We start from the raw sequence: 144,179 nt of genomic DNA, 5'->3' as shown, positions 1-144,179 counted from the left end.
ACCTGGCTCACTACAACCTGCCTTCAGGTAGTTATAGAGAGCAATAAGGTCTCCCTTGAGAATCCTCTTCTCCAGACTGAACAATCCTAGGTCCCTCAGTCAATTCTCTTAAGGCCTGTAGTCCAGACACCTCACCAGATTAGCTGTCCTTCTCTGGACACGTTCCAGGACCTTAATGTTTTTCTTGCAGTGAGGGGCCCGAATTGAACACGTACTCGAGGTGCAGCCTCACCAGTGCTGAGTACAGAGGGACAATCACTTCCCTGCTCCTGCTGGCAACACTATTTCTGGTACAAGCCAGGATGCCACTGGCCTTCTTGGCCACCTGGGCACACTGCTGGCTCATGTTCAGATGAGCATTGACCAACACTGCCCGGTCTGTTTCCTCTACACATCTTCTACAGATCTTCCATTGAGTTAGAAGGGAGGTTAGCACTTCAGGCACTGGAGGTCCAACTCACTCCTGAGGAAAGAATCAGTCTTATTTATGCTGCAAGCAGTAGATGAATTTGTTCCTAATAATTTAGCCATATGCTTATTAACATAAGGGGAGCCTCTTTCTTACTAATGTGCTCCGGTATCCCCTCCAGATCAGAGATGAATGATCAGCATTTAGAACCTGAGTAGTCAAACACGTGCTCATGTGCTTATTTCATTCTGTGAATGTGAAGAGTTTCACAGTTCAGTCACCTGAGGAAACTACAAGCAGAATGCAGAAGCTTGCTGAAGATTCGAACTGATGAAATCTGGAGGATACATTCACCCTCCCTTCAAAAACATCAGAGGATAACATGATCAAAGGAAGAATGCTCCTTAAGCTGTTTATCTTTGCAAAGAATGACCTGATGACGTTTAATGGGATGATTAGGCATAGCTATGGTTTAACGCATATTTAAAAGATTATTTCCATGATTAACTGGTTGTCAGAAAGCCAGTATCTAAGGACAATGGAAAAGGAATTTCATCAACGCCTTCCAAAAGATGATTTGGATTCATGGTCCTGATATTCAGCTCATTAATTGGGTCATTTCCTTGTAGTGTTGGTTACTTTTAAACTGGATCTTAAAAATGACGTTGGAACAGGTCTCTTCTCAGATGGATTGACAGAATGAGCAATCAAAAGATCTGAATCTAATTAACAGAAGAGCTATTTAATCTCATACCAAATCACATATGCATATGCCTTTTTGAGACAGGGGAGAGAAAGTAAGAATGAACATCACAAAAAAAATATGCTTCTGCTAAGGTATACCAGTGTATAGAGCCTTCAGATATTAGGCCATGGCATCAAGCTTGAATCTAGACCACTGAAGTGATGAGCTGCTACAGTACATCTTATTAAAGGTCAGACGGTTCAATGCACTTGGTGTTGAGTATTATGCAAAAGGTATGCAGTGGTCTAAAACACGATGTAGCCTGCAAATAAACGAACAGCTAGAGGCTGAAATTAAGTCACTGCTGTAGAACAAGGTACAAGATTTTCAGGAACATACAAATAAGTCTGATCAGGTAAGCAATACTTTCTTTTTTTCTCCTTCCACTTGAAGTCCTGGAATACCTTTAATTAAGTAGGAGAACATTTGAAGGGGTTAACTTCCATCTCAGATCAAGTCCACTGACTTTATTGTTACTTACAATTTACATAACATAAATTACCAGATTCACTTAGGAAAAAAAAATGCATATTTCTAACAGAGCCACTTTCTTGGCTATCTGGAAACAGAGAACTCTTCATTACTCCTTTAAAAGTTCTCAAGAATTGCTTATCTGGAGATGTTGAATTCTCTGATATCACGAAGAGAAAGCAAGGGAACTGTGAGCTCAGAAGAATAATTCTTCTGTCCTTATGTGTAGTATTTCTTATAAGACAAGGAAAACTAGCCCAGAATTTGGCCTCTATTTATTTATTTGCACAGGGGAACTCAAATAAATGAGCACAAAATGAACAATGTGCCAGCAAGCACTGTAAACATATTATTTAGAAAGAAACACACACCAGAATACCTGCATAATCAAAAGCACACCTGCAGCTTTAATTATATGAAAATCATGTAAACAAGGAGCAATATAAGCACCATGTTTCCACCATCTTATTTTAAACCTCAGGATTCATTTCAGTCTTAGAGAGGCTTTCAAATTCAGAAGTTAGTTCTAGGGTTAGCTGTAGAATTTGGATGTATTCTAAGTTCTAAGTTGAGTGAGGAAGCCAAAGTATATTTTTTCCCAGTTGATGGCCTCCCATGCAGGAAAACAAATATCTAGAGCTGTTCCTGACGTTTGACTGCTCTAATTTTTGGCAGACTATTAATTTAAATATTTTGTTAAGTGTCAAAAGAGATACACACTGTTGCCTCAAAGGCTGAATATGTTTAAAGAATCACCTTGTTATACAGCAAAGCTATAAGAACGAGCACTGAGTGACTTCTGCCGCTTTCAGTACCAGCATGGAACTTCAACAAAACTGGGGACAGTTTTGTCATTAAAATTGTATCTCCTTTGGGTTTTTGGCCTCCAGTTGCCATAGTCCTAATTCTCTGTTTTCCTGAAAATTTAAGAAAAATATTGCCCTTTGGGGCTTTATATAGAGCTAATAAGAGTTCATACCACCTCCTTCCAAGAAAGCAAATCTTAAATAGTAATTAGTTTCAAATAACGTGCTACAGATAAAAACAAATTAGCATCATTAACACTCAGTGGGGGTTATAATACATTTATCCATAGATCACATTTATTATTATTCATAACAGGTAAAGAATTTTCTGTCTTTCACTCTGATGTGGGTAGCAATATTAGCTGGGTTTGCTGAGAAATCATTTTTTTTCCTGTGAGAGCTTGTAAGATTTCAAAAAATTCATTCTAAACTGGGACAAAAAAGTCAAAACACACCTCAATAACTGTCATTTTCTAAAAATAATCAAAATTAAATGAAAGCATTTTACCTTAAGTTGACTTCTAATCCGAACCTCTTAATGAAATGAGAAAATTAAAATCACACTTCTGCTACTGCCAGCTTTGTGACAATTTTACACCTTTGTTTGATGGGAGAAAAAGAGAGTGAGAAAATAGTCTAAGTAGATAGCCAGAAAATATGCTACAGATGCTATGTCTTGGCTTGGGAAGAATGGAAGGGGCACACCATCTCATTTGCACTTGCTTTTAGCGGACCCCAAGCCAGGAATGGATGAATGCAGTCCAGAAGCCAACACTCGAATCTCTTCTCGTAGTGTCTCCATTGAGCTGGCTGTGAAGTGCTGAGAGTGGCATCGAGTTGCAGCTACTATATGGGGTACAGGGAGACAGGTGAGCTACACACTGCTCCACTGCATGGGAATACATTGATACATTGTGCCATGCTACAGGATGAAAGAATGGAATGTTCCAGCATCTTCAGTTTCCCTGCTAAGCCCAAATTTTCCTTGCCAATGATTTGGACCTGAGTTACCCCTTCTCAATCTTGTAATGGTTCAGTTTTCTCTATTAATAGTAGGTTTTACAAAATTCAGTATGAAGATGATTGAAAGTGACCACTGACAGTTTAAAAACTCACACTAAGGGTGGTTTTGAAATCATTTGAAATATAAATGAAAATATTTTCTGCAAGGTCTTTCCCACACTCCTGTTTTCAGACCATGAGACTCATATTTTAGATTTCTTTCCCTCACTGTTTTTCTCTGCAGAGAAGGTACATGAAAGCCAAAGGAATGCTGAACAGATGCAGATCTCTATTTGATACAATATCCCTTATTACCTGTATTTTTAAGAATATTTAATGAAAATCTTTGATGAGTTGAAAAAAAAAAAAGTATCTTTCTTTTTTCTTTTGTTCCTTCTTTTTTCATTTCCTTCTTTTAATTTTTCCCCTTCCTTCCTTCCTTCCTTCTTTCCTTCCTTCCTTCCTTCCTTCCTTCCTTCCTTCCTTCCTTCCTTCCTTCCTTCCTTCCTTCCTTCCTTCCTTCCTTCCTTCCTTCTCTCCTTCCTTCCTTCCTTCCTTCCTTCCTTCCTCCCTTCTTTCCTTCCTCCCTTCCTTCCTTCCTTTTTCTCTCCCTCTCTCTCCTTTTCTTCCTGCTTCTTCACTCCAAAAGAATTACCAAAACAGACTGATTTTTGAGATTTTTTTTTTTTTAATATAAAAATCAGGTGCTTGATTCACTTCAGTGAATTTTATTTTTCTTGTTCTAATCCCCTCCTTGGATGAGTAACCCCACTCCCTGTGTTTGGCAGAGACCACAGAGCAGTAACTGCATGGGGCAAACAGACTATTATCTTTCATATGAACTTCTATCTACACACATGCAGTCAACCCTAGACTTCACTGAGGTTCACATGAGCAAAAGAAGGTGCTCCCAGAGCTTTGGCACTTGTACTAGTTCATGCCTTCACAAGGCAGCTCTCAAAATGGACATACTTCTGGCCTCGCCTTCCCTATGTCTGTCAGATTTACCAACAGCTCACAAATGTTTTTATGATTGTTTTTGTTGGGGTAAGAGTTTGGGACACTATAGGTAATTTTTCTGTCCCCTTTGTTTACGGACTGGTTTGTCCAGTTCCATGACTAATGGGAGAGGGGGACACACAGACCCACGCCCCAGGAAAAGGGAAAAAGGACAAAAGGATAGGGAGATGGGCCTGAAAACAAAACAGCGGCAAATTTACCAAGTAAGATATTGCAATGTAAGATAACACACTATAATACAATATAATGCAATATAATTAGATCTAAAGCTAATAAATCAAATAAAAAGATAATGAGTCCGAAAAACCAAAGGCTTTGCTCTAACGCTGAGGCAAGATGTCTAGCCAGGCCAAGCAGAAGGGAAAAGAGAGCACATCTTGTGGTATGCAAACATTTTTATCTTTCCCTCTTAACGGAAAACAGAAACAGAGCAACACAAAGTCCTCTGGGGTATGTAGGATGTTGTTATTCTTCTCTTCTGAGAATCAGGTGCCTGGAACTATCCATGATACACAGTACTGGGGCATTAACTCTTTTACTCCCAGCGCACTACTTGATGTTATGATGTGGAATAGCAATAACAAAAACCATAAAACCATGACACCCTTAATGCATCAAGATGAAACAGTCAATACTTGATATTATATGTGCTGGTTATTTTACTTCACTTGAGACTCTGATTCAAAAGCTGTCAACAAAGGAGGAAAGTCTTCCATCCCTCTAAAATTACCTGACATTTTCTTCTTCCCTCTTTCTCAGACACAACCATGATATACTTAATTCGGCAAAATTTTTGTATTGTTTTCAGCCAGGGAGCAAGAGACCAGGACCAAGCCTTCTACTAAGCTGGTGGCTTCCTTTAAAAATGGCAATTATTACATGTCTAAAGATACTCTTTTCAACTAGAGCTTCTGACAGCCTTGTGACATTTTAAAGTTGAACGGTTGAGCTGGTCCTCCCAGAGCTGTCCACCCCAGCCCTGAGTGTGATTCTGCTAGCCTTGGGACAAGATCATCTGAACTGCTCACAACTCATCTCCTGTTTTCAGTGGTCACATAAGGATTTCAGTTTATCTCAATGTATTGCACAAACCAATGTGGAAATTCAGATGCTCATTTATAGAAGATCTTTAATTTGTGGGCAACACCACCCAGAAGACAGGCTTAGAAGAAAGCTTGAGGCTGTCTTCAGACATCTGATTTTAATTTACTGCAGTGAGTCAGGCAGAGTTCTTATTTCCATGTACTTGCACTTGGGAGTAGGTTGGATTTCCAAAAAACTGAGTGGTTGAGGAGCATAAATACTGTGAAAAATTAATTACAGTAGTGAGCCTAAGTCACTTTGGGACAGCTGAGAATTTCACTTACTACAGTTAGAACACTCTTAACACCCTTCTCCATTTGTACTCCAGCATAAGGACACTCTTTCATTTATGCTCAATTTATTATGAAAAAAAAAAAAAACATCCAATATTTCATGTCAGCAAGATAGTGATTGTAACTAATGGAAAGGAGCCTGGTAAAATCCCTATCAGGACAGACAATATTTTCATTTCTTTGAGAGGGGAGAAGGCAAGATATCCCAATAAGCAATACATATATTCAGACTCTTCTTCATGATGAAAACCATCAGATGATATATGCAGAAGCAAGCCCAACTCTCATGTAACCTCGGTGAAATCAAAAGTAGTATAAATAGTATTGAATCTGATTCTGGTTTTCTCAGTGCAAACATATTTATAGGATATGTGCATCCTGCATAGCCACAGACTTCTAGTCTGTGACAAATATCAAAATAAGGTTAGACTCCTGAATTCTACTACTGTCAGACAGAAAAAATGGAAAGAAGCTTACTTAAAGAGGTCACCTAATGAACTGATTTCCCCCACCTCTGAACAAAGAGCACTTAGAGAAAGACAACAAAATTGTTTTAACACAGACACCAGCATAGCAATAAGGGCTATTTTTTTTCCACTTGTGCATTAGTTTTAAGCTGAAAGTCTTGCTGCGCTCCATAGCAACACAGAACTCTGCTAAATGCCCCAGCAACTGCCTTTTAATCTTAGGGCAGAGTGGAGAGGAAAAGTCATGTTCTACACAGACCTTACAATTAATGTTTGAACCCTTTCCTCTATCTTTCTACTGCTTGCTTTGCTTCCAGTGTGTGGTCCATGACACAAATTCATTTCATTGTTAGATCAAAGAAGGCATTTTAGCTTACACCCCACAGGCATGTAGTTCACAGACAAATTATTCCCAGTTTCCACTTCTATACTTCAAATGTGTTAAGAGTACAGAATGAAAGCTAAAAATAGTTCATTGTGTACGCCGTATAAATACAAATAAGGAGGGTTCCCTTCATTTAGTCTTTTCCAAATCTCAGGCGTTTAATAGCAGATAAATGCCTTGGCCTTCTCATGAAGTTTATCAGCCTTGACGAGACTGAAGAAAAATCCATTCTGATTAAATGTCTGTAAGGGATCCCTTGGTAAAGTGAGTCCAGTAGCGTTCCGCTTATTTCCTACTGAACTGTAGCTGACCTCTCTCTACCCCTTTTGCAATGTGCAAAACTGGCAACATTTAAAAAACCAGTTCCCCTAAGTCAAAGCAGAGATTTGTCAAACAAACAGCCTGACCTACAGAAAGAATTTTAGTGTCAGGTCCTCTAACGGTCTCAGGGACTAATGGAGCAAGTAGAATGGAACTCTTCACCTTGCACAGCAAATAAGAGAGAGGTCCTCCCAATTCAAACAAGACTGTTAATTCAGTTGTCACTGTGACCTTTGGATGAGAGATTTGAAAGCTGTATTGGCATTAAAAAGAGACATAATCCTCATGATTCTCAAACTCTGCAGAACTTAAAACATTTTGAGTGTCAATCTAATCTAGAGGAAGTGTTCAGTGTTAACATCTGAGTTTAGTGAGTCACCTCTGGCTCCCTTCACCATCAACAGAGAGAACTTAGGATTTTTAGTTTCATATTTGTCACACACACAAAGAGGTGTGAATCATGTGAGTCTTAACCTAAAAGTGACTTTTTGTCTTCTCACAGCTATAAAAGCAGTAGAGGGTGATGACTCAGGAAGTAGACATCTATCTGTAAATGCTCAAACTTAATTTTTTCAGCTCAGTACTGTGACTGAATTTCATTCTGCGTAACAGGGACAGAAGCAGTTCTGACACCATCATCTGTATTACCACAGTACAAGTCTCAGTAAGCAGCTGAAATATTCTAGCTCTTAGGAGAAGAAACCATACCAGGGGATAAAGGAATTTTGCAATTCCATCTCCAAGGACTGTCCTTGAAGGCTCCATGGTGGTTACTTTGCATTACCACATTTTAAAATGCCACTGTCTTATAAAATGGTGAAAAGCAGAAATCTGACAATATAATAAGCAACAGCATCCCTAGAGAGGTGATCATTTTCAGTCATTATCAGTCTGTTAAGGATTTATGATGTTCTGTTTTGCTTCATCATTTTTCAGAGCACTCCCAGCCAAGGGTAAAGCCTAACAATGGAAGGCTGAACTGACAGCTACTCAAAAACCTACACAGACAATGCGGGGTCACATTAGCAGAATCATAACATTTCCTTCTTCTTTTGTATCTTCCATGTTATTTATTCAAGGAAATATGACCACAGAACAGACAGGGTGTGCTCAGTCCCTTTGCTTTATATTGTATAAGACGTAGTTCACATCCAACTCTGTGCTTAGCAGACTAAGCACAGCTTTTCTTCTTGTGGATAGATCACAGAAACTGAATTAGGACCACCAAGGTCAACAGGCATATTGCGGGAATAGGACTGTAAGATCAGTGGAAAGACAGTAAGCAAGTTCCCCTGTTGTATGCCAGCTTATTTGTTGTGCCTTGCCAATTAGTCAAGAGGGATTTATGCATTGCTGATGAAGAGCAGCCTTAGTTAGTAAATCTGGCATAATATGAATAAGCATCTGTTTATAGCTAGAAAGAAAAGCCAAAATGTTTCCTAATAGCAACTCCTTTAAAAACATTCCCATTTCATTTAAAACCAGACAGAACCATAAATTTCTTATTTGTACCTAAAATTCTACTTCTACATAGTAGATACATATCCTAATGGATTCCATTAGTTATTACAACTTAAGCAGTACAGTTATACGATTTCTTGAACATTTTCTTAAATACTGGTTAATACTTGTAGGACAACAAAGCAGTCTAGCTCTGCAGCCTTCTCTTCCTCAAGAAAGATGAAGTCACAGACAACTATTCCCATGCTTTCGCTTTTGCCTGGGTCTATCTTCAACAAAGTCATCATGTAAAAGAAAATGTACTACAGAAGTCCACACACAAGTTCATTGAGAGGAATTTCTGCTAAGTCCTTCCCCTGACTGCAGCAAAATAATATTTTTCACACATCTGTCCTTGCACAGTGCACCACTGTCCACACATTACAGATAACAAAGCAAGGCACAGAGAAGTGCAGAAAATGATTTGACCAAGGTCAAACAGGAAATGTGTGATAAAGTCAGGAACTGACCTGTTGATGGTAGAACCTACCATCTAGTCTAGGGAAGGTTTCTTATAGTGCCTTTGGTACAATATTTAAGCTTTGATCTTTTAATCCTTAGTGGGTAAAAAGCAATACATACCATTATTTCTATTTTTGGAGCACAAGAACAGAAGAGGAAATCTTGCGCAGAAGGTAAATATTTCAAAGGATTCATCATGATATCTCTCTATCACTGGAGAACTGATGAGTGAGGTATTCAGTGTGAGAATGAAGAAGATAAAAAATGCAGCAAGAAGGACATATTTTGGAGTCTAGTGATATCTATTCCTGATGCACCTCTATCTTGCTCATGTCACTCAGCATACCGACAAATATAAACAGCAATCATCTAACCGTTAGCAGTCTAGACATAGTGTGCTCTTCGTTAGCTAATTGTTCACACCTCTTCCCATGGGCTGCAAGACAGTAACAGAGTCTGTATCAATGCAGCACAACCAATACAGCCAGTGAACAGGCATTTTGCACTGCAGTACTAACCTTCCATTTAACTCAGCAATGGCATAGCATCCATCAGGACCTCTAAAATTCACCACTTTATGCAAGAGTCTGGGTTTCAGATCTCACTTAATGTATGTATTTCATACATTCTGTCTGTATTGACACTAGAATTGTTTCCTGTCTGATATGACCATATTTTAATGCCAGCATTTCAAAGGAGAAATATTTCTTTCTGGGATCTACATGCGATTGATCAGAATTAGTGCCATCAAAACTCAAAACATGCCCAGAGTTCATTAAATGTTTCCTGAAATAATGAAAAAAAAAGGCTCAATAACACTATAATGTCATCAGAGAGATCAGAAAATTGATATTCATTGGTTATGTCAAGTTTTGATTGGTACAGGCCACTCTCAAACAAATAACATCATGAGCAATTATCTCTGGAAAAATGCAGTAGAGGAATAGAGTAAGATTCTTCAACCCACCCATGAAAAGCCACAGAAACTTAGTACCCAATGCCATTTGGTGAGTTCACACAGTCAGTGTCACATCAGGTAACTGGCTGACATTTCTGCACCAATACAAGTGACCAGCCAGTGGACACTCATAGCACATTTAAGACCATATTTTTCATCATAAATGCATCAGAAATGTCTCCTTTTACACCATGCTTTTCATAGAAGTCAACTGACAATGCACATATAACAGCTCCTGTCAGGTCTGAAAGACACTTTAAAACTCAATACCACTGCTTGTGCTTTCACTTTTGCTGCATTCATCACATGTGACATGAAATACAAAAAATACAGCAAGGTATGTTGTTGTTTTTTTTAATGTTAAAAAGTTAAAAATCCACCAATGTTTTAGGCCTTGCCTAGAATAAGCTATGCATGTCATAAATATATTGTTCCTCACCTTCTATTTGACATCTAGCTTGCTCCTTTGCCTTCCATGTTCCACCTTCTGCTTGTTGAGAGTAATATACAATATACTGCATACGTATTGTATATACACAATAAACACTGTGTTCTTATGTACATTTTCAGACATCTCTCCCTCTCTCTATATATTTGCTATGGATAAATATAGAGAAATGTGAGTTGTTTCCAGTGAAGAAGCCATCACATAGCAAGGTTATTTATCTACATTAACATACTTGCAGTTAATTCAACTGATGCATTTTATGGGAATCAAGCAACTTAAATTGTATATTATTCTCAGCTCTTTGATGTGCATGAATTCTACTGGCTCAAATATTTTAAAAGTTATGCTCATTTTATCATCATTTCCATTTTATTTGATCTTTCTTTTAAGGTGTTTTATCCTAAAAAGAAAAGAAATATAAGAAAAATAAGGAGGAAAACCAATTATTTTTAAAAGTACAAAGCAGTGAGGCTTAAGTAATACAATGCCTTTTAAAGAAATGCTTTAAAAAGTTTATCTGATTTAAACAGAACTGCACATGTTTTGTATTCTGTACAACGAGAAACTGCTTTTGGCATTCACACAGTGATGCATGAGCAATCAGGTATTTTATTATAGAGAAACTAACTCCATTACACATAATCATACAGAGTCAATGTAAAACCTATAAATTCTGCTTTGCTCTAGCCAAACTGTGTACAGTGGAAATTGTTTCAAATAAAACTTTATTGAAGAGACAATGGCCATGGTTCTTCACAGTGCATAGCTTGGTGCTGACCTACAATATCTGGTAATAAACATAATTATTAGAATAGTTAGATTTAGTAGAACTTGTCTGGAATAGTGTTCCAGCCTGCAGAGTATAAAGTGGTATCAGGAAACCCTATAATGATGGAAGATGAGAATATCCAAAAGTTACGAGATTAGTTTTTCTGTAGCTGTTACAACCATTCCTCCCTAGCTATTGGCTGAAGAAGGTAAACTTTGCTTTAAAACCACTATCTTTCTAAAATAAATGTAAAACATTGTGGTTAATACAGAACTTTCCTATATGGGCATTCTCTTGAATGTACAAGGAGCATTACTCAGTAAGAACCTTGTTCTTCTTAATTTGACTGCTTCTAAATCATCACCTTAAATTGGAAAATAACTGCTGAAATGTATACATTACAACTCCATATGCCTTTGTCCTAATTCAGTTTTGCTCTGCTGAAGAACAGCCCCTATTCTTAAATACACTAATTCTCAATTTCAGAGGAGAAGCCAAGTACCAAGATAAACATAACTTATGTTTTATTCATACAAATCCCAATTTTGACAGCTGAGTAACTGGTAAACACATTTCATTTTTAATAAGTTTAGCAAAGATAACCACAAAGTGAATATGGTGTGCAGGCCAGCCTAAAACTGGCTAATTCAAGTGCCTGGAGAAAAGCAACAAAGGAAGGAATTTTAGATTTATTGCTGACAACCTGTAGTTTACTCTGAAGTCAAACCCAGTTTTTGCTTTTGTAAAGAAATATATTCCCACAAATTCACACATCATCCCTGGATGTGTCAAGAATTGTTCTTTTGAAATGCAGTCAATATCCCTGCACTATCTTTTCTATATCTTGTATCTTTTACAGTTGAGAAAACTAATTCATGCAAAGGAAATTTAAGAATAAAATCTCTGTTCACTGTCCTGTAAGTAAATCTTCTGCACTGGCAAATTCTACCATTTTTCAGCTTGTAAACTTCTATGTAAAATATCTTAGACTTCATTCAGTATTTCCCCTCCTAGAGGAACTTCTTCTTGCTGTATTTACCACTCAATGGCAAATTAATATTAAAAATCCTTTATAATTAAGAATTGGTTTTAATCCTAATTGCAAAAGAATGTGTTTAATTTATCCTGAGAGATTACATTGTGCAGTTCATGTTTTGCCAATAGTAGCAGAGGAACTTAGGCTCTACTGTGACACATCATCAAACAGCATCCTAAAGTTTGTTTATACCCTGGCATTTTTAGCAGATTTAATGACTGCACTATAGAACTCGATTCATTTAATCACTGCAAATCGTTCAAAGGCATCTACATTCTTAACTATAACAAAAGTGTCCTGAGCAGATTATCGTGTTTCATAAATGTTCATAACATCTCATCAGTTCACAAACAGATCATGGACTAGTTTTAAGTAGAAGTATAAAAAGATAGCTCTGTAAAGGCATCAATGTTATCTGGATTAAAAATCAACTTTTCTTTTTGTGAATACAATTTGTATATTTCAGACCATGCTCAGCAAATTATATACTCACTGTGTACCAATTACCTGCAATCATCATTTTGGAATGTGCTTCTCTGTTTATCAGTAGTCCTTGAGAAACAATTCCAGGCCTCAACACCTTCCCACAAAAATCACTGCAAATTTGCTCTGATTTCAGTAGAGTATCCACATTCTTACTTCTATTGCTGTATATGCAGTTTCTAAAACTGCTGAATTATAACATGTATGGTACGGAAAATTATAGTTACGTTCAATAAATTAGTTCCATATTACTGTAAGCTGTCTTTATGCATTGTCATTTTTACTGCATACATCACTTTTTACAGTGCTGCACTAAACATTTTGCTATGTGAGAGCAAGTCCTGGGAAATGCTTGACTTGGGAATAAGACAGAACTTGTACCAGAACTGAAAGTACATATGGCACACAACTTCGACATCCCTAAAGCTTGTTATGCTTAAGAAATTACAAGGTTCTTTCCAGTAGTTCTTGTTAACAAGTCTTTTCTTTACATTGACAGGCAATTTTAGGCAGCAAACATATTTGTGGGAGCTTGTCTATTGAAGGATGGGAAAAAAGGGTTACGTTTGACAAATTCCTCATTTCAAATCATGCAAATAATTGGCTCCATGGGGTGCTTATTCTAGAGAGATTTTCCACAACCTGAAAGGAGGAATTGATAGACTTAAACTGAGGTAAAACAGTGAGAGGGGCTGAGAAGCATGTCCCGTAGAAAATTGGAGAAATATTAGGCTGGCATATTTTGCAGCAAGCACTATTGAAATTGCAATCAAACTGAAGAAAACATTCAAAGGTTTGGCTTTTCTCATGACTTCTGTAACACTTGATGCTCCCTTAGGCAAAAATCTTCCCAGAGCTGCCATACTGCAAACCTTCCCAGCTTACTGCTGTCTCGCTGAGGTGACTCCTGAAAGAGGCAAATCAAGCTGGCTGAGCATTATTAAACAAATCCATGATTTCACAAGAAATGTACTGGGACATATTCACTGACTGCTTTGTGTTGCTGGAATAATGCAAAGCTGCCGAATGAGCAGCTGAATAGAGCACTAATCTGAATTAAAGACTGTTTCATTGGTGGTTTAATCCATGTTAGCTATTTTAGACTAGGTTCACTTGGATTAAGAATGTGCTGTCTGGGGACCCAGCCAGATCCTGAGAACTTCATTCCTCAAGTAGAAAGTCTCAGTCTTTTACTGATTTTCTAGAAGAAAGTTTGTCATCACTCAGGTCACTTCCATTGTAGCATTATATCAGGATCTGTGCAAACAAAGAGGAGCTCCGGTGAAATCCTGCCCTCTCACACTTCCCTCCCTCACCCCACCTCCCAAAAGATGCAAAACTATTCTTCTCTGTTATCTACTGACAGGAAGCAGAGAAGAGGAATTTGCAAGAAAGCAAGGGGAGGGTGAACTCAAGCCTCCCTAACAGAGTCCACATAAACACTTCTTTAAATAGTCAGCAAGGAGCACAGATTCTCACGTTTGGGAAGTTGTATATGGGGTGAACAACATGCTTCAGTGTAATTCCAGAAGGGACACCGTGTGTTGGAAGGGACACTAAGCACACTAAGCTCTAAGGCTTACTCCCCTTAAGAAGAGACCACGCAAGTTTCTCTGAGTGCTGCTGGACTGGTGTGTTTAATAGGGACAATATCTAAGTTTTCCAAACAAGCTTGAAATTAACACCTCACTGAAATGCATGAAGAATTTTGTCATTATTACTTGAATCCTTTGTCTGAAAACTATCTTTTCTTCAAAGCCCAGGATGCATGTTGATTCTTTGGGAAACTGATGCCCACATGAGAAAAACATGTGGAAAACAGAGACTATCCTGGACTGTCCATATTAAAACTCTTCTTTTTGCACTAGGACTGTAAATGTGTATGAATTCAAAAACATTACACTAACTTCTTGAGGATGAATATAAATATTCATATCTATCAAAATGAATGAGAGCTAAAGGACCTTAAAGGAATACACTGGATTCTTAAGGAGCACTCCATCCACTCTTTCTACATAGAGGAATCTCAGAGTAAAATAAAGCAAGTCTTTTCTGAACATTTTCACAAATACAAAACATAGTATCTGGCCACATTCACAGGAGTTGCATTCTTTTCTATTTTGTTTCCATTATTTTGCATTATTCCTCTAAGAATCAAATTTAGCAGCACTGATGGTTTAAATTCAGCATAAAAATAAAATTCAGCAAATGTCATGGCAGAATACCAAACATTTAATGTCAGGTTCCCTTATGTTCAACAATTTGCTGAAGTTTCCCATCCATCAATTAGACAATGTTGGAATGTTTTACACTGTAATTAAAAAATAAATCTCTTGTTCTTGGTATTGTATTGTGGGAAAAATTGCTCCTTATATATACAACTCAGTATGTGCATTTGCATATATACGTACATGCATTTTTCCAATTTTCTAGTTTTATTCCAGTATTGTCATAATTAAGCTGTTTCTTTCTATGAAGATTTTGTGCTTAATACATAGTTCTGCAAGTGGACCCATGCAGAGGGCCAATCTTTTTCCCAGCAAGTCTACAGAAATCTCTCGAGCCAGCCTGCAAAGACTCTAATCACAGGAGTAAAACCTTAAATAAGTGTGAGGAGGCCACACCAATTAAGCCAGGAAGCAGAATGTTTAACATTACCCAGGGGCTCAGGAATAAAAGCGGGATGACATGAGAAACAGAAGGAGTAGGAATGCACTGGTGGAATGAGCTAAGAGAGATGTCACTGCCGTTGCAGGCTATGAGAAAACAGCAAGAAGGAAAACGCTTGAGCCCTGGGGTGACCTTAAATTCAGAGCTCACTGCAGAGAGTATGGAAACTTCTCACCAGCAGACAGGAGTCAGCCAGCCTTAATGACAGGCACTGAAATCAGTATGGCTGTGCTTCTGACTGATCCGGCATTTTCACTTTGCACAGGCAGGTCAAACCATGTCTTTACATATTTTAGGGATAGTGGAGAGCCATCCTCTCCCATTGGGGTGAAGGAGGCGGATTTCTTCCAGCAGAGCTTGCCCTGACTGACAGTGCCTCCCTGCCTCCTCCATCACTGCAGCACTGAGGGGCTGCCTCAGTGTATCTCTGTATGCACGCTGCCCACAGAAACGTGGCTCAGCACACATACACAGCTATACAGCAAATGCCTCTGTGAAGTGTCATGCGTTTATCTCCAGCTCAGTGTAACTGAGCGGGGGGTGTCTGTACATTGAGATCTGGCATCCAGAGCAAGCAATTACACACTGTTTTGGTTAGACTAGCCCTTAGCAAAAGATGGTGAGCGTTGTCTTCATTAAAATACTAGCTTTTAGACATCACTCTTTTAACTGTCACATTCTTCAGTTTGTTTGTTGTCCTGACAGTTTGAATAGGGATTCATCCACAGTTAAGAAGCAGCAAAGGCCTACTGGCTATCCCAACCAAGGAAACACATGGCCACAATAATTTGTTTCAATATCTAACTGTTTATTTTAAGCTTCTAAGACAAAAGTTACCCATTAAGCCTGATTGCCGTGGCTCAAAATCAGACTGTCTTGATATCTGCCATCTGACACATTCTTGAAATTGCAGGATAATGAATAATATCATACAGACTAAGGCAAGTATAATCTGTAAAACATTTTTTTTAACTAAATATGTTTGACTCTTTAATGTTTACTGCCATACATTACATACTTCAAAGTACAGAGCTGGTCCTGGAAAGTTTTACAGTATGAGGTGTGAAATCTAAAATACCACAAGGACAACTAGATTGGCCTTGAATGGTCTGAACAGTGGACTGAAAACACAAAGGATATTCCATGTGAAACTAAGTAACAGAAAAAAAAAGAGTGTCACATCTTGTTGGATTTGTTTAAATCATTTTGCAGTGATTTGAATTTTCAATAATTTAGCATGCAGTCAGCCCTCATTTTCTTCTATTTCCAAGCATTACTTGGATTGTTCTGGGCTATGTGTAAACCTCAGGCCTTTTTTTCTAAAATTGAAAGGCAATTTTATGGATTGAGCAGGGTGCTCAAAGCTGTCTTAATACAGCCCAGTGTTCAGCAGCTCTTTGTGAGAAAGCCTTTGGTGCTGTTCAGCTTTTCCTCTGTACGTGAGGACTATAAGTCACTGTATCAGTGGGGCACAGATGATAGAATCTTTACTGGATCAGGACTACTGCGTGCCATAATTTGTAGAAGCCAGTGCTGAACACATTTGCAGCAGGTATAATTCTGTGCTACTAAAATCATTTGTATATCATGACAGTTTCTGCTTACAACCTCATTTTTTATGCTCTCCTTACTTCAAAATTATATCACAGGACTGGACTTCTCAACTGCTTGAGCTATAACATTTAAGTGAAGATTTATCTTATTCAGCTTCAGCATTTTTCACTAATAACATTAATGCCTGGCAATCTCTTCCAGCCAGTGAAATGAAAACTGTCTAGATGTACAGCATACAAAGTATTCTTGTACAGAAACATCCTCTCAGTGCTCATCATGCCAAAAGCTACTTCCTTTCTGTTTACTCACACTTCATAGAAGTGAATGAAAACTGCAATAAAATGCTTCATTTTAAAGGGCAGCCTGTCATTAAAGTCGATTTTATACTCTTTTCTTTCCTCCCCATCACTTTGTCCTCCATCCTAGTCTTAAAAATAATTCCCTAAAATACAGAATTTCAGGACTAGCCACACGTACAGTTCAGTTATACAGAAAAGCTATTGTTTAAAGCAGCGGGGTTGCAATATGTGTGATCTGAAACCTAAATCATGCACAGTATAACATGTGCTACTCATACTGTTAACAAATAAGTGTAAACGTATACATAATACTCCACATTCCCAATGTCTGACATTGAAAACGCAAAACACAAGGCCAAGTGAGTTTGTTTTGAGAGGAGACTTTATTTTCTGTATCAGTCTCCTGCTCTGATCCATGTTATATGTTGCAAAATCAAAATTTACTGTAATAGTCTGCTTCTGTCACATTTCTCTTTTTTTAAGGCTGGCTGCTGAAACACAAACAGCATGCTGATTCCTTCTGCATGTGAAAAGTGTATGAAGAAGCAATATCCAATGTGGAATTTCTGAGCTTCTATGTTTAAAGTCAGGTGCTTAAGGCAATTTAAAACAATTAGAGCCAGATGCTCTCAATCACATACAAAATTCCTTTGATATCCATGAAAAGCAAATAAGAACTTTGTTTTCTTTTTATAAAGAATTTCAAAAGCTTTGCTTTCTAAGGCTGACTTCTAGCTTTGTCAGAGGTCTCACAAATATGAATATGTTTTCCCTCTGAGTTTCCATTAGCTTTTAGCACTTGATTCCATTTTCTGGAAACACTGTAGAGCACAAATTAGCAAAGACAAATAAACAAAACATCTCAACTTCTTTGGGCAGTCATAGGGAATACACTGATATGGCAATATTTTGAGGAACCATCATGGATTTTCACACAGAGAAGGTCAATCATGTAGGACACTGCTATTGAAGCTCTTATAATGAGGATTCTGTCACATGTTTTACCTGGTAGAAGTCTGGCCTAGCTCCAAAGGTTACTGAAGGCAGGTTGGTCTGACTGCAAGCTTTCCCCACTGGGTCTGGGGCCCCCAGCTGCTGGCTCCCTGATGGAGGAACCAGGGCCAACCAAATACCCAGGGGCGAAGGGGTCTGGAACTCCCATGGTGAAACCAGGCAAGCTGATCTGCTGGAGTCCTGTCAAGCAAAGGTGCATATGTATATAGAGAAATCTCTGTCATATGTTGGTACTCTCAGAGAAGGGGTGAAGCAGCTGTGGCTTGCAGTATGCCCATTTGTGAAACACGATTTACAAAAATCCTAACGTTATTCATCTGTAGGTGCTAGCCAGAGTCATTTCTCTTATTTAGTACTGAGGCATCCATTGCACTACAGCAAATGCTGTACAACTATTTTAACTTCACAATAAGTGTTTAATTAAGAGTATTTACTTACGTTTAATTAAGCCTGTGCAGGTCTTGTAGGTTTTGGTTTCCTTTTTGTGGGGTGGGGTCTGAAAGATGTCTAATACAATTATTTCCAAATATTTATTGCATCTATTATTCAACCATACTAAAAGCTAATTCAAAACATATATATTAAATCTAGAAGTAATTGGTAGGGCAGGACAATTGTATTTGTTTCTTTTTAATCTGTAATGAAGAGATTGAAACATTGTGGGAGAAAAACAAGACCTTTAAAATCAAATCCAACAGTTCTCTCCAGAACATTTTGAAATACTCAGCTTACTAAACGCTTGAACTACAATAAGGTAAGTGATAGCAAACTGTACAGAATGAGAAAACATCAGAAAAATGTCTGCATTTATCAGTTCAAAATACTCTTGTAGAAAAAGACTTCAGTGAGATTTTATAACAACTGATTCATGGACAAAATCTGATTGTTTATACATGTGATGAAATTTCCTAAGTCACCAAAATATTTTATTGTTATAAAATATTTACTAGGGCACAAACAAAAAGTGTTTGAGAGGAAAAAAAAAGAAAAACCATCAGAAATTTTACAAAAGTTCTACTTCAGAGGGGGATGTACTTTTATTCGCTTGTTTTTAGCTTTCTATCTGATTTCATTTTTTTTGGATTTCATCCTGAGTTCCCCTGCTTTGTCTCTAGCTGCTCTGTGGGAAATTCCAATTCAGCACGGCCACATGCCACTCTTGTTCACACACTGTGTTGGCTGTACTGCCACTGCATGAGATCCCATTGCTTTAGACTGATTTACAGAAGTCAGTGTGACCTGCTGCAGTATCATTGTTTATTTTACTTGAGGTTTCAAATATATGCCTTTATTCTTTGACAGGGAGAAATAACACAGCGAACTGAACACAATCTCCCAGCGTAGCAGACATATGCCAGCATTAGGTACACTGTCATTTCTGAGTAAAATCATTATTGCAAAAAAACCTCTCTACCTCCTCTTGCAATATTCAGTGAAACAGTAAAAAAGAGGCAGTGTTCTTATGTTGCTGCTGGGAGGGGAGGCACAAAACCTCACACCTTCTTCTCTACAGCTCCGTATCATGTCAATAGAAAGAACAAATGATACCACAAGATTTCCTGAAAGTTGCAATCTCCCATGAAAAAATTCAGCATGGATTCATTTCTATTTTTCTCTGTAAAGAAAAAATGACTACCCTTTTCTGAGGGGAAATGTCTGGGAAATCCTGTGGTTTAAACTCCCAGCACTTAAAGAGAGAGGAAGGGAAGTCCCATAAGAAACTGCAACCAACTGAACGCTCTTCGCCAACTGGAGAGAAAGATGGCATGTTTCCAAGCTCATCACAACTCACAGAAAGATAAAAAAGTTGTCCATTACATTCTCACACCTTTACACCATTAGTTCCACCTTGAAAAGGACAAGTGGGACTTCTGTCTTAGATACTAAAGCATGGGAAGTGGTTTCAGGCATGGAGTCCATTTTCACCAAGATACTTGTATTAACACTGAGTGAAGCTTCTGAGGGTGAAAGCTTCAGAACCTCAGCCCTTCTTCCGCTGAGTGTACTGGATGTTGCAAATCCTATCAACTGCAAATTCTCCCACATTCAAAGTACAGGGAACTCAACAACATAAACCCCATCGTTGGAGAAAGGCATCCATTTTTGGTTTTTTTTTTTTTTTTTTTTTTTTTTTTTATATTTCAAGAATGAAAACAACATACACAACTGGGTGAAAGAAATGAAATGATGATCTTGACTTAACCCTCTGAGCCCTGCACCCAGGGCATTCACTGTGTCTAAATTAGACTCTCAGTGAATGCTGTAAGCAGAAGTTCATTTTGTATTCAAGTATGTGTTATTTCAGTAGCATTCCTTATTATTCCTGGGTAGAGCATTGAAACAGGAGATGCTTTAACGTTCCGTAAGACTTTTAAATGAGAACTGCATATATCAAAGTTCACATTTTTTGTGGAATTGCTTGTCAAAGAACTTACACAAACCACCTCTGCTCCACAAGTATAAAGCACATCTCCCCAGTGGTGTCATCCATGTATCAAATGTGCATCGCTATAAATCCTGCGCTATCCAGAGGACTACATGTTCTCACCCAGAGTTCACAGAGGATCAGTCTCAAATATTTAGATCAGGTGCCCATGAAAATATAGCAATAAACCACACACTACTAAGTCTGTGGTGCTTGTGTAGCTTACATGACGTTGTTTTTTTCATGTTGAAATGGGGATCTTCTTTAAAAAAGGCAGTGATAGATGATAATAACTTACAAAAACAGTGTTGGGGCACAGAGATGCAGTTCTGGAAATGTTTTGTGTTTGCAGCTTACTCACCTCAGTCTTTATTACATGTTAAGCTCTTCTTAAGTCTTGACTTCATAGTCCCATGTACCTCTCACAGTCTGCTTGTCTCTGCTGCTGAATCAACACATTCAGTTCAGAGAACTTTCCTGTCAATTTTTACATAGATGATAGGGAAGCAATTGCATCCTGTATCTCAGGTAGATAGTCTAAAATTTGCTGGGTGCTGTAGACAGTAATGGGCAAGGGAACAATCCCAAACTCCCTAAAACTGGAAGAAATGTGTCTCTATAGAACATCCAAACACATCTGAACCCTACTGAATGTGTCCCGAGTGGACAACTAAGGACTATTTTCTTGTTTGTGTTTTCAAAAACATTAACAATTTTGCAGATGATATGGCCTTTATCAGAATACAAATGGGAATAGGAATATTTTTATGTCCAATCATCCAACAGTCTTTTAAGGCCCTCCTGGCCTACTGGGTAAAATTATGATGGTAACGCTCTAACTGAATGACCATATACCCCCTGCAACCAGAAATCCATGTCAGCTACCATGGCCCAGTCTTACTAGGAGACTGCAGAACCTGTGTTCAGTTGCACTGCTGTGGCACTTTTGCTCTCTCTAATCCTATGACAGGAGCAGTTAAAACAGAAGTATAAAGCAATTGAAAAGCAGTAAAAAAGTCACCGGGCTTTTCCTACCCTGAAACAGGCTTTTTGCTGCTGTGGCTTACAGCTCTGAACTAGCAGAGAATATGCATAAAAGTTATGTAGGAGTATGTGCAGTATATTTTGGCTCTGAAAAAGGCAACAGAAAATTGTAAAAAATTCTATCCATAACTGAGAGGGATTTGCTCTGTTTCTTGTGGAAACTATTTTGCAGCTGCTGACCATTTGTCTGAATTAACAACAGACCTTTATTCCTTCTTGGTTTGACAGACTGTGTATGCTGGACTGCTCCATATGATTTTTCCTATGCATCGTGGCAGTGCATGTGCACATTAAACTTTTTTGAGGGGGAGGAGGAAAGCCAGTCAGATATCATTTGTTGAATACTATATTCAGGAAGTTCTGAAAATTTCCAGTGTTGCAGAACATTTGTGAAGCAGTCCAAAGACTGCAAATTTTATTTTGCATTTAACTACTCCATATACACATCAAGGAAACAACCAGCAGCCTGTGTAGCATCAGATTAAATGACTGGTATTTAAACTTGAAAAATGGTCATTAGGCTTTGTCATTAGCCTTGTCAGCTATACCAGGCCCAGCAGCATAGGGAATTCTGGAGTAGGCATGTTGCCATAACACCATATTTAGCAACAAACTAATTAAATCACTGAAAGTAAGAGATTCTAATAATTGGTACTGCACTGAGTGTGAGAGAAGGAACCAGCAACCCAGTGCTATTGGTAGCTGTGGTTCAGAAGAAATGGACATTTTTATGTGTAAATAGATTAAAAAAAACTCATCACACCACTACCCTGACTCATGCCCAGGATATATTAGTGGCAGGCTCCTTATCTGTACTGAACAAAACAAAAAACTGTATTCAGTATTGAATTTATGTGCTGAAGTAAAACAACCAGTCCATTTCACACATCTTACAATGGCACAGACACTACAGCGCATAAATACTGGCACAATCTACCAAAGCTCCAGAATCTGTAAAATAGCACAAACTGTTCCTCACTGTCTTTGCTCAGATCTACATTGCAGCATTTTTTTATTTGCAGAGACTTCCTTACCTCCTTGGTTGTATTACTCTTCCTGTTCTTATAGACACATCTTCTGATGGAACTGTTGTTAACAAACTTGTACCTTGCATGTTTTACTGTGCCTTTTTGAATAGCCCGACTATGATCCCAGTCTGTGTCCCACTCTGTTGTATCCATCATAAATATTGCAAAGCAGCAGAGACTAGTTTTGAACTTCTGGTCCTAAGTGAGGACTAGGACTTTAAACTACCTCTTATCATGATGAGTTATTTGGCTTACTTCTGTTGTCAGAGGATGGCTTCTGCTTCTGCTTGTTCAGAGGTGGAAAAATGCATCAATTTTTTTCTCCAAATGATACACACCAAGGTTTTGACTGCATTAAAAAATCAACAACTTTTAGAAGTGACCTACCTTGCCAGAGGACAAGGAACACAGAACAAGTTCATATCTACTTGCAGAGGATTTCATGGCAACAGCCTCACACTACTTTATGTTTCCTGCCTCCATCTTTCTTTCATCTCCTGCTCATCTATGCTGGTCTCTAATATTTTTTCTCATGCTGATTCTTCTTCTTTTTCACGTATATTGTACTTGTTGAAGGTAACAGAAGCCTTGTTAGTGACAATTTATTTAGTACATAAATAATTGTTGTGGTTTTTGCTATAGAACTAAGCATTTCTGTAAAACATCTAAGAGAAGTTCTTATTCACGCATGGTAGGAGATTAAAGTTAGATACCTGAAACAGGCATGATGCTCTGCCATCTGCCCTACACTTTCTTGGAGGGGTGCTGCCCTCACAGGACAGCTGGGCTGCACTCAGAGCAGATCATAGGATCATAGAATCACATGAGTTGGAAGGGTCCATTAAAGGTCACCTACTCCAACTCCCCTGCAATGAGCAGGCACACCTACAGCTAGATCTGGTTGCTCAGAACTTGCTCCTGACCTTGAATATCTCCAAATCTGGAGCAGCTGCAGTGTTTACAGCCAGTTTGTTAATGCAAGCTAAATTCAAGAGCAGCTTCATAAGTCATTCAAAGAATTATGCAGTCAGGAGCAGCCTCCAACATAATGCTGGGCAGATGAGATCCCAGTTTTCGCCATTCTTTTTAATACACCAGTCTGTACAAACTGAAATTCTCAGTTAACAACTATGCAAAAGATGTAACCCAGCTCCAGCCAGCAGCACATGTTAACACTAGCAGAATAACACCTCTCTGAAAGCTTTACACTACTGCACAGATAATACCAACAAAGACAGGAGAGCATGTACATGGCAATTCAAAGGATTGATGGTATTTTAAGATGATAAACAGTATTTCTCACATAAAAGCATGCAAGAGTGCTATGTCAATGTGAAAGATTTAATTTCACAAACAAATAGCTAGGAGGAGACGGAACACAGAGAGCCACATCCTGCCCATATGGGAAAGCATCCTGGAGGCCAGAAAAGAGGTGTGGTTGCCTCATGCCAGCTTCAAGAACCATTCTGGCAGAGCAGCAAAATGTTTCAAAGCAGGAAACTCAGAGCCATTCTCAGAGGTTTCAACAGGCCCCATAGCCATTTCCATCTTCCGCTTACAAGACTGTGAGCAGACTCTGCCCTCAGCTGAGACATATTTGGGGCAGGAGAATCACAGAAATCACAGAAACACGAAAGTTGGAAAAGACCTATAAGATCATCCAGTCCAACCATCCACCTATCACCAATAGTTCTCACTGTTCTCACAGGAACATGTGCTCTTGGTAACAGTAGCTTTACTATTCAAATAGGAACAGCTTTTTCCAGAAAAATCATTGCAGTATTTGTTTTTCCCACCACTGGCATGAATGCAGAACCTTTCTAGATTTTTAGAGGAGTGGAAAGGATGTGAAGGAAAGAAAGAGGGAGCTTCTCCTCTTCTGAAACAATTAAAAGCTAATTTCTAGGACGCTCACCTGCAATGTAAGTTTAGTTGTCAAGCCCCTCAGTATAGATGGAACTTAAATACGAGGTGAGACTCAGCCTATCACTCGATATAAGAAAGTCAAGTGTCCTATGAAACCTACTGCGTCATCTGCACCCTGTGAAAGACAGGGCAAAAATTATCCCAGCCACATACCTTGGTGATCAAAGCACAGAAGGGAGATGTGAAATAACTAAGATTTTATATATTTTTATATATATATGTATATATACAAATATATATGCATATATATACATACATATAAAAGCTGTAGCAGCAAGGCCTTTTCCAGCTCCCTCCCTGTTTGTTTTGTCCCTCTCTTCCAGGATAGACTTTAGCACAGTTACTCTGAAAGCCTGACAGTATGTTCTGCAGGAACACAGCTAATTACTTGGACACTAGGCCAACTTCCTCATTTTTGAGGCTGAGCAGGGAACACTTCTGTGTCCACGTGCATGTATCCCACTGCACGTATTTCTGCAAGACAGGAAGCTGAGGCAGCTGAGCTCGTCACATTCCTGAGTACCAAAAATTTCTGAGAAGAATCACAACAGTCCTGCAAGGCCATCTCATGCTTTTAGGTTGAAAGAATTGTCTTAACTCACCAGCCTCTGTGACAACAGTGACTCCTACAACCCATCTGTAAACTAAATAACAAAACCAAGACATGACTTTCAGGGCTGCAAACACTGCTTCAGAAGCCTGTGCCAGGGAGCCAGATGTTGCAGGAAAAACATCTGGGGTTTTTGATTGCCCTTAAGAATGAGTAGGAGGAGAATTGTAATGTGGTTTGAAAAATAGCCTGCTGCATAATTTTTGGATTAATGACAAAATTATCTCTTTTAAAATACTGTAAAATGTAAGAATTTTAACTCATATAGAATGGCTTAGCAGTAAAAATATATATATAATTTTTACAGTGGCTAGAAGTATGGAAAATCATGAAAAGCTTCCAAATATGACATACTTCAAACACAGAACCCAGAAGAGTTTCATAAGGATATTTAAAGAGGAAAATTTTCCTTTTCATCCACCAGCAAGGAAAACGAGGAAGAACGGAGGAAAAGAGAAATGAAAATGGGGACAATTCAGTGAAGCAATCTACTGCAGTTATCATTGTATTATGTAGGAGTCAGTTATAATGTACACCTTGTGTGTTCCCTTGATGCAAGTTCTGAGGGTGTAAATCAAATGTAGGCCTGGCCAGGGGGGCATTTTTCCTACTTAACAATATCTTTTTAGATGTCAAAAATGCCCTGTGCTATATGCACACAAGGGAAAAAAAAACAGAGACCGACAAACAGAAATGCAACAAAAATTTCCTCTCCATCCTTCTGGATGGTGTTAGTGACAGCATGTGTGCTGCATGGCAAGGGAGCAAACACCAAACCAAAGGTGCTGTGGCCATCCCACATCCCAGGCTGGAGGCTGCTCTGGGGGAGGTATTCCCACTCTAGTGACAGCCAGAAATCCGAAACTGTCCCAGACAAGTACCAGGGATCCAATGCAGAAGAACACTGTGCCTTGTGAGTTGAGTTAGTAGAAGCTGAACTATGAACATAGATAGTTTTTTATAGCATAAGGTACTGTCAGAAATCCTTATGAACTTCATGTGGACACCAAAAATCAGTGGCTACTTTCATTTTAATTTCTCTGTTCTTTATAAAAAATAACCCCCCCAACTCCACAAGCCTGTGCTGAAAAAACAGTTTCACAGGGCAGTGAGGGAAGCCCATATGGAAATTAGTAATTCTGCCTTTAAAGCGGGGTTACAAAGCACACAGCCACACACAGAACAGCGAGGCGAAAACAAGACATGGGCTGTCTGCCCGCATCGTGAGCACTGCCCATGCTGCTCCAGGAGTTCTGGAGAAGCCCTTTGGAAAAAGACAGAGTGTTTCAGCCATTAATAACCATGTTATAATGTTTGCACGCGGGGCAACTGGCTCCAGTAACAAAGTGAGTCTCAGCAGTCGCACAGCCCAACTTCTGAATTTCAGCGCGGCCTGTTTTGTCATCCACATGTGCTGTATGCTGAGTTCAAAGAACCACACGGAGCAGAAAATAGTAGCTTCAAGTAACCTTTTCATCTGTGGGAAATGAACTTCCTTCAAGAAATGAACTACAGCACATTTTGCCTTCCAAACTGTTTTTACTTCTTCCACCTACTTGCTACAGCTAATGTTCAGTAAGGCATGTCTTACCCACCACACTCAAACTGAAAACATCTTTTTAATAATGGAATTCACATTTCTTTAGTGATGAGTATCTACCGTATATTTCTCACATTCTGGGCGCAGCTCTCCTTGATGTTGCCAAATTCTCTTCTTCTCTACAACATTGATTCACAGAAATCTAAATTAATAAATTTTCTAATTTGGTTGTGTTGGCCAGCCTTTGGTTGTAGTATCTACTCCAGCTGTTGCCCTGAATAGCATTTGCCTTATGGGAACATGCTCCCCTCCACGATTTTGAAAATAATTCAGTACCTAAAGATGCAGACAGGAATGCAGGCAGATTTCAAATATCCTACTGTGTTTGTACATACTTGCTATTTCCACTCACAATAACTGCTTGTCATCTTCCAGCAAGACAAATGCTGCATTTTTCAACCCTGCAATACCTTAAGTGCTTTTGGAAACCTGAAATGTACTCCGCTTCGGCTTAGACACATAAATACTTCTGGAAGTCTGGTTCCAAGCAACTCTGCATAAGATTGGTACTAATCTTGCTTAATATTTTCACTAACTACAGAAAACAGAGGGACGATGATAAAATTTGACACAAAATAAGGGACATCCACAAAACAGGAGATGCTGAAGAGTTCAAGCAGAAAACTGAATGACTTTGAGAGCAATAGTAATATAATAGAGTATATGCAGAAGACGCTAAGAACAAGGCAATGGATTTAAGGGCAAGTAACAGAAGCATCTGCTGTAAATTGGGAGAATAACTTCTGAAAACATTAAAAGAGTGGGAGACTCTGGGAACACTCACTAAACACATGGCTCCCCTAGAGCTGCCAAAGGCCCAGCTGTGAGCAAAACAAGAACAAATCCCATGGCACAGACCTGCAACCAGAAAAATGCTCATGTCAGGTGGGCTATCAGCGTGCTCTGTGCAGCTCAGGTCAGATTTACTCAGGAACAGGGCCCAATGGTGAGAACTGACTGCACCGAAAAGGCTGTTAGCACAGGCATTTGACCAGTTTCTAGAAAGAATCATATGGTGTAAACTATTGTTCCTTGCAGCTGAAGAGGATCACACTCACTACGTGGATATGTGGTGGAGCTTGTCCCGTGAAATACTTCAGCTTCTGAAAAACAACCAGACCTCTACCTGTGTTCAATGTAATGCTATTAATTCCACTAAATCTGTGCCAGCATACAAGTGTTGGGCATCTAGCCTCTTGTGTGGATTGCCTGCATCTGTATTTTAACAATAGTAAAATAAAAAAATTGCTGTTAAAATCCTTTTGTAAAACCTATTTGTTACAATAGAGTTTAGTTAAACTTGCTTTAGTAGCTTAAAGTAGAGCAGCCTCTAGCAGACCATTCATAAGAGCGTTCTATTCCGTTCAGAAAGATGGAGTTTCAACACAGAGCAGCTACATCTTGCATGAAAGAGAAGAAAAAGAAAAAATAAAAGATGCTACATGTGGTTGCTTGCGTAGTGCAGACAGGACCTAACTGTCCTGGGAGACTGCCTGTCTCCTCTGATAGCATCTGTGTTCAAAGAGCAGAAATCTAGATGACAAACTCCTAGTGAATAAAATTCAGTGTCACAAAAACGTACACCTTGAACTGCCACTGTACCTCCCTCGCTATAACACGAATGCTGACAGGATCATGCCTCCCAAGCGGGCCTGGTGCAGCCTTGCGTGTGCTTCTACTTGATTGCATTTTATGAGGCCGATGCTAATCAGCAACAAGTGAGGTGTGAGAGCTAGCTACTTTCCTAAGCTTACTCATGTTTACTTGTCATAAAACAGATGTAGCAACACTAGAAGACATGGGCAAACCCAAAGTAAATCCTTCTCTTTGTCTACTTGGATGTAGCTTGAGCAGCTGCTAGATGAGCATTACTCCACCCTTTTTTACTGAACTTGAAGGAAAAGTGTATTTCTGTTCTCACATACAGTAACATTATAAAGAGTGAACGGACATCATCACTCCTCAAGAGCAGGTGAAAGCAGCAGAATATGTCTCACCTTGCAGCCAGGCAGACTTCTGTCCCATCCTATGTGCTCGTGCCCAGTGGTCCGTTCTGTGATTTGACCTAAACTTGCTGAAAACTGACTTGTCAAAAAAAAATAAATAAGATGGTATAGCTTGGGACCAAGAAAGGCAGAAAGAAGAGGGATGAGGGTGGAAGGAAGAATGAGAAGCAAGATTCACATTTCAGCAGGAGTGAGCAATACACTAATGGACCACAACTGAAGGCAGAACCATGGCCTTCAAAAGACCACCTGCAGCTTGGCTCATGAGCAAGTTTAGGCTGAATATCAGGAAACACTTCTTTACAGAAAGAGTTGTTAAGCACTGGAATAGGCTCCCCAGGGAGGTGGTTGAGTCATCATTCGTAGATGTGTTTAAAAAATGTTTGGATGTGATGCTCAAGGACATGATTTAGCAGAGGGTTGCTAGGGTAGTATGGTTAGGTCGTGGTTGGACTTGATGATCTTTAAGGTCTTTTCCAACTTGAGTAATTCTATGATTCTACGAGCAAATGTTAAAAATTCTAGTGAGTTTTGCCATTCTGACAACTCTTTCTTAGAAAATTCCCAAATCAAACACTCACAGAATAATTTGCAGCAGCTTAGATCTAAAATAGGTAAGTTAATAAATAAAAATGCTCTATCTTGATTCAGTCTGCCGTTTGCAAATTCTCTGCTACTACTGCTGTTCCTTTGATCCAAGGGTCTAGCCATTTGTAGATGTTTCCAGCTGGTGTGAAAAACTGTTGATGAACTGGATGGATTTTTTTTTTTTTTTTTTTTTTTGATGCAACCTTGTTCAGAAAGAATTCACCGTGCTTCGTTTTCCTCAGTGCTGAAAGCCTGACAGATGACAGCACTATGTGCCTGTGCTTTTAGCCAGCAGCTTAGCCAGAGTGCTCATATTTGCCCCTTTCTCCCTCAGCCTACCTGGTTGTCTCTCATTTCCCTAGGCAAGCTGTTATTTCCACTGACACACCCCAGCACACTCAGAGCTTCCCCCAGTCACTGTATGCCTAAGAAGCTTTTAATCTTCCTTCATTTGGATCAGAAAATATGGGTCTAACAGTTTCTTGTGCTGCTTTAAGAGAAAGGCAATGATCAAACTGATACTTAGGGAACAGATTTCTGAAAACAGCAGTGTGATCTCAGATAAAAATGTTCTTTTGCCATTTGCAGGCAGGGAAAGCGATGACTGCTTTTTAATGCTTGTGAAAATGGAGGCAAGCCTGTTGACATCCTCATACTTCCTGGTTCATTTTCAGTAACATAATGAAGTCAAAGTTCTCCTGTAACATTTTAGACACCTGAATGCTCATTAAAGGGAAAGCATTCAAGAGACTCAAATAGTTGTTGTGCTTTCAGAAAACCGAACTTAAGTAAATCTCTTATTTGTTAGTGTCTGTGCCAGCACTGAAATGACTATTGAAGGTTTCGGCATTTCCAGTTTAGTTTTTATTATTTTCCCACATCATTATTTCTATTAACATTGAGTGCCTGGAAAACTCTTCTTAACCAAAGCTTAGGACTGAATCCCATTTTCCAGCCTAATAATTCTTCCGCCAATCCTATTTACCCTAAAGACTCACCTCAAAGTTTGTTACAGTTTCTATCCTGCCCTCTTCTGCCAAAAGCTTTTACTCCTCCATGCATTTAATAACTCCATGCATTTTAATAACTCCATGTCTCTAACTTGGCATCCCGATCTTTCAAATTACACTGATGTTATCAGATGAGTAACATCTCTGCAACTGTCATAATCAGACTTCTTCTATAGCAGCTAGCTTCAAAAAACTTTGGCCAGCAAGAAAACATTCATGAGAAGTTCTGGGAAGAAGTACTGTGTCAGGTCATAAGGAAGACCCTGCACCTCTCCTTTGCATTTAGGACATAAAGGATCATAAGCAATAGGACAATATCAGGGAAATTACCATTTACCCATGCAGTAAGTTTTTAATAGATTCTTGGGAGCTCAGATGATCTTTGTTGCTTTCCTTCCTTGCAATGAAGAAAAATAGAGCAATGTGTGCTCTCAATATACTCATCTTGCACCAGTCCTCATGGCTAGTTCCACCAATAGCTGAGATACACCGGCTCTCATCAGAGAGACACTCCCATTTCAGCTCCTAAGGCAATCAGCTCTGTAGGCAGGGCTAGTTATATTAGCTATAGGACACAGCCAACTCTCTCATAAGATTCAGCTCTGTGGTTAACAGAGCAAGCCAGCCAAATCTAATCACCAGAAACTCAAAAGAGGTGGATTTGTTTTAAATCCTGTCCTTCTGAAGACTGTATAGAGATTTAGCCCTGAGTATCAGCCACAGCCCATGGAATATTGAAATTAACAGCCCTTCACTCTCTCATTTAAATATGATTTACAATAAGATAGGGTTCACTGCCTGTTTTAAGTCAGAGGAGACAAGAGAAAAAAACTACATTTTTTCTGTAGGAAATCCTTGATTATCGGACTGCAGCTATTTAGGGGCTGAGTAGAGGAGACAGAAGGAATGTTTCCAAATCCTGTTGAAACTTTTGCACTCTGAAAAAAAAAAAAAAAAAAAAAAAAATCAGGTAAGCAAGGATAGAGAGAAAAGAGTGAAAAAAGTGAGACCTTCTGTGCCAGTGATTAGGGCCTTTATGTGAGCTGTATTTCATCAACTCATTTCTGCTCCTGAAAGTGTTAAAAGATGGATAAAATGCGTAAGTATCTCACTGAACCCAAGTAAGTCTAAAATACTTTTCAGTACAGCACTCTGTGAGCAAAACTCTGAAAAAAGTTTTTCGCTGCTAGGCAATTAGCTTTCCTTTGCTACAGGCAAGAAGCACAGCCACCTGGATCCATGGTTATCTCATTAACCCACAACAAAATGTTCATGTAACTTGGCATTCAGTCATTCACACGGCTTTGAAAGCAGCTCCCTTAATGGCAAGTACAAAAATCATTACTTACTCAGGACCAAATTCTGTTCCTGGTTGTGGCAGTTATTCTTGTATTTAGGCCCACTTGCAGTGTTCTCATATACTATCCACTACTTAAAAATACCATTAGTACTTAAGTCCTGGAATTAAATCATTACAACAGTCTTATACTCTTATCTAAAGGAAAACAAAACAAAAAACAATACTGCTTGCAGAAAGGAGAAAATGTTCTTGCAACAGTTATATTTGTATGCTGTGAATATGAGAGGTTTGAATAACACATTTGATGAATAAGAACTATATTTCAAAAATAGTGTATTCCAGCTTACTAATCGGTGTGAGTGAAATGGTGGGAACAAAAATATTATGTTAATATGAAACCACTTCAAGAAAGAAATTAGAAAATATGTGTAGTTAATCTTCCACCCAAGAAAATGAAAGCATGAGAACAAACATTAACTTTTCTCAGAGACAGCTGATGCTGTGTAAATCACTCGCACATTAGTATGTTATTTTCATTTGGAATGATGTATTGAGCTGCTTATATATCCTACAATTCCTGTTCAAATTTATTTAACAGTAATAGCCATAAGTTTTGCTACTCTCCAGAAACACAGTACAATGGAATTATTCTAGCAAGAGGGCTTGTTTTTGCTTTATAAGTGACTTCTACAGGCAATAAATAGGAGTTCATTAAAAAGAGCTAATGAAAAGAATAGCACCACTTATTCTTCTCCATTTCTCATCTCAAATACCATAAGTGAAGTGAAGGAGAAGGTAAGACAGGGGACAGGAATGAAACGGTGGTTTCCAAGACCTGCACCTGTAACTCAGGATGTGTGTTCCACCCACCTGACCTCAGACAGGAGAAACTACACCTGTTTGATTGTTTGCAGAAAAATAAGATGTAAATTTGTAAAGAGACTTTTAGAGTTTATTCCACTCCTTTGGTGGACTCCAATAAAGTTCCTAGTGAACTAGTAAACAGATTCCAGGCTGGCGAAACAGTCTGTTATAGTTCAGTTGAGATTACAGAATTTAGCTCAGATTCACAACAGTGATATTTACATCAACCTGTGTGAAAATATTTGCTACAAATAAATATATTTTCCACTTTTACATTCATTTGTAAGTTGTTGTTTAATTTAACAAGGTACTGCAGATATCACGTGTGTGCCTATTGCAGGAGGAAAGGATGAGTTAGCACGGCCAGGGGCACCAGGGTGCTTCTCTACACTGGGGAACTCCAGGAGACCTGACAAGGATGTAGAGCACCCCCAGATGAGGAGGAATAAAGTGAGATTTATCACCATACAGGGATGATCTACAGTGGCCATACTGAGGAAAACTGGCCTATACGTGATCACCATTAGCCATATCCTCTCCTAGAAAAGCAGGCCACAAGGAAAGCTCATGGAGAAAAGCAGACCGTGAGGAATTGCTCATAGGACCATGTTTATACGTATATTTCAGTATATATAAACACATATATATGTTTATATGTATGCATATGTGTATACAAGTTTATTAGTATTTATAAATATGTATTTTAAAGCAGGCAGGGTAATCTCAAGACTGCTTGCAACTTCTTGTAGAAACAAGTGCAATCTGAAACATCTGCAGTTCAGCTACACAATTACCAGAAGCAGCAAACAAGTACTTGACAAGAAAGGCAAGGGCCTGTGCCAGCTGTTGAAGAAGTGAAGCAAATGGAACAGCATGTGCACTTTTTCCCCCCCAAAAAAATCATATTTTTGCTACCACCAGTTACCATGCTGGGGGAAAATGGCTGTCAGAACACTAACTACTGGGTAATCTAACATTCTCCAAAGAAACTTGCTAAATACTTTGAGGTAAATAGTGGCAATTTATTACTAAAACCAATATTACCGCCTACCTTCAAGATTAGTGTGTTTTGAAGTATAGCTTTCTAACATATATACATAATTTTTTTTACAGAATAATTCTACCTTGAATAAAAAGCTTGTTACAATTTCTACTGATTACTACTGCTGTGTTACTACATTTCTAACCTAGTTCTGATCCTTCACCTCAGGTTGCCATTTCACATTATCATTTTTCAGGTAGCAAAGGTGTTTACCACAGTGCTTCAGTTCTCACTTTCCTCCCATCTGCCAAACTTATTTATATCCCTGAAACATACTTTCCTGTCCCTTCATCTGTGGCATGTTCCAGAGCTCCACTGAAAGAATGTTTTGTGAAATCATTCGAAGTTTTTTTTTTAATAATTATTATCCAAAACATTTTTTTTTAATTTGTCTTTTGTTTTTATCATTGCCGTTGTTTGGTTGACGTGGTTGTTCTGTTTTTTTTTGTTTTTTGTTTTTTTTTTTGTTAATCAAATTGTTTCATTAAGAAATTTCCACTTTCCCTCATCCTTTAACAAAAATTTGCTTATTTGCTTCTCTATAAATTGAATCATTTCACTAATGTGGTTTATTGCATAGCCCTATAAACGGACTAGGAACGGCAATAGATTTCAGATTAGGCTGCAGACTGCTTCCCTACTTGAAAAAATGTTGCACAGATTAACTCTCTTGCTTGTTTTATACTCTGTCTCTGGCTAAGATGATTGTGAAAGTAAACTTAGACCCTGAATATGCTTGAACTTTGCAAAAAAATTGAATTCAAATCAGTATTCACTATTTCCAGCTTGTTCAACTGCAAAGTTGTTTATGGTGCCAGAAGTCTTGCTGTGTTAGATGTTCAATTTAAATCACTGGAGGCTGAAATTTCAAAAACAAATTGCAAATCTGAGTTACAGTTTGGACTGAAATTCCATAAACACTGGAATTTCACAGTTGAAATGAATAGTCGTGGTTACTGGGACTATGTTTTCACAGTCCTGTTTGGCTGATTGTAGTCATAGTCACATATTTTCTCTACGGGATTGCTTGGAAATGCAGTGTTGCCCCTTCATGTTTTGGGGAGTAAAAGTGAGAGAAATCTGTTCTGCTCTCCTACTTCAGCTATCAGTTTAGGTTTCTAAACTGAACAATTGCAGTCACAAGTGGTGTCAAAACCAACATAGGTCTTCCAAGAAAGACTCCAGCCTTGAGTAGGAGACATCCCAAATGCGAGTCACTTTATCTTGTACCTGAAGAATTGTGTTATATTTCCAGTTTCTCCTATCTAGTTTATCTCATGGCTGTTGATTTTTCACTGTGATGATGTCAGAAAGTACTCTGCATAAAGCTACCTGATCTTTTATCAAAGGAAGGATTGTGAATAAAACTAGGGAAAGGGGCATTTCTTTTGTGTTCAGTATTCACAAGAACCGTAGTTCATTCAGCTGCCATGGACAATATTAAAATCAGAGAAAATGCTGAAAGTAAACAGAACATTTTTTTGAGGGCTGGTTAAAGTGCTTTAAAGTAAGAAACTAAAGCAATCCAATTTAGCTTATCAAAGACTGAGAAATACAATGAATAAATTCCTTCATGAGTAGAAAACACTGAGATCTTTAATCTAGTGGCGAGAAATGTACCAAGAACCAGTGGCTGAAAATGGAAGCCAGACAAATTCAATCTGGAAAGAAAATCCCATTTTCTCTGTGAGAGGAATTAATTAACAGGGGAGATGCAGAGAAAGTGATGAATTTGTTCATTTATTTATTTTGGATGTCTCCAAATCAAGAGTGAATAACTGTGAGGATGTGCTTTTGCCAAACACCAGCTATTGGGCACAATACAAGGGTCACTGGGTGAAATGTACGGCTATGAAGTCTAGAGGAGGTCAGAGATGATCTAGCCCTCCCTTCTGGCCTTCATTGCTATGAATCTATGAATTATGCTAGATTTGTTGGCATCTTTTAAGATTGAAAAAACAAGTCTTTGAGGAAAAAACCTGCTCGTGATTCGCCTCAGGAAAATAATTTTCTAGTTCATGCAAAGGAAACTAGATTGATCTGTATTAATGGTGTCTGGCAGAACATTTTCTTAGTTGCTTGCCAAAGTTTTGGCACTGGTTACATTGCCAACTTTAAGAAGTGATATGAATTGATATAAAATATACAAACAACTTAGAAACCTTCTCATGGGAGTAAAATATATATGATGAGCATAATTTCTTTATTTTCAGTTCCCTTGGGAGAATTCAGGAATTTGGCTCTCGAGAAAGTGTAGCAATCATGCCTAAGCATTTTATAGACTTCTAGTGAGAAACTGCCAAGCCCTAGAGACTTGTCAAGGGCAGAGGTTGAATTTTAATCTTCACCACTGTCATTTCAACTGCATCTGAGCTCCCTCTTCTGACATTTAGATTTGGTTTTAACCCCTTAGAGGCACTGTAAATTAATCCCATCAGTCATAATCCCTGGAGCAGGTATTACAGGTGAGGCTCAACAGAGTGCTGCGGGCAGTAGTACCTGAATAGTAACCCCCTTGCCTGCAGGTCCATATTCAAACATTTCAAGCAAAGCTGTTTGTGATCCTTTCTCACTGATGCAAATACTTTTTTGTTGTTCTTGTTATTGCTTTGGTTTGCTTTGCTTTTCTGTTGTTTTGTTGGTTGATTTTTGTTGTTGTTGTTGTTTTGTTTTGTTTTAGCTCCAACATTTTTCTGTCACTGTTTTTTGTGCAAACTCTCTCAGGGTAACTTTTTTGAACTCAGAATAGGAAAAAAAAGGCCCCAGATATTCAGCCACTTCTCCCTGATTTATCGCATCTGAATAGCTTCCAAGGATGCTGTCCAGGGCAGACACTGAGACACTAGTTTTAAAGCTTGCACAATGTTTAAGGGAATCAGTTCTTTATTATCCTCAGCGGAATGTACTCTTCTTTAATCACACCACAACTCCTATTGTAGTTTGTGTCTGAGCTGTCATCCTTAGAGGGCAACTTTTATTCTTTTTTAAATACCTAGACACATATATGAACAAACACCTCCTGTCTTTTCAGCTTTTTCAGCTTCCAGGAGCCTGAGAGTATTTTTACACATTCTTTTTTTTTTTTTTTTTTTTTTTAAGTTTGCAGAAATATTTATCCCTTTGACTACATTTTTTGAAGATGTAAAAATTGTCTGTATAGTCATGCATCCCCTCAGACATCTTCACCCAAAGCCATAAATCAGCATCCCCTCCCAGCCTCTTCAGTATTAAGTTTCTTCTTAGCCAAGCTTTTTTTCTTATTTCTTTTTTCGGAAGGAGTGGGTGGGCAAGAAAAGAATTTCATGATGATTACTTGTTCAGATTGAGCAAAAGAATAAATAAGGGAAGACTATCATCAGTTATTATCATTTTCATGTGAGTTTGCATGATAATGCTGTTCCTATTTAATGCTTAAAGTTTTATTCAAATTGGTATTCATCCAGATAAGGAGTCTTTTAGCATGTTAGAAAATGATCTCCTAGAGACTATTCAGTTTACTCATTAGATCTTGGGTGTGCCTATTCAAGTCCAAAGTATGCTTGCCTCTAATGGAAGACAGGAGGAGAAATTCCACATGGTAGATGACTGTCATCTTTTAGGATGCATCATCTAAAAGATATGATGATAGGCTGGGATTTGTGGAATTGGTTTGATTGCTGCCAGTACAATCAGACATTAAAATCCCACTTGATCCTTAGGCTGACACTGAAAACCTGATGGAAAAGAAGGGTGTTATTTATCAGTTTCCTCAAGGCTTTTTCTATCAGCAGACCAGTCATCTGACCATCTCATCTTCTCTCAGCAGACTGCTTCCGACTGTGAGCAAAAGAGATGAACCAGTGACAACAACGGTAAAAATATCAAGAAAAAAATATAAATAAAACAGATGAAGAATAGCATATCCAGGTATAGCCTGGAAAGGATGGCTTTAGAAGATTATTGAGACATACTGAATTGAGTTTGACAAATGCTGACAATTTATAAAACATTAATTAGAACTAGCAGTTAATTTTGTGTGTACTTTCATTAAAAATTGCATTGTTGCTGTATTGAGACAGGTAAAAGTTTTACCATCTATTAAACTTTTCTAATTTCAATTACTTGTCTTTCTCTATCTATAAATACAAAAATAATTATAGAGTTGGAAATATACAGAAGGAAAGAATGAAAGAAAGAAGATGATTCTCCACAATAGTATGGGAAGGTGTAATCTAGTCTTCTAGCACTTAACAAGCAAGTTGTGATTCTCTATTCTACAGACAGTGAGGTTCTGCTCTGGCAAAAACATATGACTTAGTTGATATACCACAGTGCCAAGCAACCAATATGAATTTACATCTTCATCCTCTTTCTCTCACTTTCATTCTGACCATAAATTTCATGCTGAACTGAAAAGTTTTCTGTCTGAAATAAAAAAACCAATATATTCATGTAATTTTTTTCAAATTTTCATTTTAAAATGAAAAAAATGCTTCTTGCCAAAGTCTACAGACCTCTTTTTTCAGATATATCAGCTGCTAATGACAGATGTCTGATTACACATAGCATATCCATAAGAAGTGGTGCTTTGTATTTCTTGATTGTTTTAGTCCTGCCTTCCTCTGGACTCTTCATGGCCCCACTTCAGCTCCGCCAGCTACAAAGAAGTAGAAGATGAAGTTCAGACAAAGCTTATCCAGGCTCACCATTCTACCGCTTGTTTTCTAACCCCAAGGTTAGCAGGACTAGGTAGTCAGCGCTGAAAACAATGGCCTAATTGAAAACAATTCCCTAATCTGTAAAGCAGCTTCTGTGAATGCTGCCACAATTAGAGACACAGAACTCTTAGTGCAGACACTGACTCTCCCCAGCTCATTTGCCTTGCAGCTGGTATATTCAAGTACTGGCATGACCTCTTTATGCCTTTCTCTCTATATATTTTTATTCCTGAGTGTAGAGACATAAATGTATTATTATGTCTTCCATTCTGTGGTAACAATACTGATTATGCTCGAGTGTACTACACCAGCTATACAGGCAGAAAAGTTGTGAATGGATGCTACTTGAAGGTAGCTTCTGTTCTAAGAGAAGATAGTTCTGATTAGATGCTCTCATTTCTGTTCATGATTCTGTAACCCTGAACAAAACCACAAGCAATCTAATGCCAAAGCTCTTCTCTTCTGATGATAACCAGATATCTGAGAACTTACCATGTTTATTCTCTTGGCAGGGATGACACAGATTAGAAAAAAATAAAGTAACAACACAGTGGACAGTGCTTTATAGAACAGAAAATCTGAGAAAAGTGACTGGCAATTTGGCAGGCTCTTGAGAAAGTAATGAATTAGCAGCAAATAAAAAATGACAGTACCAATATGTAAGCAAAAGAAAATGAAATTATCTAGTGTACAAACATTTTCTCACTAATTATTTAAAATGAAAGAACTAGAAAACAATTCTTATAGAGCATTTTATAAATAATCCTGTTCAGATGGGAATTTCAAACTCTAATAGTTTGTGTTGACTGTTTATATACAGGCATATGTTAAAAAACCTCATTATGAAAAATGGCAACAATCCTTGTGTAAACCAGCAGCAAGAGAGTATTCATTATGTTGAACACTCTAGTCTAACATTACACAAACAAGGACTCTGTTGTGATACCAGCTAACAGGACACAACATGATCCTGCAGTGATGAGGGGGGATAAAATTTTTAGTGTTTAGCTTGATGAGTTACTCTTTCCAATGTGAAAATAAACAAAATGTACACTTGCCTACATTGTCATCAAGCAACCAACAACTGAAGTTCAGACCTACAAACAACGTATTAGTAAGGAAGTACAAATAACAGGTCTACTTAAGGCCCACACAGTGCTCTGTCCTTTTTCCAGACATTACACATTTCAGCTAGCACCTAAGCCTACAATGCAAGGACTCCCACAGATCTATCAGTGGTTGCAAACTAAGTATGAAGTTAGGTATAGAAATAATGTTATTTTCTTTCAGGTTAACGGACCCATTTGTAAGCATTCAGAGTGGTTCCAGGGCTCTGAGCCTTATCTTAGGAAGAACTGATTTAAACCTGGAAATGTCATTTGGTCTGGTCTCAGGAACACTGCATTTATAAGCAGTGGGATCTATATGCAGTGAGCCACTTTTTTCTTCGGATGGGAGGAAGGGTACTCAGGCAGGATACTCCCTGTATCTGCAGAGCAGGCGCCTGAGAATTCGCATCCTCCTCATCCGGGTCACCTTCTCTGAATTGCAGTGCCATGACTCAGTATAAAAGGAAAAGAATACACAGGATCTCAAGAGCTTACAACAACCAGTACATTCCAGTGCTGAGAATGCATTCAAAAATATTTCTTTGAGAGGGTAATGGCAAGGAAAATCTAAGGGACAGGCTTGAAATTTCTTCCATCAGAGAGGATTACGGAGGGAACTGAGGGATTCCAACCTTTACACCAGCCTCTTGAGCTAGCAACATTTCTTAGAGTCACAGAAAGTGTGTGACATGATGGTACTGCTTGGGAAAAAGAGGTATCATTTGGGAGCAACCATGTCCACCTTCCTTCAGATCCATTGCCTAAAATAAAATGTCTGTGAATCTGCTTCTTGCAATTCCCCCTTCTCAGTGTTCATTCCATCAGTGCCAAACTCATGTTTCTCTAGCTCCTTAGGGGCAGCTTTCCAAGGCTACTCCTACAGCCAAATACCCTGAGGCTGGTGAGCAAAAGGTACTGTTCCTTTGGCTTCAACATCCTCAGCCTCCCTGATCTTGCACCAGGCCTGAACCTTTATGTGTAATTCTACTAAAAAGGCTCCTAACAAATTCCCAAGCCAAGGAAGTGGGAGACGTGCTACTCTCTCAGAGAGCAATATAAACACAGATAGTACAGTGGACTTCAGATTCATAAAAATCCAATTTAGAGAAGGTGATTTAAGGGATTGAGGAACATAGATTGAAACTTACAGTGTTTTTGCTCTACTGCTGAACCCAGCCTCAGCCTTCCCAGGGACACCAAGATAACACATTTCATCAATCGCCTGCCTGATTCCGCCTTCCCAAGATGGGAATAAAACTGTTCTTCCTCACTATGATTTTGTGAGGATAAAATCCGCTAATGACCATGAGGTTTTCAGATAAGGCCCTAGAAACAGGGCATAAAATATTATCCCAGGCTACATTTCTGCCAATATTTTCATTTCCTATGCTACTTGCCATGCTGCTGTGCAGAAGCTCAGCTTCCATTAACGCGCTGCATGGGAGTAGCTGTGAGGCTGCATGCTCTGTCTCCACTAATCCTTTTTCCTCTTTCCTTGACTTCCTTTTGTTCATACCAGAGCTGCTGAGATTTTAGACTCAAAGTGCAGCATTGGCCTCAGGAAAAGTAAGTTTTGTTCTCGCTTCTTCTGCTGACATTTTGTGTGACCTCCAGGAAATCATTTAACCCCTTCGTTGTTCATCTCTAAAAAGAGAACAAAACCATTTTCTTTGTCCAATCTGCCTGTAGAAGACAGTGAGCCCCCCAAGCTGCCTCCTGCTTCAGTTGTAGACAGTGGATCTTGTCTGCAGCCACTGAACATCACTATAGTCATGATAAAGAAGAGAAGCAGATGACAGATGGTGGCAGTAATGCTAGGCTCCCAGCTGTCCAAAGCAGATCTCCCAGCTTTGAGGTTTTGAAGAGAAAGGTGATGCTTTCCACTCACCTCATTTCTACTTCCATATGGCTTTGGGCTGTAAAGAAGAGGGCAGCTGCTAGGAATAACAGGAACCTACCCAGGAAGCACAGGACACATACATATGCAGAAAGCTTCCTGCTGCCCTGTCCTCTCCATTCTTGTGTTTGTCTCATCTAATTGGGAACCTCATGCTTGGGGCAACCTATCCATTCCTCAGTATTTGTCTGGTGGCTACCCCCTGAGAAGCTTTATCGTGTTGTTCCTTCTACTCTAATAAACACAATTATTGTTAAAAAGATTTGCAACAAGGTGAAGAGACTGAAACAGGGAGTGGCAGATTGTCCTACAGGATTTTTAGAGCTGGTTAAAAAACAGGTCTCTGAAAAGTCAATTTCTACAATTTCCATGTATTCTTTGTTATAAATTGCCACTAAAAATAGTCAGAAAATGGCACACTTCATATACTAACCCTGTGGAAACTGCTTCAAAGAGAACAATATCCATCTACCTAAGATCATTAACAAAGCTGACAAAAGCATAAAACCCAAGTGCAACAGTTGGTGAAGTTTTCAGTAATTTCTTCAATAACTTCAATAAAACTTCTTTGGAAACTAGAGCTGGCTTGATTTGCTATATCAGAAATTGGCAAAGATGGTGGTGGTTTGAGTAGTGTAGCACTTTCCCTTTTCTCTTCATCCTATACATACATTTCTTCAGTGGTTAAGATCTACTAAATACTGAACCATATATTTGTTAATGAAGTGTATCTTAAAATGTGTACTGAATTTACAAAAAATACATTTCAGAAATATCATGTACAGCTGACATATGTAAACACACATGCTAAGTACAGCAGAATTAAAAGCAGAATTTAAGTTGCTCTTATCTGACTGCAGCAACCTTGTGATATTTGTTAAGGTTTGTGTGTGATGAATGGATTCGTGAGTCAATGCCTAACATATGTTTGCATGTAGATTTACTTGTAGGCAAATACAGATTTGCGTTTTGAAATACAAAGTTTAAAAACACTGCTAGGAACACTTCCTCAATATTTTGTTGAGACCACAATCTCCCAGCATTTACTAAAAATAAAATTAAGAAATACTGAGTCTGAATGCTTCTATTTTATATTCTGTTACTTTTCCTGAAGACTGGTAACTGGTCATGTACAGCTTGGAGTATCACAGTGGTATAGTGTTTGTGAGGAACTGCAGATGAATTCTGTTCAATGAAAGAAATGACTTTGCAAAGTGTTTACATATAAAGAGATGTTCAAGTAGCTTAATGCAAAATGAAAACAAATATGCATACACGTAAAAAAAAAAATTATCAAATTTTCTTTCATTTATTATGAAATTATATTATGATACACCCAGAAATACTGCTGGTGAGAATACCTATTTTTTCCTAACACTCAGGGACTTTTTGTTCCATTAATAATTTACATGCCCACTCCCTCAACTCTCCAACCCATGGGCATAAGGCCACCCGCTGGGAGCACTGAGATGAAGTTTCCCTCACTAGAGTTTCTGAACAGAACTGCTAGAAACACCTCAGAATACATTTAGCCTACGCTGGAGGTGTGCTTTTTCTTCAGACTGAAATGTACTGTCCCAAGCATTTGTCTGACCACAGCAACAAGCTGGATACCACAGCCTTCTACCACCAGTCTGTTGCAACACCCAAGCAACATAAATTGTGTTTCCCACATTGTTTCAGCAGGAAAAGAAAATATAATAATAAGTGGACAAAAACAAAGAAACAAGTTCAACAAGATCAAGTGCCAGGTCCTGCACTTGGCCACAACCCCAGGCAATGCTATGGGCTTGGGGCAGAGTGGTTGCAAGATTGTGTAGAAGAAATGAACCTGGAGGTGTTGGTCAATGCTCAGCTGAACATAAGCCAGCACTGTGCCCAGGTGGTCACAATGGCATCCTGGCTTGTAGCAGAGATAGTGTTGCCAGCAGCAGTAGGGAGGTGATTGTCCCTCTGTACTCAGCACTGGTAAGTCTGCACCTTGAGTACCGTGTTCAATTTGAGGCCCCTCGCTACAAGAAAGACATTGAGGCCCTGAAGCATGTCCAGAGAAGGGCAACAAAACTGGTAATGGTTCTGGAGCATAAGTCTTAGGAGGAGAGGCTGAGGGAGCTGGGATTGTTTAGTCTGGAGCAGAGGAGGCTCAGGGGTAACCTTTTCACTCTCTACAGCTATTTGAAAGGAAGTTATTTGCTTGAAAGTGCAACCTGACAGCACTAAGCAGAGAAAATGTTCTTTCCTGTGATGGCAATCAGCACAGTGAGCAGCAGGCTGTGCTTGCTGAGGACAGCTCCAAAAGACACTGACACTACAGCATTATGGCACTATTACAGGGCTGAGCAGCTGTAATTCACTGGTCCTGTCCTTTACAGTCCACGGTCAGGTCCAGCCAAACCCTGGATCTTTCTTCATCCCCATCAGAAACTGTCCTTAGCCAAATCTCCCAGTAATCCCTCTGGCCCTTTGCTTGAAAAGCTCAATAGCAGAATAAGAATTTTTTATACCCCAAGACTTTTTTAGTATAAATATAATTGAAATTTCACATTGTGCTTTCCATAAGAATTTTGCAGACTTGAATGCTCACAATTTGCACATTTAATCCATATGGTTCCATGTTTATTCTGTCAAAATATGAGTTTCTATTTGCCACCAGCACAGGAGATGCAGCCTGTATTAAGAAGGATGCAAGCATGCAGAGCTTTAGAGAAGTTGTTCTCTAAAAATGAGATGTTACCTGTTTTCATCAGACACTAAAAACCCAACTGTACACCCAGTAAGAACTGTGGCTTTCCCATCATTTTTGGCTTGGGATTTTCCTGCCCTGACTAGCTTGGAGGTGTTTCATGTTTGCTGCTTCCTTGGCTTCTAGACCAGCGATGGCTGCATCTCAAATGCTACTGTACATACAAACTGCACAAGGCTTAAGAATGCAAAAACTTCCTGTGATTATAAATGTTTCATAAGATTCTTATTTAAAGAAAACAGTTTCACCATTTCTCAATACTGTGAGTGCAGTATTAGGTTTATAAACATTTAAATGAGCAGATGCTCTATTAGTCTGTTTCAGAAATTTTTCTTTGTATATGAATGAAAAATTTAAATGAAAATGATTATGAAAGAAACAGTGCTGAACGTAGCTGTATGAAAAGCAATCTAAAAATCCTGACAGAGCTAAAGAAATGAAAGTGCCCATGATGTATAGTGGCTTAAGAATGAAAGATAAATTGTTCCTTGCATGTGCTGTGTTGAACCAGTTGTTGCTCCAAAGCTCTTTACAGGCTTTATGCCCACACAGCAAGGGAGCTGCACATACTCCTGGGCAGTGCTGAGTAAGATGCAAAAAAGGGAACCGTGCCCAGGGACCCTGGAAAGCTGCCAAGATTAAAGCACCTCAGCAGCTTAAATCTGCACTTTTTATGTCCGTGTGCTAACTGATAAGGTACCACCAGTCCATACAGGCAGGCCTGACCCTATAGAGCTTGCATACTCCAAGTAACTATCAGTAAATGCAAAGGGATGCCAAGGGAAAAAAAAAAAAAAAAAAAAAAGGAAGTCAACGAAGTAACCAGGCATTACTCTGTGCTGTTAGGTGTAGAGGGAGACTTTTAAGGAAGCATATGAAGGAAGAAAATAATGCTCCTCATAAACTCAAGAGGCAGAACAGCTAAAAGATCGTAACTATCATTTTGAAGACTGAAAACTGGATAGTAGAGGCCACAGCGTGGAATGATTTGAGGAAAATGCAAGATATCAGCACTTAAACATGCTGTACATTTTAGGCAGTGTACCATGCCTGAGAGAAGAAAAGGGAGTAACTTAAATAAAAATGAGGAAGCGGGAATGAGAAGCTTTAAGAAAAGAGAACTATAAATTCTGTAGGAATAGCAAGTATAAAAAGGACATTTACATGCAAAGAAGGAAGAAATAAAGGTTACATCTGAAGACTGCCAAAATAGATCTAAGCCAAATGTAAAATAGTTTCCAGTAACTCAGATTGCTCATGGGCACACAGGTCGTGCGCTCTCCCGTGCTCAGAGGGCACCCAGAGGCAGGAGAGGTATAACAGCGTATCCTCCAGTACATTCCCTAGGTCTTACATGCCAACCAGTGGAAAGGAAATGGATTGTGCGGGAAATTACCATCTGCTTTTGTCAATAAAAGACCATGTGTGTTGCTTGAGCCTAAACAGATTTAAGCTAGTCTTTTATAGCTGCATGGAGGAAATGGGAAACCTCACTACAGTGTGAGAAAGTGTAATTTAAAAGGAATAAACAAAAATTACTATGACACAACTTCTTCTACTCTGTATAGTCTCTAACATAGTACAGGAGAAGTCATGGGAACTTATACAGGCAGGGGTTCACATTAAACCTATGATTTTCTCAGCTTCCTAGAACTAATTTCAAGAACATTATTACAGACATTGTTTTCTTACTTTTCAATGTAATTTGTACTGTACACGGGGGAAAAAAGATTGTAAAGTCTCTCTTTCCTATAAACATATAAAGGAGGCATTTGTACTCCCCGTTTACTGAAAGAATGTCACAATCTTTGGTGTATTTATTCCACCAATACACATACAAATTTGTATTAATATCCATGTTTCATAAACCATTTAGCTGAGGCAGAGCCTGAAGTGAGGATAGGTGTAGCTGGAGCCCTACTGAAGATGATGTGTCACACTGAATTATACACTGCCACTGCATGGCTGAGATGGGAAGACCCTGGTGAGGACTGTCCAGTCCAGGCCCCCTGCTCACGCATGGCCACTGAGAGCTGATTTCTACGTCCAGACAGCTTTTGAGCATCTTCAGCAACAAACACTTCACAATCTCTTCTTGACAAATGAGGTGAAACATACAAACCTGTATTTCCCCAGATCTTCCTACTAGCCCTACTTGGTGATAGGAGAGATACTTGCTTTCTTCCAGTTTTCAGGATCCTGCCCTGGATTACTATGGCCTTTCAAGGGCAATAAAGAGTATCCTTGTAGTGATGTCAGGCACTTCTTCATCTCTCTTAGGCATGTACCAACAGTTTCCATGGACTTGTGCACATTGAGTTTACTTTAACGTCCCTTACACTGGTTCTCCTCAACCAATGGTATGTCTTCTTGCTCCAGACTTCCTCTCTTGTCTCAGAGGCTGGTTTTACCAGTAAAGACTGGGGCAAAGAAGATCGAGCACCTTGGCCTTACTGCATCATTTGCCACAAGGGCCCCTGTCCCATTCGGCAGTGGGCTGATGTTTTTCCCAGTCTTCTCCAGCTGATAACACATGTAGAAGACCTTCTTGACCCTCACCAGAATCAACTTCAGGTGGGCTTTGGCATTCCTAACTCTATCCCTGCACACTTAGACAGCATTTCTGCACTGCTCTTGGATCACTTGTATGTGTTTCCACCTATTACATGCTTCTTTTTTAAGTCTGGGTTTAGTTAGGACCTCTTGCTTATTCATGCAGCTTGCTGGTTGCCTTTGCTTGTCAGTGGCTTGATAGCAGCTTGGGAACAAGATGTGTTTAACAACATAGATATAGAAAGAGAGTTCAAGGCAGAAAATTTACATCATCAATGAAGGGAGTAATATAATCCGTGCTTATCTCCACATCTGCTTCCAGTACTCACACAAGATATACTACAGATAATGCCCAGCACCTTAGTTCACAGGGCAGATGTAGTTAAAGCAACTTAGTCCAATCGTTGCAGGGCAGAATTATGGACACAAATATCCCTGTCTTAAACTAGCTCTTTAGCCAATAATCCCTCCTGTCTCTTGTGTAGAGCATATGTGCCATTCTAAATCAAACAAATGAATTTGTAATTGTTAGTCTATTTGTTTTAGCAACGCTTAATTTAATGGCCTGCAGCCTTTGGTCTCATAGCTGTGGTTTCTTGCAATATCGGCTACAGAAATGACCTCTCCATTGTCCCAGTTGGTGCATACTCAGGACTAAGTATGTGAATGCAGAAACATTTATACAGCAAATGGCTAAAGCTGCTGTTAGGAAAAAAAAAAAAAAAAAAAAAAAAAGAAAAAGAAAAAAAAGAAAGCTTTAATTGCTAACTCCTTACTTCCTTACACTAAGATATTGCATCAATCCCGTCAACACACAGACAGTAATTTGTGTTACCCGTTAAACTGGTGGCTCTCATCCTATTAATCCTCTATCTCTAACAATTTGACCTTCTGTATAAGTGAGTTGGACTCTCCTAATGGTTTGCAGAGGTCCCCAGCCACTGCACCATGTCTCACCTTAGAGCTCCTCTGTGCTCAGTGCTCCAGGAGTGGCTCCCCAAGGCATTCCCAGGAGAAGCACAGAGGAAGCCCCTGACTAGCTGATATCCAGAGCAGTGATCTCAGCCCAGTGCTTCCATGGGTACTGTACTACCCTGCTCATGGAGAAGGTCCTATCACAGGGTGGGGTAGGGACCGTGGCACAAGATCCACTCCTACCGCTGCATGGAGTGTGAGGTGCCAGGCTGCACCAGCCCCACATTGCAAAGAAATGATTATCTGGGAGTCTGAGGGATGAGAGAAAAGGAGATTGTGGTTGTGTACTGCAGTCAAAACTGGACCTTGGGTGCCAGTTTTTCCTCCAAGACCTACCAAGTATAAAATGGCAGCATTTTCAGTGGAGCAAGAGCCTAAGGCAGGCCCTCTCCTGCTCCCAAGAGAACACACTGAGCAATTAGATTGCAGAATCCTGGTGGTTTTTTTTTGTTGTTGTTTTTTGGTTTTGTTTTTTGGTTTTGTTTTTTTTTTTTTTTGAGCAATTACTATGTAATTCCTCATGCCAAAGAGCTACTCTTGTTCATTTGCTGAACAGCTTCAGAAAGAAAAAATGAAAACATTTGTGCTCATACTCTCTCACCCTAGAACTTCATGGGAAAAGCAGAGGGAGGTAAATGAAGGGATTCAATTTTTTTTAGGTGGGAATTAAACCCATGTTTCCTGAGCCCCATCACTGAGCTGCTAGATGAAAGGGGACTGCCTCTTAAGCTTTCAAAGGGGCAAATGCACCTCACGGCAGGAAAGAGGTCAGCATGCTTGCTCCTGAGTGAGGGGAAGTACTTCCCAACAGCTCAGCATCAGGAATCCAAGATTCTGAGGCAGGCACAAATGCTTTCTATTTCCTATTTTAGATGGCTTTATGTATGTCTGGGGAATAGATGATCTCTGATATCAAATCTGTGCCCTGACAGCACACCTGGCAATATAGATCTCATGCATTTCTGCCAGCTTTTGGGACACACTATACAGTCTTTATTTTGGATATCTGAACCAAAAGCCTTCTTGAGCAAAAGTAATAATGATTATTAATAATAATAACAGTAATAATAATAATAAACATGTACATACCAGCCTCCTATCAGCAACTTATAGACTGGCACTTGACTTTCTCCATACATCAAGAGCCCTATGGAGAGGTTAGATATAGGACAGGTTGGATATCGGGAAAAGGTTCTTTGCCAGAGAGTGGTTAGGCACTGAACAGGCTCCTCAGAGTAGTGGGCAAGGCCCCACGCTGATGGAGTTCAAGAAGCATCTGGACAATGCTCTCAGACATAGAGTCTGAACTTCGGGTGGCCCTGTCTGGAGCCAGGAGTTGGACTGAATAACCCTTATAGGTCCCTTCCAACTTGGGATATTCTATGATTCTGAGGAGAGGAGGTTGAAAATTCCATAAGCTTGAGCCCTTCCTGTGCTTGATTCTCATTTGAGAAAATCAGTTTCAGCTCACCTTGTGACACTTCTTAGTGTCATTGTGCATGATGACAGCCTTATTCAAGTGTTCCCCACTCCCACTCTGAAATTCATAAAAATTGGGCTGGCTTGTTGAGCAAAAATGCTGTAGCTACACAGCATTCATCATTAAACCTGCTCTTTCAAACAAACATTATGAGGCATCACTTGCCTGTGTCTCTCTAATGAATACCTGGTTATAAGGTATTTTTCACTCAAATCAGTCCTCCCAGCAAAATGGAAAGAGGAATAGGAACATGGAAGTGAACAGAAGATGCAGAGAGAGGGGGATTATGCACGGAAATGGTGCTGTTAAAAGCAAACATCACTGGGACTACAGCTTACCTTTATGCCAAATCAGGTTATCACCTGCATGTCATTGCTACTGCTCATTTGGCCACACCAAGAAGTACAGAAGCTAAACATGCAGGAAACTGCTACTCCCCCTTCCTCTCCACAAAAGAAAGAGAGAGAGAAGGAGAGAGAGAAAGAGAGAAAAAGAAAGAGAGAGAAAGAGAGAGAGAAAGAAGTGAGAGGGGAGCAGTTTTCATCTGTTGTAATTCTCTCAAATGGTTTATCATGAGGTCAGCTGAAAGCCAAAGCACACACAGTGGAAGGAATGGAGCTGAAGGACTAGAGCACAAGAATGAAGGGAGCAAAGGACTGACAGAGTGGTAACCCAGCCTGGGTGAAACTTCTGGGAAGCTGCAGCCAGAGAAACATCTGTCCCTGGAACTGACAGCTGTGAAATGTTTGTAACTCCCCACTGCATGACTTCTATCTCTGCTTTTTACCCATTTATTTATTGACATAATGGAGCCCTGATGCCCAATTTTTGCTTCTGAAATGCAACTCTTAAAAGCAGGAGCAGCACATATTAGGGAGCAGTCACTCTGTGGTGCATTCACACCCTGTGTGGAAGCTGTTGTTTCTTGCAGTGATTGCTCCTGAGAGAGGGCCTTGAGCTATACTGAGTGGTTTTGCGTCTTACGATCTAAGGAATTTTTGTTTGGATTGGGTTGGATTTGTTGTTGTTTTTTCTTATTCTTGATTTTAGTTTGCGAGTTGCGAGTCTTCTTTTTTTTTTTTCCCCAACAGTAACAAGGCTTGTTACTGATGCCTAGTTAATTGGTTTGGTTGGAAGATATATACATTTTTATTAGATATGAGAAACACAAACTGCATGGGACTTTCAAAACATACAAGCTTTGTTAAGTTTCCAGCTTCACAGCACACCGGACGTTCAAACAGTCTGGATTCTATTTAACAAACATTGTAGAATGTATTCAGTTAATAAAAGCTTGGCAAATATTAGTAAAAGGCTTGTAATGGCTGGGAGTGATGTAAAGGTTAAAAGCTTTGATAGCATCGTACCAAGTCCAAATGAAGCTTGAAGGAACCAAAATGACGGGCCAATGAGAAATCTCAGTGCTGATGAGGAAATGACGAAATATTCATTTATTGGAATCAGGAAAAGATGCAACTATTCTATAAATCTGCATTTAACTTCAGAATTTGAATTTTTTTTATATTTTTCAGCTCATGCAGTCCAGTTCTCTCACTATCAGTGTATACAAAGTAAAACAAAGAAGTAGGTTCCTCACTATTCCCAGCCTGATAGGAAAGCAAGGTGTTCCCTTCTTTATGCATATGTTACACTGTTTTTCCCTAATTACAAGCCAGGAGAGGGCTGCAGGGCAGACAGGCACATAGGGAACGCTATCTATTGGCAGGATCATTTTGGTGCAGCTGCTGCCCTGACTGGGCAGAGAAAAGCTTCCCATGTCCCTGAGATTCCAGCACTTCTCAGGGAAGGCCTGGACAGGAGAGGCAAAGCCAGGACCACCAGAACTCATGTGCCAGATCAGGATTCCTATAAACACTGCGTTCCTACTTCCAAAACCGCCCTGAGATTCACTTTCCTTTAAAGGCTTGTCTGGACGAGGATAAAGGTGTATTTTAAAAAAAAAAAAAAAGTGTCAGTGAAAAATTTTTAATTAACATGATTTCAGACCCGCAGTGTTGATGGGGTGTGTTGCATTTTAGTGCATTTGCCAGCAAACGTGTTAAAATACATTTGTGTCCCGTCTACAGGTAACAAGTTGGGACAAGTTTCTGAAACTTTCAACATTTAACTGGAATTAAAAGTGCTGACTGCAGTACTTTTACCCTGGCTGGGGCTGGGTGTCGCAGATGGATTTTCTGGGGCTCTGAGAGCAGCTGTGAGGCACACACTCAGTATCAGCAAACATTGTGTCACAAGTGAGCAGCCGTAGCTGGGAGGCAGTAGCTCTGTGGATTTGCTGAACAGCACCACCCTGACTTTCCATCAGCCCTATCTCAGCTCTTCTCAACAGGAGAGAAGAACCAATCTTGGGCAAACCATGCTGCAAGGGGTCACGTGTAGAAGCACTGCTGACAAGATGACTTTGGGGATACAGTATGCAACTGGGGATCAGAAAACAGGCTAGGGTAAGGCATGGCTTTTGGTATGGCAATGGGAGGGAAACCCAGAGCTGCTCTTTCTTGTTCACTTTTGGGCATCTCAGAGCTGTCCCTTAGTTGATGTTCTTAGAAATGTTGCCATGGCACACAAGGGATATAACTACTTGCTGACACAGCTCTTGTGGTAGAAGCCAAAATACATTTACAGTGGAATTATTTTTTCAAACATTAAATCTCTGTAAGCACCTGGTACATCATTGGTCCTGCCAGAGAAACACTGCAAGATGGTCCTGGGGGTCCCTTCCAACTGAGAATATTCTATGATTCTATGACCTTTGTGTGTGGAAGCTGCTGCAGCACAATGGTGTGTTCCACACTCATATCTCATTAGTCCTTCTGCAATACACCAATCAGAGTGGGGAGTTGTTGGCGGGTTTTGTTTTGTTTTGTTTCTTTTTTTTTCCCTTTCTTTTTTCCCTTTGGAAGGAGATGAAAAGATCAAGAACTTAAGTGAAGTGCAAGATTAAGAATGAGGAATCTCCCCTGCAGCGTATCTGTTCTTCTGGAGTCCTAAAGGTGTGGTGTGACAGTGAGCAGCCCAGCGGCTGCTGGGCCATAGGCCAGCCACAAGGTTACATCTGGTGGTGGCACCTCACATCGAGGAGTCTCTGTTAGAACAGAACTGTCCAGGTTGCGATGCACTGGGACTGACAGGCAGTGTACATGTATTCCAGGTTTCTTTTTGTCCACTCTGGAGAACAACTCGAGGATCTGAGAATCCAGAATAATTTCAAACAAAACTTTTCCTTTTTTTTTTTTTTTTTCCTTTATTCCAAAGTTGTAAAACATAGAAATGGTTGAAAACCACACTGAGTTAGCAAAGCATATGCCGCCAAAACTCCCACAGCCGCTCTGCGCAGTCTTTCAGTGCCACCGCTCTGAGATCCACAGCAGAAAGGGAACTCGCAGATGCCCACGCAGGTGAAATCCCGATGCAGGTAGATGAACGGATGGCTCCTGGTGTTGGCTGTGAGGTCCTGGCATAGTCTTCAAGGAGGTCTTTTCTGTGAAGTGGTATCTCGACTAGTGTGAAAAAGACAAAATAATAGTAATAAAAAAAAAAAAAAAAATCACGATCCAAATGAAGAGGGAGTAGAGCAAGCTCCAAGCTCGGAGTTCCCTCGGGAAGTGGCTCACGAAGATCTCCGCCTCTCCTCGCCCCTCCGTCGCGCAAACGCCCGCCGAGCATCCGCGGTGCCCCGGCCGCCTTCCCGGGGCGGGCGTGTCCGGGCGGGGGGGTTCCGGCCGCCGCCACGACCCCGTTCCCACCCGCCGCTGGGCCGCAGGTGACACCGCCCGCGGGAGGCGGCTCCGGACCACGGCGCGGAAAGCGCCCCGAGTCTGGGGTAGCCCCGGGGCGCGGCGGTCCCTCCACCCCTCCCGCCCCGCCCCGCGGAGGGCGCGGGCACGCGTGGGCTCCCCGCGGGGGCCGCTCGTCTCTGCTCGGCCGAGACAAAGGGAGCGGCTGGCAGCGATGGGGCCGGGCGGGGGGCGATGCGCAATGGCAGATGCTTCCTTTTGCCCGAAAAAAAAAAAAACCACCAAAAAACATTAAAAAAAAAAAAAAAAAAATTGACCTCAACCCTCAATATTCCCTGGACCGATTCCCTGCAAATCACTGCTGCGGGGACGCGGCGGTCACACAAAGCCCCTCGGCACCGGGCGATCAGCAGGGGGAGGGAGGTGGGCGGCGTGGCCGGGCGTCCCCGCTTCGCAGCCCTTCACTATGGGAATCGCTTCTCCCTCCGCGCTTATAAGCAGCGGGCGTGCGGGGAGCGATGAGCCGCGCGTTGGGGAAGGGCCGCTCTGACGCTCTACTGCTTTAAACGGAGGGGGCACCGGGGGTGTATGGGTGGAGGGGGGCGGGGGTCGAGAAAGCGTTTCCCAGCGCGGAGCGATGGCAGCTCCGCACCCACGAGAGAGGGAATCGTTGGGAGCCGCCTCGACTGCCGCCGCCCGAGGGGAGCGCCCCGGCTCCGCCACCGCGGCACCTCCCGCCGGGGGGCTGCGCGCCCGCTGCTCCTGCGCGGAAACGCGGGGCTGGAAGTGGGTCACCGCCGCAGAAAATACTTTGAAAACACAACTCGAGGATAATCAGACAGCGGGGCTTAATTAGGGCCGCGGGCTGATCGCCGCGTATTTTATTCCGAGCCCGTATCGCGCGGGGGGAGGGGGCGGCCGCTGCCCGGCCACATCTGGCCTACAGACCCACTCCCCGCGCCTCGTGATCGCGTTTGGCGAAACCCGATCTACGTGGTTCAAATACCTTCCAAATTGGGGGCGATTTAACAATCGCGACCAATTAAACCTAGGGAAGAAAAGGAGGAGGAAAAAAATAATAATAATAATAAAATAAAGAAAATCCCCTCCTTCCCGCTCCCCCCCGCCCCGTGCTCGCGCACTATCTGTTGCTCTCACGGCGGCAGCGGGTGGGGGCGGGCGGGCGGACGGGCTCACACTCGTGCTCCCGCTCGGGCTCCTCGCACGCCCCGCGCACCATTGTCCCTGCCCGCCCGCCCCGCTTTATTTGGGTGTTTTGTTCGCTCCTCGGCGCGGAGCTCCGCGCGCCCGCCCGCGCCGGAGCGGCACATTCATTATCGGCCGGGGGCTGATTTCAAACCGCTGCCATCGCGGCTCCATTGTTCGCAGGGCGGCCAGGCCCCGCCCCCCTTTGTGTGGCGCGGCGGCGATTGGCCGGCGCCGGGCGGAGGGCTGCCGTCACCGCTCGGGAAGCCCATTCATCTGTGCACTTGGGCGTTGGACTCCGCATCTTATTAGCAACCAGGGAGATTTCTCCATTTTCTCCTTGTCTACAGTACGGCTACAAATCTGGGATTTTTTATTACTTCTTTTTACTAAACTTGGGCTCCTTTTTTTTTTTTTTTTTTTTTTGCTCGACTTTTTCCTCCCTTTTTTTCCCCTCCCTCCTGTGCTGCTGCTGCTGCTGCTTTTTTTGATCTCTTCAACTTTAAATTTTTTTAAAAGGAGTGCATTATAATCGGTTCTGTTCTCTCTTCTCTTTTTTTTTCCCCCTCTGGTGTGTGTGTGTGTCGCTGCCGCTGCCGGTCGCCCGCTATTTATACCGACTCGACGCTCTTTGTTTCCCCTCCTTTTGGATCTGTTGAGTTTCTTTGTTGAATAAGCCAGCATGGGTGCCCAGTTCTCCAAGACCGCTGCGAAGGGCGAAGCCGCCGCCGAGAAGCCAGGGGAAGCGGTGGCCGCGTCTCCCTCCAAGGCGAATGGACAGGTAAAAAAAAAAAAAAAAAAAAAAAAAAAAGATTCCAAAAAATTAAACCTACTCCTTTTTTTAAGCCGACTTCGACGGACTCTCTTTTGCATCCTGTCTAATTCCTCTTCCTTTGATACCCCGGTGGCACGTTCAATGGAGAATACGGGCAATCCTTTTATCTTTGCGACTCAAGGAAAAGGGATCCTTTCTTTATATTTTAAACACGGGTTTGGCTTTGAATGGTTCTTTCTCTGAATGGTTATCTTTCCTGCGTCGCGGGGGAGGGGGACTATTTTTTAATATATTTTTTTTGTAAAGAGAGACAAATCCCTCGTGTATTGCGAGCGTCCCGATGGCTTCTAAACGGAAGGACCTTATATCGCTCGGCTTTTCCGCCCGCTTCACCTCCTTCCGACGGCGCCGGGCGAGGAGCGCGAAGCCTCTGGGGGTGGAGGCGCGATGCCGTCGGGGCTGGGGGCTCGGCAGCTCCCGGCGGCCGGGTCCCCCGCCACCCCCTCCCCGCCGCACGCCGCCCGGCTGTCGGGCTGCCCCCCGCCGCCCCCGCAGCTGCCGCCCGGGGCAGCCAGCCGCGCTGGCGGGCGCCTGCAACATGCAAATAGAGCGGGGGGCGGGGGCGGCCGGGAGGATGGCGGTGGGGGCACCGGCAGCCGGGCGCGGGGCCGGGGCCGGGCGAGCTTTGTTCGCCTCGCCTCGCCATCCCCCGCCCCGCGCCGCGGCGGCGGCGGCGGCGGCGGCCGGACGGGGCGCGCCGGGGGCGGGGGTGCGCGCCGCTGCCGCCGCCGCAGCGTGGAACTATGGCGCCCCCTCGCGGCCGTCCCGCGGAGCAACCCGCCGCTGGGGGGAGCAGCGCCCGGCGCGGGGCGGCGGAGGGCGCGGGGAGGGAGGCCGGGCGCTCGGGCCCGCGCCCCGCGGCAGCCGCCCCCTCGGCGCCCCCGGTAACGCGGTCGCTGTCTTGCAGGAAAACGGCCACGTGAAGGTGAACGGCGACGCCTCCCCCGCGGCGGCGGAGGCGGGCAAGGAGGAGGTGCAGGCCAACGGCAGCGCGCCCGCCGAGGAGACGGGCAAGGAGGAGGCGGCCTCGTCGGAGCCCGCCTCCGAGAAGGAGGCGGCCGAGGCGGAAAGCACCGAGCCGGCCTCCCCGGCGGAGGGAGAGGCCTCCCCCAAGACTGAGGAGGGCGCGACCCCCTCGTCCAGCAGCGAGACCCCGAAAAAAAAAAAGAAGCGCTTTTCCTTCAAGAAGTCCTTTAAGCTGAGCGGCTTCTCCTTCAAAAAGAACAAAAAGGAGGCCGGCGAGGGGGCGGAGAGCGAGGGCGGCGCCGCCGCCGCGGCCGAGGGCGGGAAGGAGGAGGCGGCGGCCGCGGCCCCCGAGGCGGCGGGCGGCGAGGAGGGCAAGGCCGCGGCCGAAGAGGCCAGCGCGGCCGCCGCCGGCAGCGCCGAGGCGGCGAAGGAGGAGGCGGGGGACTCGCAGGAGGCCAAATCGGACGAGGCCGCCCCCGAGAAGGCGGCGGGAGAAGAGGCCCCGGCGGCCGAGGAGCAGCAGCAGCAGCAGCAGGAGAAGGCGGCGGAGGAGGCCGGCGCCGCCGCCACGAGCGAGGCGGGCAGCGGCGAGCAGGAGGCGGCCCCCGCGGAGGAGCCGGCGGCGGCGGCGCGGCAGGAGGCCCCGTCCGAGAGCAGTCCGGAGGGCCCCGCCGAACCGGCGGAGTAAGAACCGCCGCCGCCCCGCGCCGACGAACTTTTCTCCCCCTGTTTGTTTGTTGGAGTGGTGCCAGGTACTGGTTTCGGAGAACTTGTCTACAACCAGGGATTGATTTAAAAGATGTCTCGTTTCTTTTTTTTCTCTCCCCGCAGATTTCCCATCTCAAATCATTCTGTTACCACCATTCCAACGGGCGAAGGAGGGCCTCGCCGCCTCCCTCCGCCTCCTTCCTTCTCTCCTTTTTTTTTTTTTTTTTTTTTTGCATCAGTATTAAATGTTTTTTCGGTTTTTTGTTTTTTGTTTTTTTTTTTTTGCATACTTTGCATCTTTATTCGAAATGTAAACTTTCTTTGTCAGTCTGTGGACGCGCCCATATATGAAGGAGATGGGTGGGTCGATAAGGGATCTCGATGAAGTGATAGGGGCCACAGTGGGGGATCCGTGGCGCATCCATTGCCAAGAACGTGCCACGAGACACGATGTGAGGGGTTAGTCTTTTTTTAAAAGAAAGTTATTACGATGTATTTTGTGAGGCAGATGTTCTATAAGGTTTACAACACTACAAGTCTTGATTAAGAAGGAAAGGAAAAAAAAAAAATCAATACCCAGATAAAGAGATCATAGTCTTAGGAATTCATTTAAACCATAGGAACTTTTCACTTATCTCATGTTAGCTGTATCAGTCAGTGATTAAGTAGAAATACAAGTTGTATAGGCTTTATTGTTTATTGCTGGTTTATGACCTTAATAAAGTGTAATTATGTATTACCAGCAGGGTGTTTTTAACTGTGACTATTGTATAAAAACAAATCTTGATATCCAGAAGCACATGAAGTTTGCAACTCTTTCCACCCTGCCCATTTTTTGTAAAACTGCAGTCATCTTGGACCTTTTAAACACAAATTTTAAACTCAACCAAGCTGTGATAAGTGGAATGGTTACTGTTTATACTGTGGTATGTTTTTGATTACAGCAGACGACGCTTTCTTTTCCAGTTGTCTTTGAAAATAAAGGAAAACTCTTCAGATGCAATGGTTTTTTTTTGTGTAGCATCTTGTCTATCATGTTTTTGTAAATACTGGAGAAGCTTTGACCAATTTGACTTAGAGATGGAATGTAACTTTGCTTACAAAAATTGCTATTAAACTCCTGCTTAAGGTGTTCTAATTTTCTGTGAGCACACTAAAAGCGAAAAATAAATGTGAATAAAATGTATAATTTGGTCGTGTTTCTTTCATGGATACTCTGGTAGCTTAAATGGGCTGGTATTGCCTAAATTTGTATAGAGAAAGAGATGCTGCTTGCTGTTGGCGCGAGCTTTGAAAGCTGCCTTCCTAATCCCAGGCTCTGTAAGGCTGTGCTTATAGCAGTGGGCTGGGTAAACTGCAGCTTTCCTGGATTTAAAAGGAGGACTGGAAGGCAGGCTGAGCACGCACTGCGTGTGATGTTGCTGTCCAGGCTCCATCTTGCTTTAAGACCAGAGGTATCCAGCACGTGAGATTCTGGCCTCTTGAGGAAAACGAGATGTAATTGGAATTGCTTAGTGTGGGGCGCTGATTTATTTTTGTGTGTTGAGTTGCCTGAAAATTAAGCTCTTGGACAGATGTCCCTGTTTATGTCTTAGTATGCTGTCCCTACTTAGGTACCTAGACGATTAGCTCAAAAACTTTAGCCTGGAGGGAGAAAGGGGGTATTAACACTGCCATTCTGCTCAAGGTAATTGAAAGCAATATTTTCTCTTTTTTTCCTCAAGTGCTACTCCCAACTGCAGGTGAGTTACAAAACAAATTCCAAAATTTGTCTATAAAAATAATCACTTGGTGCTTGCCTTTAATTGTTAGGCTTTTTGGCTAATATCCAGCATTTTGCTCAGGGCATATTATGCCTTAATAAAACAGTGGGCTCATGTAAGAAAAGCAGTAGTGATATTTGGAGGGTGGAAATTGATTCAAGAAAGTGTTGCTTCTAAGTTTATAAGAGAAAGTTTAGTGTTACACTTATTTGCTTCCACCTAAATTTTCAGCGGAAACTCTTTGGAAGCAATTATGATTCATTTTATGAGAAAATGGCACGTTAGCACCTTGTTCCCTAAAGAACAAAGCCTAAACTGAATGAAGTATAGTAGATTTCCTGCTGAATGCGTACTTTTTTTTTTCTTTTTCTTTTCTTTTTTCTTTTTTTCTCTCTCTTTTTTTTTTTGTTTTTTTTAATTCAGCTGTCTACCATTTTAACTTTGGCTTGTATGTACTCTAGTTGCCCTGGTATTTCTCTATAGCTTTAGAAATGTATTGAAACTATGCTATAATTGCTGAGGGACAAAAATAAATGGATGTAAAACAAGATCCTCCACACCAGTGTCATTCTTGGAGTACATGTGTTTGAAGTCTAGTGCATAACTGCTTTGCTAAGGGGTTTTTATAACATGGCTGTAAAAACCTGTTCTAAGACGCATGATGTCTTGGCCATAGAGTCAATGTCTCTTTTTAATAAATATATATATTTAAATCCAAGGATTCTTAAAGCGAAGTCTGAATTTCTTTTTTCTTTTTTTTTTTTCTTTTTTTTTGGTCAAAATAAATGTGTAGAAATGAAGAAAGTAATTGCCAGTAAAGTTCTTTTCCAGATTTTTTCTGAACTTGCTCTGCTGAAACCTCTGTGTTGGTTCCTCCCCTGGCTGGTACTGTGTCCTAAAGCACTTCCAGTTCCTGGAGGTGCAGGATCATTTCTACTGCAGCAGCCAGGCTCCTTGGCTGGAACTTTGTAATTCCTTAAAATGGCTTGACCTGCAATCACTTTCCAGATCTAATACCCATACAGTTTCAAAAATAAGTCCTAAGAAGATCAGTTCCGTGGTCTGCTGTTCTGCTCAGCATGTTAGGATGGAATTCCAACTATGCCACATTTCAGCCATGCCATTTAAGAAGATGGGAATCGGTATGGGTCTGGAATAGCGGGAATGGAGGAGCTTTGTGCTGCCTCCTCTGGCAGGAGAATTGTGCCACAGCATCCACATCCCTGAGAGACTGTCTGGTCACTCCCATAGAATGCAGGAGTGTTTTAGAATATCCTCATTATTTGTGAGGAAAATAAACAGGCTGGATGTTCATTGATGAGAGACATGGTTAATCTTACCAAGAAAGTTTTATGCCTTTTTTTTTACTACATTACATGCTGTTATGCCTGGGTGAAAATACTAAGCATAGTATTATTTCAACAAATTCAGAATTCACATGCATATGACTTTAAAATGTGTGATTTCAAGCTGATTTGCCTGTCTTGTAAGCTGTCAGGGTTCTTTTTAAGCAGAATGTTACGCTTTCTGTGAACAAGGTAGCTTCTGTTGTGTTGGAACAATGACATAATTTTAGGTAAAACATTGAAATCTCATTTTACTTGAATAGGGACTCTAGAGATTTTCTCAATTTTATGTTTATTTCCTTAGACAGAGGCACCTATCTTCCTTGTTCAAGGTCAAAACTTGGTTGTACAAAAATTCTTTCAGACTCCATGCCTATCTTACTAAAATCTACACTTGATTTCAGACTCTCCAAATTGCAGTGCCTGACCTCAAGTACTTGAGTTCTGTATCTGGTCCTGGGAGTGATGAAAGAGAAACTGTAGAAACGTTGCTTTCAGGCAAAGAAACAAGGCAAGGAAATGGACTATGATTATGGAACATTAGATGAGGGTCAAAAGTTTCCACCTACTTGCTTTGTTTTTATTCTCTGGGTTGCAAGGCCTTTTGTGTGTTTTGTTTTGTTTTGTTTTTTTTAAACAAAACCTAGCATAATACACGTGCCAGTCAGAAACCAATTAATGGTTATCTATGAAATGAGTCCTGTGAATTTATTATTTATACTATTTGTATAGTAAAAGAGAAGTATAAGGTCATCATTTGTGGCACCTAACTAATTTCAGTGTTCATTAGGTTTTGGTTTTAAGAGGTGCTCTCCACGATGGTGTGGCATGTCTGCTGGCAGCCTGCTTCCAGGCCTTGACAGCTGTTATACCATGCTCAGGTCACTAGCCTGGAATGAAGCAGGTAGTTTCCTTCCTGAAGTAAACAGCAAGTGCAAATAGTAAATTGTGGTTTTAACATACTGTTGGCAAAGAGGATAATTTGTCCTCGATGGAGAGGACCTCAGCTAATTGATGATGAATGGGAACTGTTGCAATTGCAACTAAATCTGACTGGCCTGAGAAAAGCAGACCTGGTGGTACTTGAATAAAGGAAAGGAAGAGGTGCTGTTGCAGTGAAGTACACATTTATGGAAAGTCCCTGTTAGCCTGGGGGTGGTGTGCTTCTAAGGCTTGCTGCCAGCCTCCCTGCTAAGGCAGGTTCACTACAGCTGATCACACACGAAAGCCTCCAGGCAGGTTTTTAATATCTCCAGAGGAGACTCCCCAACCTCTCTGGGCAGCCTGTTCCAGTGCTCTGAAGCGTGGAAGCACAAGACTGCTTTTGAACACCTCTATCTTCCGATATGGATGTTATCTGACAGGAGTGATGTAAAGCTTCAGTTAATATCTGCAGAATGTTTTGAAGTCTTGAAAGGAGGACCACAAGTACTATTTATACGTCTTCACCCCTAGTCTTTGTTACAGGATGACATGTCTGTCCAGAGCAGAACTACAAAGATCCAGATGAAAGAGGACATTGCTGCTAGAAAGACCCAAACAAGATATGAGGAATATGAGCTCTCAAAGCTGTGATGGATTTAGATAAAGAAGCAAATTCATTAGTCAGTAAAAAGAGGTGTGTCTTTGTGGGTTCTGGAGTTTTTGTTTGTTTTTGTTTTGTTCTTTTGTTTTTGAAGTATAGAATCAGTGGGCAATTTTCCTAAGAGAAAACTGAAGAACTGAAGAGTGTTAAAATATCCAACGCAATTCCCATTCCACAGCTGCAAGAACAGGGAACAGTTACTTGTGTTATCTGTCTTGTTACCATCAAGTAGGTAAGTGTTCCAGGACTTGGGATTCTTAGGTTAGTTCTTGTGTTTGTGTATGTGATAACCTATGCTAGAAGAGAGCTTGAAAGATAGTATTCTCAGCCAAGCAGTGCTGCTTTCTGAAGTTCTTTCCAGTAGCACAGCTCATACTGTTGGTAATGAGGAAGGGATTCTATCCAGATACACCTGGAAAGCTTGAAAAGTGAGTCCATGAGAACTTCGTAAGGTTCAGTAAGACCAACTGCAAGGTGTTGCACTTGGATTGGGGCAATCCCAGATGTGAGTACAGGCTGGGAGAAAAAACCTATTGAGAGCAGCCCTGCAGAGAGGGACTTGGGGACTGGGGATCCTGTTGTGCAAAAAGCAGGACATGAGCCAGCAGTGTGCTTTTGCAGCCTGGAAGGCCAACAGTATCCTGGGCTGCATCAAAAGAGGAGTGGCCAGCAGGGAGAATGAGGTGATTGTCCCTCTCTCCTTTGCCCTTGTGAGCCCCTGTGAGGTACTGTATCCAGGTCTGGGGCTCCAAAAACAGGAAAGATGATGAGCTTTTTGAGAGGGTCCAGAGCAGGGCCACAAGGATGGTCAGAGCGCTGGAGCACCTCTCCTATGAAGACAGGCTGAGTAGATGGGCTTGTTCAGCTTGGAGAAGAAAAAGTTCTGTGGACACTTCATTGTGACCTTTCACTACTTAAGGGGAGCTTATCAGCAGGAGGGAGACTGACTTTTTACATGGTCAGTGATAGGACAAGGGATATTTGCTTTAAACAAAAGAGAGGAGACTTAGGTTTGATGTTAGGAAGAAAGTCTTTACTCAGAGGGCAGTGAGGCACTGGCACAGGCTGCCCAGTGAAGCCATGAATGCCCCATCTCTGGAGGTGCTCAAGGCCAGGCTGGGTTTGGCCTGGGATGCCCTGCCCACCCCAGGAGCTTGGGACTGGATGGGCTTTAAGGTCTCTTCGCACCCAAGCCATTCTATGACTCTATGAAAGTATCTCTTAGCAGACACCAGTGTAACCCGATATTAATTTTTAGGTAAAGTGCACACAGAAGTTGTTCAAACTAGACTGTCTCCTGAATTTCACAGCTTAGTTTCCAAAAGAGACAGAGAGAAAATAAGGTAAATAAGGTAGCTATGGATCTCTTGGGTAGGGAAATCATACTTCCTAAGTAGCTGCAATAGCTGCAAGAAGTGACTTGCTAGCCCTGTCTGAATTAGTTCTCTTTCTGGAAGTTGGTGTGTAGACCCACCTAAATCTTTTAAATTAATTTGATAACATGAAAACCATGCTTGCAAGAGTGACCTGCTATTCAAAGAAAAACTCCATTGCGGAGCTGCTGGTAACAGGTTCCTCATTGCAGAAGAGCCCTTCTGGACCAGCAAGTGAAGACCTGCACAGGCAGGGCCTTTATAAAAGGAAAGTGAAGGAAAAAAAGAAAACATGCAAACAAACAAAAAATACTACCACAGAAAATATATATAAACAAAACAAACAGCAACAAGATCAACAAAGACAATGAAAAAAAAAAAAAACAAACACCCCCAAAATAAGACTTCATCAACTAAATTAGTTTTTTTCCTGACCCTCTGGAGCAAGCTGAGCAAGTTGTCATAGGTGTAAAATACTCCACCTTCTGTCTTTAACAAATGTAATTTAATTACAAGAGATACCGTCTCCACTGCAGTGCGAAGCCTAGCCCCTTTTGAAAACAACTGAGGAAACAGAATCCAAAAATTGATTAAGGTAACATTTTTGAGGAATGAATCATGAAGCCAGTCACAAGCCTTACAATGCGGTTAAGGAGCCTGTTAAAGCAAGTTTTACAAGACATTGTACCTCTGAGGAGAGCAGGAAGCAAATATTTTCCATTTTGATAATGAAAAAATGACAAAAATCATGGGCTGATACTCACAGTACTTGAAAGAACATGATTTGCCCCCACCCTCTGGTTTTATTTTTGCATATCTTCCCTATGTATTTAGTTCCTAATGAATATCGGGCAAGAAAATGTAAAAGAGAGGAGAGATTGATACTTGGAAAAATCCTCTGAGCCTATTTCCTGAATGTATTTATTTAGGTTTATTTGAATTCTTTTTCAATAATTTATTCTGCTGTTAAATACCTAGCTTTGTGAGTAAATGATCACATGGAAACAATATCATTTGTAGACTTAAACATATATGGAATTTTTAGAAGGACCCATTTTGGCTTAATTCTTCTGTCACTGAGCTCTATGGGAGTGAAGTTAAGCAATGAAAAGTGCTTCTGGAATTCACCCTTAAATGTTGTTATTGCTAAGAGAAATATGTCTGATTCTTCTGGGCTGTATCCACCTGCATTCCATCAGAAATGGAGTGTGCACAATGCAAAAATGAAGAAACCGATCGCATTTGTGTGAATTAGGAGATTGAAAGTAGACAGGAGAACTCACACATGGTGCTGTCACAAATGATAAAATAATAATACTGAAATACCACTGGAAATTTTCTCTTGTTGTTATCTGTGTGTTACACCCTGAAGGTTCATCACACCTCACTTCTCCCCTGCTGTTTCCATATTAAGTCTATCTAACTCGACAGAGCTATACATTGAAATGATGGTGCATAAATGTATTTAGAGGCTCAAGCATTGCCCAGAAAAGTTGATTTTAGTGATCACTGTTATCTGCCAAACTCTGTCTTATCTTATTAAGTTTTTGCTTTTGTGTTGCCTACACGGAAAGTTGTTTCAAGATCACAAAGCTTCTGATGTAATTACAAATTGGGAGCAAGGTGAGAAAGAAGGGGAAAATACCTTCATAGTGATGTTAGAATGGAACCATCAACTTGAATAACTGAGAAGAGAGATTCAAATCTAACTGTTCTCTATTTAAACCCCAGTGCAAATCTAATCTAATCTAATCTAATCTAAGAGGCTTTAGGGCTTTGACTTGCATCTTGTTGTTATTGCATACAAGTTATGATAGTCATTAGTTTAATAATCTTTGGATATACAGAAGCAAAAGCAAAACAGTTCTTCTGAAGTTCATCTCTTCCTAAATGCTTTACATGCTAGGTGTAATTACGAGAAGCAATACCTGCACTGGAAACGTTCTGCATGAGTCTATCATTTCAAGCTGCAGAGCATGGAAGTGCTAAAGTGTTCCTGAGGATATCGGGAGAAATAAAACATTCCTTATCTCCTGTGACAAAGATAAAAAAGAGGAACATGTGTAATGTAGCTCTTCAGGAAAGCTATGAGTTCAAATGACAAACACAGTGGAGGGAAGCTAAACACAGGATGTTCCCAGCAGCATTCAACTGGAGCAACACAGGGGTAGGAAATGCACCATTTATAAGAGAGATTGGACATAAAAAAAAAAAAAAAAAAAAAAATTAGTAGGCTACATTTAGCATGTGTCTACTGTGTCAAAGGCAGTGTAATAGTAAATAGCAGTGAAGCAGTCCAATTAAGACTGAATCCTGAAGGCGAGTGTGGCTGGGAACGATGTTTGAGCAGCAGCACAAACAAAAGCACGTTCCCATTAGAACTACTGCTAGGAAAAACTTACACTGTGATGCTGGCTCCAAAGGCCCAAATTAAATATGAGCCTGGCTTGTGCCGGGCACTGCGTAAACACTGAGGAGACAGACTCTGCTCTGAAAAAGTGCCCAGGCTAAAGCAGAAAGGTTAGGCAGTTTTACTTCCTACCATTGTTAAAATCTCATTTCTATTTGTCTTGGTCAAGATTATGAAGGGGGAGGGAATTAATTACCAACTTCCTTTTTCTTTTTTTAAGATCCTTGTTTCTTTTCTAGTTCATGCTCTTTGCTAGTTTCTTTTCTTAGTTCATGCTCTTTGCCTTCGTAAAAGTTGAACTGTGATTCCAAAAGGCTTCCACCCACATCCGAGTGGTCTGGGCATTTTCAGAGGTACAGATAGCAATGGGTATTTTAGGCAATAAGAAGGATTAAATTAGAAATGGTTCTTAAGTGACAAAAAATCAAGAAGCCCAAAAACCTCAAAACGAAGCTAGGACCAAATTACTGATAGCTCTCTAGTGACGCTATGAGGCGGTTCTCATGTACTGAAAGTAAGGTAAGCTCTGCTACTTTCAAGTGGCTGCTCCGTTGTCTGACTGCAGTGTCTGCTTGGGAGTAGTTTGGCTTTTTGGGAAGGAGGGAAGGATGGTACCTACTTTGGAGAGACAGTTCGTATGTAGGTGCACGATTTTAAATTTTGAGCTGGCTATTAGTATTCATTCTTATCAATATATGCCTGCACCTTTATAAAATACTGACAAACTGAAGTACAGAAACGAAGAATCCTTGTGGATATTATTTCTATTAAGAAAGTGCCTTAACTGCTTGATTTTTACAATTACGTTTTGTGATTGCTAGGAATATTAATAAGAAGTTTGCTCAGTCCAAACTGTATTTCAGTACTACAGATATCAGAAGAAAATATTTGCATTTCAGCTGATTTACTGTGGAAAAACAAGAGAAAAACTACTGGGAAATCAGCTCAGATGACTATATATCTGAAACACTCTAGTTCTTGCTAGCCAGCTGCCCAATGAGCTGAAATGTATGTGTATCTTGTGCATTAAATAATAACAATTTAAAAATAAAACAACAAAACCACATCTATTAGAGATTTTTCATGTTTTTTTTTTTCTTTTTTTTTTTTTCCCAGGTGATATTGAAATAAAATGGCTTTACTAGTTTGTGAAATTAATTGTCTTCACTATCAGTTCTAACACACAGTGCCACATTTATCAGAGACACCCATAAATAAAAGGTTTAGAAACTTCTCCATCTATTCCGCTAACGTAGACAGAACGGGTTGTACAGGCATTGCCTGATGATATTTTCACCATCATGTTGCATAAATCAACTAAACTGGTAAAAACACTTGTGGTTTGGCAATATTTATGGTTTCTGTATTGCTAGCAGCATGTGAAGGCTCAGAGAGGGAATTTCCCTAAAATTGTTACAGCCAATGTAACCACTGAGACATATAGCGCTTGCTGCTACCAAGACTGTTAAACTTGGACAACTCTATCTACAGCTTGCCAAGTGAGGGAAATAATAATATTTAAAAATAATAATTTAAAAATAGTCCTGAAATGATTCACACATTAGGAAATTAACCAAACAATTTCTGGGTCATTAGTGAGAGAGCTTGACAAGAAGAAGAGAGAGAGTCTAGAGAACTGGAGAAAACTAAATAGGATACTGATTTTAGGTACAGTTTCATAAAATAAATGGGAAAAAAAGACAGAGGAGAGAAAAGTGGCTGGAGATTAAGAAAAAAGAGAATGGAGGAACAGACAGAAGGGCAATGAGACATGGACGTTATGGAATGACAGCATTATAAAGCAAAGGCAAAGGGAATTATAGAAAAATCAACCAAAGTAACTGAAAATGCACTAGAGCAAATACACATGCAGATAAATAAAGCAGTAAGAATTAGTCAATATCAGCTTCTCAGAAGCAGAACACATCAGACCAATGTAATTTTCTCCTTTGATAGTATATCCAGACTAGTATTTAAGGGGGGGACTTGAGATCTTGACTGCACTAATATTTTCAATTAGGGAAATGAGAACCAGGAAAACAGGTCCTGAGCAAAGTCGGCAGAGAAACGTAACTTCGAGGTATAACATCAAAGGCTTGCTGTCATCCCAGGAGGACTGGGAGTGCACATACAAGAAAATTCAGAAAACTCCTAACTTCTCATGATAATAAACTGAAGATGTGATCCAAAATTAAAGAGCAGTTCAGCAGAGTTCAGCATCTAGTTCAGAAAAAGAAAACGGGAACTACCCAGACAGCAAGAAAGGGAGTGCGGTTGAAGTGGCTGCCCAGCCGTAGTCTTCTTCACAGCACAGAGAAAAGGGCTCAGCACTGCTGTAACGAGCACACAGTTTTAAGAAAGATGTGCTTTATGAGCAATTTTCAGCTGCATGGAAATTGCACAGGAAGGCAACACACAGGCATTACAAAGTAAAGTGTGGGTTTGTATAGCCTAAGAAAAGGTTTGGAAGGCTAGGAGTTTAGTGAAAGGTTAAAATAAGGAGAGATCTGTTGTTCTTTGTGTCAGCTGGAGAAAGGACCAAAATAATTAGTATAGTTTGTAAGAAAGAGGATGTTGCTTAAGCTTTAGGAAAAGACTTCCAATTGCAAGCATAATTCAATGGTCTAACAGATTACACAAAAGGAAATTTGTGGAAAACCTTCTTCCCTGTGGAGGTTTGAGCCTAGATCATCTGAAAAGGACAGTCTGTCTTTGTTCTACCTTAATACCAGTGGTGAGCAAAACTATAGCTCAAGGTTCTTTCCTCACCTATGTATCCTTGCCCTAGAATGTTAATTCAATGCAGTATTTTTAAAAAGGTCTTGAGAGACCAGGAAAGAGCTTTGTCTTGTGTTTCAGTAAAAGTTAAGGTGGTGTACAGGAAAGGGAGGGTACAATAACAGTTGTCCAGAATTTACCTCATGAGATACATATGTATAAACATCCAACTAAATAAAAATACACACGTACTAACAGAGCCACCTATTATTCCTAATGTGCTTATCAGTAAGGAGTCTAAACAGAAACAGATTTAGGAAATAAATCAATTGCTTTTAACATTTATTTTACAAAATAATCATATAATATTCCATTATACGTTAACTATTCAGTCCAAGAAGCAGGCCATATTAAGTTAGATATTGTACACACACACACACACACAAAAAAAAAAAAAAAACAAAACATGAGATTTCATCAGTGTAAGATTTCATCAAAATCTGTAGCTTGTATAGAAGAAGAGCTGAAATCAAAAGAGCACTGAATTTTTGCCATTCGTGTTTCATGGCAAAGAATGCCTATAGGAATGTTCCAATTCTTTGGAATTTTGCATGAATTAACTTGAATTAAAAGTCTGTAGTGACCAAGCTATCTGCTAAACATTGCAATATATATATCTGCATAACAGCTACAAATACAACTATATACTTGCAGTACTTATGCTATATACCTAAATATTGATCTGGGGTACAACTGTATTCAATGGCAAACACGTCTGTAACAAACTATAGCAGTCATTTGTCAGAAAAGAACATTTTTAGTCAGAGAGAAAGAGAATTTCTCTTCATTCTACTCTGAGTTTTCCCTTTTGGACTAATTTTCAGCCACTAAAAAGACAATGTAACTTTTTCACAATTTGTAACATCTTTTTATACATATACACTATATATAAATTTTTTATATACATACATCTACACAGTCTACAAAGAACAGCAGTGATGCTCTTGTTTTCCTCCCTGAATTGACTGCATTACAACAAATTATGGGTTTCTGGGAGCATTGTGTTAGATTCTTCATCACAAATTCTGTCATGACATTAAGAGAATCATAAAATCACCAAGGTTGGAAAAGACTTCCAAGATCATCTAGTCCAACCATCTACCTACCACCAATGTTTCCCCACTAAACTATGTCTCTTATTAAAACATCTTGAACACCTTCAGGGATGGTGACTCCATCACCTCCCTGGGCAGTCCATTCCAGTGGCTGACCACTATTTTGGAGAAGAAATTCTTCCTTATATTCAACCTGAATCCCCCCGGCACAACTTGAGGCCATTCTCTCTAGTCCTGTTGCTGTGTAATATGTCATGGGCACACACTACTCTTTTATCTGTTCTCTTTTAGCATCTCCTTTTAGTTTTAACGTTCTCCTATAACTGGTTTTATTTCATGGAAAACTCAGCCCCCTCATTATGTACACATCTTTTCATTACACATGCATGTACTGAAGTTAAACCCAGCCTGATGGGGAGTGTGTTGAATTTCCAGCCCTCCATGAGCAGTGATTGCCACAGCCTGATCATGGTGGAGATGGAGATTCCCTGATCTTAGAATGCTGTCGATTGGAATATTTCAGACCAAACTTTTTTTTCATCTTTTATTTTTCGACGTATTAACATTTCTCATTTATCCGCTAGAAAAACCCGACTACACCACAGAGGAACATCACTTTTAGGTTTCTGTTATGAGGCCAATTTCCTCTTAAAACAAGGAAATGCAAACAAAGTACAAAGCCAAGTTTCAGAAACTGTCAAAAATAGTCATGAAAATGTAATTTGTCTCCTTTTAAAAAAACATTTTTTTTTCATTGAACTAAGATTGTTGTCACAAACATGAAGGACTTTTTTTTAATGTCCCTGTCTCAGCCAGCAGATGGGTTTTGGTAGTACCTACCCCTTACATGCCTGTAGTCATCTAAGATAAAGTTGTTTATGTAGATCAGAAAATATAACAGTAATGCGGTGTTTCTCAAAACAGTACAGAATGAGGTTGATGTCTCTTACATCTTACATGCCTATAATCCAGGTCACAAAGTAGTGAGGAAAGAGTGAAAGTACTTTTGTGCTTAAAGGACTGAACCAGAGTCCCACAGAAATATGTTCTGACACTGTCTCTGCCACTGGTTTATAGAACAACTTTGGGCAAAAGATTAATCCAATATCTTAGAAATATTTTGTCAGTTTTGTTTGGTTTTGATTTTGTCTTCCAAGTTGCCTGGATATTTACTACTCCTATCTAACAAAATAGGAACTATTTTGCTATTAATAGGAACTGCTATTTAAAGTTTTCTATGCAAGAGTGAAGAATGTAGAAGTCATAGATGGTTTAGAAATTTTGATTTTAGTCTACAGCTCTTTGCTGTAGCTCTGTCTGTGTAAGGGGACAAACAGCACTCCCCAACTTCACACATGGATTTGATGTCTAGGCATCCTTCAAAAGATTCAGAGAAAGTTAGCTACCTGGGAAGTTCATTTTCAGTGTCCTGCTCTCAGCTACCCTCTTTAGCCAGTAGAAAACACAGCAAAGAGGGGAAAGGAAAGATATGGGGGACTTTCTACATATGTTTTTATGTGCTAATCTTAACAACAGTTGAGAGTTGGAGCACTCTTGGGAACTGCTGGTGAGCTTAAACTTCTGGCTGAAGAGATCTGAATACTCATCTCAGGAGAGTCCTCACCCCCCAACATATTCACTTTAGTAGAAGAGAAGGAGCTGGAAAGGGAGTGTTTAATATCTGCCTTATTGAGGCTAGCCCATTGGCTTCCAAGTATTAGATACTTAGTGGGCAAGAAAGTAATCTATCTAAGTCTTTTGTTCCTGGATTTAAATAGTTGAGTTGCTCTTTTTCTAAATATGGGCTTTTGTCAAAGCAGGCTGTAAGCTCTGTAAGGATATAAAGAAGGTGTGAAGTCTTAGCACTGTTGTAGCAACCTCAGCCTTTGTGATCGTCTGACTTGTGTTTGTCACCTTTTCTAACATTCAGTCTAGTTTCTGTATGTTACTTCTCTGTTTCAGATAAAGAAGCAAATTGTGACTTCATATGCATGCAAAATGGTGTCCTTGTACCACTTTAATTAAGGTCTTCAGATCTGAGCTCAAACTGATATCAGCTGCGGAGGGGAGCTGACAGGAGAGCTAACTTCTTTTCTCCTCCTATACTGAAGAAATGACAACCCCCCAAGCCTTCTTAAGTCAATTGGCCTTAGCAGCTGGAGTTCTTGAGAAACATATTCATAACTGAGATGTCATTAAAGATATTCTTAGTAAATGCATCCCTGGCAAACTCATTTTACACAGGGATTTAAAACTAAATTAAGAAAAATAGAGAGGGAAAAAATGAAAGAGGTCTACATAGTATGCACAAAAATGACAAGTTGATTTAAATCTACATAACTAATTTACTTGAACTCAAATCTGTTTTCTTGAAGAGACTATATTGTAAGCTAGTACAAAGATTTCTGGCTTGCCACTTTTGACTTAACTAGACACAGAAAATTTCAATAAGAACATATGGAAGATATATTCTTTTTCACATTCATTTAGCTGAAGCTATTTTGTTCAAACTTTTCTGACATAATCCAAGAGTAAAACCAAATATGGAAATCCTCAGCCCTAGAAGAATGTAAGAAATTAATGAGAGGTGCTAAGTTGAAGCTAAAATGAAAGTTGGCACCAAACTGCAACTAAACAGTCATTAGAATGGATTATTTAATAGAGCTGCAACTATCTTCAGTACTTTGTTTAAAAAAATAGAAAAGAAAAAAAGACATAAAATTTCTCCTTAATCACTCATGAATCTTTTAGAGGGCAACCTTTCCAAGCTGGCTACTAGAGTTTGAGATGTTCCACCAGGCCTTTTAAGTAATACCACTCTTATAGTATATATGTATGCGTATATACATATATATATATCCACATGCCTTGCAGAAGATGGGTATTGTCATAGAAAGCAAATGAACTTGAGCTGTAACTTTGAAAAGAGCAAACATAGCTGAAAATGTTTGATGGACAATGGAAATGGTAATTGTAAATGGTAGCTGTCAGATTAGAAAGTGTGAAAGGCATTTCCCCACTGCCCTGTTAAGTCATGGCCTTATCTGATACTACAATCTCTTTGTAGTTTGAACACAATAAAAGTTTTGTTTTTAAATTTGCTCTGTGTGCATGCTGCTGAATTGACATTTTTTTCAAATGAGTTGTGCCATTTGTAGTGAGAATGCAGCTATACCTGTACAACACAGACTTCTGCAGCTGAAGTTGCTCTCCTCCCTACAGCAAACTGAGACCTTCTGAAAGAGTAACTTTTACATCAGCCCAGATGCTCTCAGTGAAGCAGGAAACAGAGACATGGCATTTGACAGTGCTAAGACAGTGAGCAGAACTCTAGTGTTAAGACAGGGGAGAGTTAATGGCCTTAGGTTGCACCAGGGGAGGTTCAGGTTAGATATTAGGAAAATTTTTTCTCAGTAGGAGTAGTAATGCACTGGAACAGACTCTTCAGAGAAGTGGTGGAGTCACTGTTCCTGGAGGTGTAAATTGAGCACTGAGGTACATGGTTAGGGAGCATGGTGGGGATGGGCTGACAGTTGGACAAGGTAATCTTAATGGTTTTTTTCCATCCTTAATGATTCTATGATTCTGTGGTACAACCACTTGGGACAGTGCTACAGGAAGAACCCATGTGAGCTGATCCCTGAGACTGTGGACTGCCAGGACCAGATGGGTTTCATCCACACCATTGCATCTGGTAGGAGCAGCAGTGGTGGCTGGAAGCAGCAAAGCTCTGGGACCTCCAGCCACCATCACCATGAGCTTGCAGCACAAGCTTGCCCCAGCTGCACAGCAGGCCATGCAACTCTGGGTGGTAGATGCTCCTGGATGCTTCCCAGGGAGGTCTCCCTGGGGATACAGAGTGCTGCCAGAGTGTAACACAGCCAGGCTCCTTTCTCCTGGGGAGCAAAGTCAATTGGCTTTTGGCCACCTCTTTCACTGGAGCCCAGCAGTGGACTAAGGGTTCCCTTTACAGAAAAGCAGCTCTCTGGCTTGCTTGTAATCTGATCTATGGCTGTCAAGAGCAAATGTTGCCAGCACTTAGCAAAACATATAAAATAGCTCATATAAGAACATCTCTTGCTAAGGAAAACCCATTGTTAAATGCTTTTACAGAATTGAATGAATCATGATATTTATACCAAGAGCATTTCATTAAATCCCTAGCACAAAAATATTTTGTGTCCAAGCTCCAACTACTAATTGATTTTATCTTGCTGAGTTTTGTTCAGGCTTTGCTATGACTGTTTGAAATAAACAGCAAGACTTCAGTTTTGTCCCCTGTCAAAGACTGAATTCTGCACGCTTTCTACATGAAAATAATCTTGTTAACTTTAGCGTTAGTACATGAAACCACTGCATGCAACAGGAGCAAGAACTAAATCTGATGTACACACTGTGGTGTGGTAAATGCTGACTTAAGTATGTCTAATGATATAATTAATGGCCAGACTGGTTGCTTTTCATTATCTTGTTCAGCTAAGCAAACACATTTCAGAGGAGTCAGGCAATGTCCAGAAAAGTTGATTTATCAGTAAGAGACAGCCAAAGCTGTTCTGTATCCCTTTCAAATGAACAATCCTTTCCAAAACTAAATAAGTATATGAACTACTTTGTGAAATAAATGTGTCATTTGTGCAATGAAAAACACATGAGTTGTAAGATGGTTTCTACTGCTTTTTCTCTTTTTTCCCTTCAGGTTTTCTATGTTGTCAGCAATTTGAAATCTTTCAGAAACATCAGATTATAAATGATCCAGGATACTTCATTAAAGCTTCTAATTTTTACCAAACTGACCATGCAAATTATCTAGTGTGGAAATGGAAGAGCAACAGTGGAAATGCCATGTCATTCTATTTGTACAAATTTGGAAACATACTCAGAAACTGATTTTAGTTCCCTTTTAACTAAAAATGCTCATTTCTTCTTCCAAATATATACTTCCTGTTTAAAAGTTCAAAGAAGCATCTTTCACAATCAATTGTACATATTCAAACCAACAGGTAAACACTTATGTAAGAACTGCCTTTACCTTCATATTATATGTCAGCCACTTACATGGAAAAAGATAGCTCTTCTCTTTGAGGTGCTTCTGTTTTGATTTTAAAGAACCATGGAGCACCCTGAATTTGGAAAGTAAAACACCTCTGACATACTTCAAGTTGGGAAAGTGTTCATGAAAATTCTCAAAATCACAGGTCATTTTTTGAAGTGTAGGTCATGAAATTTAATTCTCCACTAAGAGAATTGGACAGATCAAGCTATTTAAGATGTAAAAAAAAAAAAAAAAAAAAAAAAAAAAAGCATACTCCAGCTGCTAGGCTTGAGGAAGATATAGTTACTCACATTTTGTTATTGCATAGAGTAAAACATACTGTTTAGTATTTCAAACAACTGCTGTGTTAAATATAACTCTCTCTGATCATTTTTGAAATACAGACAGTGTCATTTTTTAGCACTACGGAATAATGCAGGCAGTGTAGATCTGAGTTATTAGATGGATTTTCTGGATCATAAGACTTGTAATAATTATCAGGAAAAGTCTTTTATTTTATAAACTTTGAGGCCAAGGCACAGCAAAAAGACTATGTGTGAAGTACTGAAGACATTGTGCGTTACAAGGCAGCGAAAGCCAGCAAGTTATGAGGTCAGCAATCCTATCAGCATAACTCTCTCCTTTGTAGTTAAGGCTGCCCAGCTGCAGTCTGGATTGTGGTGCCAGCAAGTGTGCTCCGTGAAGTTTTACTCATTGATTTATAGGGCATATTAGAGTGCCACAAGCAAGTCCCTGTGGCAAAGAATTTGAGCCATATCACTCAAAACATCTGTCCCAGAGTTCATTATAGCATCCCCTAAGAAGGCTCTGTGTCTCTACGTCTGTTGGATGTCTCTGCTATTGGACTTACTCACAGTCCCATTATCTACAGATTATCTCAACAATTTTTTTTTGCATCCACAGTTCTTCTTCTCAGTTGACTACTGAAAAAAACAGGGCCCCAAGCATCACTGAGGGTGAACAAGAGGAGGTTATGGATGATCTGCCTCCTAGCACCAGAGGGGAACAGCTGTCTGCCCCTTACTCCTTCCATATCTCAATGCCTCTTCACAGAAGACCCTGCACTCATGAGTTATTTGGCTTCAGAGGCAAGTTCCACTTCTCTAGCTTTTATCCCGGGCTTGTTCAGCCTAGAGAAGAGAAGGTTCTGGAGAGACATCATTGTGGCCTTCCAGTACTTGAAGGAGGCTTATAAGCAAGAGGGAACCTATAAACCAATTTTTTATGTGGTCTAATAGTGATAAGACAAGGAGGAATGACTTTAAACTAAAGGAGGTTAGATTTAGGTTAGGTGTTAGAAAGAAATTATTTACTCAGAGGGCAGTGAGGCACTGGCACAGGCTGCCCAGAGAAGCTGTGGTGCCCATCTCAAGGCCAAGTTGGATGGGACCTTGGGCAGCCTGAGCTGTGGGGTGGCAGCCCTGCTCACAGCAGGGGTTGGAGCTCAGTGAGCTTTGAGGTCCCTTCCAACCCTCATCATTCTATCATTCTGTTCCCTCTTTGACCCCTCCCAGATCTGTTGGGAGCAACTCTTCTCCAGAGAGCCTATGAGTCCACCAGAGTTCATAGCAATTCCCATCTTCTAGAGAGAGGGCATGAAAGGGTAGTGTCTTCATCCTGCATGGGATAAAGGGGAAGGATAGACCTAAGGGCCTTCCCAAATAGCAGTTAGTCCAGAGGAGACACACTGTGAAGTAAAAAAAATAAAACTCCATTGTTGTCAAGTGCAAACAAGTTTTATTGGCCTCACACAGAGAGGCTGCTGGCAAGGAGTAAGCTCTGAAAGCCAGTCCATTCTTGATAACCTTCCAGGGACTCTCTACCCCACTGGGAGACTAAAAGACAAGAAAATGTGTTCACACAAGCCAGGCTTTCCAGATAGGCTCAGACTATGCTGCAGTGTTCACAACCAGAAAATATTTTCAGATAGGTCACCCTTGTCCATTGGAGCCATTTGGACACCCTCAGGAGTCCATTCAGATTAAATGCATACAGTAGTCCTTCTCAGGCAGTGACAGTTTGGTCACTCTGAGAAAAAGAAAACAGGCTAAGTTTTGGCCTGGCCCATAAAGACACCTGGAAAACAGAAAGCTCCCATCCTTCTAAGGATCACATGTCCTTAGGAACGAGAAAACAAGAGCAAGTGCCAATAGCCCTTCCCACCATGCAGGACTGAGCCACAAACCCGGACAATAGACTGTCTGTCCATGCACTCATTAAAAGGCATCTGTTATTACAGACTATGAAAACATAGACAGGGCACCCTGCCCCTAGAGATGAAAGCAGCCAAAACCAAAAAGCCCAGAAAGAGAACTTTACATCCCACAACAGTCCTATAATACGCTTCCTCTCATCCCCATACCTACCAGCTCTCTTTCTGCCTTGCTCCTGGCTCAAGTGCCACAAGGCAGGGCAGTGCACTGCCAGTCCTCAGGGAGCTGCAGCCTCTCCCACCAGTGCCTCCCACATAGAGAGGTAGTGCCAGCTGCTCCTCACAGCAAAACTGTGACTCTCTCCCCTCTCAGTACTCCAGTTTCACCCCTCTCCCTGCTCCTTGTGACTGCCAAAGACCAAGGTAGTCCTTTCCTTGCTAAGCGTCCTCACTCATGGCCCGGGGAGTGCTTGAAGGCCTATGAAGCACCAACAAGAGCTTGGGCTTTTCTGAACACAACAGCAAGGTCTGTGCAGTTCCTAACCTGGCTGTGAGCATACAGTGGGGAAATGGACAGCACGGAAATGTGTTGCTGAGGGACAGTGCGAAGACAGTTTGTCTCTTTCTTCGTGCTGTGAGTCCTAGAAAGGAAAAAATAAGTGAATCATCTTTTTGGCTATTGCAGCTTAATAGCTCAGAGCAGTCAAATTGTCTACCTTCCTGCAGGAGATGTGACAGCTCTAAGTGCCAGCAAGCTGCATTCCTGTGCTTTGAAGAGCAGATTTCTAATACATGAGCAGCAAAGTCTAAAGGGAGCTGTAAAGACTTTCTCAAACAATAATAATAATAAAAAAGAAACAACAGCTACAGCCTCAATTATACGTGGAAGCTTTGGATTTGTTGTTCTGAGTATTTTCACATGATAAAAAGCATCAGCTGAGCCAGAAAAGGATGACACAGGCCAGATGTTAGACTGCACTATAGAGGATTTCAGTCATTGCCCAGAGTCAGGCTGTCTTGGCTGTGAGCAGATCCATCCTCGGGTCAGGGAGGATTCCTCTGTGCCTTCCACAGAGCAACCACACACAGGCAGCATGGCAAAGGCAGGAGGTGCTGCAGCCAGCTTCTCCAAGACATGATAGCAGCAGCCAGCAGCCAGCAGGATATGGCTCTGCGTACCACCGGATCAGAGCAAGAAAGAGCCCCAAGACTTCCTTCTCACCTTTCTTCCTTAACTTCTTCAGTTTGTACAAGTTACCAATTAGTGGGTCTCCTCCAGTCCAGCCTACAGGAGATGAAAATCTGCAATAATTTTCAGTGGGGAACGACTCCAACAGTTGTCAGCATTCAGAGTTTTTCTCCATAGAAATAATGGGATTGCAGATTTTTCTCTTTTCAAAACAGTGTTGAAAATTCATCAGGACAACACAAAATCCTCTCTGATTCTGTTCTCCTTGTAAGGGCAAATGGCTTTTAAAAATGGGGGCTGCAATTTAGCAAATGGAAACAGTTTTGTTCAAACAAGTAGCTTGTTGGTGGTGTACATGTACAATTGAGAGACACATAGATGCCTTTCCTTCCTCCCAAAGCTCTCTCCTTTTTAATGTTTAGCCTACTTGTTACATTAATGGTGCAACAGGCTTTAAGATGGACATTTTCTTCATGACTGTGCAAACGCTTATCTTCATTTTCCTAATGAAAAATGCCAGGGAAATCTCTCCTGCCTCTCCATATGGTCTCCACTGCTTTTTGCCCTCCTGCAAAAGCCCATGTGATCAAGGTTGGATATTAAAAAAAATTCTTCTTAGAAAGAATGGTGAAGCAGTGGCACAGGCTGCTCAGGGTGGTGGTGTTCCCTGGAGGTGTTCAAGAAATATGTATATGTGGCTCTGAGGGACACTGCTATTGGACATAGTGGTGATGGGTTGGTGGTTGGACTAGATAATCTTAGAGGTCTTTTCCAGTCTTAATAATTCAGTGATTCTATGATTCTAATGTCCACTTTGGTCCCTGAAGAGTTGTCTTTTATTTCTTTGCTCCATCTTTTCCTCAGAAGCGAGGATTACTGTGAGAGAATGAATGGTGAGATCACTATGGTCCTTTCAATATCTTGTCTTCTTTCTGCCCCTTGGTGAAAATAAAATAATGAAAGATATCAATGCCATTGCATCTGTGCTGGATGCTGACAAATTGTCAGTTACTTCTTAAATCTCATCACCCTTACTGATGAGAAATAGAATCAAAGCTGGATTATGCATACTTCATTTTGATACAACAGACTTGTGTCAAAGTAAAAAGAAGGTAAAAAGCAGGGGTGAACCAGCTCATGCTTGTCAGACATGGGAGCTGTCAAGCTAGGGCAAATGGCAAAGGGCCTTCACCAACATCCAGGCCATCTGGCATCTCCCACATTTGGCACTGTCGTCCTTCTGCCACTCTCAACCTCCAGCAGACAAGTTAGGTCTCAAACAGAGTAGAAAGCTCTACCTACCCAGTTCTACCTGATGTCTAGAGACATTCAGTAGTCTTCGGCAATTTTGCCTTCAGATCTGCCTTTCCTCCATTTTCTAGGGGAGAGAATTAGAGTGATTGAAGCACTTATTCTTTTTCAGGTAGGCAGCCCTCTGTTTTCCATCAGATTTTTGCACACAAAGTCACAGAAGTCAGCATAGCACATGCAGAGGGAGTTCTGTCCTCAAAGTCACTCCACATACAATGCCTGCTGAATTTTGCATTTCTGAAGCACTGCAATTCATAGCAGTGATTTGTTTGTCTGGGAAAACTGGATACAGATACCCATGAATCCCCAATAATAAGCTGGATATCTCAAATTCTACCTAAAAGAACTTCTCATGTTTTGATGGAAATGTAGTAGTTCTACTAAAGAGCTAACACCACCTCTGTGAAAAGCAGAAAAAAGGACCATGTGTTCCTATTTTTTGACTTCTCAGATTGTTAGTAGCTTTCTTTTTATTAATTTGCCTGATTTTTCTTAAACTGAAGTCTCCTGAAAGCACTGTACTACCTCTTGACTGCCTCTGTTGCTGTTTACTATAGAGCCATTTGGCCAGAGGTAGGAAAGGTAATTAAATCTGTAAGCAATTCTTTCCAGCTGTTGACAGCATCCTATCTTTATCCTCCAAATACAAGGGAAACATCAATTAAATCTACTTTTACAGGAAGAAGAGGATTACACTTTCATGACAAGTGCTCAAAGTCTTCCTAAGAGATAAAAGACCTAAAAAATAGCTTTCTGTATGGATTTTCATCTGTAGTGTAAGTATTCACAGGTCTGAAGCAGAGTCAGTATGTGGTAGCTGTGGTCCCTGGGAAAGCCATATCATGCAGAGGTGAATCGAAAATTTTTAAGACTGGTTGTAATATGCTACAGCTTGCATGGATGAAGAAGGTAACACAGATGTAATGTAGCAATTTGCCAGGCCCAAGGCAGTCTAGGGCATTTCTACTTTGGAGCATTTCTGTAGCACTTAACTGTGACTTTCAGATGAGAAGCAATTTGTCCACTGCCTGCCCCCTTCCTGGCAACTGGAAGGTCTTCTATGGCCATGGTGCTTCATGTACTGGCTTCTTGCTGCCAGCTCTGTGACTTGCCTAAATCCTCCAGGTGTAACAAATCCTGTGCACAAGTAGTGCCTGCATCCACAGAGTCTGGATGATCCAATTTTCTGTCTTTTATTGTTTACATTGTAGGTGTGGATGTCCCTCAAGAGACAATGTTAATTTCTTTGCTTTCAGTGACTGCACATAGATTTTCAGGTGAGATCTGTGCAGGATCAGGTGATAATTATGGTATTCATTGCCAATATAAATTGTTAATATAGGCAAAAGTACAGTAAAGAGTCTCACATATTCAGACAATGCCTTCTGATACTATTTCCATTTCTGCACACAATTCTGCTGTGTATTTGTTTCTGCTGAAATAGATGTTTTCAAATCTGGGAGCTGAAAGGCTGAAATTGCTGATATTCATGGAACTTGGAAGGATGATCCCAGCTAAAATTGCTGCTCCAATGGTTCCACGCTGCCAAGCCGCTGCATTCCATGCCTGGGAGCCAAAAGAGCTCCACGTCTGTGTCCCAGACGAGATTACTACATTCTCATTGGGAAGATAATATTACTTGGTATGTGTCCACAAAGGAGAACCTGAGCCCTAAGAGCGTGAGAGAGACTGAGAGATTCCCCTCACACTTAACTTAGCTGTGTTTGCTAATTAACATTTAACTTGCATAATGCTATTTATTATACTGGGACTGAATAAATGCAACCAAAATCACAATTTGGTTCTTATTAAATTTCTGCAGCTAAGTGAGACAGAGTTGCTAGTCCCAGAGAATGAAGACAGCATGGTCATGAAAACAAAAGAGTAAAAGCTGGGCCATTAAATTGCCCAGAGAAATTTTTTTTTATTCAAGTCATGCAAGGACAAGGGGATGATGTGCATAAGGATTAAGGGATTGAGATTGATCAGAAAGAAGGAGGGTATTTAGTCTATCTCGATAACTTATTATCCTGGAATCACCATTGCTGGAAAAATATGTAATGTGAGCCTCTGTATTTCTTATGAAAATATTTACACAACTTGCAATGACAAAGCCCATTTCCATGTAACTCTACCAGTCAAGAGTTCTTCACTTTGGCTGAATTTTCTCTGCTGCTCCTTCAACCTCATTATTTCCGTTCTGTCGTCATTAACTAATGAGTGGAATTTGCCTGTGGCCTGTTCTTTCAGTGTCTGTTAAAAAGTCAACAATCCTGTTCACTTCTGCTTTCACCATCAAAATAAACCTTAATTAGGAGGCAATTAAGGTTGCTTAAGCAATATGCCACCATAGCAACAATTGAAAGGATGGACCTTTGCAGCTCACTCTGTCTCCATTGTTTTTAGCTTGTCTTCTCTGGGATACCACATCTGCATCGACTTATCAGACCTCAGCGGCTTTCTGCAAGACCTTTCAAACTTTGATTAATGACTCTGAGGAGGTGGCATTACTGAACTGACTGCATTTTTGAACTGATGAAGATGTGAATACCAGTCATCTTCGAGTTTTACTGAAGATCTGTTGCTTCAGCCTGTTATGCCAAAGGATTGAAATTGCTAATGGACCTGAGTAGCTGTGTTGGTTAACGTTAGTAAAATTTGATGAGATTAAGCTGAATGGAGGAACGACTGTTTGAAATTCAGCAAATTCATAATGAAAACTGGATATTCATAGGAAAAAAATAATAAAAGAAGACGACTTTTTCAGAACTAATACTATGAGATTTTTATTTTTTGTTGTTTTTATATTTAATAGATGTATTCCTTATTTTGTGACTATTTGATGTCTACATAAGAAATTTTTGGCAATAGAGACTCTTAGAAAGCCTATGCTGCTGCCACCGGGTGCACAAAGAAATGAAATTGTGACCACAACTTTGAGCTAAGGTTCCTAAGGAAGGACCTTCTACAGAACAGAAAAGTATTGATGTTCTGTTCTGGATCTGTTCCTGAAAAAGGCTGAGCTTAAGGCACAATCACCTCTTTCACATTTCCTACCAGCTTACAGCTCTGCATCCCACTCTGCAGACTGGCTTTCCAGGAAGTGATCCCCTGAGACCCTTGGGACCATATTCAGACATCCAAAATTCCACCTCAGTCCATGTTTCCTCAAGGTGGTGCTAAGCAGCTTGCTGACAAGAAACGATGATTTCAGGACAAGCTGGAATTGAGGCCACCTGCATGTGACTGATGGCTCTGTGGATGAGCCATATGTAAGCTTTAGAGAAGGAGGTACTTTGACATTAGGCACTGTGAAGCCACTCAATATATTGCCTCCTTTCTTGTCAGATGTCTAGCACAATAGGGTATAGAATGCTGTCTGCCTAGATCAGCTTTAAAATAAAATAAAAATCTCATATTGTAAAGAGGAAATTTCTACAGCTGTTAGTATTACAGAACCACACAGTGTTGTAGCTATAATGCATGAGATTCTGTGTGAAAAGAATCTAGCAAATTCAGTAAAAAAGTGTTGCTGGAGACACTGTATTTATCACATCTATTGTTTCCATAGAGAAATACTTCAATAATTATCCTTTAGCTGAAACCTATTGTTCAAAGAAGGATAATTTTCAATATAGGGTAAAAATAATATCTGTATAAGCTTTTTCTGATTCCTTCTTTTCTCCAAAGAAGCACAGGTATTGCACTACATGCACTTTTCCATGCAGAAGCATCAGTGATACAGTGCTCATGGACAATGGGAAGCAAACCCAAGCTTTGGAGAGGATCACATAATGTTAATGTTTGTCAGTTTTCCCTGTATATTTAAGGTGGGGCAAATGTGTTGTACAGCACATCTCATCTGCACACATAATCAGAAGTTTCTGCAAACAAAATTCTTCTCACTGTAACTATCAAAACATTAATTCAGGAAAACTGAAATTGAATAAGTGAAGTTAACCTGTATTCGCCCTTCTCTTTACACGTACATATATTTACAGAAAGTTTCTGTCTCTTCTGGTTGTGGAGATAACCTTTTAAATATAAACTGAGGGAATGCTGGCCTGAGTCTGGAGCCAAACACATGGAAACAATAACACTAGAGATAAGCTGCCTTCATTCATCTCAGTGGGACACTAGCAATGAAGTCTGCTTATGACAGTGTAAGAGACAGACTTGTTAACTATTTCACTGCTACATTTTGTTAACAGAATATCTGGTGCTGCTGGTCTATCCATCACAGCCTGATACCCTTTTCCTTTGAAAGGATACGCCATGTGATATGACTATGTATTTGAAATATTACATAACCCATCTTTACTTCTGTCTTGAACACACACTTTGACTGTTTTAATAACCGGTACTCTGCATATCAAAATCTGCTCTGTAATAAATGCAGAATAAAAACCTTTCTTGAATAACTTTTTATTTTCAGGGACAGTTGTGATTGACCAAACCAAGGACTAAACTTAATCACCAGAAGGTATATAGTCCAAATATCTGTCTGTCCTGTGGCTTTTCCAGAGAGCATTTCTTACTGATGGAATGGTCGCAGCATGTTCAGTCAACAAGCAGGGGCTCAACTAAAGGAATTTTCCTCTGATTTCTCATGGGATTCACCAGCAAGGTCTGTAGGGTCTGATAGGTGGACTGCCTTAAGGCTCTGTTGTCTTGGTTCTTTTACTGTAGGTAGAAAGCAGGGGAGAGAGAACCATAACAAACTTTATGAGCAGGAAGCTTCTGTGTCAGAAGAAAAATGTCAGGGCCACATATTTTGTAAAAGAAAATAACTTCTATTCATAGAGAAATGCACTGTAAAAATAAGCAACTGATGGCTGTCCCACCTGTGTTGTACCCATGGATGTGTCTGCACTGTCCATCTGTTTGCCCCCACTGAGGCAAGGGCTATGGCTGGAGACAGGAGCAGCAGTTCTCCTTATCTCCTCTCTCTGATTAGCACTGAGATTCACAGGAAACAAACATATTTATTAATATTGTCCTTTTATGTTATTTACTTTCTGTTGCTATCTCTTCTTTTTCCTCTGTCCCTTGCAAGGGAAATGAAGCCAGAAGGGAACACAGTGGCATCACTCCAAGGACTGAGCTAGGTGATAACATCAGCAGAATACGAGAATATAGAATAGTCAATATTTGAGCTGGTAAAAAAAAAAAAGTGTAAAAAAAAGAAATAAAAAATGCATTCTGGATTTTTAAAAGATGCTGACAGTTCCTAATGGCAAGGATTCAATTCTGTATGGTGCCTATGATTTGTTCCTAAACAACCCTTAACAATCCTTTGCTTCATTCTTGGCTGGTGTTTCCAGTTTAACAAAACGTCCCAACCCAGTCCCTTTGGAAAATGAGGAGAGTTTCTTGATTTCAGTGAATTTGCGATCGAGCTTGAAATGCAGACACTAATGGCCATATGGAAGTCTCTCTGTGCAGAAATACTGGCCTTTGCTGAATCCCATCAAGCTGAACAGGTCATAGCTGCGGTATGAAATTATTTAGTCTTATCAGAAACATCTGTTCCATTTGATTGTGTTTCCAAAAGTTGTGAGTTCTTTCTTTAGAACTTTGTTTTTCTTCATGAAAGTGGCACTTTCTCTGCACTAAAGTGTTTAGCATAATTCTTAATGACTACGCAGAAACGTTGTGGCATTCTCTTTCTCCAGCTGCAAGCTGCTGTGTTTTGAAAAGCGTTTAGGTTTGTAGAAAGCATTTATGAAAGTTTCCTTTCTCAGAAGTATAATTTATCTATTTTTTTTCTAAGCCCAAAACAAATTGTGATTATTCTGCATTTGTGTTTATGTTGAAGGCTGTTGGTGGCGGGCTTGGAGGAGGTTCTTCAGTTTGGATGGAAAGGTATGAAGATTCTCTGTGCTCTTCTTTCTTCCATGTCAACATGATACCTTTGCAGATACACCTCCTGATATGAGTTTAGCAGACTAAGGGGGCAGTAAGTCCAAAAGTAATACTTCCTATTTTATGATGTTGGCCAGTGATTTCAGAGGCAGATGTTGGCATTATGACAGTAAAGATTGAACCTTCCCACCAATATTGTTACATTTTGTTGCTGTGTGACAGATGACAACAGAGGAGCAGTCTGACAAAATGGCATCTGACATGGAAGCAAAGACGTGGCTCTGAATTCCTTCATGCAGAAAAAATTGGCACCCCTCAGTATTCATCAATGCTTGCTGAATGTTTCTGGATGCCAAACAGTGGATGTGAAGTGGAACAGGGGCTGTGAATGGTGCATTTCAGCAGTGGTGACAGTAACATGAAAGACAAGCCACGTTCCAGAGCATGACATGCAAGCTCTTTCTCATCACTGGTGAAAATAAACAGATAATGGTTGTGACTATGTTGAGAAATTTGTGTTTTTAGCTGAGAATTTGCTCTATCAAACAGAGTATTGTGTTTTTTGTATCTGTTGTGGTTTTCATGGAATTAAATAGGAGCCATTACTTTTGGAGTCACCTATATAAGTTACACACTCTAAAAAGTAAATGTCTAGATGATTGGGAAGGTCAGGGGGATAGGGATGGACTATGATGCCTCCATTCACCCATGCCAGTTAGATCCCTCCTGCAAACAGGTCAGATCTCTTAACTCAGTGATGAATGACTTTTCAGCCATTGATGTAAAACATGTGGGATGAGCTCAGGGTAACTCCCATGAGAAATACACCCATTGGAGGAATACATGCTCCTCTTCACTGCCTCCCTCAACACAGATGGACAACTCCCTGGGGCAGGGAATCCCTACTGTAATATTCTTCTTCCAGCTGTGATCTCTGTACAGGGATTTGATGGCTGGGTGATCATATTCTCAGGATGCATGGGCAATGACTGCTCCCACAGAAACATGGAGAGGAGCAGCATCCTCAGGAAAGAGGCTGATGCATAGAGCAGAATGCAGGAATACTGATAGCACAGCATGAGTGAATTTCTATTGTTTTCTTTCAAATATCTTCTAGTGTTCTAGGTAGGGAACAAACCCTGTTTTTTCATAATCATTAAAGCCACATTATTCATTTAAGTGTGGAAACTCTGTCACAAATGTTAATGCTAGTAACACAGGCTCAATATACTCACACAATGTATACAGACAGTTTCATATCATTTGCAAGAAATACTGTATTCCCCAAGTTCCAGCTTAACTGTCACAGTTGCTATTAGATGGTTGGATAAAATGCCAATGCTGACAGTGCTGGGAGGGTTTGTACCTGTTAAAATGTCACTCAGTACATGATTTTTCTGACAATCTGGGTGCTGCTGAAAAGAGCCAGGTTGATAAGCTTACTCCATTTCAGCTTTCTTCTTCCTATTGTGTACTCTCAGCTCTTTTATGGATTTCATAATAAATACAACCTCAAACTTGTCCACCTAAAAGGCTTTCTTACAATAAGGCAGTCCCAGCTCAAATAATTGTTTCCAATTTCATTGCGTTGAAAGAGCAGAATGCGTGTGTTCACACATGTATGTGGATGACTAAAATCTCATCCATAACACTATGTGCTTCCTATTGCTGTGAAGGGAATAGTAAGGACCTTTGAATTCCCACCAGATCACTAAATAAAGTAAACGCAGCCATGTGGTGTTTTTCTTCAGTATCTCCACCCTTGCCTGCAAATGTGATTTGTCCTGAGTGCTGAAATACTTATTCCCCTCTGTCAATGTGGAAGAAATATAAATCTCTGGAAGTTTTGGAGCTGCTTTTTGTCAGGAAGTTGAATACCATCAAAAGGAAGTACCTGCCCAAACTATGCTTGGCTACAACTACCTCTGCCCACCTCAGCTGCTTAGAATTTCATCCTTCTCCACCACCAACACTGAGGATTTTACCTTGAGCTCTTGTTATTGAATGATAGCTACTACATTTCATTTTTATTTTTAATGTTTCTATGTATGCGGGTTTGTGATTCTCTTCAACATCTCTGTATGCTCAGCTGCCATCTGCAGTTCCTGATGTTCAGGAGAACAGAGCTTTGATCTACGAGTGCTTATTTAAGAGTAACTTTACCCTTCTCTATTTCCATAAAAAACAAAAGGGGTGGAGGGAGAGAAGTGATGGGACAAAGACAATAAAACAAACAAATAACAACAACCAAAAAAACCCCTTATAGTCTGCCTCAACCTTCTTCATTTCCACACAGTTTGAAAGGCCAAAGTAAGTAAAACTTGATGGTTACTGAAATCTTTGAAATATTCCTTGATGTCTATTCAGAGTTGTAGAGATGTGAAACATCTCCTGTCACCTACATGTAGACAGCTTTTATGCGGGGAAAAGAGAAAAGAAGCGATAAAAATAAATCCTCTGTTGGAGCGTGCCTACAACAGGGTTTCTGATTATAGTTTAAACGTTTGTTTCTGCTTACACAAATAAAAGGGGAACAGCAACAAGCTCTTTGAAGTGTGAAGATTGTGCAGTCTGGGTGTGTTTCTAAGGAACTATTGAAGCTGTCAGCTTTTTTCAAAACTTGGTGTTATTCTACAAACACTGAGGACAGTCTCCTGGGGGAAAACTGCAGTAATCAATTATATGTTTCTTGAAAACAAAATAACGAATCAATTTCTCAGACTTTTTGGTCAGTTTGACAGCCAGTCAATGATAATGATTCAGTTTCCTTGCAGCTATGTGGCCTGGCACGTTTTAATTACAAATAACGTCACTGAATTTTCAAGTTGTTTTTTTTTTTTTCTAAATTTTAATCAGCATAAGAAACTAATTGGGCTCATACATTTTAATACTGATTTACCTGTAAGTCCTCATTCAGTATCACATGAACAAAGGTTGCTCTGAAAGTAATGCCTCCTATTTATTTCCATGGAAACTATGACAAAATGTAACAGAATATTGGTGGGAAGGTTCAGCATTTACTGCCATACCACCAGCATGCCTCTGATGTCATGGGCCAATGTGAAAACAAGAGGTATTATTTTTGAAGCAGCCTTCATACATTCTTTTTTTATGCCTAAAGATCTTTATGAATAATTTGATCACCCCTTCAGGAACTGTGAGGAATGAAAACATTAGATAACCGGCCGTCTTATTGTGTATGTCTAACTACTGCACTTCTCATTTGCAGATGAGACAATTTCAATGCACGTGGCTGAGTGCATAGATGAACTTCAGCAGCTTGCTCATTACTGAATGCATAAGGGAAGTTTGGATTCCAATTTTATTCCAAGAAGTGACTGGGTACTTTGTGTAAAGTAGAGTTATGTCAAAAGGAGAGAATGAATGTACTACAGTTCCAGCAAGAGAGCTAACTTCAGTCTGTGCCGTGCCCAACTTAAAGGCATTAAACATTTAAAGAATGGCAGGATGAATGCAAAATGTAATTGATTTCTCACCACTCTGTGTGTGAGTAACTTTGAATATACCCCAATAGGGTAATGGCTCACTAAGATGTAGGCAAACAGTGAACATTAAGGTGCTTCGCACAACTGAGTGCTAGGCTGTTTTCTCTCCAGCAGAATGGGAACCACCAGGATTTTTCATGGAAAAAATGTAGGAATTAAGAGAGTTAAACCAACGATATCTATATAAAAAGAACTATGGGGATTTTTGCAAATGCTTACGTGTAGAGTTAGAAAGGAGATGGTAACACCCATTTCTCATGTTATGGCACAGATTAATTCCATTGCTTATAGTGCTCATTTCCCAAGCCAGGGCAACGATCAGGTGGACAAAATTATCTGTGCAGTAGATTTGGTGGGTAGATACTAATAGGACAAGGGGAAATGGTTTTAAAATAAGACAGGGAAGGTTTAGGAGGAAGTTCTTCACATAGCGGGTGGTGACACACTGGAACAGGTTGCCCAAGGAGGTTGTGGATGCCCCATCCCTGGAGGCATTCAAGGCTAGACTGGATGTGGCTCTGGGCAGACTGGTCTGGTGGTTGGCGACCCTGCCCATGGCAGGGGAATTGAAACTAGATGATCATTGTAGTCCTTTTCAACCCAGGCCATTCTATGATTCTGTGATTCACTGAAACAAACAAAACAAATAAACGTGTTCAGCATTCTACAAAAATTCAGCAATTTTGTATCCTTTGGAAAGAGACTTCTGAATCAATTTGAAAATGATTCTGTAATAACGTCAACTTTTAAGATTTTAGATATGACTTGTTTTTAAAGAACTATCATGTTATCATTTGACTTTTTATTAGCTCATTGTTTTCTGGAATTCTGGGCATTTTTAATTAATGAAAAACATGTTCCTGTGCTTTTCCCATGTGTTCTCTCACACACACTGATGTGAGAAAGAACTTGTTTACTACTGCACTATTATTTCAAGTGACAGAAACAGACCATGAACAGAAAGTTAAAGCTTTTTCAAATAACAGAGACATAAAGCTGAGACACATTATGAAACAACTGGGACATAATGTTTGTGTGACTTCTCCACGAATAACGTTACTGAGCTATCTGCAAGTCGTATGTAGGACAAGTCTACACCAGGGAGGATTCAGCAAGCCATTGAACAGGTTGGAAAGCACAGACACCCACTGCACAATGCACTTATTAGCATCTGCAGGAGTCAGCTGCATATTGAAAGATTCAGTACTTCCATGAAATCTCAAAAAAACAGGTGACATTGTGACACTCATGGGCACCACAGAGCAACACCAAGCATCATGTCTGCCTCTTAGCCTGCTGCAGCGGCATAAAACCTTTTAAGACTCAGCAAAGAGATGTGTGTCTTGTTAATAAGGGACATCTTCAGCATCCTGACCTTCATCCAGCATGCTGGATCAACCATGGGCAGGACTGATCACAAAATCACAGATTCACAGAATCACAGAATCCTAGAGGTTGGAAGGGACCTCCAGAGATCATCGAGTCCAACCCCCTGCCAAAGCAGGTTCCCTACACCAGGTTGCACAAGTAGGCATCCAGGCGGGTCTTGAATATCTCCAGAGAAGGAGACTCCACAGCCTCCCTGGGCAGCCTGTTCCAGTGCTCCGTCACCCTCACTGTAAAGAAGTTCTTGTGCACATTGATGCGGAACTTCCTATGCTCCAGTTTTCGGCCATTTCCCCTTGTCCTGTCTCCACATACCGCTGAAGAGAATCTGGCCTCGCCTCTCTGCCCCCCACACCTTAGATATTGATAGACCTGGATCAGGTCTCCTCTCAGTCTTCTCAAGGCTAAACAGACCCAGCTCACTCATCCTTTCCTCATAGGAGAGATGCTCCAGGCCCTTCACCATCTTTGTGGCTCTCCGCTGGACTCTTTCCAAGAGGTCCCTGTCTTTTTTGTACTGGGGAGCCCAGAACTGGACACAGTACTCCAGATGAGGCCTTACCAGAGCAGAGTAGAGGGGGAGGATCACCTCCCTTGACCTGCTGGCCACGCTCTTTTTAATGCATCCCAGAATGCCATTGGCCCTCTTGACCACAAGGGCACACTGCTGGCTCATGACTGCACGACTATGCATTTAGGGGCTAAATACTCAGGACAGGATGCTATGGCACATTTTTCATTTGATCTTAGCTATGCATGACGACTACTGCAATTATAGCTATTTTCACTTCTCCTGACGTTTGTTTGAATATATCTTGCTTGCTACTTTCCTAGAAGCTGTTAAAATATTCTCCTTTCTTGGTAGGCTTGTGCTCTGCTTTTATTTTCAGTAAGAACAGATGTTCTGCCCATACTATTTTGGATACTTGTATTACTGCAGCATCCAATACTCTCATTGTCTTTTACTCTGCCATCCCCAAAAGTCAGCATGGTTCCTGAAGTACAAATCTATTACACTCTTGTGAAGAGCATAATAATCAACTAAATATGTCTTCTGTGCTCACTCTTTTCCAGACAGGCTTTTTAACGTTCAAGAGAAGAATGAGATATATATAGAGCTTTTTCCCCTTTCTTTTGGTAAAAAGGAGCATGATCTACTGTAGCATTATAAAGCTCAAAGTTTCACTGCACCTGAAAATATTAAATCTATCCAATAAATTATCCTTACAATAAATGAACACACTTTAGCCAGATCCTGGAGGACTACTCAAGTTTCTCCCATGAAACTTATTTCAAGTGAATTTTGCTCTTTTCCCATGCTGCTCGTACAACAGTAAAACTATATGTGTATCCATACAAGCATTCCTTTCCTTATTCAAGGAAAAATCCTACTGCAGATATGAGTACAGATTTTCAGCTGCATTACATAGTGCGTGCTGAGTATCATTCATTCATGTATTTGCCTTCTACATGAGAGGTGGGCCAGTTTGACAGTGGCTTCATGTTGTTGTATGCAGTCAATGACGAACTGCAACCTGGAACACAGAATATTTCCATACCTGTATGCTCATACCTTACATAAAATACTCCATTATATTTACCCTTATAAAGATCCCCACATGGCCAGTGTTGTGCAGAGACCTGTCCTAACCTTAGTTAAGAGAAAAGAACCAGGAGTGACTCCAGAGTTGGAGGGAAAGCGATGACAAGCCTACAGCCTCCCACAGCAGGACTGGCACCAGAGCTTTGCTGAAGATCATTGGGTTTATTTTGTTGCTCAAAGTGAATATATAAATACATATATTTGTGGGTGTGTTTACGTGTAGCCAACCTTAAAAACAGTCAAATAAAATTGCTTTTTGTTGTCAATAGGAAATTATACAGGCAGTACATTCCACTAAGTCAGATTTACTTTTGAATTCAAACCTCAATTAAAGGCAATAAGATTACTGTGAAAGAAGAGACTTCAAAATAAAAGTATGAAATATTTTTAACGAAGTATTTAACTATTCAGCACAGTTTAAACATTTTGGAAGTGCTCAAAATGGTTTCAGTCAATTTTAAGTGACACACTTGGGGAACAAAATCTGAAAAATTTCATCTTACCGTAGCTCTGAATGACCTACTTTTCAAGTGGAATAATAAAAAATAAATCTAGAAACAGCTGACATGACTAAGAGCTTAACTGAGGACTGTGAAACTGGATAAGCCTATCAGGTAATGGTATCTGGAATGAAAAAAAGGGAGTAGCTTTGTTGTATACAGAAGTCTGAAATGTATAAGCTGATGCATGTTTAACTGATCTCCTTGAAATGGCAAGTTGAAGGTTTGCAGAGATTGTGGAAAAAACTGATAATAATTGGCTTCAAATCAGGAAAGGACTGTGAAATATTTTTGAAAGTATGAAGAAAAATGAATGAGAACAAAAATTTTGCAATAGAATTCTAGATTCTGCTACTTGAATTGAGATTATAAACGTGGATATCAATGTTGCATTTTAAGCTATGATGTGCTCTGCAAATAGGTCAAATATCAAGCAGAAAACATCCAAAACAGGTTATATTTCAGTATGTTGGTCAGCTTCACAGCACTAATATTTCTATTTGCAAGAAGAAATGCAACAGAACAATACAAAATTGTAGAGATGTTCAATTATTCCAAAAAGGAAAGTCATCATATCTTACATTTCATGAAATCGAACTTCATCCTGCAAATACACAATCATACATATGGAACTGTGTAACTTCTCCATGAACTCTTTAGTATCAGGCTCAGTGAATAAACTTGATTGAGGATGTGCTTCTTCTGTAATGCTAGAGCATGATTATCAGGATCTGGAGATAGATATATGTATGAAGCTACAGAAAACCCAGGTCTTCCAAAAACATAAAAATTCTGATTTCCCATGCTGCAGAAAGTAATATACAGTATGTGCTATGTCAGCATGCTATCAAGCAGGATGCTGTGTTTTCTTTGGCAGAGAAAACAGAGAAGATCAGATAGATTGGCAAAGTCCCGAATGCCAAAGATTTAAGGAATTACAACCACCAACCAAATTAAAAAACGCAGACAAGGAAAGTGATGTTTTTAGGGATTCTGCCAAGGCTAAGATTTAGTAACGTAAATTGGTTTAGAAGAGGAAAAATCACATTTTGCATGTGTGTAAGACAGCTAGAGACTTTGACATTTGCAGAGCTCCTGAATTACTTGCAAAGTCCTCATGTGAGAAAGAAATGCACTAGCACTGATGATGGAAGGAACGATGCTGCCTGCAGGTAAGCGGATTACAAGTGTTAATTATTGGCCTGACATGCAAATATAGGTCACTCTTCCTCAAAACAGACAGCATACTTTCTATACAGACTGATGAGTATTTTTTCAGAACCTGCATAGCTCAAACTCATATGTAAAGTGAACTGAAGATAACCATGAGGTACCCTGCATGAGCAGCACACATATGCGCGCTCATGGCCTTATTTTAGCATGACAGGAAAATGTTATCTATACATTCAACCCATTCCAGGTTCTGGGTGTTTCTTCAACAGAACATCAGTTCTACAAAGGCTGAAATAATCTGAAAGAGTATTTTGAAAATATCTCAAGTTAGCTGTGGTCAAATATAATATCATATTAAGTAAAAGTATCCAAAAGTGAAAAACAACCAAACAAAAACAAGCAAAGAAGTCATACAAAAGAGGAAAAAGATGATGTCATCTATCTAGACCTTAACAACCCCAACCTACAGTGGTCTTTCAATGATACAGTACAGACAGTCATACTGGATTGAAAATCTAGTGAGCTGAAATAGATACATCCATATACTTTACGCATGTAAGAAAATGTCTCCATACAATAATAGTGAGTGTATACAGGAGACAGAACTGATACCAGAACCAAATGCCTTTGCTGACAGATGGAGGGCATAATGTATTGGAGTGGGGTGGGGGGTGGGAATAAAAAATGTTTGACCCAGCTTTGAAGCACGTGGCAGATCACTCTCTTCCCATTGAAAACCTTGGATACAGCTTTGCTATCTTCTATGGAGAAGAATGCATTCAGACTCTGCTATCAAGATGACAAAGCCTCATATACTTGAAATTAGCTTGTAAATAATAATACAGCAAACAAATGTGTCAATATGCTTTCTCCTCTTGTGAATGCTGTATAGTAATAACAAGGATTCAGTAGGACTGACAGCAGTATAGCTGGGTTTTTATATCAATGTAAACTGTTATATACCACCTATATCAGCTTAGAATTTTTCCCAGTGACTTTTGCTCCATGTACTTTTACCACCACTTCCTGAATGAGGCACTTCCTCCCTATCTCTGCTTGACTTTTTGTACGATATTTCACTGTAGTTATTGTATTACTCAGCTACTTAGTTTTGATTTTTTTTTTTTAATTTTTATTTTTAGAATAATAATTACCTAGAACCAGTGTGATCAGTTAATGCAGAACATCCTCTATATAAAATAATGCATGTGCCAGGTAGATTTAAACCTGTTGGGAGTCATATTGGCACAGATAATTAAGAGTTGTTCAATCTTGGTCCAATTCTGAGTTAAAAATCTTAAAATAATGCATTTCCTTCAGCATGATATTCCTAGAATAAGAGAAGAAAGATTACAGACTATCAGCAGAAGTATTGCGGTGATTTTTAGAAAGAGACATTTTCAGAAATCTGTTTGTGTTAATTAATCAGCTAAGACCTATGTTTCTGGTACAAAACATGAATTCAATAATCAGCTGTACAATAGAATGCCAGTAGAAATGCATAGCTACAGGACTATACAGAGACAGCATTTTTACAACAAATTAGCCATTTTTACATTGTTCCACAGTGAACAAGTCCTTTCCTTCAGCAGAACTTAACTCAGGAGAACATCATCCAGTGTGATTATGCAGCATCTCATTCAAAAGACAGTGCAGCAATGTCCTTGTCCTCACTCCTGGATGCAATGCTTACATACCCTACACTTAGAAACCCTTCAACAATGTCCACGTTTCCAGTCCTACCCTTTTTAAAAAGATAAAAAGATTTATGCTCTTAAAGGCAGGACAGCCAGCATGTTCACCTCATCGGTGATGCCTGAAGATACTGGACAACTCTGTGAGGTCCTGTCCATGTTCTGCATTGCCAATATACCACCACGACAAGAGCTTCATTTAGGAAGCTCTAAGTTGAGTGAGTTCTGGCAGATGCGCTGGGGAGGGAAATAGGGGCAATAGTACAGACACAAATATATCGAATAAGATGCTTTGTAATAAGCTTTGTTGCTATTCTACACACAGAGGAATAAAAATCATACGTAGGAATCTAAGCATCCTATGATCTTCAAAATCTATGCTAACATACTATCTAATCTTACAAACCCCAAAGTGCAAAAATAGGGTGGATTTCAGAATTCAGATTTGTGGAGAACATTCAGAGAAGGTAAACACCTAAGAGCTGGTCAGGTATTTCCCTGTTTGTCTCCTAGGAGTGTCTTTAGCCTTATGTATCCCATGTGAACATCTACAGGACATTTCTCCTTTTATTGGTCAGCAGTTCTGTAGTTCACACAGGATACAAGAAACTATTTCTTTACGTTCTTCCTGGGAGAATTCAAACCCACAGTTTCTGTTATACAAAATACCTATCTACAGCCTCATAGAAAACATTTAATTGTGACTTTAAAGCAAGAACAATGTGCACAAGAAGCAGAAATAGCCTTTGACTAGCTGCAGTTTGCAAAGAGGGATGAAAAGTAAACTTTTATTTTTTTTAAATTCAAGACTTGAGTACCTACTTTCAGCAGGTTCAGAGTAGTGAAACAAGACAAGTCTCAGAATGCATCTGCCAAAAGATGATTGATAAACCTTTTAAAACACAGATCAGCTTTTATTATAGTCTACTTTAAGTAGCTATGTGTTCAGTAGATTGCCAGTGTAATTGCTTCTTACAAGATTTAGGAACAACAGTAAAGATCAAAATTTAGGTACAGTGATGCTAAAAGCATCGATAAATGTTAATGGATGCCAATTTTTTCCACATGGAGGAATTCAATGACACACCTTTGCTTCCACGTCACACCGCACTGTCAGATGCCATTCTGTCTGACTGCCCCTCTGCTGCCATCTGTCACAGGGCAACAACACGTAACTGAATACTGGTGGGAAAGTTCAACTTCTACTGTCATAACATCAACATCTGCCTCTGACATCATGAGCCAAGATCATAAAATAGTAAGCATTACATTCAGAGCAGCCATTATACGTCCACATTACTTGGCCTAGTATTTAATTAGAACTTTTTCCAGAAGGCTTGTTATCTTAGAGGCTTGAAGGGAAGGGTTTAGCTTGTCTACACCAATCCTTTTAAAATTCCCGCAATGCATTCCTAGCCCTGCGTGTAACAACGGCTTTTTCTTTCATTTCAGGACAGTGACACTGTGCTATGAGGGCTATATTTGTGCTGTGATGGTAGAATTAATAAAAAATGATTTATTTCTCAATATACAGCTTTCAAGTAGCACAGAGCCTTCTGGCATTAAAGGACAAAGGTCAACATGGATATATGAGTTGCAAATATTTTACCCTGTGCTTTTTTGCATGCTCTTTCAATACTTGGCATTTGTCATGCTGACAACTATTTTCATTAGGATCTTTATCCATTGTCTGCTTCAGACATAGAAAGGAAAACTAGTGATGGTATGAAAGCTTAAAGAGATAGGAAAGGGAATTACCATCAATAAAATACTATTTTTAATTTACACTTGGTTAGAGTTAATAATTGGTGCCTCCCTGTTCCTATCAATAAAAGGAAGAAGTTGAACTTAGTCCACAAGAAGTCTGTGAAAAGTAGGCAAAGGTCATCTTATCAAGATTTATAAAGCAGTATCTTGTCTAAGAAGGGAGTTCCCATTGGTAAGTGAATAATTCTGCATTGTTTCTATGGCTATCAAATTGTGATTCCAGAATGAATCAGAAAAAAAAAAAAAAACCAAAACAACAGTAAATAGTGAAAGTAGGAGTAGGAAAAAAAAATCATAAAGCAAGAAGGTTGAGACAATAGAACGTTTGAAGGCCATGTCCAAATATTTCTGGCAGAAAAACAACAGCCCCCACCCCCTACAGATCTCACCAAGGAATTTACAAACAAACCGTCCATAACAAAACTAGGAAAAGAAGTGAAACAATAAATAGGAATAGGCCCAGTAACAGGACCGTAACAGTGGTTTGTAGCAGCTATTCAGTGCTGTTCATCAAAGAGCATGAGTAATGCACACCACTATTTCACTACCCAGACTTGAAGAGTGTAGACACAAGAGATTGAGAGATCAAACAAGACCAAGTATTTTGTACTACCTCCTCCCCTCCTCCATGTTTTGTTTTGTTTTGTTTTTTCTTTTCAACATAGCATGCAAGATTTGACCATTAAAGAGTCCCCTTCCACCCCTCCCCCTCCACCCCACCAAGACAAAACTCTTGAGGATTCTATTATTACTTGGGAACTGTTCTCCTTTAGGACTTGGACAATACCACCCAGTTGGTCTTACCAAACAAGGACTAGTTTACTTACTACTGAATAGATTGGGCACCTCTAACATAGAATACTTTCATAATACTGCTTTTAAAACAGCATTTGTAATTTGTATCCTAAAAAAAAATGACAACTGTGAGAAACAAGATGAAAGAACCACGAAGAAAAACAGTCTGCTAAGTCCTTTTCTCTCATCACCAGTACCTACACTAATCAGTCTCTGCTTCTTCCTACTGACCGTCACTGCAGCACAGTGCCAGCTTAGGAGTGCAAGAAATTGCAACACCTTTCTGCTGAGTTACTCCAAGTCCCAGATCACTTTAGCTGGTTATGTCATCTTCTGACTGGGTTACTGGCCTGAAGGAGGAGATATGAGGGCAAGAAAAAACAAGTGGTGAGTGTGGAAAGCAACACTCAAGCTATTGGCAACAAAACTCTTCCAGTTCTCTCAGCCTCTGGAACTAGTGTTAGCTGGGCTAGGATATGTATGCTGTGAATGCGTTGGAAATACAGTTCCAATTCTTTCAACAGGACAACTATGGATTTAATGACCACGCAGTAATTAAGGGAAAAAGGCTGCATGAGTTCCATGGGTATTTTCTGAGCTTCTTTTCAAAATCAGAAGCTTGTAAGTTAAGTGTTTACTAATGAGATTTTCAGCTCTCTGTAGCTTTGCTGAAGAGATTCCAGAAGGCATCTTTTGTATTAGCTATGTTTAGTTTACTGAGAATCATCACGTACAGGCAGTCCATGTTTACAGTATTTCATTGCATGAGAGAACAGTTGGGTGAGGTCAGTACTCTTCTGTTTGTCCTGGAGTCAGTGTCCATGACGAAGTAAAACTCCATGTAACTTCCAGCCCCAGGAGAGGGAAAGAGGCGGAGCACAGATTCCCCTTTGCTAGCTTCCACTGCCCTTAGCAGTAGGGAGGCCCCTTTCACATAATCAACTACAAGCTGGTGAGGCTGATTTTGCCCCACAGCCAGCAAGGAAGGCAAGCAGAACTGAGCCAACTGTTCCAGGAAACTGCAGAAACTGGAAGAAAGGGAATAGAGAGGCACATCCCAGCAAACAGTGCAGCATGCAAAGCTCTGTAAACACCACGCCTAAAGCCCCTTCTTGCAGCATTCAGTACTCCTAGTAGTCCCCATATCACCCACCTTGATGGAGACTGCAAAAGGCAGGACCTGCTTGTTTTTAAACAAACATAGATGAGTGCTGTTGGAAGGAGGTGGCTTTGGAGTAGCATGATCCACAGTGAGAGTCCTGGAGCACCCTCTAACATGAACAGCAGAAAATAAATTTGTTGTATTCAACTCTAATCCCTCACGTACCTTAGTTTCAATCCCAAAGCTTGAGTTCAGCTCCTGGCTGTTGGATGCTTTCAGCAAGCACCTGAAAACATTGTTTCAGTTACGAAGGACCTCAGCCTACCTAAGATCCTAGGTATTTCAGCACTTCTCCCTGCAGGAGCTCCCTTAACTCTTTGTTCAGGTTGGTATCACTTGGGATAATAAAGCCAAATTAGCCATGGTAACACACTCTGTTGCTCTTTGGTAGCCTGCCCTGGTAACACAAGGGACATGCCAAGGCCCATGTTACAGCACTCCCAGTCAGGAGACAACAAAAACCATAACACTCACGCTAAAGTGGGTTTGTAAAAGTATTAGAAATATTTTAAATATTAAAAATACAAGCATATAAATAATTTTTCTCTCTGTCTTCCTGCAGCACAAAGACCTCAAAAAAGGCATGTATACAATAATTAATCACATCTGCTGTCACATAAGAGCTGAACTCATGTTCCAAAATTTCAGTTCCTTGTTTTCAAAACCAGAAGATGCTCATGCTCTCCTGAGTCCGAGCACTTTTCCTCTGGAGGTGCTGATTTTCAGAACTGCAGTTTATCTGCCTCTGAACATCAAATCCCAACGGGGTCTTTCTGATTAGCCACTCAAATTAATTCACTGAAATTTAACCCATCATTTTAAGACTTGTGACATCATTCATTTGGGAATAAGAAACATCTGGTAAGGGAAACAACAGAAAATGCCTTTCAAACTTCACAGTAATCAGCAACTGAACGTTTTTCCCATCCAAGCCTACTCCACAGCTACATTTGCTCTTCCCTTCCCTCTAGTAGACAGAGCTTTAGTCATGAGATGTTCCTATATGTGAGGAATGAAGGGGGTTTCCAAACAATTATCAGTCTAAGCGCTTACAGAAGTCTTAGAACTGTCCCCTGCGTGCAACCCAGGCCTCATCCATGGGTGGAAGAAGTATATAAAATTCTTCAGAGCAACTCTAGCCATAGCACACTTTGTTATTTATTTGTTATTTTTTATTTTTTATTTTTTTAAAGAGAGCATCTAGATTCTTGATGTTCATGCATTTTATCAGACAAGTAACAACTGCAGTATAGTTACAGCAGCACTGTCCATTCAAGGATTCACTGTCTAATTCCAAGGATTGTTACCACTCACTATGGAATGAAAAAAAACACTGCCAAAAAATAGAATGAAAGAAAGGAAAACCGGCAAAAAACCCAGCACAGTGATGCAATTCGGGAAGTATGCCCCATTCACCCACATCATGAAAAAGCTGAAAATTTAACAAAAAAAGTTTCCATTTACAAAGTCATAGCAAAGTCTCTTTCTTCCAGTTTGAGTTGTCAGAAATTTTCCTTATAATTTTGGTCTCCACAGAAGGGTACTAAATAGAAACTTTAAAAGAATGTTGCAATTGTGTTTAAAAACCTTCTGGATCAAACAGGGTTGTAGTCAGCCACACAACAGTGTGGCATTCTGACTCATAACCTCTCACTCACTCTGATCTTCACTTCCTCAGTTTTCAATTGCTTGCTACCCTGAAAAAAGAAACAAACACAACCAACTCAAAAGAGCCCCCACCCACCTCTCCCAAGAAAGACAGAAGAGACTTCCATAGTATTGACTCAATTTTGTGCTAGGCTTAACACAACAACTACATATAATCTGCAGCGATACAGAATTTTTGCTGCTACCAGCTAAATCTCTAGAGCGCTTTATTGAAACGAATAGTGTTAAAAGCAACATCAAAGAAAGTTTTAAAAATAGATTTTAAGAACGGAGAATCATTCAATGTATGCATTATCCATGTGGAGCCTCTTTGGCAACTGCTGCATGGAATCACTTAAAGCTTACCCGCAGCATTTTTTTTTTTTTTAATTTTCTTCTGGCAGCAGTCATGGAAAACACTAGGCAAAGTTTCTAACCTAGGAAGTTGTTCTTTAATTCTGCCTGCTGTTATCCAGCTTTAGCATCTAGTTTTGCCAAGTCATCTATCTACAAATAAGTGCCATTTCAAGAAGATATCGTCTTCTCTGAGGTAGACTGAAATGCATTAAACACTAAATTGAGCTGCTGGCTATGGTAAATAACCACTATTTAAATAAGATAATTATCTGTGCCAGTCACATACTGTCACAGAAATGAGATTATACTACAACAGGTAACTACGACAAATTACTAGAATTAAAAAAAGCAGTAACTATTAAAAAGTACTATTTTTGTTGTTCTAAATAGTATCTGATTATATTTGTTTGAAACATCTATGTATAATGCAGTTCCTTTTACAGATTATTTAAATCCCACTGGAAATTTGGCTAAAAAGAGTTGCCTCAGAATACTAGCATGCATGCAAACAGAAGTTGTCAGTTCTAGGCTCAGAGCAATGAAAATTCTGAATTCTCATTCAGATTTGTTTTAAGCCAATTCACAAATTAATTCTCAAAATATTACTTAAAGGATGGGAAGATGCAAATACATAAAATGTATTTTCAGTGGGGCTTCCAAATATATAAATGCAAAACTGTGAGAAAGGCAATGTTTTCATTTAAAAGTCCTACAAAACAACAATAAGTGGAAATAATGCAGTTCAGTCCTATTGATATTCATTCACATTTATATTGCTCTATTGCTTATTTCCTTGTTCAACAGCAATCTCTTTCTAGTCTGTACACAGACCTACAAGTATTTCAAAGAACAATTTGAATAGCTCCTATTTTCACTCAACTAGAAAGTAGTTGCTTATGTTAAAATTAAAAGGATTAAAACGCCTGAGTTCTGGAAATTCTCTCAACTATTCTGAACTCTTGCTAAGATAACTCCTTATGAAGTAAAAACAATATCAAATGCTTCGCAAGATCCTCCATAAAATGAAGAGAGCAGTAATACAATAAATACTAGGAAAAAAAGTAATAAAAACCTTCAGAACTGATAACGAGCATGAATATCAAAGTATTCTTATCAAAAAAAGATCTATTTTTATTCTTCCAGAGTTTTAGAAATTGGATGGTGAATGTCACCATTTGGAATAAGCAAAAATGATTTATTGAATGTGTAAAGCTAAAAGGCAGTTACACTTGAATTATATTCAATACACTTGAATTATATGTCAGTCCTTTAAGGACAAGGGAAAAAAGCAAAACTTTTCTCCTCTAGACTTAAACACTGAGCATAACGTAACTGGTTATGTTACATTATGGCACAAGAGACATTCATTGCAGTGTAAATCTGCACAATTTATAGAAGAGTTTGCAACACCTTCTTTTCAGAAGGGGAAAAATATAAATTAATTAAAATGCTTATGTTTGGAGAATTCACACAGTCAATTCAAGGTACGTTGTTTAAGTAGCAAGGCATTGTAATTTCTCATAAACAATGCAGGATGAGGCAAAGAGAACTCTAACTTTTTTTTTTTTTTTAATTTGAGTTAGTTGAGGGTTACAATCATGTATTCTTGGGTTTTATTCATATATCTTAACGTCATTAGATTTCATTGCTTTGTATTGAAGTAATCCAAAGTTAGAAATTTGGCCTTTCCAATACCATTATCTGAGAAATAGTTTTTTGATATACTTGTAACAGTGGCAGAGACTACAGGTCACTTGAAGAAAAGCCCTATAACAGATACAAAGAATGTTTATATCAACTTCAAAAAAAAAAAAAAAAAAAATCAACTCACCCACCTTAAGACACATATATAATACAAATATATCTGTTACTTTCAGTCCTATAACGTGAAAACTTCTGTAACAAAATTTATAGTGCTGAACTCCTTGCAAATATTAGTGGGCACTTAGAGACATGCTTATGGCATCATTTATCACTTCTCACCTCTTTGGTACAAACCCAAGACCTTCTTACAGTCCCTCAAATCTAACTTTTATCTTTTGCCCTAGAGGGCTAGAAGGCATAAGATGCGCACAGGAGATCACAGATGCTCACAAGTGTACCCAAACCCACAGTCTTGGTCCTTGCATTTGTACCTCCACTATCCTCAAAGAAAACAAAGAAACAGCATTTTACCTCTTTGGTACATATAAAAAGTATCTTCTCTCCTTAAACATTGCATTTCAGTCCACTAATTAACACATATTTAACTTCAATTACCAACAGGATCAGCAGTTAATTCACAAACTACTTGAAATTAACAGCAATACTGAAAAATTCAGCATTCAATGCTTTGTAAGCTTGAAAGCAAAGACTGCAGTAGATTGAGAGGAGGAAAAAAAAAAAGGAACAAGTATGCTTAGGTTTCTGTGTTTCAGTTCAGACAACAGAATGAACTAAGCAATACACGAAGAAAAAAGTGAACATTTTTCTTTTTAAAACAGGGACATTTTACAATGCTTATAGCTATTAAAAAAATCAGGACAGATTATTAACTACAGCCAAACCTTTACTTCTTGTCTTGTATATTTTGAAAGATGACCACATAGAAATTTCATTTATGGCAAATGAACCAGTTTGGGGAGTAGATTCTGAAAGGTGGGAAAGATTCTCGGACACTACAAGGCATTTTGCTGTAGAGTTTTAAAATTCTGTATCAAAATGCAAGTTTGTACAACCGTATTATTCAAATATCTCCTCCCCCATTTATTCAATTTGTTCAAATCTCATGTACTCATATTTGTTGTCACTCTTGGCAGCAGCCACTGACGTACATGAAGCAGCACAGTTCAACTTGAATATTCACCAGCTGTCTATCTAAATCTATCAGCTACTCACAGATGAATGCAAATCTGTTCAACTTATATGGAGCTTTGTCTTTAGTTCAATGATGGACAGAAGACAACCGAGTACAATTTTTTTTTTTTAATAAAGATAAAATTACAAAAAAGGTAAAATCAGCTCAGGAAAGGCAAATTACTTTAATAGATCAGTTTAGACATTTAACATAACTCACATCCATTTTAAATACTATTACATAAAGCATGGTGAAGAAAGGAATTTCTGCCTCATAATTAGAAAACTCACAATACAACTTGCCAAAAACCAGAACAAAGCCGTTTGAAAATAAATACGGTCCATGCCAAATAGTACAAAAATGAAATCAGCAGTCTTTCTCAATATGAAAACTTCTTCCTTTAGGTATTCTCCAATTCTAGCATTATGTTCTGCAATTGATGTGAGGCTATCTTTTGTTCAAGGATTGCTGAGCTGTTCTGATTTTGCTCTGTACAAAAGCAAAAATAAACTGTTAAGATGCGTGATTTTTTTAGATTAACCATTTCAGAAATGCAGTGTTGAGTTAGTATTGTTCTTAAATGTTTAGTATTATGAGATGGTATACAGAAATCAATACTTAAGAATACTTTTAAGTTACTAAATGCTCTTCAGTAAGGTGACATTAACTGCTTACCCTTTGGTGTCCGCCTTTTCACCACTGTTGTCCTTGGATTTATCCTCCTCCTTAACATCTAAAAATAAAAATTACATGTTTTGAAATATATGAAGAGATGCAAGTGAACTTTAGAAGGAAAAAACTGGGGACAGCTATACTTCATAGATGTAATTGCAGCTAAGAGAAACAGCTTTGGGGAAAGAAAAAAGTAACCTTGCTTATTGACACATAGTTTTAAATGTATCCATCCTGGGGAGTTACCTGGGCATGGTGCCAAGTGATTCAAATTAAGTCAGGTCTAGTTTCTCCGGACTGGCCAAAACAGTGTCTGTTAGTATTGACACCTGCATTTTCCCCAAAGCTTCACCGGGTTTGCTGTCTCATAGTCTTCTGATACAGCCTTTTATTGGAGAAGTCCAAAAATTCTTCAAAGTATAATATTCCTAGAAACCTATCAAGCTTCAGTTTCAGTAGAAAACTAGCAGCCTCACTCCATCAAAGCAAAAAGGAACAAACTATTTGCGTAACATACTTAAAAAAAAAAAAATCTGGCTTTAACCCTAACAAACTCCTGGCTTTTAAAGCTTCGAGTTTGGGGAGGAACAACACTAATCCTATCCTTCAAGTTTTGTACGGAAATACTATTTCAGGATGAATAGCTGCATCTTAAAATCAATGGTGAAACTGATTAAACTTTAAAATAGATTAGGATATGATTAAAAAAACAAAACAAAACCACTGTTTCAACAGTGAAATAACCATTAACAGAGAATATAGCCTTCTTCCAGCAAGACAGATGCCTATTGTTCTGAAAGGCAGGATAAAATAATCATAGAATCATACCTGCTTTTTTGTCCTCTGTCTCTTTTTTGTCTTCCTCTATCCTAGCTTTCTTTGCTCCTTTCTTGTGATCTGCAACATTTCGCCGTCCACCTTCCCCTTCATCTTCAGAGTCTGAAAACTCTTCATCACAGGCAATGCGCTTATCAGATGCTCGAACTAGGATTTAGAGTTATGAAATTAAAAAGGTCAGAATACAGACTGACTACATAGACATAAGAACTACCAAATTAAGAACTAGTAAAAATATACTATGAATCAGAGAGACAATTTACTTTCAGAAACACTTATTTCATCACTATTTTTATGAATAGCAAGTCAGAAGCTAAGTCCTTCCATTACAACTCATCTAATGCTTCTGGAGTATATTAAAATAAACTGCAACAACTCACTCCATAAGACTCAAGTACTTCTTGAGACTCCTTTACAGATTAATATTTGGGCACAGATGCCATTTTAATAACCACAGAACTGGTAGACCAATGGCAGAAGTTCTAAACTTGGAAAACAAGTTCTCCAACTGCCAATCTTCCAGTATTAGACTTCTAAGACTGAGGTTCTGAATAGTTAAAACTAGGATGACTCTACTTGGACTTTATAGTGTTTCTTACTTGAAATGCGTTTGTCTGGATCTTCTCCATCCTCATCTCCACTATCTTCATGAACAGCATCTTCAGGAATGGCCTGCATCTGTACACCAGGTGCATGAGGTAACATGCGCAAGTTTTCAAATAAGCGTTGCCTGCAAGTAATATAAAGTTACTACTACGCAGAAGTAGCATTTCCTTGGATTTTGTATTTAATTCTGTAAATTCTGCACCCAAAGTTAACCTGTTTTTCTTTAAGAAAGTTTTCAGAAAGCTTTCCACCCCCAGCAGATCACTAGTATTCACAGCCTATTTCGCTATCACATTCTTTTAAATTTTAAACATATACTGTTAGCTAACTTCAATCTTCAGTTCTCTACTAGGTCAGTAGGTGTCCTTCCCACTTGGGCTGACCCTGATGAAAGCATTACTCTATTTAATAGACAAGAGTATCAGGCTGGATAATAAACTAGTCTCTGAAAAAAGCGTGACAAAAGACACTTAAAGCATGACTACTTCCATGCTGTGTGCAGCAATGAGATCAGGATCAAAAGCGATCCATTTGGATGAGATTGCTTACTGGCTATTATTAGGGAGAATAGACATTCTTGTCCAAGCCAACTGATGCAACATATCCCACACTCCATAAGGCCACATGCAGGAACAAGGACAAATAACCTGAGTCTCAAAATCATTGGTCCAAAGACGTTTGAGCAGAGAGAAGTGTTGACAGGTTACAGGCACCAGCATTTGTGACAACTGTCTCAGTATCTCTCTGAACAATTCAAAGCGTGAAATGGCAACTGCGGTTGTATGAGATCCTTACAGTCTTTTTTTCTGTTTCTATTACATGACCTTCCTCTAAATCCAAATTGTTTACTATGGTTTGTTCCTAATGAGTACTTCATGTTAACCAATTATCTCTTATTAGATGAGTACAGATTTGATTATTCTTAAGTATTATTCTATTTCTGAAGCACAACATTAGTTTGCAAACAAACCTTCATGATGTGAGCAGGAATGAACTGAACTAAGTGTTCTTAGGCTTTGCTGCTTCTATCTCTACAGCTTGTCAAAAGTACCTCACAAATCTTAGGAACTTGTCAAACTACAGTCTCTCAATTGCTTGCAGGCACATCACTATCTTTCCACAGTTTTTGATGTCTACTCACGTGATTTATTTTTATTTTTAAGGCTGACAACTACAAAGAATGACAATCAATTCGTGTTTAGACAAGGGAGTTGAGAAGTTGGAAGCCTAATAATCAGTGCACACCACAGCTTCTTTCCTGACAGGATAAACTTCTTACAAAATCAAAATAGCAAGCCAAATAAAACAGTTCTCTCTTTAATTGCTGGAAGCAGTGAAAAAAAAATCTAAATTGAGTCTTAGCTTTCATATTTAAGTAGTCAGGACTCCATAAGCACAGAAACAACTGTTGTAGGCACAGACGTCTTAATTAAAAGTTCATCTTCTGATAAAAGGGAAAAAACATCATTTCTATTCAGTACTTTCTCAGTGTGTAATAGGGAAACTCGTGTAAAAATTAAACCTCTGGAGAAACAACTCACACACGTACTTGGCAAATAAGGTAAGCACTACTTACTTGATCTTTTCCATATATTCTGGTGTATTCTGATTAGTCATATTTGATGGACTAATATGGAGTTTGAAGTCTGGTCCGAAATACTCAAAGTAATCATTGTATGGTAATTCTATAAAACAGAACAGAAAAGACAATTGTGACCCAATGGTGATTTCAATTACTTTAAATACAAAATGTACACAAAATACAAAAAGTATCACCCAAATCTTTCAGTGTTTTTCTCTAAATTACTCATTACACATTGAGTTAAACATTTTTTCTTTGCACAACACAATACAAAAAGAATAAAATAAAGTTCTACTTTAATAATGTTAGAACACAAGCTGACACAATGCTTAAGTAACAAACCTGATAATTAAAAATGCTAATTCTGGAGATAAGGTATGATTAACTGATGATTATTTATAGGTACTTCCAAGTTACCTTATGTGTGCCAGTCAGAATATTCTTCCAGTAAAACACATGATGGGTAGGTACAAAGGCTGCTCCAAAAGTAATGTTTCCTGTTTTATGATGTTGATCCATGACATCAGAGGCAGATGCTAATGGTAGCACAGTAGAAGTTGAACCTTCCCACCAACATTCTGTTATATTTTGTTGCCATGTGACAGATGGCAGCAGAGGGGCAGTCTGACAGAATGGCATCTGACATGGAAGTGCAGATGAAACAAAGGTGTGGAAGTGAATTTCTCCATAAAGAAAAAATAGCACATACTGACATTCACTGATGCTTGCTGAGCATTTATGGAGACTGAACAACAGAGTGAGCAAAGTGAGGTGGTGGGTAGCATGTTTCAGCAGCAGTGACACAGACAGTGGCTCATCTCTGCCGATGCTCACTTTTTAAGTGTGGTATTCAGTCTCTTACTCATCACTGGTAAAAATGCAAAGCTCATGGTGACTATGTTGAAAAATAGTGTTTTATAGCTAAGAGCTTGCTGTATCAAATAGCATTATTGTTCTTTTTGTATCTGTTGTAGTTTCCACAGCAGTAAGAGAGATTACTTTTGGAGTGACCTATGTATATCGAAATGTTATCAGTAAAACTGCAGTCCAACATGAAAGCCAATGTCTGATGCAATAAGACAGTTCAAACATCAACTTTGTAGAAAAGCTTTCCAAAAAATATGTCCAGAAACATACTTGGCCAGAATTACAGGGAGTGCAGGATATATGAAGATATTCCTTAGATAAATGACTTCACTATTCAAGTATTTAAAAGAAGCTAACTATTGCTCTTTTTGCTTTAAAAGTTTTAAAGAGTTTGCATAGCCAAAATTGAGACAAATGGAAGAGATGATGTCAATATGAACACTTTTAGGTCAAAGATATAATGAAGAAATAGTTAAGTTTTACTGTGCAAAACGGGCACTTGTATTCTCAACCTTTTCTCATGAACACTGTATCTGCTTTACCCACCTTACACAGGTCTGTGCTGTCTAAAACACTGTCAAACATACAATAAAGTATATACTAAGCTATTTGGTAATTTAAAGCTTTGATTAAAGCATAAGCAAGCCCTAAGTCTCTAAAGTTTGTTTTGTGTATAAGCTACTGAAAAGTTATCTGCTAAGCCTTAACAATAGCTTTCTTCATAGCTCATTCTAAACTGACACACTGCACTTGGTAAATATTACCATAACTATCCTTTCACTTTGACATTCCCATGATTATTTCTTGATAAGGTATTAATTTGTGGATTAATATTTACCATTAGGAATTTCACAATCTAAGGCAACAGCAGTTTCATATGTCCAGCATCGAGCAACATTGCGAATAGTATATCCACCTCCTCCTAACATCAGCAACGGCAAGTTGAAAGTCTTTACAACTTCCACACATTTTGCATGACCTGCCACAAACAAAAAATATTTGACAATATATACAAAATGCCTATTAAGAGAAAAATGTGATTTGCATATATTCTTATACACTTAGAGCTCATTATAAGCGATACTTATCAAGTAAGAATTGAATTGGTTCAAGTAAAACAGAACTGTCACCCTCTACAACTAAGCACAATCTTGCAACAGGACAAGATTTACAGGTAAGAAGCGTGTAAAACACACAAAATATTATCCACCCCAGTTTTCAGAGACTTTGCATGATGGTCTCTTATCACTGCAGCTCTGAAATGCTCTTAGAACAAGTATTTTGTGTTTTGCATTGACATTTGCTATGAAAAGACAGTGACAAATCTAAGGATAATTTCTCAGTTAAACACAAAGTGTGAAGAAGGAAAAAAAGTAAATCAGTACTTGGTCCTCTCTACTTCTAAATTTGAACCTGTATGAAAGGTTGCTAAGTCTTGCTTACAGAGTGAACTGGTGCCAAGACAGTACACAGTCCAGGTAGATACAGCATACTGAAAGGCATCTGTAGGAGGCAGCAGCTCTCTTGGTTTCCAAGATATGTAAGATGAAAAAAAATCTGATCTGTATGGGCAACTGAAGGAGCTTTGCCACCTGGTGCAAATCAAGAAAAGAACCCTGAAACACTGCAGACCCAACAGATACTATACTGTTGCCTACAAAACTCTAATTGCCTCATTAAGAAAACACAAAAATAAACCCCAGAAAAATTAATGATTCAAATAGATTGGATTCAAGGTTTATCAACAGTTCAACATAATTTAACATTTTATAAATATTAGTATTAACCATTTAAGTTATTTTGTTTGCTAAATTACCCTCTCAACTCAATTCTAAGAATCACCTTTTTTGGGTAGAAATCTAATTAATAGTAAAAAACAGTGAATTCTACAAAGTTTATTAAAAACAAATGCTACCATGAGGCTCAGTATAAAAAACAACAGCATAAACATAACAATGCAATCAGTATTCTAATTTCAGTAATACCTATTTTATGCCCAACAAGGTGTTTGATGTTTAGGAGTCCTACTAAGAGACCCGCTAGTTTTGTTAGTTGCCCATCACAGTAAGTGTTGCAGTAGGACTACTGTTGTCATCCTGTCATTCCAGGACATTGCTTTAAAGCTACAGAAAAGCCTGTACATAGAAGAAAGGGAATCAGTTGAGTGGCTAGGAAGAACATGGAAAACCAGAATTCTTAACTTTTTTAGATGGATAGAAAGAGACAACTTCTGTGTTTCTTTTGGTCATTTCTGTATAATAAAGAAAGAGGTGATTAATCATGGCAATGAACAAAATCTCTCCAACTGCAGTCCTCATCTCGCAATTTTGTTGGAAAAATAACACAACAGGTAGAAGTTTCTCTTGAGTAAAAAGTTACAGAGAATAAACAGAAACACTTTTCCACTTACCTTTAACAGTAAGATTAAAGCATCCCAACCTATCACCAGACAGTGAATCTGCTCCACACTGTAATACTACAGCACTGGGCTGGTACATCTCCATTACTTTTGATATAATCTATAATCAATATAAGACACCCAGTTGTTAATTCACATTACAAAAACAAAGCCACAAAAAAACATAATACCAAAGAGTTCAGAAAAACACTCACTGGTTTGAATATCTGTCCATATGATTCATCATCTATACCATCCCTCATTGGAAAGTTGACAGCATAGTATTTGCCTTTTCCAGCACCAATGTCCTATAAGCAAAGATGGAAAACGTTCTTATACTTGTAATAATACACAATGGTATCATGGAAAAAAACTTTATACGACTGCACTGAGCTATTTTGAATCACTGTTGATGCCATGAGGGGAAAAACAGACAAAATACTGTACTTGATTCTGATTTTCCATTTTGAACTGTAATAATTGTATGCCAACACAACACTTGCAGAAAGTACATTTGATTTTTTTAATTGAAAAATGTGAGATTAAAAGATGACATATAACCAATCAATTTAGCCCAGCAAAAACTGCTGAGCAAAAGCAAAGGGAACTGAGTGCAAGGTAAGATGCACAATACATAAGATTTTTATTTGAGAGGTTGTTTAAAACTGTATTCTCTGGTCCAAACATAGGATAGTACACTTGTTGAATAGAAAGGAGAAAGAAATTGAAGCCAGTTACAGGATGCCTTCAAGAAATACTTTCCAATCTAAGAAAAACAAAATAAAAACCAACCAAAACTCAGGCAGATTATTCTGTTTCATCAGTTGACAATTCAGGAACTACACAAGCCTATCTAAGTGGCATTCCTGGACAACATATGTATTAGAAGTCTTGGTATACAAATAATAATAAATGAATGTTGAGTGAATCAACTCTGGATTCTTCCATTGATTATCAGCTTAATACCTAAAGATACTCACATGCCACACATTCCTATTTTCTCCCTTTAGCTCATCACCAAACAAGACAGAAACTGATCCAGTTTGCAAAATGCAGTTCTCTGCCACTAATCAAGGTGCAGTGGGGAAGACAATAAGATACAACATAATCAGTTTGGCTTTAAACTATCATCAAATAACAATATGCAGTAAGAGGCCCTACATCCTTGAAAAACTCCAAGTCCCTAGCAGGATGACCCAGCAACACTAACCTTATAAACTGAAAGTGTTGAAATAGTCATGGATATTTTTCCCCTTCCTGAAAAATGCATTTTTTCACAGCATACGGAACAGCAACGTATCCTTTTCAGTAGCCACCTTTTATTGTTGTTTGATGGCCCAGGGCAGCACATCCTCTTCCAGCAGATTATAAGAGTACACAGCATTACAAGCAACACTGAAAACCCCTGCTAAACACATCTCTGATTTGAAGCGTGTCAGTAATCCAAAATTAGATCTAGGCTTTCAGAAGCCAATTTTTCTGAAGTGATTGTACCTTGCTTTTCAGATATGAAAGAAATCAAGTCCATCTTATTCTAAAACACAGAAAGCTAAATATCTATGCATTTCCCTTTAACACAAAAAAGGTGAATACAGAAAAATGCAACCTGTCTGTAAATGAGATATATTGGTAGTTCCACAGTTGCAGAATTATGCGTTCTTGCATGATTTGTTTCTACATCAAATAACTATAAATTGATCAGCAAAACTAGACCAAGCAGAAATTATTAAAACAAGCCTGAGCAGAGTCCACTGACAACAAGGTTAAGATTTGGTTATTAAAGTTGATGTAAATAGCCAAAAGAAAATCAAGTTGAGCAGAAACAAGCAACAGAATAATGGTTTCCAGAACAAATTACTGTTATTTAGCTCAACTTGCTTTGCAAACTCTAGAGATAAGAAAAAGTTGCTGCATTTTTTTTCCTTGGCAAGAGGGTGGCATATAAGTTAGCTGTAATGAAGCCTGCTTAAGTCTGTATGCAGACCATGCTCATTTCAAAAATGTTATCTAGCAGCATAGAACAAGTTATAATGCCTAAGGTACTATTTGTCACTGACACTGTGCTAAAAAATCCCAATAATATACAATATTATTTATTTCAAACATGTATCTCTTAATTCTTTGGCCTGGGTGTGGTGAGGTGAAGAATCCACAAACTCTTCTGTCAATAGGAAGTGCTGCTTCTAAGACAAAGATATCTAATCCTCCAAAAAAAAAAAAAAGAAAGAAAACCTAGCCAATTTTAGCAACGAAAGCTAGTCATTATAAACATCCTGATCTGCGCTATTTTCTTGTTTAAAGCACCACCACCACCTTGTGGCCAGTCGAGTTAAATCACATGCATAAAAACCAACACCAAATCTGATTTCCTAAATCAACTTAGAAAGCAGTTTAATAAAATTTAAGAACTATAACAACAGTCAGCTCCAAAAAACAAATTGAAATGAATACACTTAGCACCCCACTGACTTAATGCTCAGCTTTGATTTACTGCTTTGTCCACTGGGTATCATCACACAGTGCAATACACTTTCTAGAAGTGTTACTGCAAACACAAGTACCTGTATCACTTGAATCAGTGTAGAGATGACAATTAAAGTGAATACCTTCTGAGCACAACATTTTCATAGATCTGCTTTTTAGTAGTTTTTATTAGTTTTCCTATATAACAACTGCACGTACAATCTAATGTAACAATGCTGTTAACAAGGAATTGATTTATCCTTGGAATGCTGTCATAAAGAGAGGCTGAATGCAAGAGTACCAAGTGAAGAATATATTAATCTTACTATCTGAAACCATATTTCAAGTTGCAAAGTGGAACAACTTCCTGTTCTGAAGAGGAATGACTTAACTTACTTAAAAAAACAATCATCTTAAGAGCCAGCAAATTTCTTGTCACTCTCAGCTTTGCCAGAGATTCACCAGCAGCTTAAATAATAATGCTTCACAGTCTGTTGTTCCCTTCTTCAAGTTAAATGTAACGCTAGTAAATCATCTGTGGAGCATGCTGAAGTTTTTCAGCAGTGAGCAGCATTAAAATTCGAAGTGTACCTTACTAATGTAAGAAATAATAAAAAATGAACCAACTGTATTACTAAGCAAACCTAGCACAGTACAGTTGCATGTGAAACACTGTGACTACTTAAACTACTGCATAAATTTATTTTAAGATTTGAATTAAGAATTGAAGCTGTGATGTCCACAGAGCTACTTTCCTCTGTATGTGCAGAACTGAAATGTAGAGACTGTAATTACAAGTGCAACACGTTGCTCAGACAATTTATCCAGAAGTCAAAGAGATGGTTTAACTTATATAGAAGTAAGCAATTTGCTTCCCAATATCCTGTATTTCTTCCTGAGGTTCCTCAACACAACTATTACTCCAGACTAACACGGTGAATTTTCAGAAAATACATATTTTTGTGGAGTATAATTGCAGTACTAAAGTAGTATCCACAAGGAAGTGCATAAGAGGGAATTTATCACAATGAAATTTCATGCTCAATCTTACCCTAAGGTCCCCTGTGCCTGGAAAATATTCACCATACTTATGGAATGATACTGTCATGACACGATCTGTAGTATAAAATGCTTCTTCAACACCATCACCATGATGGATATCAATATCAATATACAACACTCTTTGGTGATACCTAGGAAGAAAAATCACACACGAAAAATCACAATCTTCTGTTATGTTCATAAGATATCAATACTACCACAGAAAAATATAAATCAATCCCAGATTATGATGAAGTTTATAATTCTGACATTACTGTAACTCTCAGAATTATCAGTACAGTTTGGATAATGGTGAAATCTTTAAGTGATTTTTATTATGCAATACATTCAATATTTAACTGAGCTGTCCTAGTCAGCAGTAATTTTACATTTTAATCCTATTCACATCATCTTCTGTTGTCCAGATCCTTAGAATTTACCCCTTTCTTAGTACACTTTTGTCTTTTTCAATAATTGCCAAAACATTCTGCAATAAAACACCTTGTGTTTGCTTTTGAAGAATTTTTGAAAAATCAGTGCCATAATCCATATTCCATAAGCCCACAAAACACATTTTAATATTTTCCATCAACTTTCCTTTTTCACCTCTGCAAAGACTAAAAATATAAGCATGTTCTTGTTTCCAACTGTACTGCACTTATCATTAACATACAACCACAATATGGCTTAACAGATCTTTAATAGTGCGAGTTCCAGACCATTTTATTTGAGAGGTATAAAGAAAGTCGCTTCATGGCAAGAGCACTGAAAACAACAATAAACAACATTAACCATCCCTTAAATCCTGTGCCTTTCAGTAAAGAATAAAGTCTATCAACATCAGAAGACATTTTCACTAAACTTTTCACAGTGCTATAGATTACAGAGCAGCCATAGTTTCACGTGTTCTAAGATTTTTCTCTTAACAAGATACCAAACAGAATAGTTTCCTATGGTGACATAACACATATCTATTTGGAAGGTTACTTCCTTCACATACAAGTTAAAATTTAAAAAATAATATTCAAAACTGGACCACAGAAAAATCATACTGCTTTTGTTAGGCTGCAGAGACACAATCATAAAATCATAGAATAGTTTTAGCAGGAAGAGGCCACCTAGTTACAACCTCCGTGGGCAGGGACACCTTCCAACAGATCAGGCTGTCTAAAGCCCCATCCAACCCTGCCTTGAACACTTCCAGCTACGGGGAAGTGTTCACAGCCTCTCCACGGAACCTCTTCCAGTGCCTCACCACCTGCACAGTAAATATTCCTTCCTAACATCTCATCTAAATCTACTATTTTAGTACAAACTTGTAATTCCTTGTCCTATCACTATACTCACTGATAAAGAATTCTCCTCCAGCCACCTTTTAGGTACTGGACAGCCTCCAAAAGGTCCTCCCTGATGCTACTCTTCTCTAAAATGAAGAACCCGAACTCTCTCAGCTTCTCCTTGTATCCTCAATATATGCATATTAAAATGAATGTTTTAATATGAAATATCTGTGCCATTAGCAACTTCTTCCAATTTTAAAATCACTTCCTGATTACAGCTGCTTCCTTCTACCACCCACCACCACCAGATTCAGCTGCTCCACCTCCAAGTAGTCAAATGCCAAGAATATCTTTTTTAAAAAAAAAGTGCCTTATACTATTAGAAGGGATAGAGTCCCATTAAATATTATGACTGATATTAATGATTTGAAGTTTTATTGATGCATTGTTGCTTGAAGGTAGTTTTGCAATCACTTTTGCATTACTCCCCTTTTCATTTTTTATTCTATAACCAAAGCAGCACAGCTGTTACTTCATTGTTTTCTTAACAGCCACGTTAACTCTTTTAACAACCCAAGAAATCTCAGTGTATGATTTCCTTAAAATTCCTGTTTACTAGCAATGGCTTGAAAGATGGAAAATAAAAGGACATACCGAGAGATCAAAAAGGTCTATGACTGAGAACAAAACACCTAAGGCTTAAGTGCCCAGTAGAGTCAGGCCAGGGATCATCTTGACCCTATTCTGTCTCCGTGAGTAGCAACAGGAGACAACATTTACAGGGAGAAAGGAAGTCTATCTATTTTTCAAAATCTGTTACCCACCATCTACAATTACAGCATATGATATTTTAAAGGGTGAATCACCTTTCGGTTCTTTAACTTCCATTTACAGATCTCTTGCCCAAGATAACGGCTAATTTGTTTTTTTTTTTTTAAATCTTCTGTCATCCTCTGCTTCATTCAAGCTCATGTATTAGTGAGATCTAGAAGTTCACTATCTTTGTGTGGAAAACGTACTTCAAGAATGCGTTTCAAACCTATCTCCTAATGACTATGTTTTCCACCTTGTCTGTATTTTAGCTTGGACTTCCTGCTGAAGCCAAATTGGACAGAGTTGGGAGTTCTCTTCATCAAGAGATTGTACAAGTTCAGCAATGAAAACTGACAAAAAATTGCAATTACAATCCATATCTTCAAACATTAAAACATTAAAAAGTTTGACACCTTAAATAATTTTTTTTTTTTTTATCTTTTTCCATCATGAAACTTACTTCAGTAATTCAAGGATGGCAAGCACAATATCATTGACATAACAAAAACCAGATGCCTCTGACTTCTTGGCATGGTGAAGTCCTCCAGCCCAATTAACAGCCATGTCTGTCTGCTGTCTGTTCAATTTTACCGCCCCAGCTGCAAAAAGACACACGCAGAGTTGAAAGGAAACACAGAAACTTCTGAAGGTCTTTAAATTTGCTATAGGAAACAGTATCTCACAGAATCACAGAATTGCCAGGGTTGGAAGGGACCTCAAGGATCATCAATCTCCAACCCCCCTGCCACCAATGCAGGGCCACCAATCATCCCACCTAATGCTAGACCAGGCTGCCCAGGGTCCCATCCAATCTGGCCTCATTTTTAAGTCATTAAATCTCATACTTGATCCTAGATCTCTCTCATTTTTGACAATTTGTATGTCAGTATCATTAAGAGATGAGATCAAGTAACTGTTAATCTTTGTGTTCCTACGCAAAACGAACTTGTATTTGCTTCAGGTTCTATATTATCAAAGGTTTATGTTGCCGACATAAACATAATAAAGCTACAAAATATCTGGCAAACAGCCTATACTTACCAACAGAGCCTCCAGTTGACAGCTGACAGAACTCAAATAGGCCATCAAATACAGGACAATCTTCTCCAACATTAACTGTGCAAGAAACACATTACTTTTCAAAAACACAGTTCCAATAGCATTACTATAGGCAAGGGTAGCACATAAAAAGGCAGAATTCATTTAGCATTTCAACTACTTTTCCCCCCCTCCCCTTTTTTGGCAGGCTTAATTTTGAACACTGAAACAAATATAAAGTTTGCCCCAACTCCTAATAATCAAACTCAACTGCTGGCATGGCTTTTACCATTTAAAATGACTCCAAACTGGTTTTTGCTTGTTTTTTCTTTGTTTCTATAGAAAGCTTTGTCTCATTAATAAGTTAGATTTGTCTGTTTTAGAACAAGTACTGATTAACATCATATTAATAAATATGCAACTTCTTGGAAAAAAACATCCAGAATAAGGCACTATAAAGAGTTAAAAACATGCATTATATATTGGCAGAGCTGTGTGAAACTGTACTTTTAACAGTAATTTGAACTTACTCCTAAAATCTGAAAAACTACTTAACGGAAAACATGAAAAGTGAGTAACGTGCAATTTTTACCCTCTCTCTCCAGTAGGAGAGTCAAATCCATTTCTTAACCTCAACACATTTTAATATTTTACTTCTATTCTTCTTTAAGCCAATATTTTATTCTTCAGAAAGATTTTGCATTAGAAGGTATTTCTAAGACAGTTTTGCAAACACAACTGAAGTTTAACTAACCCGGAGCATTAGGTCTACAGAAAGTATTATTTTGCATCCAGCAGACATTCTGCATGCAAGTTCTTTCATAAGCTTCAAGAACATTTCTTTGAGCATAACTGCTTTTAATAGAAAGACTCAAAATTAATGTAGCTACTATTCATAACATCACACTGCTGAATATTTAGGTTTAAATAACACAACCAATAAAGCACACATACGAACGCAGAATTTACCTAATGCTGACACTTACATCTTTGCATCTGCTTGCTGTACTCAGACATATTGTCAGGCCTTATTGATCTGAGAAATTTGATGTATTCATCACTATGGTACTTGGTCATTTCCTCAGCAGTAGCTTTGTGGGGTCGCTGATAACAAAAGTAAGTTATGGAAATAATTAGAGCACTGTTGCAAAACAGCTAACAATTAACTAAAACAGACAGCTTAAAAGAAATCTAACCTACTCCAAAGGGAGAAAAGTGAAACTACTACTAGGGCTGTTTTGAATGAAGGAAGGATTACTCTGCTAGCTTGATCCCACTTAATTCATCATGCAGTTACCCTAATCTCACCCCCACATAATCATAAAAATACCATCAAAGCCTCTACTGGCATTGCTTCTTACCTCTTCTAGAAAGGGACAACAATCTGCAATCCTTACTAGTTATAAAATAGTACTTCAGTTTTAAGTAAGAGAGCACTAAATATACTAAGTACTTTCTATTTCTACTCCTACTTTTCCCTGTTTATCTGTGTAAGAATACTTGAAGCCAACTTACAATACTTCGTGGACAATCTATTGCTTATACTCACACTTCAGTAAACATTCCATTGCTTATACTCACGTAAATTTCCATTTTTCTGTACAAGCCATAATTTAGGAGCAAGTTGTGCGTCATTCGGATCCTATGAGGTTTCATTGGATGCCCTTGTCCATAGTAATAGTTTCCAATATCACCTGTCAATATTACAGAAATGAATTGACATTACAAAACAAGTTTTTGTTGCTAATTAGGAGAATCACTCCCAAAAGACAAGAAAATATGATGATTCCAAAAAGAGATATGAATTACTCTTTCAAATGGACCACAAGGAAAACAAACAGCCCATACAAACTTAAGCTTTTAAGATGGCAAAAGACCAGCACTAAGACCTTTACTACAAGCCAACAGTAGAGAGGGGGAGCAATGATGCCTAGAGTGGTTTCAAATCATTAACAAAACAATGGGATGAAACTGGAAAACAGAATAACAGGAAACAAAATTGGAATTAAGAAGGGAGCAGAAACCACCACCGTCAGTGACATTACACCACAACAGAGGCTGTGGTATATAAAACCTACCATTTTCTAAGAACTGATTTTAAGTAGATACTTCCTTACCCTGCCCTTCATAGCTAATCTTAAAAGTTACACTCCAGAAGTTAGCTTCAAACCCGCCGCTGTAATCACATATACAAACATTTCCAAGCCACCTTCTGCTAGGGATCCAATCCACAGTAAATTAATAGTCTTGTAACCCAGATGAACCCTACTCTTGTCAAATTGGATAGTGACTAGACACATGGTTACTATAACATATTGATCACTTCTTTCCAGGAAGAAAGAATAGCTACTGTCACCAGCCAGTAAGTTTTCCTCTTGCCTGGACAGCATGAGAACACACCTCTCTCTGTCCCAAATGTAGACATTCCCAAGAAACAAACCATTCTGAACAGAACTTATGTTCCACATGTTTCAGGAGACATGGACAAGCCTAATAGGTATAATCAGTTGTCAAGGGCTTTCACATTGTCAATTATTTGCAATAGCTCTTTTTTCCTTCTGAGGAAATTCCTTGGTAGTATTACTGATTGTACCTTCTTCTTGAAAGTTTTCACTTTTCTTTCACGTATTTCAAGAATCTTTCAATAAAATATTCCAGCCTACTGGAAAAGAAATAACATTGTTCTCAAAACATAATTTTACATATTTTAGTAGACAAGGGTAAGAAGTAGCACTGCTACAAAGCAGCTGTAGTTTTACTTCTTCAACATGAGCTCTAGGTCACCAGGAAGGGAAAACATCAGCCTCCAATAGCATCACCAAGTACCAAGAAAAGCAAGCACTATAGTAAAATTAGAAATATCAAAGGATACTAAAAAACCAACTTTCAGCTTTTGAAATAATAGGGTAAATAAGGACACTTCACAAAACAGATATGGTCTAATGTATTGTAACATAAAGGTATCTATGTAGGTTGTTCCTGAAGTAACGCCCCCTATTTCAACCTAAAATACATGCGAAGAGCACAATAACACTATTTGATAGAGCAAATTCTCAGCTACAAAACACTTTTTCAAACACAGTCACCACTATTAGCCAAATCGTGCAGATGATCTGATTCAGACACTCTTCATTTCATGGTGTGACAGCTGTACATGACTGGAATGCGGCTTGTCTTTCTTTCATGTCAATGGTGCCACTGTTGAAGCACATCACCCACCACCTCACTGTGCTCACAGCTACTGTTTGGTCCCCATAAATGTTCAGCAAACATCAATGAATGTCAATGGGTGCCACATGAAGGAATTCAATGACACACCTCTGCTTCCATGTCACTCTGCACTGCCCATTCAGACACCATTCTGTCAGACTGCCCCTCTGCTGCCATCTGTCACATGGCAACAACATGTAACTGAATATTGGTGGGAATGTTCAACCTCTCCTACCAATATCCATCTCTGTTATTGTGGACCAACATAGTAAAATAGAAGGTATTATTTCTGGAGCAGCCATAAAAGAACTGTTCAACATCTCTCTCTTCAACTCATATCAGTGGGAAAAACACTATAGTTTAAGAGCTTTGAAGGATTTTGCTCATTGCTAACTTTGGTAAGTAAATGGTAACTAGCCCATCAGTTAATAAGATGTAAAGTCTAGCTGATACTGCAACCCTATACTGTTTTCACAGGCAGGCCAAGAACAAAAGGTATTAAAAAGAGAGGACAGCATCCCTATACTTTCCACTGAAACATCTCCTAACATCGTACAAAACAATACGTTCAACATTTACTTTTAGCAAAGAGCTTCAAGAACTCTTTGAAACTAACTACTACAAGAGCTGCCTTTTACTAACCCCACCTTGTTTTTACCAAGTTACTCTTACAGTTCAAAAAACTTCAAGCTAACAAGAGCTTGAGAATTTTGAAGTTCTGAAGTAATTCCATAATAATAGCTTTAAATAACATGGTGCTTTTGAGAAAATTTCACCCCCAAACGCATTTGGGATGTAATGAGTTTTTACTTTATTTTTTTGAGGTACATTTCAATTTTAATTAAACAACACACAGTCATTATCACCAACATTTTACTCAAAATGTTAATGTACAAGGAAGCAGACTAGAAATTACTGATATAATGGAAAAGGTAAGACTTGTTATTTGATCTTACATAAAAGAAAGGACAGTGTTAACATGCTTCCTGAGTATATTTGGGATGTATCTTTTGATAAAAGCATCTTTAAACATTCAAAATCAAACATCACCTGAATACCATACATCACAGAGTATGCTTAAAAATTAATAAAAGTCAATCAATAAATATATTTAAAAAGTTAAAAGCTATGTTTTTAACACAAGGTAGAACTTTAAAAGATTCGGCAAGCTGGCAAATTTTATGAAAGCTTAATGAGAGAAGATCTGCTAATGAACAGCTAGTGGAAGCATATTGATGCTTTTGTATTAGAGGTCAGCTGTAATGACTAACAATATATCTCAATATCATACTTTTCAGTGATAAGCAATACTATTTGCATCTTTCAAATCTTGCATCATCAACACAAAAAGGGATTTGGCATTACCCTCATGAAAAAATATTGAAACATGTGGACAAAAAGCCCATTAAGTTTCAAATCATTTCTATGATGTATATGTTGGCAGGGATAGGGAAGGAAGAAGTATGCAAGAGGTTCCATTTTTGGCACTGGCATCTTGATTTTTAGCTTGTTATCACCATTTTGGAAACATCATTCCATGTAAGGCTGCTTAGTAATGTCTCCTCCTCCTTTATCCCATGAAGGAGCACTTGTTCACATATCCTGAACCTTTCTCTCTCTTTTTTGTTTTTGTTTTGTTTTTTTAAACACCACAGCCTTACTGGAGTACTCAGAGAGAGAAAAGCAAAGGTGAGAGCGTATATATACATACATGGATACAGTAGAGCCGAGTACAAAGACAACTACTGCAGACTACACAAGAGTGCTTGATGCCAAAGTTGTCAATACCAGAGCAAAAGGCATACAGAAGTGTTATAATTTCTAATCACTCACCAGTGAGGGTGCACATGGAAAGTGCAACAGAAAACATAACTGAAGCATGAAGTAGAGGGAAAAAATGCAAAGTAGCATATGCAGGAAGAAGGGAAACCTATTATTTTGTTCGCATAAAAGCTTCAAGGACCATTCTATACCAATAGCATTATCAGCTAAATGGCTTGTAACGAGAGGCAACAACCTAATTTCAGTTAAGAACTCAACATTTTTGAAGAGGGACAAACTAAATCCCAGTATAATGTAAGCACCAGCTTATGGGCCTGAACAGTTTATCACACGATAGACACTGCAATACCAACAAATGACGAGAAAACCTACCTGAAAATTAACTTATTACATATACTGCCATGCCCTGGGTTCAAATATGTTAATATACTAATAACCTGTCAATTCATCAAATGAAGACAAATCTACAGGATTCCTTTGTTGAATGTGACATGCCTCTCTATCAGAGGCTTCAGCAAGGTCTGCAGATGTTCAGTATTCTACAACAGAGAGATACAAGAGGCTACATGCTTGAAAGGAACTTCAGTTACATTGGAGAGATTCCCAACAGGCTGTGAAGAGCAGCTAAGGCCAAAGAAGTATGCTAAGACTTTCAGAGAATTTTAGAGAAACAAGACAAGTAAATTAACTAATTACAAAAGGTCTAAGCAGAACGAAGAAGGATGCAATATATGACATTTGGACATTGTTTTATCCTGTAACTGGCATATAAAAATTTTTATGCACACAGATCACACCTCTGTTCATTTTAAGCATAGCTAGCATGAAATCACAAGATATTTCCTAAGTGCTATAAGAACAAAAACACAACCACTACAATAGAAACCACATGAAAAAAAATCTTAAGAGTGGTACTTACATTTGGCTTCTGCAACATAAATAGACAAAATCATGCAAAGACAAATCTAGAAAATAATCACTGGTGCCTGATGAGTCCAACAAAAGATATTTAAATAGACTTAAAACTCCTACACCTGTGGACTTGAGGGATTTTTTTGTTTGTTTGTTTTGTTTTTTCTCTTGTTCTGGTTTTTAAAATTAAGCAGGGAAAGTTCTGCCTTTTGAACCTTCAGCATAGGTTGGGCACCACTGCAGTTCTAGAAGCCACAGTTCAAAACACTTCTTCAGTTAAAGTCTGCAGATACACAAGTTAATCTGAAAGTACTAACATAGTTAAGCAGCATCTGAGCATACTAATATGCTGCACAACTAATACAAGTTTAGTCTCACCTCTATGGGTGGAACCACCCACATTCTTATGCAGATCCCTGGAATTTCTCATGAAGGTAAAGCCTTTTGGAAATACACATTAAATTGTGCAAGAAATGCAATTTAAACAATACTGTTACCGCACTGGCGTAGGACAAATACAATCACTAACTATAACCATGTTAGCTGCTGTGTGATTCCTTAGAATTGTGTTCTGCTGTACAGGATACAGAGCTGGAGAGACCAACTGGGTCCTGTCCTTGTTGCTGTGGGCAATGCATAACTGTTTTGCAATAGGTCACTCAGGTACCCAGGCCACAGACTGCAAAGTAGATGCAGCTAACACTTTCTAACAATAAACTATAGAAGTTTATTGGTTGTGGGTACTGATAATTATCAATACATGTTAATAGCAACACACTAATCAAGACTTGGTAAGTGACAGGCTGATTAGAAAAAGAAACTTGAGATGATGACCATACTGATTACTACAAAGAATATGTAGGGGTCTACTGCACCTCAAAGAACACGCACATACGCTTCTAATGCTTTTCAACACTTTTTGGCCCATACTCTTAAAGAAACTGAGTGAAAGCCTTTGTGGAAAGACAAATATGGCAAAAAATGGTCATTTTCTTGAGTTATGACATCCTTAGAAACACTGCGCCTCTTTGCACTTTTTGGTTTGGGGTTATTTAAGGCTTCAAGTACTCCCCCCAGTTTAATTCAAGATTTTGCTGGTATAAGATGTTACAGAATAGTAAAAATTATCAGATGAACCACAAATTAGCATTGGAAGCATTTACCATAGGTATTAACTCTAAAAGCTCTTTTAACAACTCCGCTTTCAAAAGAAGTGTAAAATAACTGTTCAGCAATAAAAATTAAAAAGAATAGCCAAAACATTTCAATGTCTTTTATTTCTTTTACAAGGAAAGCATGTAATAACAGATACTCTGTTAGTTGCACATTGTTGTAGGCTACTGATTTAAGCAAGATATTAGCTCCAGCTGCTTGCAAGTCACCATTATCCTGCTATCACAAAACTTCTCCCTTTTCCACTTTCTCCCACCTCCATTCTTAGTACACATTTTGGGCTGTTTACAGAGCTGACACTAACTATTACCAAGTCCAGGAATCATAGCAAAATTGATGATATTTATGCCTAGCAAATGACAATCACCTGGCTCTTAAAAAAAAAACACAATAAAAAAAATCCAAACCCAAAGATGCAAACATTTGCGAGCAGAATGCTTCTAACCTACTGCTTTAGCATTCCATTCAACATGGCAGAAATTGATACCTCTTGCCCAGAAAAAGTAAGATCCCAGTCTCACCAAAACTATCCCTAACAGGGGCCTCCCTTCCCCTTTAGGCTGAACAAAGAACCAGAGCCAGCAACAAAGAGAAGGGGGCGGCAACCACACTCTGCTTCCATCGGTATAGTACAAGCCCAAGGCAGGCCCCATTTCTGCCATTTCCCAAGAATGGCAGCTTTGCTACAGCAACAGCCACTTTGGATATCTTCGTGGGTTTTGCGATTTACTCTTCGTTCCTAAAATGGTGAGACTTCCAAAGCGTTGGGATACAACAGCCCCGGTCTCACAAGAGCCTGATACAAGAAACGGTTAAAAGAGGAGACAATTCTAGAAATGGAATCTTTTAAGTACTCTGGCCACCGAGTTTGCATCCACTGTACAAAAAGGGAAAAAAGAAAAAAGAAAAAAAAAAGAAAAGTAAAACAAATGCAAACTCAACAGAACATAAGGAAAAGTTCTCTCTGCAGCAGCCAGAGCAAACCACAAACAAGCGGCCGCAGATATCGGAACCTAAACGCAAGGCGTGCGTACTTTCCGAAGCTGCCAGGCGGCTCCATCACGCACACGAGCGTACAAACTCGGCAGGCCAGCCAGCAGCTCGGCTTTCAGCACTCGGTGCTGGGCACCCCGGCACGCTGTGCCCCGCAGGGCCGCGCCCCGCCGCTGCCGACTGGCCGGGGGGACCCGCACTTCCCCGCTGTAACCCAGACGAGGCCCGGGCCGCAGGAACATCCAGGTGCCGAAGCCACACACGGCCTCGGCTCTTTTTTTTTTTAAACTTTTTTTTTTTTTTTTTCTTGTAGGGGAGGAGTCAGACTCGGCAGCGCCTTCACGTTTAGCGGATGAAGGGGAGTGTCCCAACTTTTCTCCTTTTTCATTTTTCTCTTGGGGTTGGGGGGGGGGCGGGGAGGGTAACAATAAACCCAGCGCTCAGCGCGGGGATCGCTCGGGCCCTGCAGCTCCCACCCCGTCCCCCTCCGCTCCTCTCCTTCTCCTGTCCCGCCGGCCCCGCGGCGAGGCCCAGCAGGGCCGCAGGTGGATGGCGGCCGGGACCCCGCGCCTACGCGGGTCAGGGGGCGGCCGCAATGGCGAAGAGGCCGCACCGTGCGGCGGTAACGGCGCTCTCCCCTCACACGCGCCCCGAACCCCGCTCACCATCGTAGTAGTAGCAGACTTTCTTCTTGCCGCCGCCCTGACTGTACGCCATAGGGCCGTCGCGCCGGGGACGAGTCGGGGCAGGGGGAGGAGGGAACGGGAGGCCGAGGCGAGACCGAGCCGGCACCGAGGGAGGAGGGAGGGGGCGGGAGGAGGCGGGCGCGAGAGAGCGGGAACTCGCGGAGCCGGGCCTCGGGGAGAGCTGGGGGAGCGGGCCGCGCCCAACCCGCCACAAGCGGGGGAGGTTGGCGGGAAGAGGTAGCGGGCGACGCGCCTGCGGCTAAACATAGCCTGTCGTTCGCTTGTCCCGTGCTACGTCGCTTCGCTTCACACTCACTCCGGATAGGAGACAGCGGGGAGGCTTAGCGAGCGGACTGACAGACGAAACGCGCTCCGCACGCACCCCCGCACAGTGGTACGCCCCACCGGCGGGAGGGAGCCGGCCTCGCCGCTCGCCCCGCCCCTCAGCGCAGCCCTGTGGCGCATGCGTGGCGCGCTGCCTCTGCACCGCATGGCGGCTGAGGCGGTGGGTACGGCTGGCAGCGCTGCGCCCTCTCGTCTTGAAACTGCCCTCTCCTCAACGCTTTCTGCTGCCTCTCACTGGGGAAAGGCCTTGCATGCAAGGCCGGGGCACAGGATACCGGGTAGCAGAAGTACCAGCCAGCTGCCGCTGATCCCGGGAGTGTGCCCTGCGCTGCCGCTGCTCAGGATCCTGCTGCAGAAAGAGTTCATAGCAGCGTGCATAGTCGTTACTTCTTCCAAAATTAAAGCTTGCCACACCAGATCGACAGAGTTGTGGTTTTATATCGCAGAATTATGGAATGTCTGGAATTGGAAGGGGGTCATCTAGCACAGGGACTTGTCATGTCTACTCATACTTCTGAATCGAGTTTCAGTTGCAGGTGTCACGGCAGTGTTCTGTGCCTTAATTCAACTACAAACACAAGGGGAAGGAACACAGAATGTTAAGATCACCACGTTCATATTTACCCAGCAAGTACAGCTTTTTCTGATTTTGCAGTGACTCCAGGGCTTACAAGCTGTTGAAGCTGAGAACTGATGCACCCAGGTTAATATATATATATACATAAAATAAAAGATAAAAAATAAAATCAATGTTTAGGGAATTTCATAGATTTTAAAAGTACTGATAGATGTTCCTTGGTTTATTAGAGTTCAAGGATACTGAAATGCCCAAATTCTTACCACAAGTGTTTTTATATTAGACAATACAAATTCCCATGTATTGCTGTCAGTCATTAGAACCAGTTCGTGTTCAGACACTGATTAGGTCTGGATCCAAACTCAGGTTTTTTCCTCTTCTACAGAAGTCCAATGCTAGTGTAAATAAGTCTTCGTAGTTAATAACTGTTTCTGTATAGTTACAAAGGACCAACTGCAAAGTACAATTGTGTTAAATGCAAGTATATGTGCTACATACAGAAGATAAACCTAAAACATGCTGAAGTAACAGGTTCTGGATTTTTCCCCTGCTACAGGCTGTAGCAAGAACAGGACTTTTGTCTGGTAGTCAGATACTGTAGCAAAGATAAGAAACACCATACTCCACTTGGCATTTTCTTTCTTGGAAATAGCATGCAAAATGGATTCTGTCAGATTGTCATACAGCAGATACAGGCTGCTTGGTGCATTGTATTATTAGCATAATGTTTTGGCTATTGAAATGAAATACATTTGAAGTTAACTCAGCACTCTGATAAACATTTGTATTCAGACAATGTAATAGTATGAGTCTGCTGGCTCAACACAAGCAATGCTTTTATTTGGACCAAGCAGAAATTGAGAACAAGTAATGATATACTGTCAGTGCTCTTAGAGACTTAATGTAAAGAAAAGAGTTCATAATTACATTTGTTATACAATTAGTTCTGGATGAGTGCTCAGCCTCATATAGAAATAACTTATTTTGGTTTAAATTAAACATGGGACATTAGCTAAATCAAGAGAAACCACTTTGCTTTTAGGGTAGAACTGATTATACATGTTTTTTCTAACCTGAATTTATGTACGTATAATTCTCGTTCAGAGAAGCTTTTAGAATAGTATGTCATATTTGAATCAAGCAAGTGTATATGAGCATACAAAGTTAAATTCTAGACCATGAGATCATTCATTCATTACATTTGCAATAATTCAATATTACAGTAAGTTCAGAAAAGCTTAAATATGCAATTTCAGTGATGTGTATACTATGCATTCCTAGCTGAGGGTCATTTCTAGAAATGAATGTTCACTGCATAGATTGAAACCTACTTGTTAAGACAGCAGCATGGCAGTCATGTACTATAAAGGCTAATGACACAAGGGACACTGCACTCATGAATGCGAGTTGTTAAGATCCCAGGCTTTGAGATGGAAGAGTATGTAGCAGTATCAGTGGAAAAAGTGACTATTCCATTTTAAGATGTAGCAATCTATAGGTGTAAATGTACAAAATAATGGAGATTTTTTTATATACATACTTACCTATGATTTCTTCTTGCTGCACTGGAAAACTTTTAGCTTTATTTCACCCTTCCTCTGTGTCTTTATGCAGGAATTAACTTTTTCTTTCACTGAGTACTTGTGTTGTACTTTAAATGCTACGTCTTTAGTAAGTTACATAAAAGAAAAAAAAAGAAAAAAAAAAGAAAAAAAAAAGAAAAGGTTCAATAATGAGCTTTTAAATAGAAAAGTAACTTTCAGCTTTAACATTTGCAGCTGGCTTTGCAATAAAAATTGTTACTATTTCTTACATGTCTCTCCTCAAGCACACTGACTATAAAAGCTTACTTACATAAACAGTGAAAGAAAAATTCAGTATTGGTAAGAGTCCAAATATTTATATTTCAAAAAAGTAGTCAAGATACTCAGACCCAAAGGAGCCTATGGTAAAGGCCAAGCAGCCTAAGATTAAACAACAACAACAACAAAAAACCACCCTCCACCTCCCCCAAAGAAAAAGACAAATCCAAAAATACTACAAACAAACAAACAAACAAACAAACAAACAAACAAACAAACAAAAACAACCAACACATAGGACTTAAATGATCAGTAGGTAATTTCCTTTTCCTCCTAACAGCTACTTTAGTGAGGTAACAATACTCATATCACAGAAATCATGACTACATCACCTTCTTTTTCTCTCCTTGCATAATCTAGATGCAGAAAGATGTAGATGCAGAAAGATGTAGCTAGAGTCTGCCATCACAAAACTTGTTCTTTAGCAAAACTGTGCAAAGATGTTTACTCATCTACATAAACCTACCTCACTTGACTTCAGCAGAATTCAATAACTAATCAAGTTAATAACAAAGGAAAAAACAAACAAACAAACAAACAAACCCCACAAAGATCCAACCCTTCACACTATCTCAATCCCAACCACATACTCTGAAAAATAAATAGTAAATAAGACTGACTTAACTCAGAGGTACAACACAAATCTTTTCATTAATTTACATTCTCATAGAATAGTTACTTCTTACACCATTGAATATACCACTATTTATATCTTTCTTTAACTCTGGATATGCTTATATTTATCTATGTCCCTTTTTATCTGTGAAAAGTATTGCCAAGGGCTATATTTTGTCAGCATTCCAAGCTGTGAGTCTGTAATCACATCCATATTAATGTAAGGCAGGATTCAAAATTAGAAGAATGCAATTGATCTGTCCCATTGTTCAGCAATCTCTCGACAGCACAGAAGACAGTTAACATGGAAAAACAGTTTTCTCAAGTCATTCATAGACCTTAGAAGAGTTCTGAAAAGCATAAAACTGTAAAAGTAGAGCTTTGGGGCTAAGTTTCTTGAAAATTTAACACAAGATTCATCATGCAGATAGATACCTTGCTAATGAAATCACTTCATGCAAAAAGTCAAAGTCATTAAAAAGCAAATAAAGAGACCAAGATACAAAACTAACTGTGAGGCTCAGGTCTTCTCTCAGCTATTTGTGCTATAAACACCGTCAATATTGCTGTCTACTAATTGCTTAATTGTTGTTTCCTGAGTGGCATGATATTTATTATATATAATAGCAGTACTGTAGGTCTGGGATCTATGAGAACATACATGGCCTTTGAATTCTCATGATAACTGCAAAAAATGGCAGTGATTTCAGTTTAAGTGGTAGGCCTGTATATGCCCTTATATACCTGTTGTTTCTCTGTGTACTGTCTTCATCTCTCTGATGTATGTATACATAACACATCAGTATTATCGGTATAATATTCTGCCTGAGGCAGCTTCTCCCACCCATTGAATTTAATCATCTGAAACTGGTTCCCTGTTTGGTTGTGTTGCTGGCAGTCTGATAGCCAAGAGAAGCCTGCGTTCAGCGTACTGCACATAAACACTGGTGCAGTGTTTACGCATAGCATCATGATATAATGTAATACTTTTAATGACTATGTTTTGCTTAAAAATAACAATGTAATGATTTAAAAACACATATCATCATCAGTATGCAAATATTTTCTTTTTTGAAATTTAGTTTCATTTTAGTGGAAGGTCTATAGCAAGAACTTGTGGCTTGTGTCTACTTTGCTTGATCTTGTCTGATTATGAGCTAAATAATGAAGTTGGCTGGAATATGAACTCGTGCAAAGCAGCAGACAGGTCTTTTCAAATTATGATTGGTGTTTTCATATATCTATATGCTTACAATTTGCTAGAGTTAAATGTTTCTGTTCTTAGCAACAGACTGATTTACATAAATTGGTGTAAACAAGCAAAGGTAAGTTTTTCTGTTCAGTAAGTACCCAGAAACTTGTTCCACAGTAATGGAAAGCAGTCTGCTGGTATAAAGTCCCCCCCTTGAGGAACATAATCAGGATGCAAGAGTGCAAATACAGAGTAGTGCTGTTCTCCAGCAATGCCAACTTCTATGATGTGTACCTTATTTCCTTATTTTTTTCTCTGTATCAGAGATTGAACAGGCTACAGCTGATGAGATATTTTTATGCCTTCATGAATCTCTTGTGCTACTGACGCCTTAGTTAATCCTTGATACCTCAAGTAAAAAAAAAAAAAAAAGTGAATCACGGCCATCTATGCAAACATCCTGCCAGTGCTATTTTTTTAATGTGTGCCATGTAGAGTGTTATTAAAATAAGGCTCCAGCTGCATAAGGAAAGGTATCAATTTAACTGAAAATCTTTCTCTCTCTCTCTTTTTTTTTTTTTTTTTTTTTTTTTTTTAACCAATTTAAATGGCAAGAAGACATTGTTTGAACATTGTTTCAATTAAACAGTAACAAGCTGGCTTCAATTTAAAATTATTCTTATCCTCAGACACTAATCTAATATAAGGCAGTGTCAACATAGTCATTTGTATCAATTAGAAAACAAATCAAGGTAGATTTACCTAGGTTTAAACTAGATTTGGTGGGGGAAGAGGATATACTGCTGAGGAACAGAGAAGAGTCAGGGAAGTCTGTCACTTTAGGAAGCAGCAGAGGAAAAACATTGGATTTGTCCCAGAGGCTTGTGGAAATGCTCTTCCAAGAAGGTAACGTGGCTGAGAGCCTAACTGAAGTGCCTCTATACCAACGCATACTGCATGAAAAATAAGCAGGAGGAATTGGAAACTGTTGCAATTGAAAAACTATGATCTTACTGCTGTAATGGAAACCTGACTCACATAACTGGAATACAATGATTGAGAGCTATATTGAGCTTTTTGGAATGGATTGATGAGGTAGGTGAGGGGAGTCACCCTCTATATCAAGAAGTAGATAGACTACAACATGCTTCCCCCAAGAAACAGTCAGGAACAGGTCGAGGGCCTGTGAATTAAAATTAGGGATAGGACCAATTAAGGGAATCTGATCGTCAGTTTCTACTATAGGCCACCTGATCAAGGGGAGCCTGTTGACAAGGCCTTCTTGCTTCAGCTGCAAGAGGTGTTGCACTTGCTGTCTCACATTCTGATGAAAGATTTCAACCACTCCCATATCTGCTGGGAAAACAACATCATGAGCTGCAAGCAGTCCAGGAGACACCTAGAGTCCACTGATGACAACTTTCTGATTCAGATATTGGGCAGACCACCAGTGGCGAAGTGTTGCTGAATCTGGTGCTCACCAGTGTGGAGGATTTCATTAATGACATTAAGACTGAAGATAGCCTGCGCTTCAGAGCATGCCCTGCTTGAGTTTGTGACCTTGAGGCATATTGGCCTGGCAAGGAGTCAAGTCAAGACTCTGAAATTCAGGAGAGGAACTTCAGGCTGCTTAAGGAATTGTTGGATAAGATCCCCTGGGAAATTGTCCTTAGGGACAAAGGAACAGAACAGAGCTGGCTACCCTTTAAGGAGGCCTTTCTGAGAGTGCAAGAGTTCTCTGTCTCCCAGAATAAGAAATCAAACTGACAAGGCAGGAAACTGGCATGACTGAGCAAGGACCTGCTGATCATGCTTGATGAAAAAAGAAAAAAAGTATAAGCAGTGGAAGCATAGATGGGTGGCCTGTGAAAAGTATAGAGATGCTATTTGGATGTGCAGGGATGGGATCAAGAAATCCAAGGAACAGATGGAATTGAAGTTGATGAGATATGTGAAAAACAGCAAGAAGGGATTCTTGTTTCACTGGGAAGAAGAGACAGGTGAAGTAGAGTGTACTCCCTCCAATAAATGAAAAGGAAGAGCTGGCTTTCTCAGACATGGAGAAGGCTGAGATGCTTTGACTTCTTTCCCTTGGTCTTAATATCCAGTCAGACTTTTCATGCCTCTCATATCCCTGAACTTTTAAGTGGGGGCCAGGGGACAAAAATTCCCAAATCGTGGAGCAAGGTCAAGACCACTCATGAGGCTGAGTGTTTACAAGTCTAGGGAACTAGATGACATGCATCCCAGTGTTCTGACAGAAGTGACTGATGTAGTTGCCAAGCCACTCTCACACTTGAAAAACTATGGCTGTCAGGTGAAGTTCCTGGTGACTGGAAAAAGGGAAGTATCACTCCCATATTCAAGAAAGGGAGAAAGGAAGAACTACCAGCTGATGAACCTCATGTCTGTGCCTGGGAAAATCATGGATTAGATCCTCCTGGAAGAGATGTTAAGGCACATGTGAGATGTGGATGTGATCCAAGATAACCACCATGGCTTCACCAAGAGCAGATTGTGCCTGACTAATCTGGTGGCATTCTATGATGGAATGACAGCATTGGTGGACAGAGGAAGGGCAACTGATGTCATCTACTGGACTTGTGTAAGGCCTTTTACACGGTCTGACACCACATCTTTATCTCTAAATTGGAGAGATGTGAATTTGAAGGCTAGACTATTCAGTGGATAAATAACTGATTGGATGACTGTAGCCAGAGAGTTGCTGTCAATGGCTCTGTGTCCTGGTAGAAGCCAGACATGAGGGGCATCCCCCAGGGATCTGTCTGGGGGCCAGTTCTCATCTTCATCTTCATCAAAACAGACAGTAGAATTGAGTGTGCCCCCAGCAGATTTGCTGATGACACAAAGCTGAGGGGTGCAGTTGACACAATAGAACAAAGGGATGCCATCTAGAGGGGTCTGGACATGCTTGAAATGTGGGAAATGAGAATCTAATGAAGCTCAACAAGGCTAAGTACAAGGTGTTGTACTTGGATTGGGGGCGATCCAAGATGTGTGTACAGACTGGGAGAAGAAGCTATTAAGCAAGCCCTATAGAGAGGGGCTTGGGGGCTATGATGTGCAAAAAGCTGGATGCAAGCCACTAGTGTGCTTTTGCATCCTGGAAGGCCAACAGTATCCCATCTGCATCAAAAAAGGCGTGACCAGCAAGGCAAGAGTGGTGAATGTTCCCCTCTACTCTGCCCTTGTGAGACCCCATCTGGATTACTGCATCCAGGTCTGGGGACCCCAGTACAGGAAGGATGCAAAGCATGTTGGAGCAGGTCCACAAAGATGATCAAAGGGCTGGTGCACCTCTCCGGTGAAGAAAAGTTGAGGAAGTTGGGTTTGTTTAGCTTGGAGAAGGGAAGGCTGCGGGGAGGCCTCACTGCAAACTTCAGTACTTCAAGAGAGCTTACAAGCAGAAGGAGGACCAAAATTTTTCATGGTCAGGTAGTGACAGGACAAGAGGGAATGGCTTTAAACTGCAAGAGGTGAGATTCAGGTTAGATGTTAGAAATTCTTACTTAGAGGGTTCTGAGGCACTGGGAACACTTAGCCGTATCAGTGCAAGGTTAAAAAACAGTAGAAGTGACCTGAAAATGGATGTGACTGAGGAAGTTTGCAGTTGTCAGCATACAGATGAGATCCTTGGCTATTCTTTTTGGCTTCATTTCCACTATGCGGGAATGATCAGCAAGCTGTGGATCAGCAAACTCATTGTTGCGAAGTCATGAATGTTCTTTCTCTGCTCATCTGTTCTTAGAGTGAATATATCACAGGTGCAATGTACCACAGCATTCCTTTGCAGCACAGCAATGCTGAGTGTCAAAGAGCAGAAGAAAAATGAGAAAACATTTTTGCAAAATGTGTCCTGAAGGCAGATTTTATTGTTACTTCTCATAAATCCAATTGAAAAGGCTGTCATTTACAATTTTTTAAGCAACTATGATTTTTATCCTGGAAGACCAGTGGAAAAAAAAATAATAGCTCTCCCAAAAATCAGAATACCTATTCCACTCCACTAACAGACCATAATGTTACATTCTAGAAACCACATTATTTTCACATTTCAGTGTCTGTGATTGATAGCTGCCTGCAATAATGTATCATATTGTACCCAGATGAAAATACATTGTATTGTATATGCTGTGTATATTGTGTCAGTTTACTGGCAATACTTTGGAAAAGGAAGCAAGTTCTCTGCCATCATTTTCTTGGAGACACTGATGTTTATGTACTGGTTATATACCAACTTCTCTGCCAAGATTCCTGTTTCTTCACCACACCCCACCTGATAAGCAGATTTCTTCAGTAATATCACATTCATGCAGGTGGTAGCTGGGATATCAAAGTATTTGAAGGGCAGGCTGAAACGTGTTTCTTGGCACTGGAATGGCTGAGAAGCAAATTAAAACAGTGTGGCCCTACTACATTTTTATTTCCTGTTAAAATGCCCATGCCATTTTACTACTGTTTATATATATATATATACATATATACATATATACATATATATGTGTGTGTGTGTGTGTATTAGCCCACAGTATATTTGATTTGAGGATTAAATAACAGGCATCTTAGAAGACTGTCTGAGGGCTGTCTTACTGGCCTATACAACACTTTGTTTCCAAATCTGGCCATGTACACCAGAATCATATAATCATAGAATTACTCAGGTTGGAAGGGACCACAGGGATCATCAAGTCCAACTGCAGGAAGCAGCATGCAGAATGAGACAAGAAGAGAATCTCATGCTTGCATCATTCCAATCCTCTTAGCAGGTCAGTGAGTACCTTGATACCATCAGAATACCATTCTGGGCAAAATCAAACAGGCAGTAATATGGGAAGTGTTGCAGCTCTTTACCAGTGTGATGGACTGGTGATCACCAAGGGGAAGAGCAACAATGTTAATTGAGAGAGATCTACTCAGATCCACTGACTAATTATATGGCATTAAAGTAAGACATAGTGTCCATTAGTCTGATGGCTAAGAAAAAGATACATTTGAAATGTAATGGCATAAGTCAGCATCATAGCAGTGTTGCCCTCTAGAAGGACCAGAAGGAATGACATGGAAGTAGTCTGCCTTAGCAAGACTGTAAGGAAGACAGAGGTTGTGACTAGTTGTGATTTACAAATACCCTGACGCTAAATCTAACCTTCTTCTTTCATATCTCCAAACAGAAATAGAGCCTCTCACTCTTTTCCCAACGCTATGAATTCCAAATCTCCTGATTGTCAGTCTCTTATGTACTTTAGGTTTTCTGTAATACCTCCTTACTGAAGAGATGAGATGAGAAATAATAAAGTCAGAAATGTTCATTGCTCTGATGAGAGACACAGAGGGAGAAAACCGGTTTGGGGACTGAAAATTAATTCTTAAATTCTAACCTTTAGTGAGCTTATATCAAGCATGGTTATTTTTCTGCTTTAACAAAAATTACTTAAGCCTAAATATGTATGCAAGCAGCTTCTTTTTCACCTAAAGTAATTATACCGGCTGAGGATCTGGACAAGTAACATTCCAAGTGATTTCCAGACTACTTACTATCATTTCAGTTAATCAGTCAATCCTATTTTGAGAGAACTGAGTACTTATTTCCAATACTGTATTTATGTCAAGAGTTTTAACAATTCTAAATATATCTTCAGCCTCGCAGGAGAGCTAAGTTTTGAAAGGAAAATGGCAGATAGCAAAGGCTTAGCTCTAGCATGGAAAGCAAATAACAAAACTAAATCTCACATCTTTCTTCAACTGACATTTAATAGTCTGTCATGGACAGCATGAAAACTTGAGGTTACTCTGTTATAATCTGATGGCCTAATTCTCATATGCTTTACTTTTTATGGATTTCTGAATTAAAAAAGGAGTTTAATACTGTCCGTGTAGTGTCCCCTGATTCAGATCTTCAGGTGTAGCAATCAAACATCCTGAGGTGTCTATGTGTATACTTCACAATATGTGTGAGCCGTTTTTAGAACCACAAGATAAGCAGTTGAAGCTTCATTGGCCTACTATCTATTCCAGGGATGGGAAAGAAGTACCAAGAGATTTGTATAGCAAAGAGCTGAGCCATGAAACAAATGTTTTAAAGTCTGCAAATGTTTTAAAATCTTAAAATAAAAATTAAATTAAATTAAATTAAACAAACAAACAAACAACAAACAAACAAACAAACAAACAAACAAACAAAAAACACCTTTAAAAAGAGGAGGTAGTGAATTGACCAATTAGGAGAATCCATACATTATTGTTCCATTTTGGACCTCTGGCATTTATCCTACATTTCCTAATATTCAAATCATTTCCATGAACTGATGAAGTCTTAGTCCAAAACCTTACACATTTCAAGAGAAGAAAAACAAACTAAGTCTTGGTGCTTCTTTAGTAGACAAATATTGACTTCTTCGGCATCTGAAGACAGGCTCAGTCTCGTTTGAAGTCATTACTATGAGCTTTGATGTAACTTCACCAGAGGGATATATTCCACACCAAGTGTGTATAAAGAGCTGAAATTCTATCTGTGGGAGGATTTTTTTTTACTGTTATTGCTTGTTTATTTTTAATTATTGTGCTGTTTTTAGCTATGGCTAAGTCTGTTTTAGTGTTTCTTATGCATTCTGGAGCAGAGGAAGAACATGCTGTACTTCTGTCCCTGATGACTCTTGAAGCAGTGCAGAGAAGTAGCTGAGACATTTTCTGAAAAAAGGAAAATATGGTTAACAGCCCCATGCCACTGACCAGGTTTAACAACGCAGTCTGACCTCCAAACCCAACCAAGCTTATAGATGAAAAAGCAGAGAGAATGAAACCACTTGTAGAGACTGTTATATTTTCTTAGAGTAAGAAGACAGAATAAATATCTAGTAGTGAAATTATCCACTCTATTAGCCTTCTTTCTATTTAGGGAGACATGGAAAATTATCTTTTCTGTTACAATTTGGGAAAAGATGAGAAAGGAACAAGAGGCCTCAGAAATCTAAAAAAAGAGAGTAGCTTGCTCTCATCCATCCGCTTAAGCTCACTTCAAGGACCATGTCATCCTGCCAGGTGCCAGTCATAATCTCAAGTCAACTGCCCTGACATAACAAGACTGTAGTCAAGACTTTGCTGTCAAAAACACATTCAACATCTTTGACATTTCTGGAAGTATGTGTTGTCTGGTAGCCAACAGGAGCTAATTTCCAGATGGGTGACTCACTGCTAAATGAAGGAGCTAGGCTGACATGTGGATGTGAGAAGATGACGGAAGACCATTGGTGGCAGGAGCATCTTAGTCTGAACAGCAGGCTGAAGGCTTCCAGCACATGGCTCAATACCAAGTGAGTTATGCATTTTTTAAAGAACAATGTCTTGTGCTTGCAATGGAGCCAGGTGTGAGGATACAGTGACTGGATTACAGTGCCTTGTGAGATGTGTAGACATGGATTTGAGCCTTTTCTAGAGAAAAACCACATTTTCAGAGCATAGCTAGGGGTTTTTGGAAGAACTAGAAGAATTATGTGGCAATCAACTTTTTCTTGCAGATAATAAAGAACTATAATGTTCTGAAATAGTTTTTCAAAAGTTAGGTATTTAGTTTTTAAACCACAGTAAGGGAACATTTTTGGAGTTATATTCATCATTAGGTTAAAAACCCAGTTGTCTGAGACTGCAGTCTAATATATCTTCTTGATTTACATAATGCCCTTGGAGTAGGAAGGAATAACTCTGACAGAAGCTATTGAAAAAGGGTCTCTAAAGTACACTTCTGGCAGTAGTCTTGCTGTTAACAGACGTTTAGGGCAGAAACAAAGGACTGCTGTTTCTGTATCATATATATCCTCAGGCAGGACAATTTTTGGATTCCTAGTTCTTCTGAGAAAGAGAAAAAGAAGGAAGAGAAAAGGAGGGGAAGTAGAAAGTACCTCAAATCAAGAAAAACAAAAAACAAAAAACAACAACAAAAAAAACAAACCACTACCAATGACAATAACAACAAAAACCCAATAAAATAAACACACACACACAAAGATCTTTTTTCCACCTTTAACATTAGTTGCTAAATATTTGCCTCCATATGTCTCCTTGAGAGAAAGCTGAAGAATTTGTCCTCACATGAGACGTAGCTGGGTTAATAACTGATATCATTTGTTATTTATAACATAAATACAAACAGTTTCATGAGCAGTTTCTTATTCAGGAGTCATATCAGGGAAAACAAAAACAACAAGCTAAAATGTTGTGTCAGATGATCAGATGATCTAGCAAGTGAACGATGCATTCATGGTCTTGTGGATATGGCCCCAGCTCCCAAATTAATTTTAGGGTTCTTAAGCTCAACCCAGCTGCCTTAGCTTCATGTGTCCTTGGCTCAACATCAGCTTGCATATATGCAATGTTGTGGGTAAGTATTTTAAGCTCTTTTGTGTCCAGAGCTTGGGAAAAATGTGATGGTATATTGCAGTAATTCCTTTTCTGATTATGATAAGCAGTGATAGGAGGGTGTTTATATTTCAAGTATTATCAATGGGTGGCTAAGTTGGTTCTCAGAGAGAAAGATGCAGAACCATCCCTTAGAATATTTTTAGTTAAGGTTCTGAAAGTGCAAGCAGATGCCACTACATCTGTTACATCCTCTTCCCATGTTTGAGTGCATCCTCTCAACCACATTAGCTGGAGATTTCATTCTGAGAAAAGCAACAACAAGCACAGACATTTCCCCTCAGTTCCAAAGCTTTTAAGTTCTGGAAAACAAGGAAATAACACTTAAAAATGCCAATATATCTTATGGCTTCCTAGCTAAATTTAAGCCACTCATGACTCAATTATTAATATTTACACATGTAATACAAGAGACTCATTTTAATTTATTTTGTTTTTAATTTATGTTGGGCAAATGGCTAAAGATGTATGTGCTAACAGCACTGTGACTGACAGACCTAAAAGCAGAGGAGACAGCTGTACTCCATGAGAAATGTACAGGACAACATACATTACATGGTATGTATGGATAGTTTCACAAAGAGAATAGAGAAGGAAACAGTAAATGACTAAGTGTGAAGAAACATTTGTTCATATTACTGTCTGCAATTAATGAATATTTATAGGACATGCTATGTGTGCTTTTAAATTTTTATATAGAAATTCTATCACTATATATATGCATATTTGCGTACCATGTTAAATTACTTTGTTCTTCTCATCATCACATGCTTAGAACATAGAGAACCAGGGCTTAAGATCTGTGAATCTTAATTTCAAATGATAGTTAATTGCTATCGCTGACGTTGATTTATCAAGGCAATGATTTTCAATTGTTTCACAAATTCTCCTTTTTTATCCTTTGTAGTATTGATATCATAGTAAAAACCAATGGAATAAAATTTTGTGTTGCATTCAATGGAATAAAATCAGCACAGTGTTCACAGAAAACTGTTTAAGTGCTACATATCAGGGACTCTGTTATAAAAGTGCCCAGGAAGCTCTGTTAGGAATCAGTAGGATAGGCACATGATAAAAGGGACCCTCGGGAAGGGAACACTTATTTTATTGTGACTCATTGAGAATTAGCTCCCTGGTTAGTAAAAGCAAGACTGAAATAGCAAGCAATTAAATCTAAAAAAAGGGAGATTGGACTATGGATCCTTACACTCACTCTGAGATATTTAGGAAGTTCTCAGCTCATTTCTGCGAGCTGCAACAAAAGACCTGAACAATGTTACTTTTATTTCCTACAGACCCTTCCTGTGCCTGTAATTTAGTCAGGCTTCTGGTAGCTGAGAAGATGTGGAGGAGCATTTGAGGAAGAAGATGGAAGCCTCTGATTCCTAAGAGTGCGTTTCACAGGCAGCTTGAGCTGATGTAACAGGTCATTGCTACAGCCCAAAGACACCCTGGTTATCTTGAGCTGTTGCAATACTCCTCCATAAGCTGATTCAAATCACTCAGCAGAAAAGGAAGCTTGTAGAAACAGTGTATGAACTTGCGTTGGATTTGTGAATTGAGTTCATTCGTGGGGGAATCTGTGTGCACTAGCACTGACACAGAAGATGAGGTCACACTACATACCTGGGAAAGGGGAAAGGGGCAGAGGCAGGGGCAAGTGTTCAAGGATCCTTGTGTGTCCCTTCCAACTCAGGATATTCTAGGTATTGTGAGAAGAGGTTAAAGGAGAACAGAGAATGGAGGGAAGAGGGAGAGAAGAGTCTGGGAGACCTGCTAACAAGCAGCTATTGTGTGCTAACTTCTAAGTAGATCACCATGTGTGAGAAGACTAACCTGATCATGAGGAGGCTGTGGGCACATAAGAAACTGAGAAGGGAGACAGTCAAGGCAGTTGACTCAGACTGGCTAAAGCAGTGTCCCATGCCCTAAAGCATTGCACTCAGCAACAGAACTGGGGGAAAGAAAAAGAAAGTGGGGGAGATTGGTGGGGTGTCAGTTGTCTTCCCAAGAAACTGCGATGCTTGATGAGCCCTGTTTTCCTGCAAGTGACTGAACATCTGCCTGCCAATGGGAAGCAGCAAATGAATTCCTTGTTTTGCTTTGCTTGCGTGCACACTTTTGCTTTATTTGTCTTCATCTCAACCTATGAGTTCTAACACTTTTACCTTACTTTCTATCCCTCATCTCACCTGGGGAGAGTTAGCAGGAATGACTATGTAGTGCTGACCAGCCTGCTGGGGTTTACACCATAGCAGTTGTGTGGGATCAATGTCTGCAAAGTCTGTTTCTACAACAATAAGCCAAACACTTCTGGGGATTATTCCCAGGCACTGCAGCTGAAATGTCCATGCTGTACAGCTGCCAGTGGTTGCTGTTTTTGACCCAGACTGATGAGCAGTCTTTCAAACGGAGGCCTTGGGAATGGAGCACAAGTTTATATGGTTATGAACCATTTCCAGTAGGCAGTTTGTAAGAGGCCATGCTGTTTTGAAGGGTAAGGTAACTAACTATGTGTTATCAGAGTTGGCTGTACTGTTCTAGTTGACTTTAATGCCATAGAGCTGTCCCGGGCTTTTTTAACTTAGTATCAGTCAGAGGTAAAGAACAGGTTGTGTTCTGGGCTTCCTTTGCATACTGTTTTGTATCATTGTTTAATTTGGACAGAACTAAGCTTAAACACTCAGGCATAAAGTCTCTTCTTGCTGGTTTTGTTTCAGAAGAGTCTCACCATGAGTTTATTTTGCTGCCTCATGTATTTCAGGGACATTTTTTATTGACTAGACAATACAGACAGCACAACAAAAAGTTTCACTCCATAGGAAACAAAATGGTATGTTTTTTTTTTTTTTTTTTTTTTTTTTAAGCCATTCAAACAGAAAATGATAAAGCTCTATTTATTTCCTTTTCCATTACAAGAAAGAAACATTACTGCCTTATTTTTTAATCCTCTTTACTGTCTCTAATGTCAATTCCAACTTTAAAGCCAGTGTGTTCCTTAAGACTTTTCTAATGATTTTTCTCCCAGATGATGCAACCACTTATTTATACTATACTTTTTTTTTTTTTTTTTTTTTTTTTTTAATTGACTTGCTAAGCTATCTTCCAAAAGCTTCCTTTCTTTTCTTCTCACTTTATTTTGGAGTTCAAAGAAGAAAACTTGGTCTGATTGTAGTCTGTTATAGATTTTGGAAATATTCCAGAGTCTAAGGCAGCACTAAAACAAATTGTCAGAATCAATAATTTTGAAGTTTTAGCTCTTAGTTAGACAAATTTGACAATAATGCTGAAAGAATGTTGGAAAATGTCACAGACAAGTTAGGAAACTCTGATATAGTGTTTGGTGAATAAATAACACACAGAATGACACTGCAAAAGGAATCCTGGGGAAAATGATACCTTCAAAATATTGTCACATTATTAAACTCCAATTTCTGCTCCCATTTACACCAATTTCTGTCTGCAACAATTTCACTGACGTAATACCAAGATTGGATTCTTTTTTCCCCCATATGATCTTTTACAAAAGTTGTACTTCAGTGGAGTTATTTTAGCAAGAAATAGAGAGAGCTCAGGCTTTTAATAAAGGGATGCCAGAAACTGACCAATGTGTGGTCATTGTGACAGTTTTGTTTGAGCAGTGGGTGCATGGCACAGGCTGCTGGCACATCTCTTCTTTCTGCTCTTGGCAGCATCCTTGGTTTTGGCGGTCAATGTTTCTTCCCCTTGAAAACTATAGGGAACAGAGAAAATGGGTATTTGGAAACTCCCTGTCTGGGTTTCATATATAGTTGAAATAGATCCTTAATCCTGACAAATTGGATGTAGACCTGAGATTGCTACTTTCTATATTACCTATATCATTACTATTTTTGGCCCGTTTAACACCTTTCAGCTTCTTGAACTGGTGTAAAGCAAATGTGAACTGGGTCCAGTGGTATCCACTGACTAGGTATTCACTGAGACAAACACTATGTGAGGACAGCCCCACAGCTGTTCTCCTAGGAGGTGGGCCAAATTAATATCCTTCAAAGATGAGAGTGTTCAAAGACCATCCTACTATGCAACAGTATTTTAAAAAATTACAAAATATAAAATCACATTTTAATACAGTTCCTATGAAGGAGATGGCATAAGTAAAACGCTCAGACTGAACAGGTGAGTTATATTTTTGGTAACCCAACAGAAATTTTTATTTCTTACTTTTCTTTATTCTCCGAAGATAAAATGAACATTGGATTTACACTGGTTGAGACATCAGTGTTAGCCTAACATTTCCCCCCCTACAGGATAACCCTGAATTTATATTACTGAGTAACAAAAAAGCTCGGATAGCAGACAGAAAACCAAACCAAACCAAACCAAACCAAACCAAAAAAAACCCAACACCCATAAAGGCAAAACTTCCTTCCTTGCTTTTGGAGAGGGCAGTATGTGCTATTTTCTTGCCTTTGTCTCCTTATTGTTCACAATTTTTGAGTTTGTCACCTGTTGTCTTTCATGGGGCACAAGCTTGGCAGAGTCCAAATGCCACACACTGCTGTTTTCTCCAGCAGGAGAACTCCTGGGTCTCTGAATGGCTGTCTAAAAAAATTGCTTTTTATGATCTTTTGGTTCATCTGGCGCTGCGGTGGAGGCCAGCTACAATTGTTTGAACAGTTTGCAATGAAGAAGGCAGGAGGAATAAATGTTTGCTCCTTCCCTTGGGATTGTTAGGAATGCATCTGCCAATGTTAAATGTCTCGCAGTTTATTTCAAAGAATGAAATGATCTGCCTGACAGTATGCACTTTATCCTCAGAATTTAAAACACATAGTCCCTTAGGTTGTCCAGATAATGCATTTATTTTTGCTTGCTGTTTGGTCTTTACTCTCCAAGGATTGCTCACCATCCAAATGAACTCCTGAGACAGGTATAATATACTATGTACTTCTCCCTGCCTGATGTGTCATTTGAACAGCTTATGCATAGATATGCCTTCCAGGACCACTGGGAATCTGCTCGAGATGGCTCAATGCAGCTATATAGGGCTAAGTGAGCATGTAGCACTGTTTCTGGTTACTCCAGCATTCATATAGCCATTTGATTACCTCAAGCAATACCCGGGCAGGTTTATGGCTTGGCATTCTAATACCACAATGAAACAAATCCTTAACTCATCTTTAAGTAGAACAAGCTTTTTGATTTTAGTGAAATAATGGCAAAGTAACAAACTGTTCAACACTTACCTTCTACATTGAAGCTGCTTGAGTAGCTTAAAATTGCATTTTCTCTGCCTGTCAATTTTTTTGTCTAATAGATTTGAAACAACTAAGTGCATTTATATTGCTAAGCATATATATATATGCATTTACCAAATGAATTTTTACTGAATATTTGAGTGTAAAGCATTACAATTTCATCTCTTTGCAACTTTGTCCTGCAACAGGCACAATTAATAAGGATGTCAGATGTTAGAATTGGATAAAATTAACATTCTATATAAAAAATAAAACACAGTTATCAGTGGCAACCTTACTGGCTGCTCTAGCAGACAGACTGGGTGCTGGATGTGTGGCAAGTAATTCACTCTCAACATGGGAGATGACTTCCCCTTTTTTAGGAGAATGTGGGAAGGATACTTAAGTTGTATGTTCTTTGCGTAAAATTGCAGAGCCACAGCCTCTAACATGGTTTATTCTGAAAAAAAAAAAAAATTACTTTTAGAGTGAGACAGAAATAACCAGAACAAAGCAAGCTACAGCTGCTGTCAACTGCTTTCATGCCTCCAATGGGAACTAAATTCACTAAAATGGGCTGTAAGAAATAGCAGGGGGTTCAGTTCCTTTTCACTTAAGTCTGAATAGCTTGCTTCACCTTTCAGATGGGTTCAGGCTAAATTAACCTGTTGAGGGCAACAGCTATCTACTCTTCAAGCTGCTGGGAAAAACT

At 39.6% G+C, this 144,179-nt stretch overlaps 3 protein-coding genes and 2 long non-coding RNA genes across 10 annotated transcripts; 1 reads left to right on the top strand and 4 right to left on the bottom strand.

The window, feature by feature from the left end:
* Positions 1-36,708: 36,708 nt before the first annotated feature.
* LOC116240515 (uncharacterized) lies at positions 36,709-52,300 on the bottom strand. 5 transcript variants are annotated; one of them, XR_016464404.1, is made up of 4 exons: positions 51,777-52,300; positions 38,132-38,274; positions 37,945-38,042; positions 36,709-37,351 (listed from the first exon to the last, which is right to left on the bottom strand). It is a non-coding gene; the product is annotated as an uncharacterized LOC116240515 (long non-coding RNA). The 5 variants fall into 5 exon arrangements; XR_004169312.2 differs by having other exon boundaries at positions 37,975-38,042; positions 51,777-52,298; XR_016464405.1 differs by lacking the exon at positions 36,709-37,351 and adding an exon at positions 37,364-37,454.
* A 57-nt stretch (positions 52,301-52,357) lies between these two features.
* On the bottom strand, positions 52,358-53,152 carry LOC149919071 (uncharacterized). The gene is made up of 2 exons (XM_090135871.1): positions 52,728-53,152; positions 52,358-52,613 (listed from the first exon to the last, which is right to left on the bottom strand). Exons 1-2 carry the CDS (start codon positions 53,140-53,142, stop codon positions 52,405-52,407), a joined length of 624 nt encoding a protein of 207 aa, XP_089991997.1. The 5' UTR covers positions 53,143-53,152; the 3' UTR covers positions 52,358-52,404.
* A 960-nt stretch (positions 53,153-54,112) lies between these two features.
* On the top strand, positions 54,113-57,754 carry MARCKS (myristoylated alanine rich protein kinase C substrate). Of its 2 annotated transcripts, XM_031610923.2 has the most exons (3): positions 54,113-54,405; positions 54,717-54,837; positions 55,799-57,754. In XM_031610923.2, the coding sequence occupies exons 2-3, from the start codon at positions 54,739-54,741 to the stop codon at positions 56,543-56,545; spliced, it is 846 nt and encodes a 281-aa protein (XP_031466783.2). In that variant the 5' UTR covers positions 54,113-54,405; positions 54,717-54,738; the 3' UTR covers positions 56,546-57,754. The 2 variants fall into 2 exon arrangements, with proteins under 2 accessions (XP_031466783.2, XP_089991995.1); XM_090135869.1 differs by lacking the exon at positions 54,113-54,405 and having other exon boundaries at positions 54,439-54,837.
* Positions 57,755-103,007: 45,253 nt separating this feature from the next.
* On the bottom strand, positions 103,008-125,380 carry HDAC2 (histone deacetylase 2). The gene is made up of 14 exons (XM_031610787.2): positions 125,204-125,380; positions 118,050-118,162; positions 117,455-117,572; positions 116,472-116,546; positions 115,891-116,029; positions 113,348-113,489; positions 110,049-110,141; positions 109,846-109,954; positions 108,274-108,414; positions 106,563-106,671; positions 104,980-105,110; positions 104,372-104,527; positions 103,547-103,604; positions 103,008-103,360 (listed from the first exon to the last, which is right to left on the bottom strand). The coding sequence occupies exons 1-14, from the start codon at positions 125,253-125,255 to the stop codon at positions 103,330-103,332; spliced, it is 1,467 nt and encodes a 488-aa protein (XP_031466647.1). The 5' UTR covers positions 125,256-125,380; the 3' UTR covers positions 103,008-103,329.
* A 509-nt stretch (positions 125,381-125,889) lies between these two features.
* LOC149919070 (uncharacterized) lies at positions 125,890-128,465 on the bottom strand. The gene is made up of 3 exons (XR_016464402.1): positions 128,341-128,465; positions 127,691-127,812; positions 125,890-126,137 (listed from the first exon to the last, which is right to left on the bottom strand). It is a non-coding gene; the product is annotated as an uncharacterized LOC149919070 (long non-coding RNA).
* Between the last annotated feature and the right edge of the window lie 15,714 nt (positions 128,466-144,179).

The sequence above is a fragment of the Phasianus colchicus genome, chromosome 2 (genome assembly GCF_987193195.1).
Source record: "Phasianus colchicus chromosome 2, bPhaCol1.hap1.1, whole genome shotgun sequence".
NCBI classification, from domain to species: Eukaryota; Metazoa; Chordata; class Aves; order Galliformes; family Phasianidae; genus Phasianus; species Phasianus colchicus.
This window is presented reverse-complemented; position numbering and strand designations above follow the sequence as displayed.

What these genes read in the sequence shown, in the direction of transcription:
- LOC149919071 (XM_090135871.1), bottom strand. Translation starts at nt 53,142, where the DNA reads ATGTTTTTTGGTGGTTTTTTTTTTTTTCGGGCAAAAGGAAGCATCTGC. An exon ending in GAGGAGAGGCGGAGATCTTC is followed by an intron (nt 52,614 to 52,727) that starts GTGAGCCACTTC and finishes TTTTCACACTAG; the next exon opens with TCGAGATACCACTTCACAGA.
- MARCKS (XM_031610923.2), top strand. Translation starts at nt 54,739, where the DNA reads ATGGGTGCCCAGTTCTCCAAGACCGCTGCGAAGGGCGAAGCCGCCGCC. An exon ending in CCTCCAAGGCGAATGGACAG is followed by an intron (nt 54,838 to 55,798) that starts GTAAAAAAAAAA and finishes GCTGTCTTGCAG; the next exon opens with GAAAACGGCCACGTGAAGGT.
- HDAC2 (XM_031610787.2), bottom strand. Translation starts at nt 125,255, where the DNA reads ATGGCGTACAGTCAGGGCGGCGGCAAGAAGAAAGTCTGCTACTACTAC. An exon ending in GAATATATGGAAAAGATCAA is followed by an intron (nt 105,111 to 106,562) that starts GTAAGTAGTGCT and finishes TATTACTTGCAG; the next exon opens with GCAACGCTTATTTGAAAACT. An exon ending in GAAAAGGCGGACACCAAAGG is followed by an intron (nt 103,361 to 103,546) that starts GTAAGCAGTTAA and finishes GCTTTTGTACAG; the next exon opens with AGCAAAATCAGAACAGCTCA.